Raw genomic sequence first — 144,179 nt, 5'->3', positions numbered from 1 at the left:
AGAAAACATTGGCAGTGTAGCGCCATCCAGGCCTCTGTTCGGCTTTGTCCATCAAAGCTGTCAATCTCGGGGCATTTCTTATTGCCCTTCCCCTCCACCCACAGACCTCAACGCACCTTTTAAGGCCTAGAATATTTGGTCCTGCCGGTTACCATGGAAACCATCCAGATGTTGGCCTCTGATTAGCTGGCGACGGTCAAATGAAATCAGAAGAGGTGTGATAAGATCGCGGGGCGACAGAGACTGGGAGAGTGGTGGCCGCGAGCAGGAGAGAGGGGGGGATGCGTAGGAAGTCATAGAAAAGGGGGGAGGTGGGGTTTGCACACACATTCTCACACTTTCATGCAATTCACCGGGGAGTGCTATGTTTTCACCCAAACACTTCCATTTTCAGTCTGTGTAATCTTTTGTCTTTCACGTAAAAAAATGGCACCAATTTTCACTCGCTCAAAACCAAACAATCACACTCTCTGTTTGTCTTCTGAATGAGAATGGGCCAAGAACATTTATACAGAGTGACAACAGAGCACCTTTGACTCTTCCCCTTTCTCCTGAGAGAGTCAAAATAGAAGCAAACGGATGCAGCGGAGCAGCCTGTTAATCCCGCAGAGAGCTTGATGTTAAGTGACCTATATGACTTTGAATTCCCAGTCAACGTCGTGCTTTCTCTCCAGTGAGGCTGATTCCACGAGTGATACGAGGGCTACAAGCTGCACAATCAAATGGCTTTTATACAAACTCCAAACAGCACTTCTCTTCTCGCCTACCTGTCCCGCAAGTACCTAATCGCATCCAAAGTCCCATTTCCTGTCAATGAAATTACATTAAACATCTCCCTCTAGGTCCTTGTCCAAAGTGACCCCAAACTCACAGAGACTGATAAGGGTGCTAACTAGGTAAAGGCTGAAGCACTTCCCAGTGTTCGGCCAGTGAAAAGAGCCGCAGTGAAGAGAACGCCGGGGAACTCGGCCCGGCCCATACTCGCTCCATTTTCCAATAAACTCCAGCAATCAGATCAGTGCTGCTTTAAATGGACGACTTGATGGCAGCAGGCTGCATTAGCCGCTGGTGTTCTCCCAATTTGATTAGACGGAGACAGTGACAGTTTCCAGCCAAAAGAGGCAGGTAACACACACATACACACACACACACACACACACACACACACACACACACACACACACACACACACACACACACACACACACACACACACACACACACACACACACAGCAAAAGCAACATTTACTGCTGTTTAAACACACACACACACACATTTTTTTGTTTGCATTAAAAAAGAAGGGCATGGACGTAGATGGCGATCTCACACACAAACACACGTGTGTACACACACCTGCACACATGCACGCACAAGCAGGACCTCTTGTGGCCATTTGTGGTGCTAATTGGACGGTCTGAGGCAGATGTCATTATTGTTGAGCAGTCAGCCACTTGATGTTTCCAAGTTGTTGGGCAGTCATTTGGGTGTATTAGCAGCTCCTTTAGGGCAGAGGTCGTGCCCTAAAGCTATGTTATGTGTCTTTGTGTGTGCTTGTTCAGATGTGTATGGTTGTTTGTTTGTGGGTGATTTATGAACGTAGAAACAACTCTCTCTTTCTCTCTCTCTCTCTTTCTCTCTCTCTCTCTCTCTCTCTCTGCTGCTTTGAGGGCCCGCCTTATACGGTCATATAATTACGCCAGATTGTTTTTACGTACACAATGGGATACTTTTCCGCCGTGCACGTGCCTGACACGAGAACCCAGCAACAAGCTGCTAAGTGCAACAGGCAGTGTCATAAAAATGGTTGCCATACCTCAGATAGCGACAACCTCTTTCACGGCAGCAGCTCCTCCTAAAGGACTCACGGAGGAGAGAATGGTCCCTCAGTGCGCTTATCAGGTAAAATAAACCTCGATGATGCAAAGTAATGGGGTCATATGAGAATGCATGTGTGAGGTGCAGACTGGAAACTCGGCTCCTTATCACAGGGGGGCTAGACAGAGAGGAGTGAGACTGTACTTAACAGATTTAGACGGTCAGTGAAGCCAGCACCTGGACAGAGAGAAAGAGGGGAGGAGAGTCGTATCTCAGGTTACGGTGCAGCCAGCCCAGCCTGAATCTTAGAGATACAGAGGAAACCTGGACAGGTCAAGAGTGGTAAAACTTTTAGTGAAAAGGCAGACCGAACGGCTGTTTTTATGATTCAGACATTTTATATGCTCCCTTTGCAATCTACAAATTCAGCAGTTACACAGTTTTGTCAAATGAACTTCTCGACGCTTTTTTGGAAGCGCCACATGGCAGAAAAAGAAAAGGCTGGATGTAGATGGAAAGATTTAAAATGAGTTTATGCCTGCATAACTCTGTGAGCAGATAAAAGCAGACCAGCGGCTGTTTTTTAGTGTTTTATGTTGGAAACACATTTGTGCAGCGCTGCGCTACCTGACGCCTTCTGATCCCGTGGCTGATGATGGACTGCGGATCAGCCAGTTAATTTAGGCCAGATAAAAGCCTCTCATCTCTGCCGAGGTAGATTACCGTAATAGCAGCCTTTCTCATCTTTTGATCTTTTTTTTACTGCTGCGTTGGTTCATTTGCATGTGTCAGAGATACAGCTTTATTTAGGGCGCTTATTAATGGGAACAGGAGGGATTCTAGATACTAAAACCTGAGGTAGATTAGCACTGACCCGCCTGGATCTCACATGCTGTTTCTTCACATACATTTGCGAGCATATCATCTGTGTGTGCAGGTACACGCTCACAACCTACACTACTGTAAATACACACACGTACGAGGAAGATGTAGACACATGTGATCTATCGGCGCTGTGTGCGCAGAAACAGCATGCAGAAAAGAACACAAACTCACAGAGTGATGCACACACACACACATACAAACAGCATATTTAGAGACACACAACAACACACACTTTAAACAAACACAAATATTCCTTCATGTCTGCCCCTCACTGACAGCTTGTTGGACTTCTAAGCGTTCTCTCAGGCCTCGGTCTGTCATCTTCCTGTCTCTCCCCGCCTGCTTCGCTCCAGCAGATGTGGTCGATGTGGACGTGTACTTTGTCCAGATCATCCGTGAGATGAGATGAGAGGAAGTGGGAGGTATTGTTCTTCCTGTGGCGCTAAGCCCCTGGGCGATTACCCTGTCAGGAGGGAGAACTCAGCGCCGGCGCCGACTGCCACAAACCAGCGCTAAATCCCAACTGATCGCAAAAGAGGCCGATTTTACACTTTAGATTCCTCCCATCTCTTAATGCGGCCGATGAGGCAGAGGATCTTCGCCTCTCCCTCATCTTATCCGCTGCTGCTATCCTCCTCAGACGGTGGCGTCAACCCCTAAGCTTGCGCTGCGGGGATAAGACTCAACGCCTTGTCAGGCCAGATCAATGTGATTTTACAATGTAGTCCGAGAGAGGGGCCTGTATAGCCAAGCGAGGCAAAACAACAGCGCTTAGCCCCTTCCACATGCTCAGGCACTGAAACTGACTCTTACTACCTCTGTGTATCTAGCTTGCTCAAATAAGATAGCATAATCTTACGACAATGTTGTACACAGAACCTGCCAACTGCATCTCCTAAATCTGACTACCTGACACATACCTGCGCCCCCCTCCCCTTTCCTCACACTATCTTTAAGTTTATCACATGGGTTGATCTCTCTGAATGCCTCATTGAACTCCTACATCGGTTAATCTTATCTATTTTCTCAGAAACACTCCTCGGGACAGTTCTTCAAATTCCACCTCAAGTCATCAAAGCATTTCTTTCGAGAGATCACTCGAGGATACTTCCCTAAAAATGACAGAGGATATGCATGTTGGGGAGTAATTCATAATAGAAAGGCAATTATATTATAGCAAAAAGCAGTCCGTGATGCAGTCAACGACATTATTAGTTTATTTCTCTCTTTTCGACTGACTCGAAAAGTAAAAGAATGGACTGGAAATGAGGCTCAGGGGCAGATTGACTGAAGGTGAAATGAGAAATAACTGAAATATTGTTCCCCATCAGAGCATCCAGCTGCATGGTGACAGCCTCCTCTCTGCCAAGTCCTCCGACTGATTTCCTGTTTGGGTTTGATTATCATATAGGGCCGCGCTAGTATATCATCCCCTCCCTCTCTTCTCCTCTCCTCTCCTTTAGTTTTACGAGTGACAGTTGGGAATAAAGTAGAGCGTAAATCTCTGGCAGTAATAAAGCTGCTCAGGCCAATGTTCCTTCCTAATGCTGGTTCGTCTCTCCCTCATCACAAATTTGTACTTTTTACAAGACAAGCCCCGACTGCCTTTCATTGCTCCCACTAAGTCATCCTCAAGTGTCAGCTCTCAATCCAGGTTTAAGAATATTGGGAGATCCACAGTCTGGCACGAATGCATCCTAGTGAGTAGCAACACACATTATAAACACACACATAAAGTCAGAGTGCACTCATATGCTGGGCCCGACTCACAAACATACCTCTAACAACTTTTGAAGATGCACACACACCGTTCCCTCTGCCTGACCACATTCCTGTAAAGGGCGGTCATGAATCTTGGTCAGGAATCTGTGTCCTCTGCTGGTAAGGCAGCCTGTGGCAGCACTCCTCCTATCCCCATTAAAGTCACCCCTGGGTGGGCAGGAGAGACCCACACCTCCCTGACCTCCATCCATCAGCCAGGAGGGAGTGCGCCTCTGCTCCTAAATCCATCTGCTCTAGCATGCAGCACCAAAAAAACACACACACACGCTCACACACGCGCACACACGCTCACACAAACACCCAGCCTCCAGCAGCATCTTACCTGTCCAAGGCCCACAGGTGTCACAACATGCACTAACAGCTCCAAACACACAACCCACAACCTTCTAATCACTCAACTGTTAGATAACAGTGTCAGGTGGTCACATATGTAACGTATCACTTACAAATCTATTTTCTACTCCTGATTTGCAACGAGGAGGACAGAATGCCATCAATTCAGGAAAGATTGAGCATGATCACAAGAGCTACATGTGACTTATAAAGCAATAAGCACAACACACACATTTGTCAGAGTCTTGGCCCAGGCATGCTTCTGCCTTCAGAAGATGTTTCGGTTGGTCGACAACAACAGATCTGGGTGAATGCCCACAGGTGGCTAAAATAATTCCCCAAAGCAATGCAGCATGTAATTCACAGAATACCACAGACAGATTGGTGCTAAACTGACTCACTGTGCTCAAGCAACTTGATCTTTGTCACAGCAAACCTCCGTATTATTAAACAAACTAATCTCAAAGCAAAGCGTGTTCACTCCAAATCAGAGTGTTGTGATTTTGTGGTTTTCATAATTGTGTTGATCAGTATGGTTGAATAAAATCTGTCTCAAAAAAAAGTGCAGAAAAGATCACATTTGCATATCTGTGTGTTGCGTTCCGTCCTGCGGTAGCAGAAAGGGAACTACTTTCACAGTTACACTACATCCACACTAAGCCATCTTAATCTGAATAAATCTTTTTTTTCCCCTCTACTGTTTTTTGGCACTCTGTCCAAAACGCCATCTAGGTTAGATAGATGAGGAAACTCGTGTGTTTTAAATGTGCACGGGGGAAATTGAGCTTCTGGTAAACGATCGCGGAAGCCTGCTCAAGCACCGTGTACCGGTTCAGCCGGGAAGACAACTTTCTGTCGCCTCTGACCAACATTGTGATCATTAGAGCAGGAGATGCTGTACTCCTGAACAAAACGTAGCATGTATGAGTCGCTATCAAACTTGGCAAAAGGAAAGGGTATGAAAGAGAACAGCTGTACTGTGGATTTTTACAGTGTTGAACACACTATGAGGTGATCACAGAGAGAATGTGATGCACACTTGTTCAGTTTCAATTAAAGAGGAAGAATAAGAGTTTTTTCTTCTTCTTCTCCATTTTCCTATCATTAATCTCAATGAATGGCACCTGCTTCCCTTATTCACAGGCTCTAAAAGAAGTCTTCACATTACCAAATCAACTGACGCACAGAGAAGCTCCCTCATTTCTGGCAGAAGCCCTACAAAATATTACACTTACTCACAATTTTTCTGACGGGCAACATCCCCACAAAATCAACCTGACAAAAGCCTTTGAGTGAAAAATGGATCCCTGGAGTATAAGTTTAAATAATATGGAGTCAGACAGCCATTTGGCCAGTTAGAGCACGTCAGGTCAGACAAACACAGACCTTGAGGCTGCCACAATGTCAGAGGCCAAAGGCTGCGAGCCTCAGTGGTGTGCAGGAAAACCCTCCCACGTATAGTAAAAATGCAGTCTGTAAACAACAGATTAGTTCATTAACAGGGGCTTTTAATACAAATGTCGGGACGCGGGTACCTAACGCACATGAATAGTCGATCAGACCGTTTCTCACAGGGGTGGGACTGTGGGAACCATGTGGTCACTTCCTGTGCCCGCGGGCCTCAGCCAATCGTCATCAGATAAGAGCCACAGCTCTTCCAATCAGAGCTGTGGCTCAGCTTCACATGGTGGGACAGGGGACGCGATAAGGACATAACTTGCCAGGGAAAACGTCTTGATCTCAATTGTACCCCCTTCAACCCGACCCTCTCCCCCTTCCCACCAAAATAGTTGTTTGGAGACAAGGTTTCTTTTTGTCTTTCGCCCATAATTACACTCCCTTTCATCTGCCCCCCTGTTCCCCTTGACCCCTACTCTGGGGTCAGTGGCCAGGATATCCCACTCTCCTCGGGCCAATAATGTGCCTTTTAGGGTGGATGAAGAGGGGCATTCATGCCAGGCAGACAGGAGAGCAGCGATGAGAGTAATCACTCCATCACACTCTGCCCCCGTCTGTCCCAGCTCCTGCCCAAACACCCAAACAGCTCGCCTCGCTCCTTACATCAAAGAACTGGACCCGGACTGCAGCCTCGGCTTCGGCACTGCGCAGCACAGAGGGCGACTGTGTCACCAGCCAGGGAAAACCACAGTGGTTCACCAATCTATTTGTGATCACGGAGGAAACCCCCCTGAGAGTTTTCACAATCTCATTTGGTGATACAGTGAGGGATATTGCTGAGATTCAAAGAATTTAGCCCGTACGTGGAAGTAGCACGCACATAGTGAAAGACAAACACGTAGACTGTGATCAAACAGACCTTTAGTAAAGAGGGTCTGAACAGCCAGAGACCTGTGCAGTGAGTCATTAAGGAAGTGTGTGAATCTTGGGGACTTTTCCATGAGCTAGACCTTGGGCAGACACACAGACCGTACATACATTAGCATTGTTCCTGAGCAGCGTTCACAGGAGGTGCTCTGGCTTATAGTAAACTAGTCCCTGGACGCTGTCTGAGCAACACCAACTGTAGTCAGGTTACATTAACATTATGAATGTATTTCAAAGTGCAGTATGTGAAAGAAGAGTCACAGCAAATCTACAGCATGTCCATGTGTATCTTATGGTTTTACTTAACTGTAAAATGTTTGAGGGCCTCTCTTGTACCTGCATGCAAAGAACAATAAGCAAAGTGTGGAGCAGTATCTTAAAGAGTTGAAGAATGACTGGAATTTCACCAAAATCGTCCACTCTGTCAAAAGCCCTGCGTGCTCGCTGATACATAGACCAACTGTACTGACAAACAGCAAACTCAACTCTCAGGTCTGACAAGTATACTGCATGCAACCTGCTGCTGGCTGTAGCAGAGGACGAAGAAGTTGAGGGCTTGTCAATAATACATCCACGGTCTGCATGGGTTTTCTGCAGAGTGCCGACCACACGGCCAGGACGGAAAGATGAAGAGTAAACCAAAGGGTCTATGCCACACGTGAAGATAATAAAATAGGATCTCCCACATTTCAGCAGTTTAGTAAGGAGTTCTTGTGAGAAGCTGAACCCTATTTGTTTGGAGCATGTGGCTACATCTTACACATTGCACCTAAAATATAACATAAAGGAGCACTGCAGTGAACAACAGCAAGACTGTGATGCTCTGGCTTCATCAGCAGTGGGGCCTCGTGCAGCCACCGGCCTGAATAGACCTTAACCAGTCAGCCTGCAGCCTACCAGCCTTTAGAGTTGCACTGTGATCAATAGCTGGATTAATTGCTGAAAGGGCAGGGGGAGGAGCAGAGCGAGGAGAAGGAGGAGGTCGTCAGAGCCTCAGGCAGGGGAGGGTTTCAGAAGGTGGGGGGTTAAGATGGTGCTGACAGGCAGGGAAAGCCAAAAGGGATTTAAAAGGCGAGGAGAGGGAGAGGGGAGCTGGAGTTGGAGCAGTAAGAACGGGAGAACAAGCTTCAAAAACCCTCCACCCCACCCCCACCCCCAGGTCACCTGGCAGCGTGCGGGGCGGCGGGCCGTCAGATTAGGATCTGAGAGAGGGAGATAACGAGTTTATTGCCCCCTGGACGGGGCTGTTGGAGCCAGGCAAGGAGGAGGGCAGGCCAAGCAAGCCGGAGCGGGAGGCTGAATGGTGGTGGAGGGCGTCTGTGTTTGTTTTAACCTGGGGAGCAAGATGCAGCCAGAAAGGGTCTTTATAGAATAGCAGGGCAGTAAAACACACAGGCAGCATGGTTAGAATACCAGCAACAGCAATCAACCAACAGTTAGAGCAGCTCATCCATCACACCCTCGACACACGCAAACACACACACACACACACACACACACACACACACACACACACACACTTGCTTCCTTGGATACAAACAGATACAACTTTATAATCTCTGCGTGTATGTTTTTCCGTGGCTTCTATACAAATTGATTGTCAAGTGTTAACTGAATAACTGATTCTGCAAATAATTACAACAGTTACCATTTCCACTGCATACATTTGCGTGGGTTGAGTACATTCATATCCCAACATATACTGTTAGGAATTCCACATTCTCATTGATCAACAATGTGCACTTTCGTGTTATCTCCTGAGTTATTGGAAATGGGATAAGCCTGATCCTATTACAAGCAAACACAGAATAACGTATGAAATCTATATGTATTTCACACCGCTGTGATCTTTGGTCACTGAATTCTGTGCACGTATTGGGAGCCTGTATTAGCTTTGCGTGTCTGGCCCAGGCGCTGCAGAAGAGATAAGGGGAGCGGATATGAGAAATATGAAAAATAGCACTGTGATAGGATGATCAGTGAGAATGAGCAATACGGGCTGTGGTGACAAATGGGACAGAGAGCCAAAGAGGAGAGCGATGCAAAATGGCATTAGAGCCAAGGACAGAAGGATTTTCGACGAGGAGCGGAGGCAAAACATACTTTCTTAGAACGAACAGGTCAATAATACCTTCCTGAAATCAGTCATTTATTCTATTTCACCTTTTTTTTCAGTTTCTAGTCATCTGTGAGAGTCTGTTTAACACTGAAACAGAAACACACTCACAAGTTCAGGAGTGATGAAGTCACTGCATGGACTACAGTGCACACACTAAGGATGTTAACAGTCTGCAATCTAATTAAGTTGTCACATTAGCAGAATTAAATCTAAAATGCTGGCAGCATCAGAAAAGTCAAGCTTCAACTCTTGCTCTCAATACGTCTCATCTTTGCAAAGACATGATTACATGATATGATATGTTTGGGTGTTTTTCAAGGAACAATTCAACCAAACAATTGGAAATGGACAGACATCCGCAGCATCAAGAGAAGTTTGATGAATAGCACAGATCCTCCTCAAACACACAAACCCCCACTTTCTCTTCAACACTCACTCTCATACACGCACTCAAAAGGATTTTGGGGCCCTGTGGAGCGGCACGTGAGCAGCCCTCTGTCAGCTGTGTTTGCAGTGAGGCAGGCGAGGGGCGCCCTGCACCTCCGAAAGAGAGTAGCGACCCAGGGAAATGGGAGAAAGGAGGGGTGCTGTGTGGAAAGGCCAAAGCCAAGAGTGGAGAGAAAAGATCGTCCACAAAACAGCTTTCCTCCAGAGAGAGAGAGGGGAAGAGAGGGAGGAGGGGGCTGTTGGAACAATGCCCCTTCAGCTGCAGGTGCAATGGCTAAGACGTGTGTGTGTGTGTGTGTGTGTGTGTGTGTGTGTGTGTGTGTGTGTGTGTGTGTGTGTGTGTGTGTGTGTATCTGTGTGTAGAGAGCACTTTCTTTTTTGTGTTAATTGAGCTGATCTGTTGTCTTTTCTCTGCTGCAAGTTTAAATCACAGCTGATTAACATGTGGCCTTGTAGAGCTCCTGTGTGTGCAGAGTGTGTGTGTGTGTGTGTGTGTGTGTGTGTGTGTGTGTGTGTGTGTGTGTGTGTGTGTGTGTGTGTGTGTGTGTGTGCGTGTGTGTGTGTGTGCAGAATTACAGAGTGAGCTCCGCTGCCAGTGTGAGCAGAGTAATGACACAGGCACATGGTTTGTAGACACAGGCGGACAGAGAGTGTTAACTTGATTTGCACTTGTATGGAGCACAGAGCAATGGTTAACACATCTGAATAAAAGCTTTATGCGCTACATGTCGTACAATTGGAAGTGACTCAGCCACTAGATTAAATAGCATAATCAGAAGATTAAAGGCTTTACACCTAAGAACAGTGTAGCAACAGGGCATTCAGCTCACCTACTGTATTCACTGTTATACATCACTATTATAACATTGCATCACTTCCAACACTGCCATCCTTTCATGATGGAGTGACTTTGCACTTTTATTCACAACATGAGAAATATCCAAACGTCATATTCGCGGACAGTTATTGTGACCATAGGTTAAACAAAGAACACTTGAATATTGTTGAGTTTCACATCAAAACACTTTGGCGGCTGAACTTATTAAGGTCCGGGCTCCTGACGCCGATGGTCTGTCCCTGACAGCGGCCCCATGGTGAGAGAGCCTGATGTTCAGACCCCACCAGACTGGACGGCCCTGTTTGGACAACTGGTTCCTATCCCACATCGCATGAGGCGTCGCGGCCACAGGAGGACGGCCCCGCAGCCCGAGGGCCCCAGTGCTGACGTGCTGGTAGAAAGGTACCCATGAACCACCCACCGGCTTTGGAGGTGGTCCTCACCCAGACTCACAGGAGCAGAATTTGTGGGAATAAACAGTGGACGCATGCATGTCAGCTCTAACTCGCGCACAAACTTAATGCACCTCAAAGTGAGAGCCCCAGGGCCATCGGCGGGGCGCTCAGACGGCCCCAGTGAAGCAGAAACACAGAAACATGTGTAAGGCCTTAAAGAAGACACTCGCCTCACAGAGGAGTGTGTCCCCTGTTCCTCCCCCATCTCACACCCCGGCCCGTCCCTTTCATAGCAGATTATTGGGGGAGAGAGAGAGAGACAGAGAGAGCGAGAGGAGCAGAGAGTAAAGATGGGGAACCGTGATACGGAAGAGAGCGAGCGAGAAAGATAAAGACAGAAACGGAGAGATTTTGCTCTCTCCACCCCTCTCTGCAGATATTACTGCTTAATTAAAAGGGCAGCATGTGCTAAGTATTATTCCAGCTGAGATCTTTATCTTCAGCCTATGTAATAAGATCTTCAGCAGGCTTACAGCTAAATTTTCGAGCAAATTTCCTTCCTATTCTTTGCCCTTATTTCCTCTTGGCCTACGTGTGTTTTGTGCTGTCGGTGCAATCTTTTTGCGTGCCTGCATTGTGTGTGTGTGTGTGTGTGTGTGTGTGTGTGTGTGTGTGTGTGTGTGTGTGTGTGTGTGTGTGCCTAAGCCGAGCGGGACTGTTTTGCATGTTAATTAATGTAATATTTTGTACACCACTCTGGAGTGTGTAAGTGTTCTCTTGAATGTGTTCCAATTAAGAAACATCCCTGAGGCACAAATTGGTTTGGACACACTGAAAATGTTCCCATATTTTTACATATTTGGGAGACGGCAAAGAACGTGAACAAAATGCAGAGTTTACATGCAGTGCAAGTGTTTAAACAAATGTTTGGTTACTGTGGAGTCGCACAGAGGAGGCTCGTTCCTCCCAACCGTCTGACCCAAAGAAATCTCTCCTCGTCTCAACATCTCGACAATGATTCACGTCTGCCGCTAACGCTGCAACTACAGCGATGGCGGCCGGCCTGGGTGTCAGGCTGCGTGCCTTTAAATGAACATCTCCAAAACCTTAATAGTGCAATAACCCTTTGAAGTATTATTAAAAACATGTGCCAAACACTGCAATATGATAGGCTACACCAAAGGATTCTGTCCACACAGAAATCACCTTGAAATCAGTTCATTAAGAAGGACAACATATACTGCAGATGTACATACAACACACACTCACATGTACACACACAGGGAGCATGAATGCCAAGTCATTTATGTATCATGGCTACTGGAGGGGTGGCCGTGAGCCCCTTTTGCATTTTTTCCAAAAGAGTGGCTTTGGACTCACATTCAATCATCTGGTAAATTAGTTTAATCCTGCAGCAAATCTGTCCCTCTCCTGGGACGCTTCCAGAGGTGTCAATCGGAGATAAGGCCTGTGTGACAATAAAGCCACCAAACCACAGGGGGGGCAGCACTGCTCTTTTACTCTCCCATACATTCGAAGCTATTTGATTTATGGGAGCAGAAAGAAAGACAGACGTTTCCTTTGTCATTAAACCGTTCAACATATTGAAAGAAATGATGTGGATAGTCAGGGTGTTACTTTTAAAAATAGCACGATTGCGTAGCTTCTGTGTGCCAGATGACAGAAGAAAAACACACTGTGCAAGAGATGGAGAAAGCGAGAATAAAACCATTACATAAATCACTATAATACTGCTAGAATATACCTTTAGAAACATTTAATAATTTGTCTATAGGGGTCCTTCGGTGCTTTTTCATTTTATTAATCTCTGACGGTAGAGCCAACATTCCATTTATATAGTCCCATAGGGTGTTTTCATATTTTGTTCCTGTTCTATTTATATGGTATCATTGTGTGTTAAGGGATCTTGAAACGTTACCATCCACAGCAGCTGGACCAGTGATATACAGACATTCATCAAAGGCATATACATGTATACATATCACAATTTAACACAGGCAGAAGAGCACACACACACACACACACACACACACACACACACACACACACACACACACACACACACACACACACACTAACACAGAGATACAAACAGTCTCTGTATGTCTCTGTCTCCCTTCATAGTAAATGAAGGCCGTGCAGATCACTTCTGCCCTCTATTGACAATGAATGGGACGGCAGCTGCAGAGATAGAGTGGGGGATTAAACAAGATGTGGGGATTAAGTTTTGATTTATATATAGAATCCAGACAGTCAAAGTACAACATTATTAGCTGCTTAATTAGTAATGGACAGCTGGTATTGGAAGCTTTGTAAAAGAGGAACAGGAAGAGGCAAAAATAAGTCCTCTGTTAGTTTACACTTTTTTGTTTTGTTTTTACACTTTATGATCATCTTTAAATTGAACTGTCATCACCTTCATTTGATTTGGTATGTTTATATTCTACAATATCTACAAAAAATAAACTTGGAAACAATGCTGGAGACCGAGGGGTACTTTATCATTATCACAAATTAAATGTTCTGACTACCAGGTTTTATATTATTTACAATAAAATTTAAAGGACTCTATGACAAGCCACAAATCTGTTTTCATCATCAAAACAAATAACAATTTTAGTATAGTAACAAAAAATACTGAGAAAAATGTCAAGTGATCCATCGGCCACTGCATTTGTTTTGTTGTTTTAAAAAAAATCTAGTTTGAGTAAATTTGTATTCTTTTTTCTGCCACTACTGCTGCTGAAAAAGGTAGATCCCATCAACTGATGTTTTCTGTTACACAGCACAATCAAAAGATTCTATTCAAACATACTTTAAACCTAAACAAGTTCAGAAACAGGGAGCAGAGATCTACTGCAAAGATGAGCGGGGGAAAGCCGGGTGTTTTAATGCGAGTCATTTTAACATTAAAACAAGTGGGACACAGAGGAAACAAAAAGAGCAGAAGAGGAAAGGAAACTTCAAAATGCTCTTTGAGGAAAATGAGATCACAGGCTGCAATTATATAATTCTTGTCAAGTGATGGTGGCGATAGCCTAAGAGGAATGCATGCACGCGTGTACACATACACACACACACGCACACACACACACACACACACACACACACACACACACACACACACACACACACACACACACACACACACACACACACACACACAAATAAACTCCAGTGGAATAATAGCCTCCTTGACTGCATTTTTAAATGTTGGAAAATGATGGGGGTTATATAGGGGTCAGGTACAGGAAGGGTACGTCTATGTATGTGTGAGTCAGGCCCTAAACACTGGGCCCCTAATAAAAGCACTTCTTCTGATTTCCTCTTTTGGTTTTGGTCCATTTGGTCTCTTTCTAGTTATGATGAAAGTCAAAAAGCCAAGCGTTCCCAAGTGTTCCCCGATGCCAAGTGCAGATTTGAAGTGGGAGCAGGACTTATGACGAGTGTGTCTGTGTTTGTGTGTGTGTGTGTGTGTGTGTGTGTGTGTGTGTGTGTGTGTGTGTGTGTGTGTGTGTGTGTGTGTGTGTGTGTGTGTGTGTGTGCGTGTGCTTTAGTGTCTCAGGGCTTTGAGAAACAGTCAATCTTGATATGGCTCCTTCACATGGTCTACAACACAACCGCATGAATACAAACATACATAATGAATAGTCAGTAATAGTATGGTGCGCAGCTTCCAGATGAACGCTCAGAATAAACCGAGCATTCATGCTGTGGCCTACATATCATTGACGCTACACATCTCTACATCTCCCAGTTTACAAAACCCATTTACAACATCGGGAGGGACTGGAACACAAAAGGTTCCAGTCTGAACCCTCGTCATCCATCCACACACACACACACACACACACACACACACACACACACACACACACACACACACACACACACACACACACACACACACAGACCAATGGTGGGGCCAGTGGGTCTGCTGCTAGGTTCCCAGGGAGCCTCACTGGTCTGATGGAGGCACTTTGTCTGAAGCTGGGGCAGACTGCAGCAGACTCCAGAGGAGATGCCTATCAGCTACTAGCTATGCTACGGCCTGGAGAAGAGAGGGAGGGAGAGAGAGAGAGGGAGAGAAAAGGAGAGAGAGAGAGGGGAACTACAATACAAGATTCTGAATGAAAAAATAGTCAGCATCAACATAGAAATCAGAAAAAATTCAAATCCACATCCGCCTGAACTTTTGAAAGCCATATGAGGCTACAATAACTCAGAAAATAAACATTTCCTATGCGTCATGTATGCCAGATATTGACATCAGCGCTTTACGACGACGGTAAAATGATTGGGGTAAATCCCTCAACGGGCGAATCAAGTTAAGGAGGCCAATTGCTCTCCATTGCAGATAACAGTAGCGGTGGAGGCCATAGGCGAGTGTTGACAGGCAGAGTGATGTATAGTACAACTGAGGGTGAGTCAGGTCGGTGACACACTAAAGGTCAACAAGGAGCGCGACCTCTCCAGGTGTGGCCTCCTCTCTCAGCTCCAACACAGCAGGCGCTCTTCCACACTTTCTTCATCCCCGTTTTTTTATCCTCCTAAATGATCTCTGACAGGCTTGAAATCATATGCAATATTCAGTTCATCTTTCACTCCCGACAGGTATTGTAAGGTGCTGAGCGGTGATAGGAACAACAAAAGGCGGATACGAGGATAAATGCAATTCCTTTCTGCCGTCCTATTCTCTAATCTCTGTCTCTCTCATTTGTGAGGCTGTGCAGGGTTATGGATTGGGTGGGTTAGCCGATGTAGTGGCAGACAGATCTAATGTGTGCTGTCTGCTGCATGGCGACTTCTTAGTTAAAGCATGAGGGCGCAGGGTAGGGGGATTTGGGCGGGGAGGTGCCTGGAGGGACTCGCACCGTGACCCAAGGATCTCCACGGCCTCTGTCAGCGGAAAATTAGATTACAACAGTCGGACCAGGGGGGGGGGGGGGACTGAAGAGGGGGCGTCAAGCAGTCTAAATATGGAGGGCTCAGTATGTCCATAATCACTTTATACAAGTTACATGAACCAACAGACTTATCTCCTCCTCGCTGTCCAGATTGCCAATGCTGGTGTCAAGAGTTTGGCTGTGTGTGTGTGTGTGTGTGTGTGTGTGTGTGTGTGTGTGTGTGTGTGTGTGTGTGTTGTGAAACCTCTATGACACAAATCCTCTGGATACGTTGTACCTCTGCGGTGTCCTTTTACAGTGAATGAGACAAAAAGAAGTGCACGGTGAAGCAGGGATATGTCTGAATGGATGGTTTTGACACAGGAGCAGCCAAAACAGGCCAATTCACATGGTGCCATTCAGAATGTAGCCATTCTGAGAAACAGGCACAAAACATGAAGCAGTATGTCTGCTCAAGAACACTCAACATAATAGAATGATCAATCCAAGATGGACATTATTTTTTTTATTTTTTCTGAGATCTCAAAAGCCTTTCTATTTCACACCAGGTCAGTTTATATGACACATACAATGATGTGACAGCGTATGTGAAGGAAAGATGACTGACTTTTATCGTCAGTCAGGAGACAGACAGAGAAAAGGGAAAAGGGAAAAACAACAACAGGAAGGAGCAGTCTGGTGGACAGACGCTTGCAGCGACTGGATGGTGGCAGCAGCCGGCTGTGGTGACAACAAAGGGAAGGAAAAGAGCGGGAGGGGGGTGACGGACAGAGACAGAGCAGAAAATTGAAGTACATGTAACATGACACAAATGGACAAAAGTATTTAGCTAATGATTTATTATTAAACAGAGCAGGCAGCCCTCCCCAGCCCGATCCCCCGGCCTAGCCCAGGCCCCGGCCCTATTGTAGGGAGATGGAGAGGCAGATAAGCAGGGCTGTAATGGTAGTCAGATGGCAGGTGGGCCGGCCGAATCCGGGGTTAATCACTGCTAAGTGCTGTGGAGAGGGGAGGACACGGGGCCTGGCTGAAACACTGTATCCTGGGGGGCATTGGGAGGACAGGTAAGTCAGCCCAGGTAACTCACCTCAGCGGCTCAGAGAGACAGCTGGACTCTCGCACTGGTTGGCTAATGGTGTTAACTCAAGAGAGTCGCCACAATGATATGTTACATCAACACACTCCCCTCCGTCTCACTCTCTGTCTTGCTCTTTCAAACCATGTTAGGCTCTTTTGTGTGTGCTCCATCCTGCCTTATTGCTTGCAGCATTTCCGAGTAACACAAGTGATTTAATCTGTCTGAGAGGAAGGAGTGTCACACACTGTGACACACTGTGACACACTGTGACACAGTGTTTGACACACACTGTGTAGCTGCATAAAAATAGAGAGGTCTGTGGACCTTTTAAATGGAACTCTTCTCAAGCAAAACAAAACAACTTTAAGACATTTTAATTTCACAGGTGGATGAAATGAAAGGCTAACAAAATGCATATTATAACATGATTATGAGGAAGGCCTATAATTTTAAATATTGTAAACAGATCAAAAACAAAACTGATATTACTATGAAAACAATTTCATGTATTCCCTCTCTAGCTTCATTTCATTCACATTTTTACATAAGCAGCCCCCTACCGGTGGCTGTTTTCCACTCTGAGCTGCAGTCGCCTGCAGCGGATATCAGACTACATGACAAAAAAAACGAGCGGCCTCTTCTGACACAGCATGAAATGTGGGCCGCTGTGCTTTTAAAGCGCGGATGACAAACCCATAATGAAAGCAGTAATTGGAACAACATTTCAGGTTCGCGGTGCACGTCTTGCTCTGGTATCCCTGCCGCCATCCCAAATCATTCCCAAACGTCCTGCAAATCAAAACAAAACACGGGGAAAGGAACACAACTTTACAGAGCAGTGACTTCTGATGGGCCATTTCGGCTGGAGACTCCAGTCTGCGATGAGGTGGGCCTTTACTGAGCCCCTAACAGGAAACAGCCTGCTACTCTGGGCTACATTCTACTGGAGACAACCAACGGTTTCGGGGCACACATGAGCTGCTGTTGTGTTTGGAAATAAAAGCTGCACAAAAGGAGTCAGCATTGGAATAACAGAGATGTGAAGGAAAAACTAATGCACACATATATGGACCTCCTCAATTTCTACTTCAACACACACACACACCTTGATCTTAAAAAACACAACCACCAGCCGTACAACAGGCTTGTTCCTCTGTCTGCTCCTATAAAATGGAGTCATCGTAAACAACGGATGAAGTCATCTTGTTTTCGAAGACGAGAAGAGGAGAGGTCAAGTTGAACAGAGAGCCTTAGTTAAATCATCTGCTTGTAGTAAACAGTTGAGAGGAACATCTATCAGCCGGGCACGTGCCGCTGACAGTATAATAATAAGGTTGTGAGAGCTGGAGCGTGCACTGAGAACAGATGAAGAGAGCCACTTTTCTCCAGAGACAGAGGGAGAGAATGAGGAAGGAAAGGACAAATAGAAATTGAAAAGTAGCTCATCACCTTTTCCATCAGCGTGGCGGGCGGTGCGGGTGTAACTGAACACAGTAACACTGTGGACCCTGTTCATAATCACAAGGTTACTGTTCATTGTTGGACGTGACCCGGTGGACATGAGTGACAAGGTGGGCAGCCGGGCTCTGTGCTACTGTGCAGATAATTACCTCATGACGACAAAGTGAACTTTGATGTACAGTCTCCCGCTGTAACGCTTTAATGACCTTAGCGCTGGTATTCGTGTGCACGCCCGTGTATGCTTGTGTAGAAAATGCCTGCACACAGTCACATAATGAGCACACACACACACACACACACACACACACACACACACACACACACACACACACACACACACACACTCACACACACACACACACACACACACACACACACACACTAGGGCTGCAGCCAGCCAGTAAGCTTGATGTCAATCAAGGGGGTGTCTAATTAAAAGTAACAGGAGGAAGCTGCTGGGGACAGCAATCGCTATCGGACTCACATTTTCATATGAATGGCCTTTTTTAATTAAACTGAACAGCTAATAAGCCTCAGTATCCAGACCATGTAGCAGTTTAACAGACAAAGAGCCACAAAGAAAACACACATACACACACATGCACGGGAAAGAATGGGGGATGAGAGGTAAAGACAGAAGGATGAATAATGAAGAGTCAGAAGCAGAGTGATGCATTGCCTTTGAACCTGTTGGCTCTCCTTTGTTTGTGGAGGCGCTTTGCCAGCAGCTATTGTCAACAAAGTTTGTTTAGCGTTGATGGCATTAAAGAACACAGCCCAACAGAATTTGCCTTTGCCATGAGACAGGGGGAGAAATGAAAGAGAGGTAAAAGAAAGAGCACAGAGCGCTATCTCTTCCTCAGATGAAAAGGAGAGTCTACAAACAATTTGGGCACGCATGCGCTGGTTATTGTGTCCCACAGCTAAAGGGAAATTATTAATGTATTTGAATTAGGGTGACTGGATCAAACATAAAACAGCAATAAAACAAAACCAGCTGTCTTTATTTAAGCCAAGAAAGGCAACACAATAGGAGCATTTGCCAAATGATTTGGGGTATCATAACATTTAATAGAAAAGGAAGAGTAAAATGCCACTGTAAAATCCAATCTTATTTTCATCAATGGATTTAGCAGCTATTGAAATTTTCATAAAAGCATGACAGCACAATTCAGTGACATGAATTTAATGCGTCGCGGCACAGTTATATGATGATCAGAGTTGTACTGCCAAGCTCTAACAATGACATTTAGCAGCTCCAAAAAACAGCTTTGTTCATGAGCCAGACGTAATTAATGTGTTGATCCTCTATGTGAAATTAGCGAGCTTCTCAAATCCGGAACATCTGAAAAAAAAGAAGAGATTTTTCTTCATCAACATCCCTCCCTTCTCATATCAACAGTATGTCGGCAGACACACATGATCACACCGGGTTGCCAAGATGTGTGCGGAGAGAGAATGGGGACAAAAGGCGAAATAAATGGGACATATGATTCCCATACTGCTAAGATTTCTCTGTGGAGGAGATTATGGTTCCGTTCTAACAAACACGACAAATCTCCATTTTCCCAACCTTTTACAGCAGATAAAGGGCCTTGGATCGTTTTTCTACACTAAATCCCGGATCAACTTCTCCTTAGCTATTCAAACCACCCAGCAGGTTGTTTCTAAATGGCTTGAAAGTGAGCCTGGAGATAGCCAGCGCTGCCATCTCAAATGAGCTCTCCGCGCCGCTGTGATGTTCGACCCGACTCGCTAATTCTCCCTCTTTCTTACTTCTTCAGAAACTTTTAACATCATGACCCCGAGAAACATTTGCAAACTATAACAATAAAATTAACTTGTAATGAGCAAAATAATTGCACATCAAACGCTGCTCGATGGTGGAGCGCAAGCTTGGAAGAAAGGGCCCAATTTACAGATTACATGGCTCATGACTACCGAAGTTCAAAACACAGAGAAATTGGTTGTGAAGTGAGAAAAAAGGGCCCTTCCAAAACGACTCCGAAGCGTACTTTAAACTTGTGTAATGGATACGCTGCGGGCAACTGGGCAAATTTACCATGCAAAGAATCTCCATTCTGCACGCAGCACTTCAAAGGCGAAAGGAACTGAGTTTCAGGCAGCCAGTGGGCACAGGGAGAGGGGGGAATGAACTCGAGATGCACATTTGTCTCCTGGAGTGACAGAAATTTGCGGGGGGTGTTCAAAATGAGAGATTTAGCTGATCTAGGGCAGAGTAGTCGTTCAGTCAACACCACGGTGCTGGCTCAATCTTCAAAAACAGAAGAAAATCCTACTGTAGAGATGGGAAATGCTGAGAAAGTTAAAATGGAAGGCAAGAAGACGCACATCAAAACTCGGAAGGGGACTGGAGATGTTTTTCTCTCCTCTGGTGACGAGCAACAGAAAGAAAGAGAGATATGAGATATGAGATAGATGGCTTTAGCGACTGGGCCTAGTTGTTGTGTCACGTGTTTCTCTATCAAGCGGCGGCCTTTTGTGTTGAGCTGGTGGAGGAAGTAGAGAGGAGATTACATTAACAATGATAAAGTGACCAATGCCATGCCATGTCTTGCCATCAGATATACACACTAACACACACTCACACACACACACACACACACACACACACACACACACACACACACACACACACACACACACACACACACACACACACACACACACACAGTAGATTACGCTGAAAAACACCTGAAGCTTAGATACACCCTGGACTGCAGCGGACAGCTGATATCACATGTGGGGGGAAAGATGTCAGATTTTACCAAAATAAAAATCCTGTGTGAAGGGCTAAAGCTACATGGTCCTCTTTCTGTTCAGTAACCAAATGGAGTAAAATGAATTGAATAAAAAAAATCCTATATAAAGCATTTTGTAAAGTTGTCGCTAAAGTTGCTATCAGTTGTAGGTAAAATGCTGAAACAAGGTCATAGAATTGTTTATGCTAAAATGTTGAAAGGGCAAATAAAAAGCCACAACGTTTCCTCAGACAAATGTGCTGCTATTTCTTTAGCTGTCTCAAAATATTCAAAGGAGACATTTTCTTGGCCATAATGTTTTAAGCTCATTTCTCACAATGCCGCCGCTTACCACCCCTCCCTCATTCTGCCTCTCCCTCTCTAAGTCTCCTTCTCCTGTTCTGGAGCCTTATCTGATGGGAGCTGTGCCACTGTTTGTTTAAAACACTGTTTATAAGGGGTTGCATATGTTAAAACATTAAAACACACATTAGAGTGTGCGCACACACACACACACTAATGATGCATACACTGACAAGTTGAGCTGTTCTGGCCTTGCTAAAAAGCTGTGCAACTGGCGTGCAGTGGATTTGTTTGAAGAAGGTTTTTCCTTTTATATTGTCAAGAAGTAGAAAAAAGAGTATACCACGGAAACATGCACAACATTTACGCTGTTTAACTACAGTTAAACAACATGGCAGAGAAATCAATAACATTCATCCTCATACTTTAATGGTTTTAAGTTGATTGAATTACTCTTTTATTTTAGAAAGAATAACATTACACTATTTGTAATTAATGTAGCTCTGATGTAAAGTACTGTTAATATGAAAAGCTAAAAGCACAGTAAATGTTATTACAGTTACAGACTTATGTGTCTGCCTTTTAAGTCCAAGGAGGTTTGCAAGACGAGGCAAAAAAGGATCAAGCAATACAAAGATAATGTTTTGAAAAAAATACTGGTCGATAAATGATTGAAAAACACCCATCACATGTGTCTTCAAATTTCTGGTTTTGTCAGACCAAAACACAAAAACGCAAAATATTTTAACCAACAAAAATACAAAGAAAATCGTTAAATCCTCACATCCTTTTTGCTTTATAAATGGATGAACTTGACAGTAAGTTGATGGTTTTCATAACAGCTCTTGGTTAATTTTCTCTTGATCCACTAACTGATTAATTATCATAGTTTTAACATCTGCTTTAACTATTTGTTTTCAAACTGCAAAGACCAGAGAAATGTAGCTGAACAGACTCAGCCATGTCAAGAGGATCAGGTACTTTTTAGAGAATTTGTGAATAGATGGAACCATGGAATCATAAATAACTACACATTATTGGATCATAGCGACAGAAAATTGTCAAGAGCGGATGGTTTCTACCTTGCCAATCACTCAAAGAGTGACGAATGAGTCCCACTTGGACCCTGCATTACGTCAAGCAGCTGCCTTGAAGGCAGAGGCCCTGTGCCATATTGGTCTCAACATTAATTGGCATTTATTTTATTTGCATATACTATTATGCATTATTTTGTGGTTGTTTTTTATTTGCATATCATGAGTAAATTGTAAAACACTTATCTGAAGACCACTTTATTGAGTTTACTCTCTAACAAAGTAAAGGGCAGCGATAATTGCTGTGGCAGCAGCCAACACAAGCCATTAGTCCTTCCATCAGTCTCGCTTCATTTTCCTCATTCTGCCTGGTGAGTTGACCACTATTGTGCTCAATATAAATTCCGCCATTTGTTTTCTCTGAAAATTAGGTTACCTCTGCAAATTTGCACTAATTCACTAAAGTTACGCAAACCTCAGGCCCAGCCATTGAAAAGGCCCTGTTGTTTGTTTAACATGCAACTTGAACTCTGTGACTTTTACATCAACCCTCGCTCCACCCATTGCCTCCCCTTTTCCATCCCTCTCTATTCTTAGACCCTCAAACATTAATCAATGGCCGACGTGGTTCAAGCCAGAGACACCTTTTACCTGTCTGGGATTGAAATCGTAAACTAGAGGAGGGGAAAACATCTGTGAGATACATTAAGATGTGGTTTTGATTCGTTTTCCTCTCAGCTCACGCCACTGGAATATGGCTCTTTGACATCCTAACTGCCAACAATGGCTCTCTGTGCTTTGGTCAGTCACGTCAACGTGTCTTTTCCTGTGTGGACAGAGGCCTTTAAACTGAGCAGCCAGGGAGTACGGTTCCCAGGAGGTTGAGGAGTGAGAGTTGTGTATAGATTGGAAAGGGTGCTGTCAACAGAGACGAGCCTTTTGCCCTGACACATGACCTGACTACTTCCGGGTCATGTCGTGATAGCCTTCATGAAGGTTATTCAGAGTGCCAGCAGTGTTTCACATGACCTCCAACACATCGCATTCCTCAGCACTAATATCATGTAGCCCTGTTTCCTCGCTCTCTCGTTCTCCCACACACTTTCAGACACCACTTGCCCACTCACAGTCTACTTTTGTCACATCCGATCATGTCGGTCTAACCACAGAGACTGAGAGTGTCGATCATGGCTGTTTGATGTGTGAACATTAGACCGGGGTGGGGTTTAGTGTCAACAGCTGAGTCATGGGGGTTAATGGAGACGATTGCGAGTGCAGGGGTCTTAAACGCAGCACGCTTTCTTCGGCCACGCGTGACTGAAGATCATCATCATTAGAGCTGAGGGGATGCAGCGATGAGCTCATCATGAGGAGATGATGGTGCTCATTTGTCATGTCTATGAGGGGGAATAACTCATCCACTCAAGAAAAGTGTGAAATGCACCAGGCAATACACATATTCTGTATTTATAGTGAACATTACTTTCTTTGACAGATACAAGTTGGGTTCTTAACGATGCAAGAAATGTTGGTGCAAAGAAAGAGGGGTGGGTAATAATCCTAATCATGGTCATGTCATTTTGTATTACAAATAGCGGTGTCAAATATATTGGTATACAATTACCGAGCTATTAAGAAAATTCAATATTTATATCATGTTAATAATACACATGATATATTGTAAATAATCCAGTGCCTCTTAAACATATGTAAATTTATGGTTAAGACTCTTTCTACACACATAGCATATTGTGAGTGTAATTAATTTGCCAAAAAAGAGACAAAACCCAAAATTAACAAAGTTTAACTGGTAGTTGGTTTAAAAAAATATCATTTCTATAGATATCGCGATAATATCGTGACCACAAATTCTTTTGACCACGATAATCATGGAGTGGCCCGAATAACAAAAGCAATATACATCTTGAAGTACAGTGAATAGTATAGCACCATATCTGTAAATTCGCTTGAGAAACTGTTAAAATAAACAAATGGGAACGTCTACTTTTGGATAATTCTTTGAATCACATGAAAAGCACGATATATTCGCACAATATTGAAAAATTCCTGTAAATACATTACTAACGATTCACAAACTAACCTAAAATGGCTAATTTATGTTTTAAAATCACCTGTATACACGTGGGAATAGTCAAACATAAAAAAGTATATTAATAAATCAAGAGCGAAAACAATTGTGATTAATCACTTCGTTGATCAGTTGATCTTTTTTCTTACCGCAAATGTATTCATTAAATTGTTTTACCTGACACTAGATGATGTAATATTTTATCATAATACCTCATAGTATGGAACTTAACATGTGCATGGCTCTTGCTGGCAACATGTGACAAAGTGCCAGATTTCTTCTAGTTTCAAACTGCTCCCGATTTTAGTATTTTAGTATTTTAGTCCGACTCGTTCAGAGCCTTTAAACCTCTGAATGAACCCCGACTCAATGCTCAACTTTCAGCGGATACGCAGAGAATTGTATCTGGGACCATTAGTGCACTGGGGGCGCACCGAGGTCACGTGATGGGTTCCCACAGCTCAGAAACTCTGCTTCCCTAAAGCTACAACAGGAAGCAGAGTTTTGGGACAGACTAATGGACAATCATTATGCTTTCTGGCTCCGTTCACTCTCATTTGTTCTACTAGTGTGAGAACATAGAGCCTGCAGCCCCCCGGCACAGAAAGGCAGTGGTATCTGCACTTTGTTCATTATGCTGCACAAGTGATAGCCCATTTTCCCATTTCTTGGCTTTTATTCATTTAATTCATCCTCTAGTTGAGCCATTTCCCCGGCCGCCCTGCTCTGCTCAGTCTCCAGGTCTCTTCTCTATCTCTTAAATCCCCTCTGATTGGTGCAACTGAATGAAACACTGAAGAAATGGAAAAAAAAGCCCTGCATCTACAAAGTTTCCTCTTTGAAGGAAAAATCCCCCACCGTCTTCCCCCGTCATCCCCCGTCTTCCCCCGTCTTCCCTGTGTTTAAAATGTGAACATGTGCAGAGATGGCATTGATGGAGGTGGCTAATCAAAGCACAATGCAACTTTTTCTTCCTGTGTTCTTTTCAAAACTTAGATAACCCAATATTGTTTGTTAAAAACGTCTGACAGCATTCTGTCCTACCGTCTAAGCGCCTGTCCCGTCTGACTCGAACCAGAATGGATAGAAGAAAGGGCTACAGGCAATATGGCTACAATTGTTAAAGTATGCTTGAGAGACAGCCAAAAGAGACAGACGTGTGTGGCCCGATGTGGGCCAAAAGAGAGCTCGCTGAATGGTGTGTGCATGATGTGTGTGTATTTAGGGGGCAGCAAGGATGGGAGATGTCAACATTTTTTCTTCAGAGTGCCCATCTCCATTTGCATAATTTCCATTCCCCACAAGCAACAAAGAAAGGAAGGAGATGGTCGTACAAAACCAAATTGACGAGGGAACAATGGTGGCCTGAAGGGTCACTTTGAGGGGGCTAAAATTTCCTCAATCATGGTTTAATATTTTGTCAGGCTAGTTTTGGAAAATGCTATTTTGCCAAAGCTCAGTCAAACTCCTGCTTTGTCTGATTTGACGTGCAAAATACATTCAACCTGAATAGTTCTCACATAATCAAAAAAAAGAAATAAAAAGAAAACAATGCCTTTCATTTCACTTGTCAGTATCCGTTGACTTTGCAGCAGACCTGAAATGAGCTGCAACAGATAAAGGGCACAGAGGATGGTGGACATATCAATGATTAATGTTCATCCTTCCAAAGTGGAGTTTGAGATGCATAATTCACTAAAGACCACAACGCCTCATGTCACATCAAAAGGGTGGAAACACTACAAATGGACGGTTGAATGAAAAGCACACACACACACACACACACACACACACACACACACACTGTGTTCACCAAAGGTTTGCGTTGACTGTAAAAGTTTACAAACTAGGTCAATACATAAAGAACAGTAATGAAAAACAGAAATGCAGGTATTAAAAGTTTGGTGAAAGCACTGAGGGGTAAAGGGACACACACAGCTGGCAGAGAGGCAGGTGTGGGGAGTGAGAGGGCTGCTGTAAGGGCGAATGAGCGGGCGAGCAGGCAAAGATGGATGATGGATGGTGTTGATACAGGAGGCAGCAGCGCTGCTTTATCTAGGCAGCACAAGCCAGACCTGCCGGGGTGATGGGTGGGCTGTCAGCCTTTTGTTTATGGACCACCGCCCATCTCCCATCTCCTATATGCCCCAAAACCCTAGATCACTCAAAAATAGCTCCTACCTCACCACTCTTTGTCTCTCCATCTCTGACTGTCTTCCTTTTTCATTTTCTTTGCTAACAAATGGTATTTTGGTCTTCCCAAGTTTGTTTCAAATGTACAGTAGCAAAGGAAGAACTCTCTTAAAAAGTGTCCATTCAATATTTCTTCATTGGTTTTGCAAATGTGAAGGAAAAAAAAATATTACATGAAATGTAATAACTTTAACTGTTGATAATGAAGTGTGTCTTTGAGACATTTGAGTCCACAGAGGAGGAAAAAGAAGAAAGAGGATGGGAAGAAGTGAACCTAATCCAACCGTATCCCCACAAGTTGCACGCTTCCAATTAACGACTGGTTGGTTTATCAGTCCGCGACGGGTGATTGCTGTTTTTAATCATTTTCTTTCTCTACACGGTTTCTTCCACTCTATCAGTTCTTCCCACTCTTATCATCTAACCCCTCCTCGCGCTGTTTCGCTTCCCACCCCTTCTCTGTTCAACGCTGCCGCTGTTTCATCGTGCTTCTCATGGAGCCGCCGTCTCATGCTGTGTCCAGCGTTAGAGCTCGGTCTGTATGTTAAATAAAAACTTTGATGTGCGAGTTTAAAATCTGCCGATGGTTGTTCTTCGACCACCCTCCATAATGTATCGCTCAATGCACCATCGGAAGGAAAACTCAAAACCAATCCTGTGATCAAGCCTAACCGAGACCAGAGAGTCAAATCAAATAATGGGGCAGCGATCAATGCATCGCCCCACAGTGTTGGAAGTTAGATAAAGTTTGAGTCTTTGGCTAAGGACAACAAAGGGTATGTTTAGGCTTTTTCTCCTGACTCATCTGGACACACAGCTGTAGTCCTCTGACAAAAATCAACAACCACCTCCTCTTTCACCTGCCTTTGTTAGTGTGATTGATTTGGAGACCTGAAATGTGCCTGTCACATTGATCGATCTGTCCACTTGATGGAGTTCTCCCCCCGCCCTTGGCGTGGTAATAAATGAGGGGCCTGGCGGTCCGTTGACGGAGCCGCAGTTATGGCTTCTCTAATTTAGCCGCCGCCTCACACTGACAGAGACTCATAACAAGGGGACACGGCGCTGTAATGGTTACGCTCAGTCACCTCTCTGTTGAGCGGAGGTGGTAGTGCATGACTTGTGTGTCTTTTTAAGTTTGTGTGGCACAGAGCTGGTGTATGTGTGTATATGTGTGTGTGTGTGTGTGTGTGTGTGTGTGTGTGTGTGTGTGTGTGTGTGTGTGTGTGTGTGTGTGTGTGTGTGTGTGTGTGTGTGTAGCGGCCCACTGATTCGAGGTTGCCTCTCCTCCCTCTGGTCAAGGTGTTATTGAGAGTGGGACCGTTATCTCTGTCCATGAGGCTGCCTCACTAACGTGAGTACACCATCCCTACCAATCCCAGCGAGCCGAGCCGCGTGTCCGGGTGGGTTGTTGCTAGCCACATCCTTCTGGGTGGGCTATAACTCATCTCCAGACGAGGATAGGGCCTTATCTCAGTCCCCCTCCACAGGCATGGCCCTCGCCTTCTCTGTTTTCGGGAAAAGATTTCCTGGTGCCCCGGTGTGTGAGTTATAGTTGGGGTTAAGGTGACTGAATAGGCTTGTCTGTTTGAGTCGTCTTGGCGATATTATGTCGGTGTGAGCAGAGGAATGTGAAGGTGGACGTGTGTGCATTTAAACCGTACGTTTATGTCGGTGGAACCGAAATGTATTCACCATTTAAACAAGTTGCGTGTCTGTTCATCTTAATGTAACCCATCCCATAAGGTGAAACACTATTGTCAGAGATTATTATTTTTCCAGTGAAGGGCATCGTTACAGTTGCATCTGAGGGTTGCCCCGCCCCCCTCCTTCCAACACGCATAACCACCTCTCCCCCAATCCACCCAATCCACGCCGCCTCTCTCTGTCATCTCAGCCTATCAATCAAAAATGTATTAAGTCCGGAGTCGTGGCCGATCAAAGGCAGAATTCCTGGGAGGAGAGCAGATAAGGCCTATCTCATTAATAAGTGCTTTACCATCGTAGGGACCCGCGCGCCTCGCCACACCCTGCCTGCCTCCCTTTGATATCTAATTATCCATCCGTTTCATTCTGTCAGAGAGGGAGGAGAGGGACGACTCACAGTGTCATCACAACCAAATACTGTTGCATGTGTGTCTGTGTGTATCAGGATCTGGGCAAGGGGCTGCAGCAAAACATCATGACATGCAGCGAATCCAAATGTGCAGAGAGTGGCACATGTAAACAAATGCAAATAAGACGTTCTTGCAAAGGCAACTGGGCCCACGTTTGTATGGCACCCCCTCCTGAAGAGCTGTCATGCATAAAGTGTGAGCCTGAGATGGAGAGAGGGATCTATTTTACAGAGTGTAACACTAACAGTCAACTGCAGCTGAGACTCGCAGGCGGCTTACAAATCTACCATTTAACAATCTGTCGGAGCAATGAGCTCTTAGAGTGCTCCAAAGAGCTGAAGACGGATAAGATAGTAGTGGGTGAGGAAAGAAACAAGATATTAAAACATCAAGGTGAGATATTGAGGAAAGGGGACAATGGAAGGAGTGCAAGGGTTAAGAGGATTTTTAAGAAACGGCGGGTAAAGACTGATGGACAAAAGAAGAAGAAGAAATGAAGAGGGAAGGGAGAGGCAGACAGGAGAAATGAGAGAATGGGAAATGGGAGGGAGAGAAAGAGCAGGACATTCTTTTCCCTTCTCTCCTTGGTTTTCTGTAAGAGTAGCTCAGGAAGATAAGGCTAAAAGGTCCGTCAGTCTGTTGTGGAACAATCCGTTCTGTGTCTCTCCCCTTTTTCTCCCTCTCTCTCTCCCTCTCTCCCTCAAGATACTGCCTTTCTCTCTGTCTAATGGCACAACTCAGATTTCTAGTGATGCCTCTTGTGATATGGCTCATCTCTGGTGGCATGGTTTACTGACATCACTTGTCCAATACAATATACTCACATCCCATAAAGAGCAAACCAGCCACAAGTCTATCACAACAGTAAAATTCTGTGAGCACTTTGGGCTATTTCTCTTTAAAGAACAAACTTTAAATGTAGCTAATATTCAAACCCCGTGTCACTTATTGATATGAAGAAAGACTATTCAAAGCCACAATAGAATGGCTGAAATTATGTCTTCATTTAACTGAGCCGTTCAAACCCTCCGTCCCTAATCGCTCAAAGCAGAGCTTGGAGACAAACACAGACCAAGGAGGATTTAGAAGAACAAAAGTGACACAAAACACAGGCCCACGTGCCTAACAAAGACTCCAAAGTCTTCCTCCCCATCCCATGTCCTCTTTTAAAAAGAGACCTTCATCTCTTGGCGTTCCTGGTATGAAGAGACTTTCTCAAAGAGGAGAGAGGAGGTGTGTCAAAGACTTGGGTCACAATGTTTACAAAGACGACTTTTAATCCAATCACAGCATCCCCCTGCTTTTATTTCCTGTTTCATGGGATTAAAATTAAATGAAACATATTAAAAAACAAAATTAATTTATGACTGAATAACACATTTTTCTGTTTTAAATGGATGGGTTTAAAGACTAAAAGGGAATCTACAAAGGCAATAATTAAAGTCAAAGAAGCAAATTGGTTCCTTAAACTTTAAATTCTGTTTTGTATTTATACAATTCTAAAGGAAATGTTGATGTAAATCCAGCCAACAATGCTCTCTCTCTCTCTGTGTTTCTCTCTCTGACCTGTTGTGAAGCTGCCTGAGGGCTTGAATAACTGTCTGGTGCCATGCTGCCTCACCCCAAGGCCTTCTGGGAGATGAAGAAGAGGTCAGAAGTGTGTGTGTGTGTGTGTGTGTGTGTGTGTGTGTGTGTGTGTGTGTGTGTGTGTGTGTGTGTGTGTGTGTGTGTGTGTGTGTGTGTGTGTGTGTGTGTGTGTGTGTGTGTGTGTGTGAAGGTGTACGCCCATGGCTGTTCATCGGAGCCTGGACAGAGAAGAAGTGGGAAGACTGTGTCAATGGAAAGACATGGGAATAAGTGGAAAGAGAGACGTGTGTATTGTGAGCATGGGACCCAGAGCGCTACACAAAAGACCACAAACAGTAGCAGAACATCATGTGATAAAGGCACCAAATTGGCTTTATTCAAGTCAATGGCAGGTTCACAATAACTTAATTTTATTAAATTTGGACTCCATCCGTATTGGTACCTCCTTAAATTCAAAAATAGATAAGATGATGATGATAATTACATAACACACACACACACACACACACACACACACACACACACACACACACACACACACACACACACACACACACACACACACACTTCAGCCAACCTCTAAGCTTGGCTAACACCTTTCTCCTGAAGCAGTACTGGGTGTGAGAGAACACATCAGACCCACAGGCAGATGAAAGAGAGGTCAACCCGCTGAGGTGAACCTCTTCTCGGGCTGACCAGGGCTAGAGGCGCTGCCTGCCTGGGTGGCACTGCCTACACCCCCAGCTGAACGGGTCTGGTTGTGATTTGGTTGTGCGGACGTTAAGAGTCTCTTCGTTTTCTTTTTTTGTTCCCAGGATGGTTTGGCTAACGTGAGTTAGGAAGGGGTGATAGAGAGGTCAGGGGGGCTCCAGTCAACTGTGCCCTGAGGAGGAATCCTGGGGAGGGACAGCGGAGCGGTAGCTGAAGGGGGGGGCTATCCCTCAGGAGCCTGGCCCCTCCCAAATCAAAAACAAACAAACAGAGTGGTCCTCTGATCTAATCTGGCTGGACTAAAGTCCTCCAAACAGACCGCCTGGAGCAGCTACCACACAGCAGCTTGTCCTGTCCCTTCCAGCATGATAGTAATAGTTATAGTAGTTACAGTACTTCCAGAAGCACTGTAACTATAACATCATGTTGCAGGCTCTTCACATCAAGATTTTAACTGGAAATAAGCACTCACTTCTGAAGATTGAAGTCACGGGGCGGGTTCAATTTATTTACAGATATTAACAACAACAATAACTTTAAGCACTGTACTGAAAATACTCATTTATATTTTTGGACTGCAGGGAAGCAATATTTCATCGGCTACTCGCCTGGGAAAGCCAACATGTTTTGTCTTTTTCAAAACTCACCCTAAACATTCCTTCTGTTTTTGTGTTTTGAAGCTTTGCTATGGTTTAGTCAGTAGACTAAACTTCTCAGTGACTAACTGTTACCACAACACAATGCTAAACAAATTCCTCTTCCTCAGCAGTGCACCCGCCAATTGCAGCGCAGCGTTCTGTCAGCTGACCAGCAAGAGAAGATGAGGGTGAGATTAGCCCAATCAGGGGTCAGGCTGAGGTTATCACAACCACTCCAAAACTAAAACAGATGGAGAACGCAGTGCAGCACGACTCAACATCTACTGTCGGCCTCATATCTTTAGGCCATGTATTCTCCTGCTCCATTGGACTGGAAGAATGTCAGACTTAGTTTTTGGTTTTGAATTCTGGGTCAAGTTGCTTTAGCAAAATATAGTGTGGATCAGCCAGTCTGAAGCGTAAGATACGACTCGTGATAACACAAGATGCGTAAATCTTACCCAGCGGTTAATGCTCTCTTTCCCTCATGGTCACGTAGATACCGTTTTATATTATCGTTCTGAATGTGTATTATCACAAACGCACACCTAAAACAATTTCCTTTCGAGTAGCAGGGGCTGAGATCACCCAACATTGGAGTCTGAAATGTATAACATACTGCACATACAAACAGATGCACACCAAGACAAGGAAACAAAGAAGAGAGAAAACATATTCAAAAGTATTTGCTGTGGTTGTGAGGGTTTATGACAATAACAGGTATCCAGCTTTGTATGTGTCAGAATAGAGACATGTACTCTTATTTTCTGGTGGCAATGCAGACCTGTCCTGAACTGGCCGCTTGGAAGCACAAATAGAAACGTGTCTAGTTTGTCCCAAAAGTCATTGCCGTCGTCTGTCAGTCTGCTCTGGCTACCCCCCCCCAACCCCACTTTGTCTATTTTTGCATAATTGTTTGCTTGTTCTTTTCATTATCTCTCCATCTGGAATCCAACTCCCTGCAGTGATAAACATACGGCCCCTATCAGTCCATTTCTCCTTCTTTCTCTCTCCAACTCCTTGCACCTAGATGAGATGTAATTGTGATTAACAGCGCCATGACAAGACGACACAAGACTTTTGTCATGACGGAAAAACAAACAAACAAAACCCGCCGAGATAAAAATGATGGAAATATGTACAGCATCTTATCACAGATGCTAATTGTTTCCGCGTGGGAGGGGAAGGGTGGCCGTGGAGACGAGCGGTGCACGTGAGGGAGGGAAAGAGGAACTTGAGAATATCCTCCCTGTGCGTTTGGCCTGCGCCTGACTTCAGAGCTAAGCCCTCTCAAGAGAAGGTCAACACCAGGTTCAACTTTTCACCTCGGCAGCCTGAGAGAACACACTAAATGCCAAGGATTATGCCACGGTGCGTTGCAATATCGCCTGGCCTTCACTGCATTTCAGAACATACTTGCACAGCATAATTCAAAACCCACGAAATTCAATAATGCATTTTCAATGTAACATTAATTCCACAGCAAAATGTCTGTTGCAATTGGGTAAAGACACATATTCAACATGAAATATAAGTGCCAACCTGCATAAACAAATATTTATATGAACTGCAGCAGATATGCAACAGTTGTATTTAAATTACATTGAAATCATGTAGATTCAATCTTTTGAGTCAGATTACCAAACTACATTTTGATGAAATTTCGGTGACAAACATGAACACACAAGGTCAACCGAACATCAAAGGGGACACCAAAGCCCCTCGACAGCCTCCTGTACTGAAGGGACAAGTGGTGGACTATAGTTGAGCGACTGGATGACCCTTCACATAACTTTTGGGCACCATGTGGTGCATTGTATTCGTGAGCGTGTGTGTGCACACATTGTATTGCATGTGTTTGCGTGTGTGTGGGCATGGCGATGTCAGCCTCGGTCAGGTGTAACCGAACAGACAGACAGACAGACAGACAGGCAGGCGGCCGGCTGGCGTCAGCGGCCACACGCCTGTCACGACACACCACACGCCGAGGAGCCGCATACCGCAGCACCCACACTGCGTACACACAATGAGCGCTCAGTCCCCAGCATCACGCACCAGCGGCAGCAGCAATGTGAAATATTCACACAAGGACAAAAGGTAGAGAGACGGGCGGGGGAAGGTGGTGGGGGGGGAGACCTGGGAGGTGAGGACGGAGGAAAAGAGTTCAAAAAGTGGAGTTGAAATGAAAGAGGTGACATGAAATAACATCACTTGAGACAAACTTGAGCGTCCAGACAAATATGGCCACTGCACGGCTGTTTGAGAGTGGGCATTTTTGCACTTTCAAGTTTTGCATATAACAATACAAAAGTTAAATTGGGACAGCTGTTTAAAAAATGCAACATACATTTAAAATTGTACTATTTTAATATAATTGTACTAATTCTAGTAAAGGAGAATGTCCTTTTTAATAAAACATTTTTAGAATGATGAAGAATGATCATATAACTACTTTTACTTTAATTTAAACTATTGCAATAATCAAAACTAGGACTTAAACAATTAATCATTTGCACAACTACCCAAATGGCAGTTAATCACCAACACTTGTAATAATCAAATAATCGTTTAAGTTCTATGTAAAGAAAAGATCCTAGATTCTCAGATTTGTTGCTCTTCATGCTTTGCATGATTGTAAATTGAATGTGTTTGGTTGTTGACTGTTAATTAGACAAAATATTCAGTTTCACAAAGTCACTTTTGGCTCCGGGAACTTGTGATGGTCCTGCTTCATAATTTCAAACAATGTATTGAACAAATAATGATTTGATTGAAAACATTATCAAGAGATTAATCAATATAGAAAATAATCCTTGATTGCAGCACTAATCAGTACTTTGATTCAGTCACTTTCTCAAAATATTGCAGCAGTTATGCAGAACTTTCTAAGTAAATTATTTCTCTTGAAAATTATATTTAAACATTTAAAAATACAAATATACAATGTTCCTCTGCTTCATAAGCACTGGAAAACTGCAAAGATCCTTGAAAATGAATATCATGTCACAGTAGTCAAACTAGACTTTGGGACCCGACTTGAGACGCTGCAGATGTTTTACAGCCCTCTGCCGCCCTCTAGTGGAGCAGCAGGAGACATGAACTGCCTGCCCTCGCTGCACAACCTCCTTATTACAACTCTTAGTCTGACCTGATGTTTCTAACCTTGTGGGGATCTGGGGGATGAACAGCAAAGATATTAATGTCAGCCATGTGTGAAGAACTCGCTTGAGCGTTTTCTGCAACCAGGGCCAATGGAGTACAGTGGGGCCCTCTCAAGCTATTGCCGACACCCTGAGCCCCGCACATCTGGTGTTAATCAGCAAAGCTTACACAAACACACACATACAAAGAGACAGACACACACAAGCAAACACTTTGGCAAAGATCCCCTGAAGAAAATCCCTCTCAACTCCTGAACTTCCGACATGACTGGGGTCAACACACTTGCCCTGGATCTATTAGTACAAACACCAGGGCCATGTAATAAGAGCTGGTGAATACGGTTTCCTCAAACATACACACACATACACAAAATACATTTTAAACATTTTAGGTAAGTACAGCACAGAACTAACCACAAATGTTGATGAAATAAAGATATATCACAGCAGTCACTACAGCACAATCCGAGTGACTGTAGCGCAGACTTTAACGTGTCTCAATACATAAATACCTGTTCTACCATACTATTTGATATTCCAGAAAATGATTTAGTATGTCCAAATACACAGTATGTAAAATGCAGAATGCCTAAACAAAAACAGGATGATGCAGTTTGCAAGTCTGCCTGCTTTTCTAGCTATTCTGACCCACAATCCTTTGCGCAGCGGCTATAGAAGCAAAAGGGTAAAAGTTCAAGGTGACGGGTTACGAGAAGTAGTATGTCCCAATTGAATATATGCATGCAACAGCACGTGCTTTGTGAGGGCAACTGCAGAATGTACTAAAAGTACAAAATTAAGTATGAGATTTGGAATGCAGTTTGAATGTCTGATACCTCAAAAGGTCCTAAATCTGGAGACGGATTCAATTAACCTCGCCAAAAATGCATCCACAGCTTTGAACAATGACAAGAAGGATAAACACACACCACTGTTTGCCATTCAGGGACTTCAATGGAATTAGTGAAATAAAGACAAATAAAAAGACAAATTATTGTGATTACTGAGAGCTAATGTAAACTTTCAACAATTAACTGACAATTAGATAAAGGTACATCATTCAGTGAAGCCAACAATTGCATTATTATATTGCTCCAAAGCACATTGAGAAAAAAGGTAGCAACCCAAACATGAGTGTGTGTTATTATTGAGTGTGGCTACATTAATCCTCCACTTAGGTTCAAGTTGAACTATGCAGGGAATGACATGGCCACTCTTCATACTTACAAGATTTAAAAAGGAGAATCAGAAAGATGTCCATAACAATTTCACAAATCCCAGCAGGTATAGGTGTAAATAACAACATTACCAGGAACTAGCTTATATTCCTTGAAGCACGGCACCCAGATGAAATATATTGAAATTGTTTTCTTTCATGACTACTTGCATGTAGCTGTGATAGGAGTACATGTTAGTGCACAGCGGTCAAATGTGACTTCATTTTGAATTACTGAATCTGTCAAAAATGATTGTTCCACCTTTAAATAATTTGTAAAGCGTGCATGAAGAAACATGAATGAACATATTGCAAACAGCATCACTAAGCTTTTATAAGTATCGACTATAATATTTTGTATTTTCATACTGCAGTAGTTAATGTAGTCCTCCACTACAAAATACTGTATGAGGTGTACACTATACTATACTATACTATACATTATACTAACGATATAAGAATAGGTTAGTGAGCTACTGGTGAAAACATTTAGTTGGAGCACATGATATACCTCCGTCCACACGGTTAATCAACTCCTGTTGCTGGTCTTCCCTCTTCAGCTGAGGTTCAGTTGAGAAGGTCTCCCGACCCATGGTGCTTCTTGTAATGGAAATGAATGAACCTTACCAATCTCCTTTAGAGAAAACAAATGCAATGTGAAACACTTAAATGTCTTTAAGCATTTATTAAACAGAAACTTGGAATAATTGTCACCACAGATGGTTCAGAGGTCTGACCCAGAAAAATAGTTCAACATGAGTTTTATACATCAACAATTATTATTGAAATGTTTTCCCTTTCCCCTCTCCCCCTGCTCCTCCTCACAGTGTCCTCCTTGCCCCCAGACAAGCCTTGATGCCTGTCTGGAAGGTGTTGTTTGGCCCTGAGTCAAGAGTGAGAGAGAAAAGGAGAAAACAAAAGAAAAGGAACCCAAAACAATACCAAGATCCACCGGTTATTGCTTCACACGGATGGCGCTGATTAGACTGGGTCTAGATGAACACATTTAAGAATAAAGCACTTATGATACATTTCCACCACACGTTTCACATATAGAATGTCAGTAAAGGCACATTTGAGGTCCTTTTAGTGTTACCCCAAATACAATAGTCGGACAAACTCATGTATTACAGTTGGGTCATTTTAAAATTCGGCCCTAAATTGTTTTAGGCGATACATTTTTTTGTGTAACATTAGGGGCTTTGCGCTGCGGTACATTTAACAAACTCGTCAGTCAGTATCCTTGTCGTCTTTTCGTTTGCAGAAGTTAAACACACTGTTTGAAAATACTTCCAATAAAGCATAAATTTCACCTTTTGTGTGGCTTGTAAAATTATATTTTTGAGTGCGGCACAATCAGCATATCAACATATTTGTAGAAAGGTACGGCGGGGAAATAAATGCCACTATAAAAAAATATTCCTTTACTGCAGTTACTGCATTTAATATTTGCTAAAGTAAATGTACTACAGTTAAACATGCATTCTACCCCTTGCCCTCAAGGGATAGCTCTTAACATGTTGTTGCTGTGAACAGTGATGATGAGGTTGAGGAAATTAAGTGCTAGCTGTAGGCTACTTGTACCACTCCAACATTCCAGCGTTATATGTATTCACAGTCGATCATCTCCAAATTCTCCCTCTCCTCCTCAGGTCCAGTGCTGAACCCATCCTGCTGCTCCATGTTTCAAGGAGACGCATCACGGTGGGTTGTACTACCAGTGTAGTAGTTTCCCCTTCACACAGTCCGTATTTCCAAATAGTTATTACTCATCTCTTCTCGAGGAGGTGAAGGGCAGTATTTTTGCGAATCAACGTGCATCTCCAAATGCACAAAGTGAGGGAAAACACAATTGGTACAGTTATGGCCAAGGTCATGTCCCATATGTAGACACCCATGATACCTTGAAGTGAACCCCAAGTGCAAATACATTAAACCCAAACATGCTGGGCTGAGCAAGGTACATGCAGTGCAACTCCTGCACCGACAGGAGGCAAAAAAATAAATGTAGAGCAAAATATGTATTTGATTGCCAAGTAGTGTAGAGAAGTTCATTTGGTATGTGAAATACTCCAACTTCTATAATTATATGATAGCCTAGAATTGGAAAGTTTTACATGCCACATTAGTCATGCAGTAAATCGGCCACCGTTCTAACGTTCACAAACCGCAGACATTATCAGTGTAACAATCAGTAACATTGTCATTGGGTCTCTAGCCAGGTTGCAAATGGTTCCTGGTTTGTCATTGATGTTGAAGCACGGAGCGTCATTTCTCACTGCTGGAGGCATGTCTGCTGAAAAAGTAGTGTTAAAATATCATGTCATACAGAAAGCATATATAACAGTCTGTGACAGAGTGGGTGAGAACGCACCACTTGTCCCCATGTTTCTTTGCTGATTCAGTGCAGCATTCCATTAATTATATATTTTGTTGTTACTTACTATACCCACCATGCATTTCAGAGTCCGAAGAACGAAGCGCTTCTTCTTCATCTTCTATTTCGGCTATGAATCAGACAATTTAATTACACTCTTTACTCCAAACAAAACAAAACAAATAACATCAAAAAATTAAGTAAAAATAAATAAATAACCCCTGTACCTTATCCCTACATTTCAAACATACCCTAAAAAAAAAAGACTATGTTCTTTAAGAACGCTAACAGTTCTCTAACCTGTGCTCTCTCACCCATGCTCAGTACTCCTTTCAGTGTACATTCATGTACCCCTAATTCCTTCAAATTATTCCTCATCATCTCTCTCTGCATCTCATACGCCTTACAACTCACATGCTCAACCGACTCCTCTTCTCCACATCCTTAACACAGCCTTGTCTGAGGTTTCCCTATCATTTTCTTTTGTTTAGTGCACTAGGGCCCAACCGTAACCTTGTCAGAGCAGTTTCCTCTCTCCTATTCCAACTTCCTACACTGGTAACTTTGACACTCTTTAGAATATGATATAAATGTCTCCCTTTCTACTCTCTGTCCCACCTATTTTGCCAAATTTGGTCAATATTTTACCATGTCACAACAGCAGTGCAGTAAACTTACATATGTCCTGAAGATGAGAGACAAACTGGACCAATTTTAGGAGCTCGTCGATGGTAATCTGGCTCAAGCACAGCAGCGATAGAAGAAGAGTCATGGCAAGGCTTCTAGAAGAAGAGTTTTCCAGGAGGGCTAGAAAGTTATCTGCCAACGTCTGACAGTGGTCTCCTTGCCAAGTGGCAGGGGCCATACAAGATTACAAAAAAGGCCGGCCCAGTCACGTAGGAACTCATTTTACCAGATCGGCGGAAAAAGCATCAAGTCTTTCATGTAAACCTTCTGAAAGCATGGGTAGACCAACCATAGTGGTCTTCAACCTTGTGAGCATGCACAATTGCTGACGAGGAAGAACTTCAGGAGCAGTATTTTCTGACAATATTTTTACTATTTTCGCCAGACAAAAGCCAGGAATTACAAGCCTACATGAGAAGAGAGCTCTTCAGTCTAAAGCCATGTTGGAACATCAAATCCGTTTGCATTCACTAGAATAGCGGCCAATCAGGGACACAACCTGCCGCATTCCAGCCAGATTTGTTCCAGGACTGAAGCAAGAAGTGGAGATGCTGGCTACAGGAATCATCGAGCCATCTCGCAGTGGTGTAGCCCTGTGGTGTTGGTTCCTTAGAAGGATGACCCTAAAATGAGATTCTGTGTTAACTTTTCAAAGTTAAATGCTGTGTCTGCATTTGATCCCTATCCATTGTCAAGAGTTAATGAATTGATTGAGCGCTGGGAAAATGCTAATTTCCTAACGACCCTGGACCTGTGTAAAGGGTACTGGAAAGTGCCCTGAACTGAATCTTCTAAGCACATGACAACATTCAGGCTTCCAAGCGGCCTGTTCAGATTCAGAATGATGCCCTTTGGTTTGCACGGAGCACCAGAAACATTTCAGAGATTGGTTGGTGAAGTTTTGAGAGGAGCAGAGGACTACGCAGCAGCCTACATTGATGACATCGTTATCTTTAGCCGGACCTGGGAGGAGCATGTCCAACATCTTGCTGGTGTCTTTCAACACATCCACAGTGCTGGTCTAGTCATCAATGATAAGAAGTGTTACATTGCCAAGCCAGAGGTCCAGTACCTTGGCTATGTGATTGGAGGTGGAGGCATCCGTCCTCAGGTTGGAAAGGTTGAGGCGATTGCAGCTTCACCACTACCTAACACCAAGAGGCGGCTACGCTCTTTCTTGGGGGTAGTAGGTTGGTATCGCAGACTTATCCCGAACTTTTCATCAAGATCTGCGCTACTAACTGACATGACTAGCAAATTCAGTCCAATAAAAGTTAAATGGATGGAAGAAAGTGAAATTGCTTTCAAGGACTTGAAAAACTGTGTGTGTCAAGAACCTGTTTTGCAGTGTCCAGATTTCACTCTCCCCTTTACGGTCCAGACAGATGCTTCTGGAGTAGGTCTCAGAGCAGTGTTATTGCAAGGACAGGCTGGAAACCAGTTGCCTGTGCACTACAATCGAAAACTCTTTGCAAGGGTCACAATGTATTTAACGGTGGAAAAGTACCCGATTGGCAAAGCGTTTGTTCTGGAGTCTGACCATCGCGCATTGCAGTGGATTCACAAAATGAAAGACATAATGCTAGAATTACCAGATGGTACTTGTCTCTCCAGCCGTATGGTGGGTGTGTGTGACAGAGTGGGTGAGAACGCACCATTGTGCCCATGTTTCTTTGCTGATTCAGTGCAGCATTCCATTAATCATATCTTTATAAACCGACGCACCCTGTGTCTCTGCCGTCGCCTCCCCTCCTCTGCTCACAGTCCCGGAGGAGTCCTGGCTCTGTGCTAAGCCTAAAGCCCTGGTCAGCTCCACTCCTTCCCACAACCAGCCGTGGTCCTCGGTCCGTGCTCACAGCAGCTCGGGAGGCAGGCATACCTCTACTGCCACTCAACACTTCAAAGTCCCACTGGAGAATAAATACAACATCCTTGCCCTCCAGGACTTCCCTCCTCTGGTGAGGGATCTACAGCTGCCTCCGCCATCCACCCCGCTGCCTTGTGGGTCCCGCCTACGCCAGGGCCCCTCCCGTCCCAGAACTCGCCACCGTTCTTCACACCGGCACCGCGGCGAAATCCTGCGCGCCATTCTCTCAGTCGTCCTCTGACCTCTCCCCCATCACTGGCCACATCTCCACCTCTTCCATCCATTCGCGCTAAGTGCACAGTGCTACCCCCTCGCCCCCTTTTCTGGCCATCCACACCGATAGTTGGGGACTCAATCATCAGGAATATCTGCTTCTTCAATGCAGCCACACATCGTTTTCCCGGAGCAATGGTCCCAGATATCCTTCTAAAACTGCTGCACACACTTCCAACCACCGTTCAGCAAATTATTGTTCATGTGGGAATTAACGACACCTCCCTCCAACAGTCTGAGTTGACCAAGATTGATTAAAAAAATCTTCTTCATGTCTTAAATAGCTTTGGACTGTCCGTTTTTATCAGTGGTCCAACCCCCACACTCGGCCATGGATTGCAGCGGTTCAGCAGAGTCCTCAGTCTCCACACTTGGCTCCAATCCGCCTGCGGGACCCACAACATGGGCTTCATTAGCAATTTTAATCTGTTCTGGGACCGCTCTTCCTCTTTTAGGAACGATGGTATTCATCTCAACAAGCTGGATAGCCGCCTGATCACGGCTAACTTGCAGCACGCTGTAGAATCCTGTCCATCTGCATGACTATTTACACTTCACAAACACGCCTCCTCTTCTTCTCTGCTGCTGCACCAAAGCACAGTTTTCTGTGACAGCTCCTCCTACTGACCCGATTTGTCATTAACCCCCTCATCTGCAGCTCTCCCCATTCTGACTATTGTGACAGACAGGCCGCCACTCCCACACCGCATTCACAGAGCCATAAATAGAAACAACCTCTCCTACATCCGTCCCAGTGATGTCCACATCGGCTCTCAGTGCAAGTTCATCATCTGCAAACCCACTTCAAGATTCAATATATTTTTATTGTCATATGCACATATAACAGAGTTACTCTGTACAATGAAATGCTTGTTTTGCTGGGTTCTCCTAACACACACAATTACAATAAACTTAAGGTAATCAAAATAAGGCACAACAAGAGTATACTACTACTTCTGTCAACTCAATCACCGCAACAACACATTCCTGTAGGTTCATGCTGTACAACATCAGGAGAATACGTCCCCTTCTCACTCAGAAGGCGGCACAGGTTCTCGTACAAGCTCTGATCATCTTGACCACTGTAACTCCCTCCTGGCAGGTCTACCTACTAGTGCCATCCGACCTCTGCAACTCATCCAGAATGCAGCAACTCGACTGGTTTTAGCCTCCAGAAATTCACCCACGCTACTCCGCTCCTCCGCGACCTTCACTGGTTACTGGTGGTCGCCCGCAACCGCTTCAAAACATTGGTACTTGCGTACTGTGCTACGAACAGATCGGGTACAATCTACATCCAGGACATGGTAAAACCGTACACCCCAGCTCGTTCGCTCCGCTCGGCTTCTGCCAATCGGCTTGTAGCTCCGTCACTGCGAGCTAAACAAAGCCCTTCACAACCTCACCCCTTCATACCTCTCTGACCTCCTGCATCGACACGCTCCCACCCGCAACCTCAGATCCGCAGACGCCAACCTCCTACTCTGTCCAAGCATCGGACCTGTGGGGACAGAGCCTTGTCCATTGCTGCCCCGTCCCTCTGGAACTCTCTCCCTCAGCACCTCAGACATTCTCCATCACTCACCACTTTCAAAACAGCACTTAGAACTAATTTAATTAAATCTGCTTTTAACCTGTTATACTATTTAAAAAATATATATATTTTCACTATTGTCATCTTTCTTGTTTTATTGCTGCCTCTATTGTTTTTCTTTACCATGTAAAGTGCCTTGAGTACCTTTTAAAGCGCTATACAAATACAATGTATTATTTTGTTGGACTTATCATGATAATAAAACGCTTCTTCATCTCCTCTGGTGGTTGGCATAGGCCCTGCCCAGCCACGTCCTTTATTTATATGCTGAATTGTGCCAGCTAAAGGTAGTAGAGGTAGAGGTTCTTTGGTTACGGGGGAAAGAGAACATTACTGTGTACCTGTGTGCACATGAGGTTAGGTTAATCTAAGTTACCTTTTTTCAGTAAGTTAACTTTTTGTTTGATTTGTTTATTTATTGTTTGTAGATAAGTTTGGTTCACGAGTAGCAGAGCAATTTATGTAAATAAACACCTTTGGTTTCTTGACAAAACTCTCATGTCTGCCTCCTACCACTTTCTAAGCCACTCCAGTCAGGCTTCACCACAGTCAAAAGTGTTTGCTACCCTAATTTCTTCAGTGTGATATTCACACATGTGTGGTGAATCAAAAAAGAACTGACGTAAAGAACAAAAATAAATCCTGGTAAAATAAAGGCTAAATAAGGTATTCCACATAATGAAGTTAAAAGAGTGTGTCGTACCCATTCCTCTCTCTGTTTCCTGTCGCTGGTCTGTGAAACAGGGAAACAATTAGAAAACGCACAACCTCTATTTACATATACTGATTCAAAAGGTTTCTAATAAAAATATGCTCTACATTTTAAAAGGAATAATATACTGGTTCAGTTAAGCAGATCACTATCAACATTGGCCCGTTGCCATTTTCCTCACCCTCAGTCAGTTTATCAGCGATGAGAGGGCCGACTGGTCCGTGCTCAGTTTCAGGCTTGGTGACCACCATGGAGGTGAGAGGGGTGACGAAGTTGTATCTCAGGGACAAGTCCAGGGCCTTGGCTGTCACACTGTCTTTCTCTTGCTGAGTACCAATGTCACTGGGAGATTGAAGTGGAAGATGGAGTAGAGTAGTTGATTGTTTAATACAAATTTGCACATGATGTCCAATAAAAAGCACATCTGTCACAGTTCATGGATAAGCCTGCTTCTTGGTGCAGGTACAAACAAAGATGTCCGACACCATTCGGAAGAACAAACCTGTTCTCTAGTAGCTGTTGGATGGTGAGGTAGGCCCAAAGACGCTCTGAAAAATCCCCAAAGATGTACTCCTGGTCTGGGTAGATCAAATCCAAGTTTATCACACTGGCCTTTCCCTGCAACTGGAAGTCCTCCTCAGGCTGATGGAAGAGGAGAAAGATGAAAGATTTAATAACAGGTATTACTGACATAAGAGGAGATTCATATAACCATTTGATAACAAGTCTAAGAGTCTACTAAACTTTTTCAAAAGTTTACTTAATGTGGGATAAATACCCTAGGTGTAATGTTCACTATGTTCTCCATCTTAGTTTAGCACGTGTGTACACTGACATTTGCTAATTAGTAAGAAGTAGAGCTGAGGTTGATGGGAACAATGATAGCTTTGAAGGTATTTCATCATAAACGAAAATTTTGACCTGATGATGAAACCTGATGAAAAGTTATGGGATCAAGTGAGTAGGATTCATCCTCTGGGGACCATGACTGTGCAATTACATGGCAATCCACCAAAATTAGTATTTGTGATTTTTCTGTGACCATCCCTAAAAAGATGGAAGAGTAAAATAGGACCATCATGGCATAATGATTTGATCACTACTGAGGCCCTGAGATACAGTAGTATCGAATAAAACTAAAGTTAAAATACCAAGACTAAGACAATAAGTTATATTTGTTAACAATGTCACTTTCAACATTCAATATTCAGTAACAATGCATGTCTGATATGATAGCAAGTGCACATATTGTTTATTCATCACAATGACCAGATATTGTCTTACTCATGCTTTAATTGACATAGTGTTGTCTTTTTCCTCACCCCCTGGGCGAACACCTCCACCAAGAAGTTATCCATGTCACTGTCCGTCAGCCGACCGGCCACCACGATCTCTGAGCCGTTAAACAACTGGCTGTAGTGGTTTTTGGTAACGAAAATCACTGCTTGTTCAGGATAACGCAGGTCTACCTCCAAGAGCAGAGGGGTCGCCACCTCCTCATAGAAACCCTGGAACAAAGACACACTCCAAATCGTGCATTGTCTTTAAATGTATAAATATCCTTGAATATGCAAACACACACACACACACACACACACACACACACGCACACACACACAACAAAATACTATGTATATTGTATACCTATGCATGGACATTATGTTTGCCATAAACACCCTACCTTGAGTTGAACGGCTGCATCTGAACCCTCAAAGATCCTGCGGGCTGCTCCTTTGTTTTGTCTGGACATCACATCCAGGAAGGAGTAATCCACATCATTTCCGAATCCAAGAGAGAACATAGTCATCTTCCCCCCAATAGCAGAGCGCACATTCTCCTGAATCGTCTTCAGGTTGGACTCCCCTACATGCATACATGCAGGCACACACGTGTGTTATGTATGAGCCAGGAATGAAAGCCTTGCAGTTTCAACAAGACTTAAGTTGCTTAACTTACTTGTTTTTTCAAGAGCTTGACAACTTTTTGAAAAGTACAAATTCTTTTGTGAATCAAATTGTTGACAAATCTGTCAGTGATCAGTCCACTAAAGGTGTGTCTTTATTAACAGACAACTTATAATCTTAAAAGGATTTTCATCAGGTCTTTCTTTACAAACAGATAAAAAACAGAACGAACCAAACCCTTTTGACTACTTTACTTCATCAAAATGTGTCTGTGCACTGTGCACAGAACCAGCCCTTGTACTTAAATCAGTTAGCTACATGTCACACATGCTTTAAACTGCTGTACTTAATCTAAATAGAGAATTACATATACTATTCAGACTGTTTACCGCTGTTTGGCATCCCATCAGTCAATAAAATAATCATGTCCGCACTTCTCTCTGGAAGGTTTTTATCTCGTCTTTCTCTGTCCAGCATGCTCACTGCCCTCAGTACAGCGTCATTGATATTGGTGCCTGAAAGGTAATAATACAATGAGCAAATTAACATGGACTTTTCTTGAGGTACATTATCATAGAGGAAATAACTACAAACAAACAAACAACAAAACAGTTTCTGCTGAGCATTAGATGAGAAGGTACATACCTCTCTCATTTTAGTCCACTAAATATGAAGCTACAGCCAGCAGGTGGTTTTATTAGCTTAGCATAAAGACTGGAAGCATGGGGGAAACAAAATACAATTATCTGCACTTCTAAAAAAACATAATACATTGTATCGTGTTTGTTCAATCCTTACAAAAAACTAAGTGTAAATACAGTCCCTGTGACACCGCCCTGACGTCACCAACTATATAAATACTTTGTGCCCATCCGACTCGGCTTGGATGAAAGTCTTGAGAGTCTTAACTTCGTTGGACAAACAATAGACTGTTTTCGGATCCAGAAGGACAAAACTGATAACTTTCCTCGGGCTCCGCCACTTTCACCTGCAGAAGGGAGCTCACGGCGTTCTTGGATTCTTCAAGTCGACATTCGCAGCCAGACGAGAATCTGCTTGCTGTTTAACCCGCCGTTAGAGCGGTAAGGTCTTTAGGCTTAGAGATTTTCAGCCTAGGAATCCGAAGGTACGCATTGCACCCTGTCTCCCATATTGCTCCATCATCAGCAAAAAGAGATTTACCATCAAACATATCATTAACAACTATATTAAACCAGATAGGACTGATAACACTGCCCTGCGGGGTCCCATTGTCTATTCAGCATCAGAAGCGCTCGCTCCCACTCTCACCTATATGCAAAGGGTTCTCAGAAAATCTTTGATCGAATTCAACATCTTGCCCCGAACCCCTGCATCATACAATTTCACAACTAATCCCTCTTTCCACGGCATATCATCGGCCCTCTATATCTAGGAAGACACAAATCACCACCTCCTTGTTCACGAGAGCTTTTTTAATGTCTCTGTCTAGCACTGGGACTGCATCCATTGTTGCTCGTAGTTTGGTTATTGGCCCCTGATCCCAGGGTGGTGCCCCGCTCTTATTATTTGATATTAATAATTTTGTTAATAATAATAATTTTGTTTTCATACTTGCTGATAACCAAACCCGCTCATGCAAGATCCCAACAAAGTGCACAAAAAATATGGCATGAAAGTTGGGACCATTTGCTTTCCTCTTACTTCCACTCTCTTGTAGTTTCCTGATGTAGGCAATGGCTTCAGTCACATATCTCTGTGTTGCTTTGGTCAGGGAGTCCTTCCAGGTGGTAATGCCACCATCAAACAGGATCAGAGCAAAGTGGTCCTCTTCATGGAGATCTTTCAGAATGGCCACTAGAGCATCGCGGGTCTGCAAAGGTTCCCAAATCCACACATGAAGATTTAAGTATATATCACTATAGCATAGTGATGTATACAGTATGGGGCTCACCTACACACAATGTGTTTTACCTGTGCAATCTTACTTCCACTCATTGATCCGCTCCTGTCTATCACAAACACCACATTCTTTGGGACTCTGGGCAGGTGAGGTGGAGCGAAGAAGTGCACAAAGTATCCGTTCACAATCTGAAGGGAAATACAGAATATGATTAAGACTAATGTGGAAATATAACACAAGGGCACAACTATGCTCACCTTTCAACAACTAAAGAAGTAAAACTAAGATCAGAAGTAAAATACTAAGCAAAGTGCTGGCCGCTGACCTGAACTTCCCCAAGGCCCTCTTTTTGTTTCACATCATACTTGATGATGAAATCTCCATCAATTATGGTGCCTTCACATCCTGGACATTTCCTCTGCTGCTCCAGTGTTGGTGAGAAAGAGATGTGTGCCTGAGAGACGACGAGTTTTATTTCAGTTGACATTGTAGGACACATCATTAATGCTAACAAAACCATTATAGAGTCATTATAAGTCTATAAACAACAGGATAGAAATATTTCAAACCCTTTACCTTGTTGTCTGTGACGTTTTTCTCCACCAGGGGGAGCAGCTCATTGGAGAGGAAGGTTGCAGTGGCCTCAACAAAAGCAATGCCCTGGGGTTCATAGATGTTAGCCACAATCTGTCTCCACACAAACACAAACACACACACACACACACACACACACACACACACACACACACACACACACACACACACAATGTGTTTTGTGAATGAATGTCTCATTAATGACATCTCATTAAATTCCTCACCTCCTCACACTATGCATTCCTAGCACTGGACACACAAACACACATTGTAACTATTGAAGCCCATTTCCGCCACGGTGATGAAAGAGGGGGCAGTCAGTGGAACTACAGGGGGGCGCCGCTTCATCACCCACACACACACACACACACACACACACACACACACACACACACACACACACACACAGGAAAGCGAGTCCCACCTGAAACTCCTGCACCGGTTGTTTGGGTTTAACTCGAGTCAGGATCTCATACTGGCCCAGTTTCCTCTGAAGGAGCTCCTCGTAGGTCAGAATGAAAGCCACGCTGCTTTTGGCTGCGATGTTGACAGACACTGAAAACGTCTCCATCTTCCTTCCAGAGGCCCTATAATGATGTTCATGTGTTACCTTTATGCAGTGGTTCTCAAACTGTGGGGAGGTATTACAGGTGGGGCTCTTTTTTTTGTTATCATAAAAAAAAAGAAATCCTTTATTAATCCCACAGTGATTCTTTGCATTTCACCAATCTTTAGTAATTAAGGAGCAATGTGCTGCTGTGAAGCGCCCGGGGAGCAACTGGAGGTTCAGTGTCTTGCTCAAAGACACTTCGACATGCAAACTGTGGAGAGACCAGGGATCGAACCATGAACCTTGTGGTTTCAGGACAACAACTCCCCATGAGCTACATGAGAACTTTATATCGTACAAAAGTACAAAGTACACGGACATAAAACGTCATGAATAAATACATGGTATGCCTGTACTTTGGAAATGTTTACGTTACGCCGTTAACAGGTCAAGCTTGCGCGACTCACAGATTCTTGCCGTTTTGCCATAAACCATCTCCGTGAGAACTCCGTGAGATCTCCATGAGGTCGGTTTTTCTGTTGTTGCATCTCTTAAAACCAAATACAGATCTAAGCTCAACATTGAGCATGAATTGAGAGCGGCCTGCAACCCTGTTTTAAAAAGATTTGTAGAGGAAAGCAGGCTCATTGCAGCAACTATGAAACTTGATGGCTCACATATATCTGCACTCATTTTGTTTTGTTTTGCACAGGTTGCACGTTATTGTTATTATCTTTAAAATATATTCAATGCAAAACACGTTAATTGCAGCCACAATAGGCATTTTCTTTGCCAAATATTAGTTATCTTTTGCACAGATAGAACTTTATTTGCATTGTTAAGTGATTGCACATGTTATTTGTTTTTGTCTGGCGCGATCTGGTTTACTTGAAAGGGATTTAAATTTTCTTTGTTTGAAAAAGCATGGATGGAGGAGTCACAAAAGGTTATTTCAATAAAAATTCAGCATGGACCATTTTGTTAACATTTTGTTGGGGCGGTGGGGCACGAACATTCTTCTTCCTCCAATGTGGGGCGTGACAAAACAAGTTTGAGAACCACTGCCTTAATGTGTTGTTCACACCGCCACCAACAGCCCTCTGTAACATCTTCCAGTCCGACTCACTTGACCAGTCCAGCAGTCTGTCCAGAGGAAACAGCCTTCTCATACTGTTTCTTGGCATTCTCTTTCCCCTTCACCTCCCCGACATACACCTCACCATCAATTTCCCTGTGAGGAACAAAGACACTTGTCAAAAGGTGAAGAAAGATCTATTGTAAAAGTCAAAAGTATTAGATTCTGACTGACATGCTGAAGTTGGCGATGAAGGCCGTCTTGGGCAGCTCCACATCAAAGAAGATTTCCTGGGAGGAGTTTGCCTTGTTCAGAGCCCTGGAGGTCGTGACGGTGCGGGCAAAACGAGACGTCACCGTGCAGTCCACTTCCACGCTGTACACCTCCACCATCTGAGAGAATGGACAGTGTCACGTTCTGCCTCATTCATTTTCATTACCTATTGCCCTTTCTCCTCTGTACTGCAGTTACCACATTCCTACCAGTCCCAGTCACCTGACCTTTCCACCTTCCATTCTCAGCTTAGATCATTGAAGTCACAATGTTGCTTTCCATCTAAACATGTAGCTGGCAGCATAGACTAGCTCTAGGGATGTGGAACGTCACCTCGCTAGCAGGGAAAGAGCAAGAGCTGGTGCAGGGTGTTGGAGTGGCACCAGCTAGGTATAGTTGGGCTCACCTCCACGCACAGAGCTGGCTCTGGAACCAAGGTCCTGGAGAAGGGTTGGACGTTGTCCTTTACTAGAGTTACGCAGGGTGAGAGTCACTGGGCGGGAGTGGGGATCCCGAGCCCAAGTCTGAGCGCTGCCGTGTTGCATGCTAAAACTCGGGCATGGGAGGAGTTTGGGGAGGCCATGGAGAAGGACTTTTGGTTGGCGTCAAGGAGGTTCTGGCAAACCATCCGACGGCCAAAGGAAGGGAAAGCAGGGCCTGCCCGAGGCTGTTCTCAGAAAGGGCGGGGAGCTGCTGACCCGGACGGGGATATCATCAGGCGGCGGAAAATGTAGAGACTTTCTGCTGTCCTGATGTCAATGGAAAGCTCATTCCACCATTGAGGAGCCAGGACATTAAACAGTTGTGACTTTGTTGAGTGTTTAGCTCTCAGTGACGGAGCTACAAGCCGATTTGCAGAAGCCGAGTGGAGTGAACGGACTGGGGTGTATGGTTTTACCATGTCCTGGATGTAGACTGGACCCGATCTGTTCGCAGGACGGTATGCAAGTACCAATGTTTTGAAGCGGATGCGGCAGCCACTGGTAACCAGTGAAAGGCGCGTAGGAGCGGAGTAGTGTGGGTGAATTTAGGGAGGTTAAAGACCAGTCGAGCTGCTGCATTCTGGATGAGCAGCAGAGATCGGATGGCACTAGCAAGTAGACCTGCCAGGAAGGAGTTACAGTAGTCTAGGCGTGCGATAATCAGAGCCTGGACGAGAACCTGTGCTGGGTGAGAAGGGGACATATTCTCCTGATGTAGTGTAGCATTTAACTACAGGAACGTGTTGTTGCAGTAATGTTGGCAGTCAGGGAGAGTTGACTCTCGAGTGTCACACCGAGGTGCGGCTGCAACAGTAAAACAGGCGCTGCACCGGACCATCTTGGCGAATCAATTTAATGGCCGGTCTACATCCCAACCCTCACCTAGGGCCACGAACTCTGAGTCGTGACCGAAAAAACAAGGTTGCGGATACAAGCGGCCGAAATTAGTTTCCTCCATAGGGTGCCCGGGCTCAGCCTTAGAGATAGGGTAAGAAGCTCAGACAAACCCAATGCATGTTGAACCTTTTAGAGAAATAAATAAAGCACATATGAACAAATCACTTCCAGCATGTGTATTATCTCCAGCAAAGCAAATAGAAGAGATAAATACATGGCAATGGACACTGCAGGGGCAAGAGCAGAACAAGAGACATCTGGAGCCAATGAGGTTTACAGAGAATGCGGACTTCATTTTGCAAACAGCAATACCACTACAATGAGATACAAGTTACCAATCATCATGTCCATGGCCTTGTGTCTGTTGAATTATAATATCCAGGTTTCACTATTCACTTTGAATGATACATTAGCATGAATGTAGAAATGCCTTATTGATAAGAGCGATTGTACCTTTGTTTTGACTTTAGAATTGTATATATAGAAATTGTTTCCTTACATTTACAGAGGGTGTGCTTCTTTTCTGTAAGAAAAAGACAAGGATATGCAGTTTATTTTCAGCAGGATGATACGAACATCAGCATAGGACTTAGTTTTGCATACCGTTATTGACCTGGGGCCCAAAGCTTCTTTGGTTTCCTGGAACACAACATATGACTGCATGATTATTGGAAAAGGAAAAGCAGGATTGGAGAGAGATATGCACCAAATTAATAACTATTCGCCATCACTACATGTGGTGTTTTCCCGAATGTTTCCCATCAGTCACACCATGGCATGTTCGACTCAATTTTGTACAACCACTGCATCAGTCGTCCTTTTGTGAGGCTTCCATGCTTTTGATATGATCCTTAAACTGCCTCTCTCTTTCACAACACGTCTTTCAGAGCAAGTTTATTGAGTAGATTGCGTAAGCAAGGTGTGGCCCCAGAATCAAACAAAAAAATGTAGACAGACATGGGAAAAGAGTTTTGGATGTAAAGGTCACACAACAATCAAGCTGGCAGGAATAAACAGATATCTAGGCAGGCTGGTTGCAACATGAATCTACTTTGACCTTATCCTTGCTCACATCATGACAAATTGTATATAAAAAATGCCCCCCTCCTTCTGCATGTGTCGTCTGACACGCTTTCAGAAGAGTCTGAGCCAATGAGATCGCAGGATCTCGGAACGCACCCTTACGGAAATATTAAAACTTAACAATTTTGTAAAACCACACGCCTCTTCTCACAAGGGTTACGGTATTTTAGCAATTTAAATGAATTAAATCAACTTTGTGAATGAGGAGATAGCACAGTTTTAGTTTTGAAAAAAACTAAAAACTCTTTTCGGAAAAAGAGAAAAAGGGGCGTTGTGTTTATAAGGTTAAATTTCAATTAAAAACATGCTTTATAAACGTTTTCTTCTTTTCCGTCTTCTTCAGATCCGACTGGAGAAACAGTACAAAACTAAATAAAGGAAAAACAGATTTTAAGAGTTGATTTTTATTCTTGTTAATAGATTACAAATGTCAAGACAAAAATGTAAGCTCATAATTATGAGATAGTAATATGACTTAGTATCTTATCATTATGATATACTAATGGCGTGTTCACACCAAAGGAGTTGCCAATTTTCGCCCCGCCACTTCGCCTCCCGGTGAAAAATTCGCTCTGTGGTTAATAAATCCTCTTAGCGTTCCTGTAAAATTTGAAGAAAAACGCCTATACCCAAAGTAAATTGCAAGCTGTACTTGAATTGTTTGGAGTAAATGCATGTTCTTGGTCTCTTTTGAAAGGTAACAATCTGAAGCTTTTTTCCCTCAATAGTCAGAATCACTTTAAGTGCTGCTGACACTGAGTTATATAAGTTTGAACACACTAAAGTATAAGGTTTTTATTTCCGCCTGAACATTTCTTTGCAAATAGATGCCTGTAGATGACTATAAATGGGACTTATGAACTGGAAAACACAATGGAACCATAGCCTGAAGCCTTATCTAGTCTAAGTAAAAAGCAGATAACAATATCACAGAAAATGAATATTTTACACGTGTTTTTCTAATGAAATGTCTAGGAGTTTTTCCATTTGGAGACTGAAAATATTCATGATATATATACTATATACCTATTAAAAAGGCTTATAGTCTTGCAAACTTATAGAGGTGCTATTCATATTTACTACCAGTATTGCTGACACAGGGAAAATGAAGTATAAATGCATTTTCATGCTAATTCAATGCCAAACTGAGGCTCTGTCAGGAGAAGTCTCTTCTCATCAAACTGAAGCCTGTTGTGATTATCCGCCCCCCCTCTTCCTGGTATTCGTTTTTTAAGGAATTTCATTGGCTGTACGAAACGTACGAAAACGTACGAAACGTACGAAACGTACAGCCAATGAAATTCCCTAAAAAACGAACTGTCATCCGAGCCGTACGACGTGACAGGCTTGATCCACGTAAGAAAATAGAATCTGAGCCTGTTCTTCAACGTAGCTTCTGGTTGAGGAATGTAGCCTGTCAGTCAGGACATGAAGCTCCTATTGGTTCAAGTGAGGATTCATAAGAAACGTTAGATTTCGGCGGTCATTTTGATACCGAATATACTCTCATGCAAACTTGCTTTTCTTCTAAAAACAAAAATGTATTATTTCATATCTTCCAGCTGATATGAATGTAATCACGTGTTTTGGACTAAATCTTTTATGGGATTTTTTATTTATTGGACATTTACGACGTGACAACACCATTGTTGTTGGAATGTTATGGATTTATGGATCAATATGAAGCGTCATCGGTGAGTTGCCTGGATGTTGTCTGACAAAAGTCTTGTTTGTAGCTGCTGTGGTGGTCTGATCTTGAAACAGATTGCACAGCTGGAATCACAAGAATCGTAGGTTTCCAGAAACTCAGGGCACTCGTACTGAACTCGTACCGAACTATAAATAGGGGGTACGGTATACAATAGAATGTCCAGTAAAGGACGCCCGCGGGACGGCAGAACGTTAAGAGGTAATTTTTTGGCAAAGTTGCGGCAGCCAATCAGCGTTGAGAATCAGCGTTGAGAAGCTCCGCCTGTCATCACCGCCGTCCTGCCGTTGCTGAATCAAACTGCTGCTGCTCCGCCAGAACCAGCGCTGACAGCGGCTTCAATATTATGAACCCAGACAGCATGGAGTTTCATGTTCCGACATATGTGGAATTTACACAAAAAGTATAAAGCAGAACTAGTGGTTATTGCCATGGTGGATGGCATAATAGGTATGGTTGTACGTAGATACGCGAGACGCAGTTCCTGGAGGAGTTGGTGAAATTCACCGAGCTGTGTGCGGCTACGGATGACGTTATGAACCCAAATATGAGGGCGTTTCATGTTCCGACATGTTTAGGACTTCCACAACAAGTATAAAGCAGAACTAGTGGTTATTTATTCCATGGTCGATAGCGGAAATGAAAGCTCCGTCGCTTGTCTCTCACAGAGGCAAGCAACAGAGCTAAGCCACGCCCCCTTCGCGACGCACCCTCGTTTCACTCACGCGAGTAAACTGCCGCGGTGAACACGGCATAAGTCATACTTTTGAGAAGTATGTGATTTTGTTGGGGCCCGAACATTTTTCTTCCTCCAAAGTGGGGCGTGACAGAAAAGTTTGAGAACCACTGGTTTAGGGCTTTGCGATACGCAATGTTGGGGCTACTCAAAAAGCGGCGTTTTCGAGCCAATTTGTCATATCTATATAATAATGTAACGGACTGAGGGAAATGTTATGTTATAGATGTTATGTTCAGGATGTCAGTAAACGTCTCATGAGCTGGTAGCTGTGAAGCGTGTCTGTGATTGGAGAGCGAGTGATGTTGTTGTGTTGTGTGGTATTGTGTTACGAGCCGTTCGGAGCAGAGTCTATGACGCGGAGCAGACGTGAAGCTGGCTGAGAGGCTTTCACGGGGTTTTGCTGTTGTTTTGGCGTAGGCTACGGCCCAAATTAGCCTGTTCTATGTTCCCTTAATAAACACCCTATAAGCCATCTACGTCTCGTAGTTTTCCTGACCCAGGGTCGCTACAATAATAATAATAATAATAATAATAATAATAATTTAAACATTACACTAATCCGCTAAATGCTCGGGCCCTAAAAAGAAAACGTGCAGTCAATTTCCCTTTTTTTAAGCCTACGAATCAGAACAAAAGATTGTATGAAATAGTATTCTAGAAAGATCGGATGATACGGCTTGACATCCTTTTTCCAGGAAAACAGCTGCTGCCGCCAGACTCGCGAAGTGCGCACTTGCGTTCCTGGGGATTTGTTCATGGGAAACGTCACTTAGTAATAACGAGATATGACTTTACTGCAGACACAGGCTCATGAACAGTGGTTGCAGCGGTCACTTATGAAGCGAAAGCTGCCGATAGACAACAACAAAACAGACGTTGTTTACATGAAAATGGTGCTCACGTTAAATACCTGTGTCAGAGCATTTCTGCGATAAACGAGCAGAGCTCTCCGCGCTTGAGCTGGAAGCCAGATGCACACACACATCCACAGCAGCATGACTCTCCACTGCGAAGGCATGGCTGGGAAACAGTGTCGCCGCTTCCCCGGAAAGATGAAAACAAGTATATGAAGGGAATTCGGGGCGGGGATAAGAGACTGGAAATGATGAGGTTGAAGTATTAGCTCTACCCGTAATAGTTTTTTAACTGATCCCTCCTCTGCACGAGGAAGGACCCTCTGCAAAAGTTGTCAGTCTATTGGTAGATTTCAGGCTGTTACTATTGAAGCCTATTTCCGCCACTGTGATGAAAGAGTGGTCAGTGGAACTACAGGGGGGCGCCGCTTCACACACACACACACACACACACACACACACACACACACACACACACACACACACACACACACACACACACACACACACACACACACACAGGTAAAACCATATAAAACAAATCAGTCTGTAACAGCGACGCGACCACCAGTTATTGATTGATGTATAGAATATATATAGAATATAATAATAAGAATAATATATAGAATATGATCCATACATAAAAGGGTTCAATAGCCAGCACATCTTGTTTATAATTCAGTTTTAAAGAACCTAAGAGTTGAGTAAACTAAATTGTGGTACTCTTGTATGTCACAAAAAGCTTTTATTGAAAGCAATCAGAACAAAGTAAATCCACATCAATCAATTGAAATCATGTGGGCACACAGCCTTTAACAAAGGCTTGTTGCTTGTTGTTAAAAATGAAAAAAAAGATAAAACGTCATCCTTTTTTGTTATCATTAGAGTGCCACCTTTCTATCATCTTATGAAAAAATATTCCTTGAAGCACAGCACCCAGATGAAATATAATGAAATTGTTTCATTTCACGACTACTTGCATGTAGCTGTGCCAAGAGTACATGTTACATAGTGGTCGAATGTGACTTATTGACTTTTTCAAAAATGATTATTCCACCTTAAATAAATTGGAAAGTGTACATGTAAAAGAACATTAATGAACATAATGCAAACAGCATCAACAAGGTTTCATACTACTAGTACTGACTGATATCTTTCAACTTACTATAGTCCTCCACTATGTGGCTGGATTTTTACACCAGTGTAGAGGTTCCCTCTCTTTTGAGGCGACACTACAGTCACACAGGGCAGTATTTATGTGAATTAAGTTGCAGCTCCCAAAGCACAGAGTGAGGCAAAACACAAGTTGTGCAGTTGTGGCTGAGGTCATGTACGTACACACCCATGTTACCTCGAAGTGAACCCAAGTACAAATACATTAAACCCAAATATGCTGGGTTGAGCAAGGTACATGCAGTGCAACTGTAAAACAAATATAAATACTGATTTAATTGCAAAGAAGTGGAGAGAAGTTTATTTGGTATGTGAAATATGCAGACTTATAGAATTATATTACAGCCTAATATTGGAAAGCTCTACCTACCATATTATTTATGTCATCAGTAAATCCATCGGCCTGCGTTCTAACTTTCACAAACCGCAGACATTATTAGTAATATTGTCATTTTTAGTTAGTAATGTTCAGTTATGATTTCTAGAATCATGAATTGTGTACTGCCATATATAAAAAATGCAATTATCTTGGTTTTTATCACATTCGTTTTAGCATGTGTGTAATGTTTGAATGAAGACACACCGACTCACTATAATGAGTGAGTCTAACCACAATAATGTGGCCCCAGTGCATTGCCACTAAGATTTTGAAATTTCAAGATTCAAAAAGGAGCCTTAAAAAGTCCAGACACAGTGTAGTCTGAGGCACTTCCATCAATGAGGCCTGCTCCATCGTTGTTAAAAAACCAACAGGGAATATTTTCCCCGTTCTTCACGTTCCTGCTGAAGTCCTTCTGCCAGTGTCTGTGGAAGAAATTATAAAAAACAAAAACAATGAAGAGGTGAGAATATGCAAAAGGAATGCTCTTTTGCCATGCATGCATTATGTGTGTGTGTGTGTGTGTGCGCTTGAACTTGATGAGGTATGTGTACCTGGTCACGTTGAGCATTTGTCCCTTCACATACATGGTGGCATCTAATTTCTCCTGCGTCTCACCTGGACGCAGTTGTGTCACCTCAAACCCAACCCCGTGGTAGAACTGACCTGGAGGAAGATATCTTTTGAGTAATTAAGAATCAGCAAACCTATCAAGCTATCAATGCATCATGACATGAAACTTTCTCGCAGTTCTCTACCTAGAAGGCCATGAACAGAGGCAGACAAGTGGTGGCTGTCCAGGGTGTAGAAACCCAGGTAGTCTTGTTGGTTGTGGCGTCTCTTCCAAACCTTTGTGTGTCTGATGACCATGAATGTGACCGAGTGCCTCAGCGTCACTTTCAGGCTGCAGTCCTTAGTTAGCCTGAAGTCCATACTGGAGAAAAACAAAAACACTGTGACAAATAGCTGACAGCAAAGTTGTGATTGTTTTGTTTCTGTGTGATTCACAGGAGCCGTGTGGAACAAAGAGAAGATATATCTGTCAATGTGATTTCAGTATAATTGCACACAAAATTCCATTTAGGTTTGATAGTTTACATTTGGTTTTTGATTTGTAGATTTTACTGCTCCTGTTTTTTATTTAGTGTTTATTTAGATGGAGTTCTACTCATGTTTCCCTTATTCTTGGTATACTCTGGGAGTGGTGTTTTTAAGCAATAAGGTACGAGAGGCAGCTGCGCCTCGGGCCTAGCAACTCCCTTGAACAGTACATTATTGCACGACACAGTCCTGCCTCGAGTACCTTATTGCTTTTATAATACGGGTACCTGCGACTTTATAAATAGTAATAGTAAGCTCCCTTTCAGCACAAAATAGTTGTAGCCACCAAACCTTGTGTATCGCATTTCAGCAACAAAGAAAATAGTCCCGTACGTGTATGGCGGTTGCATAGCAACCGCCATACACGTACGGGAAGCACATACGGGACTATAAAACTGACTGCCTGGTCGGTTGGAAGCAGGTGGAGGATGACACGCAGCCACCGATGTAAAGAAGTGCTCTCGCTGCTTCTGTCCGTCTTTTCTCCGTCATTTCTCCTCCATGATGTTTAGAGAACTTGGAAATGACCGACGTAATTATCTCTCACTAGAAATTATCACGATTTTGTGGTCAAACCCTTTTCATTCCTCATCTCATTTTAGGCAGGAAGTGACGTTGTGTTGTCGTTCGTTATGCTAGTGTGGGGGATGCTAAGTGAGCTTGTTAGCTGTTCCGTTTGAGCTAACGTTACTGTTAGCGAAGAGCCCCGTTGCAATACTGTGAACACTCAAGCAATAAACCTGCAAGTTAAGGAAACCAACGTCTGCGGGTCGTTACAGCGGACGTTACAATATCAAAGTTTACACGAACATGTTTGGTAACTGTCAAGCTTAAAATGACAACTAACGGTCGCGAAATTTAAATCTACCTGTTGTTTTTAAGTGCGCACTGATATGGAACGCTCTAAATGTAAACAGGCTGTACAGTACTTTATGGCTGAATAAACTACACCTCGTGACTCACTCTCAACCAATCAGAATGCTTGATTTAATCTACCGGTATTATAATTGATGGTATGACAATAGAGCATTGTTTTGTGTGTGTATTGCAGGCACTTTTAGTGTGATAAACACAACAAATTAAAATTATTCTGAAAACGTTCTTAAATTAAGTTTTAAGCTGACATGAAAAAAATAACAGAATATATATGAGATCATTGTAAAAATAATTTAGTTTAATTCATGTGTTTTTGTATATTAGTATTTGCAAGGCAGAGTTACTTACTTCATTCCTTTGATCGAGGCCGTATCAGACCACAACAGCTTGATCTGCTTTCCCTCGTGGAAGATTAAGATGTCCTGAGTGCTCACCTCTAGCCTCAGCCCAAGTTTCTGGTGGATGATACCAAAACGGCCAAAGTAGGTGTTGACGTTACCATCCTGAATGGCTTTCTTCTTGCCAATAATTAGTCCGTTCACCACAAAGCCTAATGATAATGACACATTTGAGTTTTTTTCCATTCTCAACGTTTCTCACAAATAAAGAGTCTTGTTTTGTTTTTTTAAACTCAGGGCTGACCAGATTTTGGGTCTCGAACCAGGTTGAAAATGGTTCCTGGTTTGTCGTTGATGTCGAAGCATAGGGCGTCATCTCTATCTGGCAGCTCTATCATGAAGTGAGGATCTCCGTCCACTGCAAAAGCATCATTATCGGACAGAAAAGTACATATATAACAAAAGTCAAAATCAAAGTGTGTTTGCTACCCTGATTTCTTCAGGTATGGTGAATCAAAAAACAACTGCTGTAAAATAACAAAAACAAGCCAAAATAGAATAAATATATGTCACAGACTCACAGGTGTTGAATAATTGGGCCTGATATGGCTGATAAGGCTGTCATGATTTCATTTCAGATAGAATAAAACATATGATTCTGTGTTGGTTGAAAACATTGTAATAGAAGATTTAAGTAAAGTGAAATGAACAACGAACACATACATATGTTAGAATTATGTAATAGTTAAACTACTGCTGCAATAAAAGCTTACCATCTGATTGGCTACGAGAACTGCCACCACGGGATTTACTGCTAATATGGGAGCTGCTGCTTACACGGGAGCTGCTGCGAACATAGGAGCTGCTAGCAGTCTTAGCAGAACCTGTTATCAAAAATGATAAAAGCTGACTTCAGTCAAATTGTTCCGCCCAAATTAGATTAATAAAATGTGAATATCCTGGTGGAATCAAGGTTAAATAAGGTATTGTACATAATTAAGTTAAAAGAGAGTGTCGTACCACTTTGTCTCTCTGCTTTCTGTCGCTGGTCTGTGAAACAGGGCAACCGTTAGAAAACACACAACACAAAGTTGTCTTTGGCATGTTCTACTTATTGATTCAACAAGTTTCTAATTATTTATTACCTATTATTATGTAAGCTATACATTTAAAATAAATAATATACTGGTTTACTATTCAGTTGAGCAGATCACCATCAATTATTTGTTCTAATCAACTTCTAACTAATTAGACATGGCCCTCAGATTCCCTCACCCTCAGTCAGTTTATCAGCGATGAGAGGGCCGACTGGTCCGTCCTCAGTTTCAGGCTTAGTGACCACCATGGAGGTGAGAGGGGTGACGAAGTTGTATTTCAGGGACAAGTCCAGGGCCTTGGCTGTCACATTGTCTTTCTCTTGCTGAGTACCAATGTCACTGGGAGATTGAAGAGGAAGATGGAGTAGAGTAGTTGATTGTTTAATACAAATTTGCACATGATGTCCAATAAAAAGCACATCTGTCACAGTTCATGGATAAGCCTGCTTCTTGGTGCAGGTACAAACAAAGATGTCCGACACCATTCGGAAGAACAAACCTGTTCTCTAGTAGCTGTTGGATGGTGAGGTAGGCCCAAAGACGCTCTGAAAAATCCCCAAAAATGTACTCCTGGTCTGGGTAGATCACATCCAAGCTTACCACACTGGCCTTTCCTTGCACCTGGAAGTCCTCCTCAGGCTGATGGAAGAGAAGAAAGATGAGAGATGTAATGGCAGGTATTACTGACATGAGAGGAGATTCGTCTAAGAGTCTACTAAACCTTTTCAAAAGTTTACTTAATGTGGAAATATACCCTTTAGTATTTAGTATAGGTGTAATGTTCACTATGTTCACTTAGCTAGTTTAGCATGTGTGTACGCTAACATTTGCTAATTAGTAAGAAGTAGCCTACATGAATTATTATGAATTAAGTGTTTACTCATGCTTTACTAATGCTAAATAGTGTGTAGTTATTATAAAGTGTTACCGTTGTTCCTATATAAAGCATTGTTCCAACATGAACACTCATTAGTAACTCATTAGTATGCAATTCATAAACAGTTATAAATGTTTTATTCTTGATTAATAAGCTTGACTATTATGCGTTTCATTATTGGGTTTTCATACTTTATAAATGATGGATTCCCCATTTGTAAATTAAGTAATATATATTGCAAACCAAATAAGTAATATTGGAAACCGATTATTAAGGACTTATAGATGATGCACTAATGGTTAACAAGTGCTTTATAACTGTGTTTTAATACTGCAATTCATGATTAAATCAGGTAGTTACCTTAGTTAAGTATGAGTTAAGTATGTTCTGTGACCTCATCTAAAGTGAAGACTATGCTTTACAACGCATTAATAAATGACATTGAAAGGCCAGCAGTGCCTCAAAGCTAACAAAAGTCTTAGTTAGAAAAGGGAAATAGACACAACACAAAGTGATAAAGAACACTATACTGGTGATGGCGGGTGATGCCCGTCAGTGGCACGAGTGTTGAATATATTTCATAGTGTTTGCTGGCACATAAGCTACATATTATCAATTATGCTAGTGCTAGCTATGACGAGCTTGATAGCTAGCCAGCTAGCAAGCTCGTCACTAACTAGAGGTCCGGAGACAGGCATCGGCATGCACCACCTCAGTTGTAACAAAGACCAATCCAGGTGATATCTAGATACTCATAATCATACATATTATTGATTATGAGTATCTAGCCATCACCTGGATTGGTATACTTACAACTGAGGTGGCGCGTGCCTGTCTCAGAACCTCTAGTTAGCGATGAGCTTGCTAGTTGGCTAGCTAGCAAGCTTAAGTCATAGCTAGCATAATCAATAATATAGCATGTGCCAGCAAACTATGAAACATACTCAACACTCGTGCCACTGACAGGCGTCGCCCCCCATGACCATCATATTACGGTAATGTTCTTTATCAATGTGTTGTGTCTATTTCGCTTTTCTGTTGAGAAGATAACTGAGACTTTTGTTAGCTTTGAGGCACTGCTAGCCTTTCAATGTCATTTATAAATGCGTTGTAAAGCATAGATTAGTCCTTACTTTAGATGAAGTCACACAAAACAAAAACGTTCAAGATTCAGCAACAGCAAATGTATGATGTGAGAGCATGTGAACATATTGTTTATGTATTACCATGACCAGATATGGTCTTACTCATGCTTTAATTGACATAGTGTTGTCTTTTTCCTCACCCCCTGGGCAAACACCTCCACCAAGAAGTTATCCATGTCACTGTCCGTCAGCCGACCGGCCACCACGATCTCTGAGCCATTAAACAACTGGCTGTAGTGGTTTTTGGTCAAGAAGCCCACTGCTTGTTCAGGATAACGTAGGTCTACCTCCAAGAGCAGAGGGGTCGCCACCTCCTCATAGAAACCCTGGAACAAAGACACACTTCAAATCGTGCATTGTCTCTTTCCTAAATGTCCTTGGATGTGCGAACACACACACACACATATATATATATATATATACACACACATACATACATATACATATATATACACACACATATACATATATATACACACGCACATATATATATATAAATATATATATACACACACACACACACACACATACATACATATATATATATATATATATATATATACACACATACATACATACATTTGCCGTAAATACCCTACCTTGAGTTGAACGGCTGCATCTGAACCCTCAAAGATCCTGCGGGCTGCTCCTTTGTTTTGTCTGGACATCACATCCAGGAAGGAGTAATCCACATCATTTCCGAATCCAAGAGAGAACATAGTCATCTTCCCCCCAATAGCAGAGCGCACATTCTCCTGAATCGTCTTCAGGTTGGACTCCCCTACATGCATACATGCAGGCACACACGTGTGTTATGTATGAGCCAGGAATGAAAGCCTTGCAGTTTCAACAAGAAGTTGATTAACTTACTTTTAAGGTTTATTCAAACTTTGATTGCTATTGTGCATCAAATTGCTGCATTCACAAATCTGTCGGGGATTCAGCCCACTAAAGGTTTGTCTTTATTCACAGACAACTTTTAATCTTAAAAGGATTTTTATCAGGTCAAACATAAAAAAAACAAAAAAACTACTTTCTGACACATCTACTTCATCAACATGTTTCTGCACTGTGCACAGAACCAGCCCTTGTTCTTAACTCAGTTAGCTACATGTCACATGTTTTAAACTGCTGTACTTAATCTACATAGAGAATCACACACACACACACACACACACACACACACACACACACACACACACACACACACACACACACACATATATACATCTCAAATGAAGACCGTTTACCGCTGTTTGGCATCCCATCAGTCAGTAAAATAATCATGTCCGCACTTCTCTCTGGAAGGTTTTTATCTCGTCTTTCTCTCTCCAGCATGCTCACTGCCCTCAGTACAGCGTCATTGATATTGGTGCCTGAAAAGTAATAATACAATGAGCAAATTAACATGGACTTTTCTTGAGGTACATTATCAGAAAGAAAATAACTACAAACAAACAAACAACAAAACAGTTCCTGCTGAGCATTAGATGAGAAGGTACATACCTCTCTCATTTAAGTCCGCTAAATGTGAAGCTACAGCCAGCAGGCGGTTTTATTAGCTTAGCATAAAGACTGAAAGCATGGGGGAAATAAAATACAATTATCTGCACTTCAACAAAACAAAAAAAACTTTTGTTTGTTTAATCCTTAGAAAAAACTAAGTGTAAATCCAGTCCCTGTGACACCGCCCTGACGTCACCAACTATATAAATCACGTTACTCTGTGACTCGGCTTGGATGAAAGGAGGCAGAAACAACGTTACTTTTAAAGAAAATCCAGAGTTGAGAGTCTTAACCTCTTTCTTCGTTGGACAAACAATAGACTGTTTTTCGGATCCCGAAGGACCAAACCGATAACTTGCCCTGTGCTCCGCCACTTTCACCTAGAGGAGGGAGATCACGGAGTTCTTCGCAGCCAGACGAGAATCAGCTTGCTGTTTAACCCGTCGTTAGAGCGGTAAGGTCCCCAGTTTTAGGCTTAGAAAAATTCAGCCTACGTATCCAAAGGTACGCATTCCGCCCTCTCTTCCATGTTGCTCCATCATCAGCAAAAAGAGATTTACCATCAAACATATCATTAACCATCATATTAAACCAGATAGGACTGATAACACTGCCCTGCGGGGTCCCATTGTCTATTCCTACAGCATCAGAAACACTTGCTCCCACTCTCACCTATATGGAAATGTTTATGTCAATAATTTTGTTTTCATACTTGCTAATAACCAAACCTGCTCCTGCAAGATCCCAACAAAGTGCACAAAAAATATGGCATAAAACTTGGTACTATTTGCTTTCCTCTTACTTCCATGGTCTCTTAGTTTCCTGATGTAGGCAATGGCTTCAGTCACATATCTCTGTGTTGCTTTGGTCAGGGAGTCCTTCCAGGTGGTAATTTTATCATCAAACAGGATCAGAGCAAAGTGGTCCTCTTCATGGAGATCTTTCAGAATGGCCACTAGAGCATCGCGGGTCTGCAAAGGTTCCCAAATCCACACATGAAGATTTAAGTATATATCACTATAGCATAGTGATGTATACAGTATGGGGCTCACCTACACACAATGTGTTTTACCTGTGCAATCTTACTTCCACTCATTGATCCGCTCCTGTCTATCACAAACACCACATTCTTTGGGACTCTGGGCAGGTGAGGTGGAGCGAAGAAGTGCACAAAGTATCCGTTCACAATCTGAAGGGAAATACAGAATATGATTAAGACTAATGTGGAAATATAACACAAGGGCACAACTATGCTCACCTTAAAACACCAAGGGAAGTAAAACTAAGATCAGAAGTAAAATACTAAGCAAAGTGCTGGCCGCTGACCTGAACTTCCCCAAGGCCCTGTTTTTGTTTCACATCATACTTGATGATGAAATCTCCATCAATTATGGTGCCTTCACATCCTGGACATTTCCTCTGCTGCTCCAGTGTTGGTGAGAAAGAGATGTGTGCCTGAGAGACAACAAGTTTTATTTCAGTTGACATTGTAGGACACATCATTAATGCTAACAAAACCATCATAAAGTCATTTAAAATTCTATAAACAGCAGGATATACATTTTTCGGTAGCACTTTATAATAACTAAACTGGGCTGCATCAACGAATCGATAAAAAAATCGATTATCAAAAGTGTTGGCAACGAATAACGAAATCACGTCGTTGGGCTTAGCCAACAATGTGACGTCGTGGTCATAAGAGGCCCAGATATTGATCAGATGATGTGAATGAAATAGTTTAATGAAGAGGACGCTCTATATGTAGCGCAGCTTGATGCAGGGCTGAGATGAAGTGGTCAAAACAGACGTGAGAGGAGCAGTACAGCTTCCCACTGTCCCAGTGTTTCATACATATTGATAAAGCAGGGTATGCTACATGCTGCCTCTGCGCCAAGGAGATCCATTACAGTAAAAAGGGCTCACATTTGGCAGATGTAAAGCATACATGTGTATGTTTTTAGTGTTAGTCCATTTTAATTTAAATGTTTTAATTAACAGCTCAGGGATGTTCAAGGAGCAACCTGTTAGTGCACTTTCTGAACATGTTTTGCACTGTCACTTCTGTTTTTGAATAAAGGGTTGGAAATGAATGCTTTTTGGATTTTTTGTTTTTTATCTGATTCATCGATTAATAAAAAAAATAATCAACCGATTCATCGATTATTAAAATAATCATTAGTTGCAGCCCTAAACTAAACACTATTTAGCATTGCAAACCAATCATGAATTGCAGTATTAAAACACGTTTAAAAAGCACATGTTAACCATTAGTGCATCATTTATAAGTCCTTAATAATTGGTTTGCAATATATATTACTTAATTTAGAGGTTCATTTACAAATGGGGAATCCATCATGTATAAAGTATGAAAACCCAATCATGAAACGCAAAATAGTCAAGCTTATTTATCAAGAACAAAACATTTATAACTGTGTTTATAAATTGCATACCAATGAGTTACTAATGAGTGGTCATGTTGGAACAATGCTTTATAAATGATGAATTATAAGTGTTTACTCATGCTTTACTAATGCAAAATAGTGTGTCGTTATTATAAAGTTCTACCCATCTTTCTAACCCTTTACCTTGTTGTCTGTAACGGTTTTCTCCACCAGGGGGAGCAGCTCATTGGAGAGGAAGGTTGCAGTGGCCTCAACAAAAGCAATGCCCTGGGGTTCATAGATGTGTGCCACAATCTGTCTCCACACACACACACACACACACACACACACACACACACACACACACACACACACACACACACACACACACACACACACACACACACACACAGTTGTTGTCATGTCAAGTTTCATTAATGTCTCATTAATGACACAAGTTCCTCCTCACACTATACATTCCTAACACTGGACACACATTTGTTTCAGCTCCTCCTGAACAGTATGTAATTACTAAGAAAACTGAATGAGGAAAGCGAGTCCCACCTGAAACTCCTGCACCGGTTGTTTGGGTTTAACTCGAGTCAGGATCTCATACTGGCCCAGTTTCCTCTGAAGGAGCTCCTCGTAGGTCAGGGTGAAAGTCACGTTGCTTTTGGCTGCGATGTTGACAGACACTGAAAACGTCTCCATCTTCCTTCCAGAAACTCTGTAAGGATGTTCATGTGTTACCTTTATGTGTTGGTCACACCACCACCAACAGCCCTCTGTAACATCTTCCAGTCCGACTCACTTGACCAGTCCAGCAGTCTGTCCAGAGGAAACAGCCTTCTCATACTGTTTCTTGGCTTTCTCTTTCCCCTTCACCTCCCCGACATACACCTCACCATCAATTTTCCTGTGAGGAACAAAGACACTTGTCAAAAGGTGAAGAAAGATCTATTGTAAAAGTCAAAATTATATTAGATTCTGACTGACATGCTGAAGTTAGCGATCAAGGCCGTCTTGGGCAGCTCCACATCAAAGAAGATTTCCTGGGAGGAGTTTGCCTTGTTCAGAGCCCTGGAAGTCATGACGGTGTGGGCGAAACGAGACGTCACCGTGCAGTCCACTTTCACGCTGTACACCTCCACCATCTGAGAGAATGGACAGTGTCACGTTCTGCCTCATTCATTTTCATTACCTATTGCCCTCTCTCCTCTGTACTGCAGTTACCACATTCCTACCAGTCCCAGTCACCTGACCTTTCCACCTTCCATTCTCAGCTTAGAGCAATGAAGTCACAATATTGCTTTCCATCTAAACATGTACCAGTCTGTCTACTTAATTTATGTTTCCAGGACCCTCATTTGATTCTGTTTAGACTTGCCCCTCGTACTAGTAGGCCTCTGTATTTTCCGGGCTGCCTGGAATTCTCCGTACGTGACACTACAAAACTTGGCATGCTTGTTGAGTAAAATGCTTTCTAAAAGGCGTCAACAATAATAAGTCTTACCCACAAAAAAATCTAAAGCATCATATTATAGCAAGACCAGTGGCCAAGAGAACAGGCAGCTTATTGTTGTGTCTCTACTGAATTGTGGATCAGAGGTCATGAGAAATAACCCAGAAATATTCATGTCATAAAACCCAGAGAGGTCACTGTGATGTAAACACACAGCATTGTGAACATGTTGGAATGAAGCACAGATGGACAAACCACTTCCAGCATGTGTATTATCTCCAGCAAAGCAAAGAGAAAAGATAAATACATGGCAATAGACCCTGCATGGGCAAGAGCAGAACAAGAGACATCTGGAGCCAATGATGTTTACAGAGAATGTGGACTTCATTTTGCAAACAGCAACAATACCACTACAATGAGATAGAAGCTACCAGTCATCATGTCCATGGCCTTGTGTCTGTTGAATTATAATATCCAGGTTTCACTATTCATTTTGAATGATACATTCAAATGAATGGAGAAAATCCTTGTTGATAGGAGCAATTGTACCTTTGTTTTGACTTTAGAATTGTATATATATAGAAATAGTTTCCTTACATTTACAGAGGGTGTGCTTCTTTTCTGTAAGAAAAAGACAAGGATATGCAGTTTATTTTCAGCAGGATGAAACAAACATCAGCATAGTACTCAAGTCTGCATACCGTTATTGACCTGGGGCCCAAAGCTTCTTTGGTTTCCTGGAACACAACATATGACTGCATGATTATTGGAAAAGGAAAAGCAGGATTGGAGAGAGATATGCACCAAATTAATTAACCATTTTCCATCACTACACGTGATGTTTTCCCGAATGTTTCCTGTCCATCACACCATGGCATGTTCGACTCAATTTTGTACAACCACTGCATCAGTCGTCCCTTTGTGAGGCTTCCATGCTTTTTATATAATCCTTAAATTGCCTCTCTCTTTCACAACACGTCTTTCAGAGCAAGTTTATTGAGTAGATTGCGTAAGCAAGGTGTGGGCCCAGAATCAGACAAAGAAATTTAGACGGGCATGGGAAAAGAGTTTTGGATGTAAAGGTCACACAACAATCATGCTGGCAGGAATAAACAGATATCTAGGCAGGCTGGTTGCAACATGAACTGGACTGGTGGACTGTTTTTTATATGCATTGCAGTCTGGCATATAAGTGCAGTAAAAAAGAAAAGAAAAATGGTGTCCCGGTCTCTTCTTAAATGGATTTCTAATTCTTCATGAAATAATGTTTCAGCCTTACCCATGCCTTTTTAAACATCAGAGTTTAGACAGTGGACCTGTGATGTATTAATAATTGTACAATAGGAGATAATAACACTCCTGAACCCTTATATATGCTTTGATATGGTTTGCTTGGATATTTCTGGTCTTATAATGTCTTTATTCATTTACATAAAAAGATAGAATTGCAAATACCGGCAATAGTCTATTCCATTTTTTTGCTCTGCAAAGTCCTGCTTTTGATCCTTCAATTTTTTCTCTTTTTCACAAGATGTATTTTAGAACAAGTTTTTCGAGTAGATTGCGTAAGCAAGGTGTGGCCCCAGAATCAGAGAAAGAAATGTAAACGGGCATGAGAAAAGAGTTTTGGATGAAAAGGTCACACAACAATCAAGCTGGCAGGAATAAACAGATAGCTGGTTGCAACATGAACAAACAGGTGGGCTGTTTTTTATATAAACTGTATATGGGCAGGCAGCAGAGGCTGGAGAACTCCATGCGGGCAACTAGTGGAGTTATGAGAAGGTCTGAAATCACAGGACATTGTTAAAGAAATTGAAGTAGGTGGTTTGGAGGCCAGTGGAAGAGAGGAGGAAAAGAGCAGCTCCACCACTTGTTTTATGGGTTTTTAATTGTGAGATTGTTGATTCAATTATTTTTCAGCCATACCGATGACTTTTCAAATACAAGAGTTTAGATATGAAAAATATGAAAAGAGCCCAAAACTCTCTTCTTCCCTCATTGACTCTTTGATTTGACATGCTCACTTTATATAGCGATATCTAGTGGCTACGGTCTTCACAGCAGCTTCGTTAGTGAAATTAGAAACACCTTTATTGATCTGTAGCCTATAACTCTGAATAGTTCAGGTCTAATAATGTATGTATTTATTTACAGAAAAAGATGACATTGCAAATACCGGTAATAGCCCATTCCAGTCCTGTGAGGTGCGTGTGTGTGAGCAGCGGCCACCTTTGACTCATGCGCAAAGTGAAGAAAAGTTAAGATAAACACCAGCAATCTCAAGAAATCTCAAAAATACAAGTTAGATAAGTTTTTACATACGTGACCACTGCACGCACCTGGCAGAAGAGCAGCAAGGCATGCAGTAATCATTTTAAAGATTAGGCCCACGAATAAAGCTGTCGATACATGTCGGTGAACAACGTGAGCATGTCATATTAAAGAGTCAATTATGGATCAAGAGTACTATTGTCTCCTCTCATACTATCGTGCATCACAGGATCTCTGTCTAAACTTTCATGTTCAAAAACAGGACGAGAAATTGTTTCACCAACTTAATGAAGGAAACCTTATTTGCACTTCACTCAGACTATACGTTCATTACAGGACACAGTCCATCTGACATTGCCGATGAACCTGGTTATTATCACCGATAACATCAGAGCTACCAACTCTCACGGTTTCGCCGTGTGACACACGCTTTTGCATGTTTTCACACGCACTCACGCCACACAACCAATTTCTCACGGCAAAAAAAAAATTCTGATTTTGGGCCGAGGCCTTGTTCGTTCCTTTTCAAACTCCCCGACGATAGATGGCGTTGAGGAGCGCATCTGTAAACCTATTCGCTGCATAGACATCCTATTTACCCCAAAGAGTCCCGAAGTTAGCAACAGAAGAAGATTTTCAAACAGACACAACCGCGGGAGAAACTCAGGAGGAGCAGAGACTAAGGCAGACCTGGGCATCTTACGGCCAGCGGGCTCTCCCAGTCTGGCCCGCGTGAGGTCAATCAAAAATGAAAAATAAATAAATAAGTAAGGTGCACGCCATGAATGCAATACAAACGTCACTGCTTTTACTTTGAAGGCGATTTATTTATGTGTGTGCGCGCGCGCTTATGCAGCCGCACTACGGGCAGTGTTGCAGACTTGGAGACTGAAGTGAAAGCGTATTGTTCTGCAGTTTCTGTCGCGAGACCCCCGCCTCCCAAGGAGCCTCGCGCTGCAGTCTCCGCCTCCAGATTGAAAATTAATCGCGCAAAGCCGCCGCGGTTCTGACCTGCGGTCTGATCCACTATGGCAGAGCACTTTAAGTCAGGATCTTCACTCTTCTCTCAAAGAGGAGAACGTTCCTCACATGAGGAAAGATGCTCAGAAGATGTTGGTTCTCTTTGGATCTACCTACATGAGAACAAACATTCTAGTGATGAAGTTCAACAGATCAGATCCTCTCTCTCTGATACCTGTCAGCTGTCCTTCATCTCCACCTCATTCAACCAGACTGCATGCTCTTGTTCAAGCAACACAGACTGGACTAAGTAAGAACAACTGAACTGGAAAACATCAAAAGCACTTATTGCTTTTGTTTAAAGTTAATACATTGCTGGTCTTTAACATACATATTTAAGGTATGGTTTACATTTTTTTTTTATTATTATATTATTTTCATAGCTGGTACCAGGCTACATCTTTAGCATATCACCCAAAAATCCACTAGAATGCATGAAATAACATCTACTTAAACCAAAATGTCCTGGGGGTGGACCATCAGCTATGTCTTTGCTTCACAGAATGTAACCAATGTTGTCTTCTTTATTCAACTTCTTTTTCTTTTTTTTCTTTTATTCTTCTATTTCTTCCGTACGTATTTTGCACCTTATCTCCTCCATATATTCAGCTACAGAAACCATTCAACTATTAAAATATTCGGCTACTTAAGGACACTCCAGCTATATCTCTTCATATTGTTAACTATTGAACTCTTTGAACTATTAAGCTTTTTATGAAAATTAAAATGAATGGGAGCGGATGGGGAAAATCTTCAAATCCTCTTCAACTTCAAACGCTGACAGGTTCTGCATACGTTCAGCTAAAGACACCATTTCAACTTTTAAAATGTTGACAAAACCTTCAGCTATTATTCTATAGTTTCAGAATTTTGATATCTTCTATAATTTTTTAACTGTCAGCGTTTTCATTTCATGCTTTTTTCTGACCATTTCTGCCTTTAACATGGGTGTGTATTGCGCCGCTTAGAGTGCGATGTCACAGCTTGAGTGTAGTTCCCCTGGAGGATTAGTTAGATTTTATTTTTGCTTTTTGCCATCTCCTCCACAATACTAAGTCTTTGGGCATAATTTATACATCAAAACGTAGGAAATCTTGTCTTACTTTGTAAACTTGGGTCGATTTGAATCCAACAGACTCAAACATGTTGAAATCAGACGATATGTGAGAGGTGGCCTCCTTCTTCTTCCATTCCCTTCCATGTTAAATCTTCCTCAAAAATGTCTCTCTCGGACGACCGTACCTCATTTAGAAATTGCGATTAGAGACACATTGTGTAGCCTAGAGACCCACAAACAACATCGACGCGTTCGCAAGAGTCTTATCACTCAGAAAATATTATTATTTTGGCGTCTTGCCTTTGAAGTTCTTTAGCTTTTTATGAGAAAGAAAAATGCACTGAAACCTATGGGGATCATACAACTCAGTTTCTCAATCATGTCACAGGTGTTTTCAGTTTGAACTAATCACCGCTTCACACTCATTCTTGTTTTAATATCATTGTGGACACACACACACACACACACACAGAGAGAAAACAGGTGCAGGCTGTTGCTGGAGTGAATTTGATCACTAGCATGAAGTTTGCTATGCTCAATGACTGTGTGTGCGCGTGCACGTGGTAATACGGTCGCACGCACTGTCGCGTGTGTGTGTGTGAACGTGAACCTCAGTGGAGCTGTTGCTCCCAGTCTATTTAAACTCCAGAAAAATATCAAGGATATCAGTGCGATCGTCTCCTCCTCTCCTCTCTGTTGAATGTACTATAATGGTGATTTGAGCATGTTTTTGCCTCGAAATATAGGGTTTAACAGATGGTTTTGTACACAATCTGCACACACATTGGAGTGTGTGACTTGGAGATATTCATGCAGATATTCAGTCAAAGGCATTGTAAAGCCTCCTGTCTGTCTGTCTGTCTGTCTGTCTTCCCTTTCAAAATAAAAGCCCTATGAATTAACTGTATCGTAACATAAAGCTCAAATGAGGATTTTTGTATTAAATACTTAATGCGCAGACTAATACTTTGACTACTGCTGCTAATATTTGGACTATTACTACTACTGCTACTCCTGCTACTAATACTACTACTGCTATAACTATTACTAATTACTACTACAGCTATTAATATGACTACTACTACTGCTACTGCTATTACTATGAATACTACTACTACTACTACTTCTACTCATACTACTGTTATTTCAACTACTACTTCTACTACTTCTACTACTACTACTGTTACTTCAACTACTACTTCTACTCATACTACTGTTATTTCAACTACTACTTCTACTACTTCTACTACTACTACTGTTACTTCAACTACTACTTCTACTCATACTACTGTTATTTCAACTACTACTTCTACTACTACTACTACTGTTATTTCAACTACTACTTCTACTACTACTACTGTTACTTCAACTACTACTTCTACTCATACTACTGTTATTTCAACTACTACTTCTACTACTACTACTACTGTTATTTCAACTACTACTTCTACTACTACTACTACTGCTACTGCTATTACTATGAATACTACTACTACTACTACTTCTACTCATACTACTGTTATTTCAACTACTACTTCTACTACTTCTACTACTACTACTGTTACTTCAACTACTACTTCTACTCATACTACCGTTATTTCAACTACTACTACTACTGTTACTTCAACTACTACTACTTCTACAACTACTACTACTACTACTACTGTTACTTCAACTACTACTACTTCTACTCATACTACTGTTATTTCAACTACTACTTCTACTACTTCTACTACTACTACTGTTACTTCAACTACTACTTCTACTCATACTACTGTTATTTCAACTACTACTTCTACTACTACTACTACTGTTATTTCAACTACTACTTCTACTACTACTACTGTTACTTCAACTACTACTTCTACTCATACTACTGTTATTTCAACTACTACTTCTACTACTACTACTACTGTTATTTCAACTACTACTTCTACTACTACTACTACTGCTACTGCTATTACTATGAATACTACTACTACTACTACTTCTACTCATACTACTGTTATTTCAACTACTACTTCTACTACTTCTACTACTACTACTGTTACTTCAACTACTACTTCTACTCATACTACCGTTATTTCAACTACTACTACTACTGTTACTTCAACTACTACTACTTCTACAACTACTACTACTACTACTACTGTTACTTCAACTACTACTACTTCTACTCATACTACTGTTATTTCAACTACTATTACTACTTCTACTACTACTACTACTGTTACTTCAACTACTACTTCTACTCATACTACTGTTATTTCAACTACTACTTCTACTACTACTACTACTGTTACTTCAACTACTACTTCTACTCATACTACCGTTATTTCAACTACTACTTCTACTGTTACTTCAACTACTACTACTTCTACAACTACTACTACTACTGTTACTTCAACTACTACTACTTCTACTCATACTACTGTTATTTCAACTACTATTACTACTTCTACTACTATTACTACTGTTACTTCAACTACTACTACTTCTATTCATACTACTGTTATTTCAACTACTACTTATACTACTATTACTACTACTGTTACTTCAACTACTACAACTTATATTACCATTATTCAAATACTACTACAACTACTACGTCTACTCATACTACTGTTATTTATACTACTACTACTATAACTACTACTTCTGCGACTACAACTACTGCTTTCACTCCTGCTACTGTTATTTTTACTACTACAACTACTACTTTTAATTTATCTCTTGGATTATTTAGATGTTGCAGTTTTGCTTCCAACTTTTCCATTTAAACATTAAGGATGTTCAGCAGTTCAGTTCAACGCTTTTGGGCTTCAACACTTTTCAGCAGGTAGTTTATCTTTTCAGCTATTTTAAGCTATATTCAGCTATTTTCAGCTAAATTCAGCTGTATTCAGCTATGTTCAGCTATATTTAGCTATTTTCAATTTCAATTTCTAGCTATAACAAGTATTGAAATACCGATTTCAAGACAAAAACAAAGAAACACGCCCTCAATGTTCTATTTCAAACCATACAAACCCCGAGAAAAAACCTTTTTCGTTTCCAGTTTAAATTAAATTAAATAGCCTCATTTAATTATATGTTTAAAAAATGTTCTGCTGCCAAGACACGCTCAGCACGTCAATTGCGTGCCTTGGGATTTTGATCAACTCTTAAAACATGAAAGTTATACGTACATGTCTTATAAACTGTGACTGCTCGCTGGCGGACCATATAGAAAATAACAAAACAGACATGTACGTGTTTACATATAAAAGCTGCAAATGCAAATACCTGTGTCAGAGCATTTATGCGAGAAACGAACAAAGCTCTCCGCGCTTGAGCTGGAAGCCAGATGCACACACACATCCACAGCAGCATGACTCTCCACGGCGCGGGCATGGCTGGGAAACAGTGTCGCCGCTTCCCCGGGAAGCTGAAAACAAGTATGAAGGGAATTCCGGGCATGTGGGGATCAAGTCTTCGCTCTTCCCGTAAGAGTTTTACTCCACCCACACCAGAGGCTCTTGTTGTTGTTTGACTGTTTCCCGTATATAAATGGGAGTTCAGCAGCGGGAAGATTTTCGTATTTGCTGCATTAACTTCACATAAATATTGGGGTTTTGTCTTACATTTATGTATGTATTCCTCCTCTACATGCTGAGAAGTTAATACGCTGGATTATATAGCATCAGAAAGTGCCCACCCACAAATGGTGATATTTCCTGTCGTGAAACAACACTCAGTCATTTGGAGTTTTCTTTTTGGACTGTTTAACTTTGAATAAATATTGTAATAAATGTCACTGCTGAGGTGACTTGTATTTGCTACCATTTGGTTTAGGAGTCCTAGACTTTCATCACTTGGAAACAGTTTGGGTCACGATTTATATCTTTAATAACAACGAGATGTCAGAGCATGGTGTAAGTACAGGCAGGTTTTTATATTTATTGAATGAATTTAAGTTAATTATTTCTGTGGTAGACATGGAGGCATAACCTGTTTTTAAACCGTTTTAAAAAGGCCTGAAACAACATAGTCTGTTGCATCTCCGTCGATGAGGCCTGTTCCATTACTGTGAACGAACCAGCAGGGAACATTTCTTCCGTTCTTCAAATCACTCCTGAAGTCTCTCTGCCAGCCTCTGTGGACCGAGACAGAAACGTCACACAGAACATTTATTCATTTAGGACACACGTTGCATGCAAACTCCTCCACCCTGAGACGGGACACCTGTATATGTAGTGTACCTGGTCACATTGAGCTCCTGTCCTTTCACAGACATGGTGGCGTCCGGTTTCTCTGGGACTTCACCTGGACGTAGATCTGACACCTCATATTCAATCCCATGGTAGAACTGACCTGGAGGACGACCCACCATTTAAAGAAAATATAATAAAAGAAAAAATCATTCTGACCCTGTAATTCTCCACCAACTGCAGTCAAATAATTTTAGCTTCATTACATCTGTTATACTGTCAAAAAGATTTAAATATCCCTGTGTTCATATGAAAGATGTTTAAGGCAGACAGTTGTTTGATTCTGGTTCTAGTTTAGTAACTTCATTAAACTGTGTCTTGCTAAAAAAAACAAAAAAACATCACAAAACTATACTATAAATCATTATGAATAATCAGCAAATCTGACGAATCCAACGGGAAATACCTCCTGTGAGAATTTGTGAACAAAAGTCTCATTTAGGGAAACTATCCAATTTTTAGTTGAAGCCGCAATATTAAAAAAAATGGCCATTAGTTGAGCGCAGCAAACTGTAAATATTGATCTGATTATCACTTTATAAAGTTATGACAAACATGCAGAAAAAGGTTTCCCCATCTACACATCCAGCAGACACAGAGCAACATTATCTTTCAATTGGAGTCTTGCTTCGTGCCACCTGAAAGATGTAAGTCCAATATTAACTCTCCTTTGAGCTCTGTTTCTGTTTCTACAAACACCTGAGGGAAATAGCTGACTCTCCACTGAGCAGGGAGTTTGGATTGTTAGAGCTGCTGCACTGAGCACAGCTCCCTCCTGCATCTAAAAACACCGCTATGAGAGTCAACCAGAAATAGTAAAGTCACAACCGAACAGCAAAACGAGTCTAAACTCACTATGAAGCTCTGTGAAGCAGAGGGGAGCTACAGATTCTTTCACTCTCCTTATTTTCTATTTTCTCTTAGTGGGTGCATGATGAGGTGGAACTGCAATGTGCAAATGTTCATGATTATGACTTGCCAAATGTACTATTAACAAAGCGAACTATGAAATTAAGTACTCCACTTCGCATGTAAGTAAGTCAACATCGGGCCAATCCCTGAACAAAGTGACAGATATAGAGCCAATCCATCCATGGAATTCAGAAAAGCAATCCATATCACTCGTATTGACCTGCTATTCTATTTTTAAATATACAATGCATGTGTGTCGTGTTGTACCTAGCAGGCCGTGAACAGAGGGGGACAGGAGGTGGCTGTCCAGGGTGTAGAACCCCAAGTAGTCGCGGTGGTACGGATGCTTCTCCCAAACTTTGTGCAGCAGGATGACAAACTTGACAGAATCCTTCAGAGTTACTGTTAGGCTGCGATCCTTGGTCAAGAAAAGATCCACGCTGGAGGATAAATAAGAGGAGGGAGGTGACAACTATTCGTTCTCAACTGGATTTTAGTTTTCACATGTGGAGCGATAGCTCTCTTTGACTTCCTTACTTGGGTCCTTTGAGAGAAGCCGTATCAGACCACAGCAATGTGACCCGTTTGCCGTCCTGAAACACTGAGATGTCCTGAGTGCTCACCTCCAGCTTCACCCCCAGAGTCTGGTGTTTGATGCCAAAACGGCAAAAGTAGGTGTTAATGTTACCATCAGGAGCGATCTTCTTGTCTCCGATGATTTGGCCATTGACCAAAATACCTGAGGAAACAACGTGGGATTCAGCCACTCACTGTTTAACTGCTTGGTATGATTTACTAGCACATACATGAGAAGTGTCCACAAATACCAGTTTATAAGGAGTGCAGTAGAAAGTCATGGGGTAAAAAAAGTCATGATGATAATCAGCACTGACGGCTGACCTTGTGTTGGGTCTCTGACCAGGTTGAAAATGGTTCCTGGTTTATCGTTGATGTTGAAACACAGGGCGTCGTCTCTGTCAGGGAGCTCTATCATGAAATGAGGATCTCCATCCACTGCGGGGGACACCAGTAGAACGACAGTGACAAACACAGTTCTGCTGGTGACAACATGTCAACAAGACTAAGAGTCTACAGCCACGCTAGCTGCTCTGTGAGGCTGTACTTATAGTCACAGTGGTGCTTCTAGCTAAACAAAATACAGCATGTTCGCAAACATCAACATGCTAATGTGCAGATGTTGAGCAGGTCTAATGTCTGTCATGTTCCCAGCTTTAGTTTAGCGTGTTAGCATGTGCTAAACTTAAAATACAGGTTCATTTAATGGGAATGTCATTAGTTTTGCAGGTGTTTGGTCCTCTGAAGACTATGAACTAAATTCTTAGCAATTTATCTAATATTTGTGGTGATGGACTGACGGACCAAATGACAAACTGACTCATCCCCAGAGCCTATGCAGCTACTATTGCGTAAAGAGTACTTACCTAAATATGTGGGTGCATGTGATGGATTATACGAAGGGGGTGCATAGCGATGTGCTAGAAAAAGGAACAATTCAATTCAAATGTAAAGCAATACAGTGAATTGACTTTATCCCAGAATAACATTTTGAGGCTCTATGGTTAAAACAAAAACTATCTTACCCACTCTCTCTGCCTGTTGTCTTTGCTCTGTCAAAAAAACAACAGATGGACAAGTTGAGTAAATATAAGTAATATGTTGAAACAAGTATTGCTTGTGAATGTATTAGAGTATGGTTTTGCTTTTCAGAGAAAACGCTCGGCAGCAGCCATGATGAGCAAACCCTTCCCAGTTATCACGTTGGAAACCCTGTCTTTGCTCCCTTACCCTCAGTCAGTTTATCAGCGATGAGAGGGCTGTCTGGTCCGTCCTCAGTATCAGGCTTGGTGACCACCATGGAGGTGAGAGGGGTGACGAAGCTGTAATGCAGAGACATGTCCAGGGCCTTGGCTGTGGCGTTGGCTTTCTCCTCTGGGGCTCCACTCTTGCTGCAAGAAGGAAAATGTACTGAAGTTGTTACATACAACATTCAGAAAAAACACCACGGAATCTATAAATTATCAGTACAAGATCAATCATGGGGCCCTTAAATGATGCCCAAAAAGTATCATTAACAAAGATGGACATTCGACCAACGGAAGACCAAGATGCCAGGTGAATCCAGGTATGAGCTTGAGTGGAATTACTGAATAACAGACCTCTTCTCCAGTAGTTGCTGGATGGTGAGGTATGCCCAGAGACGCTCTGTGAAATCCCCAAAGATGTACTCCTCATCTGGGTACATCACATCCCAGTCCAAAGCACTGGCCTGGCCCCGCACCTGGAAGTCCACCTCAAACTATAATGAGAATAAAGATTTCTAATCAACAAACAGAGTAATAAACACATGTCTTCTCTCCCACTCAGCATTGTCTCTAAAAGTCTGCCTTTTTCTTCTCCTCACCCCTTGGCCGAACACTTCCACCATGAAGTTGTCCAGGTTATTGTCCATCAGCCGACCGGCCACCACGATCTCTGAGCCGTTATACAACTGGGTGAACTGGTTGGTGGTCAGGGAGTCCACTGTGTTGACAGGATAACGCAGGTCTACCTCTGAAAGAAGAGGACTGGCCACCTCCTCATAGAAACCCTGGAGCAAATGCATACACTCATTGAATTACATGTATTTGTAAAAAAAAAACTAGTTTTTATAATAACTGTATCTAAAATAGTTTTTACACAACTGTAGAAGAATGTGACACTATGGAGAGCTGCAGGATGACGTAACTTTGTAAGCCAACCCCTGAATTTAGCATCGCACTGGTTCCCTTGACCAAAAGTAGTCGGTGTGATTGTGTAGGCATTTAACCAAAAGCCCATTAAAAAAAAAACATTTCCATCGAGATGAAGGAACTTTTCTGATTTTAGGACTCATTCCTGCAGCACTCTATATACATTAGCTGGTATTATTTACATTTAACTTTTTTTTTAAATCATAAGAATTGGCTCAAAAATGTATTCATAGCCGAGAGGCTCCACCTGAAGTTGAATGGCTGCATCTGAACCCTGAAATATTCTGCGGGCCACTCCCTTGTTTTGTTTGCTCATCACATCCAGAAAGGAGTAATCCACATCATTTCCAAATCCAAGACAGAACAGAGACATGTTTCCTCCGATAGCAGATTGAACGTTTTCTTGGATGGCCGGGAGGGAAGTCACTCCTTTAAACGCACAGATGCAACATGCAGAAATTAAATGCTAAATAGAATGTGCATAAATCAAATGTGCACTCACTCAACTATACAGTGGGTCCGACAGTATGTACACACTCTGCATGCTCACCATGATTTGGCATTCCATCAGTCAGTAAAATAATCATATCGACGCTTCTCTCTGGAAGCTTCTTCTCCTGCCTGTCTTTGAGCAGCATGTTCACGCCTCTCAACACTCCACTATTGATATCGGTAACTTGAAGGAAAACACACCGCAAATCATAAAATGTTTAGTATGAGAGTGTATATTTCCATCATTAAAGGAGTTAGGATGATGTTTAGCATAAACGTTGTATAACTTGTGTATTCTATTAACCTCCTATTGGCTGTATCGTTCTGACGTATTCCATGCCTTCAGCTACGTTTTCATTGGTTGCTTTGGTGAGTGATTCCTTCCAAACGTCGATGCTATCATCAAACTGGATGAGGGCAAAATGGTCCTCTTCATGGAGGTCTTTGAGGATGACCAGCATTGCCTCATGTGTCTGCAAGAAGTAACAAGGTCAGAGGTCAAAATATGTGCATGCAGGCATCAATAAATCGGAGACACATTAAATGTCGGAATGGTCTCTCACCTGGTCCATCTTTCCTCGACCCATTGATCCGCTCCTGTCAATCACAAACACCACATTCTTTGGGACTCTTTGCAGGTCAAGGGGAGCAAAGAAGTGCACAAAGTATCCGTTCACAATCTGAATGGATGAGAATGAATGAAGAGTCACGTACACGAAAGAATGAAAAGGCAAAAACTTCAAGAATTTCCCCTCTAAAATGTTATTGATTCATTTCACATCCACCAAATACAACTCAGCCTCCAGAAAAAAGAACATTCAAGTGAGTCTGCATAGTTTTACATGTGAAGCATGATTCAAATGTGCATTCATCAACAGATACTGAGTATTTGTTGACAGCTGACCTGAACGTCCCCGAGGTTCTTTGCTCGCTTCACGTCATACTTGATGACAAAATCTCCGTCAATGAGCGTTCCATCACAATTTGGACACTTCCTCTGCTCGTCCATGGTTGGCGAGAAAGAGATGTGCGCCTGACAAAGGGATAACGATGCGACTAGTTTAGCTTACTAGTGTTTCTTGGATCAATCATTTTATTGAATGTGGAGGAAAAGAAGTGAGGATCTGCAAGACCGATCAGAGACACGTTCTTTAAGGCCTGTTGTATCACTCACCTTGTTGTCTGTGACAGTTTTCACCACCAGGGGGAGCAGCTCATTGGAGAGGAAGGTTGCATGGGCATCCACATAAGAAAGGCCCTGAGGCTCATAGATGTTTGTCACAATCTGTCTCCCCACACACACACACACACACACACACACACACACACACACACACACACAGAGCGAGGAAGAGATAATGTGTAACGTAAACTACTCGTTCAGAATATCTGAAATGACCAAGACAGATTTAAACACGGACATGGATTCACCTGAAACTCCTGCACCGGTTGTTTGGGTTTAACTCGAGTCAGGATCTCATACTGGCCCAATTTCCTCTGAAGGAGCTCCTCGTAGGTCAGAATGAAAGTCACGTTGCTTTTGGCTGCGATGTTGACAGACACTGAAAACGTCTCCATCTTCCTTCCAGAGGCCCTGTAATGAAGCACAGACACCAATGACATCCTCTAATGTCAAAATGATCTGCCCTACGTCAGTGGAAGTTTCAATACAGTATGCTTGACTGCATATTTCATACTGCGTTTATGTATTCTTCATCTGGACCGACTCACTTGACCAGTCCAGCAGTCTTTCCAGAGGAAACAGCCTTCTCATACTGTTTCTTGGCTTTCTCTTTCTCCTTCACCTCACCGACATACACCTCACCATCAATTTCCCTGTAAGGAACGAACATGCGGAACTCATTAATTCACTGCATCATTGAGAAAACTCATCATAAGCGCATGACCGTCACACAAAAAATGGTCATAATGTGAGCAGACATGTTGACAGATCAGAGAGGAGACAGACTGACATGCTGAAGTTGACGATGAAGGCCGTCTTGGGCAGCTCCATTTCAAAGAAGATTTCCTGGGAGGAGTTTGCCTTGTTCAGAGCCCTGGAGGTCGTGACGGTGTGAGCGAAACGAGACGTCACCGTGCAGTCCACTTTCACGCTGTACACCTCTACCTGAGGCAGAAGGACAGGGAGAGATTGAAACACTAGTGAAAGCCTCTGAGCACAGGCGCTTCACATACAGTTTGTGCAGTGAAGCCCTGTAAGATCTGCTATTTTCATGTTGTTTCAAACAGACGTGGGTCCAGTCCACAGCACGATGCCCTGACTGCTGCCAAAGAAAACTAGAACACAACTTTGACAGTTTTTTTTTTTTTTAAAGGACATTATGTCACTGATTCCACATTGGGAGTGTTGTGTGAGAGCGATTCGGTGAGTCAACCTGGGCGCTGCATCCTCAAGACTGGGAAAAGTGCAGAAATTAAGCTAACTAATTTTCAGTGAATTTAGTTACTCTCAATCGCTTTATTGACACACTGTAGCGACCTGTTTATCAACCTGCCAGAGAAGGACCCATATATTGCTCAATATAGTCATTTATTCTTTCCTCATCTTTTCCTGCTCTGCTCTGTTAATGATCTGCTGCCTGCATACCACTACCCTCACAGGATGAATGAAGCTGCATTTAACTGAATATTTCTGACCATTATCATCAATAGCTACAAACAATAGATACGGACAGATTATTGTCTTACCTTGGCCTCATTTGTACTTCTTTTCTGTAACAAAGAAGAAGAAGAAAAGGGAGATTCTTCTTTGAGTACAAAGACAGCGCAAATCTGGCAATTTGATCAGCCACAGTTGCATCATGCTACATAATAATATGAATGATCAAAATAGCCTCGTTAATTTTTTGGAACAACATTCATAGTTTAATGTAAAATGACTGTCTGTCTGTAAATTGTTTCTCACAAGTACCTGCAGTGATTTGGCAGCTCCTCTTGTCTCCTGAAATACAAATACAGCAGGCTGAACCAACGTGATGCCAAGATGGGCATAACATGAACCAACGTATCATTGTATCGTATACGTACAAAGAGGAGAAGTTAGAAGGCACAATGTGCATAAAACCAAACAGGACCAAACTAGTTTGTGAAAATAAATAATTTTTCGATAAAACAATGTGGTTTCCAAATGAATATCAGAAAAGGACAGCGTGGGAAGTTACCTGCAGAGCTTCACGGTCCCCGGATATGACCAGAGCCCCGCGGGCCAGGCCGGGCAGCCAGAGGCAGGCGCTGCCCCACAGCAGCAGCAGTCCAACACCCTGCAGTCCAGACATGACCAAACTTCCACTGAACAGCGTCTGAATTCACTGCGGAGAGTAAAAAGCTCTCTGTCCTGGAGGAGGAGGGACAAAAAGTGTGTTTGTGTGTGCATTGGCACAGAGTTTTGACCATCAGACCTGAGCTCAACGTGCAGGAGGTGCACCCTGAGGAGACTAACGTTGCTGAAAATATTTGTGCTCATGCTGGAGAGTGTGTGCATGTTGGTTGGACTGACACTGAACTTAAACATAACGCAACATTTGATAACATGACAAGCACCTTAAGCGTTAGCATGAGTGTATATTAGTTATAATAGTTATATTATTTAGTGTCCGCAAATACAGACACAGTACACTATACGTCACAGCAGTCAGTTCACAGTGTCTTTTGCTGTTTATAAACGCTTTTAAATAATCAGCAGATATATTTTTTTGCTGGACTCTCTCCCTCAACTTTCGCTGCTTCCCTTGATGAGTGTGTTTATGTTGTTTTCCACTTTTTTTCCCCACCCCAAAATTTAAACAGATTAGTGGTAGATTTGGCCAACATAAGCCATGCATAGTGCAGATGAATCTGACTATTGTGATGTGACACTGGGACAAATAAACTTGATCACAGAGTGTCTTTGAATGGAAATGTTTCCCCTGGTGATCTCACTGATTTCACTTGAAAAGACATCTTTTGGCCGCAGGCTTATGCCACTTTGAACCTTTTGATAAACACTATTTACCTACATGGGCGAGCTGTACTCTGCTCTCTGTCCGGTGAGCCATTGACATCAGCTGGCACTGCCTTTGGCACGCGTTGCTAAAGGGTTCAAGACCAACACTGAGCAAATATGACCCACTCATTTTGTGCCATATTTCTTAAACTTGAAAATCAGCGGTATGGATGTCATATTGCAGTAGTAGTGATAGATTCAGAGCTTATCCCATGACAGAGCAGAGCAGGTGATTTGTGGCTTTTTGTTGTTGTTGCTTTGAGTATTGGTTTTAACACTTTCATCATTTCAGCCGGGGCAAAAATGAGCCACGTGCCCCGACCGTCTCCCTGCAGTATTGCTTATTGATCGGTATTCGTGGTAACTTGAAGCTAAACATACATTGGTACAATGTAAGCATAATATAATATAATGTAAGCATATTATGAACTGAAACATAAAGGTATTTGTGTTTCCTTCAGGCCCGATATCATTTATATTCATACCATGAGCAGAATTCTTCATCAGGAGGTCTTTCTCACTCTCAAAGTTTTTCTCACTCCTAAGTTTATAACACAATTTAACCATAAATATCAACATAAACCATAAATATGACTAGAAGGACTCGAAAGGGAAAGCTCCCCAAGTTATAAAAATATAAATTTTCATATCCCTAGCTTGATGCCACACATGATTGCTGCATCTTTCTGGAAAGCTTGCGACCTACGGAATCCGCCAATTGCGCCAAAACCACGGTCAGACAAATTACCCTCTTCTTGTAGTTTAGTACTAATATAAAGCCAATAACAAGTTTCAATACAAGGGGGGGAATTATTTATTTAGGAAAAATAGTCAGTAAAAAAAAAAAGAACAACAAATAATCAGACAATCTTTGTCAACACTGATAATAAATCGCACATCTCATTTACAGTTCATCAGACACATTACAACCCAATCCATTACATCCGTCTGTAGCACTGTGCACATTGCAAAGTAACTAAACTGCTTACTTCACAGTAATGTCAACACAATATACTGGCATACACATATAAAATGTATCTCTCTTAAATCATCATCTCTTCATAAAAATAAAAAACAACAACATTGTAAACCACAGATTGCAGCATCACCCTCGACTCAGAGACATGAAGACTGCAGCGTGTTTCTTTCCTCCTGCAGCGAGTCTACTTGCCGAACACACTGGCTCCGGGAGCTTTGGCAGCAGCAGGCGTGCTCAGAGCCGTCTCCGTCCCCGTCCTCACACCGCTGAACACAGACGGAGCCACTTTGCCCATACGTTCTGAACGCAGAGGGAGACACAGACAATTTCTCGTCAGACAATAGAATGCTTAAACCAGGTGACTGCTCTTCCTCCACTTGGGCATCATTAAGGCAACAATGTGGGAAGAAACATGTCTTCCTGTTTCATCTCTCTGCTAGTCTTGTGTTTAGGATGCAGCTCTCTCGCTAACTGGCTCACTACCAGTGTAAAAACATGTTCATATCTTTACAGTACGCCTCTGGATTTCAAAATGCTGTGAATTGTCTCTTAGGTTGGACAAAGTGCATGTAACATGTGAACTACATCTTCTCTCAAGAAGAATTCAAAAAGCAAGTTTGACTTGCAGTCAATGAAAGTTTTTTTTTAATGTTTATTCTGACCACACACACACACCCACACACACACCCACACACACACACACACACACACACACACACACACACACACACACACACACACACACACGCACACACACGCACACACACACACACACACACACACACATGTGAGACAATATTTGTGTGGATGGGCAAAGTTTAAAGTGCAGCAGGGGTGTGCATGGACGGTGTTTGTGTCTGTGCATGGACTACTTGTAAACTTCTAACTCAAATTAAACGTAGCAACGTAAAATGTGGAGCAGTAAGGTACAAGTACAACTGTCTGTCCAGGTTTTTTACTTGAGCAAAAGTAAATTCCACCAATGATCAGGTGACACATTTCCACATGCAGCCTCCTGTTGCAGGGTTAATTATTATAATTGTCATGTCAGCAGTCAAAATGTAAATGCAGAACGTTTGCTGAAATGAACTAACACTACTGTTGGTTTATTATCGGTAACACAAGCTACATGTGTTAAACAACGGTCTTTTATCGATGATAATGTCTAAAATCTCCTCCTTCAAACAAAGCCTATGTTAGGCATAGCTTCTTCCTTTCATTTTTTTAAATTGCGCTGCATGACGCCATGTAGACTTCCCTGGTGGTCTAGTGGTTAGGATTCGGCGCTCTCACCGCCGCGGCCCGGGTTCGATTCCCGGTCAGGGAACGCACTTTTGTAACATGCGATAAAGTGGAAGTATGAATAAATACGAGGTTTTAATCAATTTGTGAAATAGATACCTTCAATTTATTTCTACTATTCTATGAATGTTCAATAATTTATGTATTTATGAATTTAATGATTCAATTCACTTCATCTTCTATTTTTTTGCTTTTTATTTACGTCAGACATGGTGGTAAGGTCACGTCTTGTTTTTCAGAGTCAGAGGAACCAACATTAGCAAAAGGATTTACTCACCACACTCTGCCATGACCTCATAGGTCTTACTCTTGACCTCGCCCTTCAGTCCCAGTTTACTGCGGGCTCCTTTCAGGTCCTCCTCCTTCATCGGGGGACGTTTCTTCTTCTTCATCTCGGCTGGCTGGAGTGAATATCAAAGATGGGAAGGTTACGATCGTGTCTGTCGTCCCACTCGAAGCACTGGGTTCAATTTCTGTAAATATCAAAAACACCTTGTTTAACCTCACTTACCTGTGACATGGTGATTGAAGTTGGCGTATTGATTCCACAGACACCTCTTTCCAGATAGATTCACGGGTTGTTTTTCTAGTGTGTGTCTCTGTCTTCCCTTATATATAGTCCTGCCCCAGACCCAGTGAGTCAGTCAGGCCCCCCTGTGTCCCACCCTGTCTGTTGTCAGTGTGTATTATTAGGTGTGACGTGAGGAATGGCACGGCTGCAACGGGTCTCCCACCTTTTAACGATAAGCTGACAGGCCAACAGCTGATAATTCAGGACACAACTAAAGTAGCTGAGAAACAGCTGAGAAAACTATCCATCTGTCTTGTTTGGGTTAAATCAGGGCCATCAATGCTTCTCTCATGTGAGTTATAGTCTGTGCCTCAGGAGGAGACATTCGCATAACAATTGTACTTTTAGCTAAATCTACAGGTGCCTAACGAGCACAAAAGAATATTCAATCAAAATGGATGAGACAGGTCTGCAAGCTTTGGTTTGGTGTAAACATGTTGTCTATACGTCAATTGCTAAATATGTTTCAGCAAAGTCTGGAATCTCTCAAAGACAGCAAGCAAGGAAGACCAAGTAGCCTAAATATTATTTTGGGAATTTATGTACTAAATTATTACATTATCATAATGTAGCATATGATAAAATATAAACATTTGAATTGTTGTGAACATGTTGTTTTGCTTTATTTATACTATTGCATCATTCTCTTTTCAGAACCTTTACTTTTACTGTGTTTATAATCTTTTGTAATGAGTTATTTACCCGAGGCATCATCGTGTGACTGTGAGGTGTTACCGTGAACCGTGCGATGATGGACACACTGACTCACTATTTTAAAACCACAAACTGGGCGACGCAGCGAGCATCTGAAAGACACATTAAAGTGTAACATCACAGTCCCAGGACAGTCTTTTAATGGGAGAGTATTGTCTCTGTACTGCCGCAGATTAAGAAAGACACACAATCTCACGTGTAAATACCTCACACAAAAAAGTACACGTGTGTGTCGGCGCTTATCAGGCCCTTACAAGTGCAAGGCTTAAGTTAATTAAGATCTCTCAGCCTCCTCTAACTTAAACTGTGACAGGCCTTATATATACTAGCTGTACTTGAAGCTACACAAGGGGCTTTCAGAATTGTGTTACCAGTGTTACTGGGGATGGAGGAAAAACAACTAATGATATAATTATGTCGCGATAATACATTGTGTGTGTGTGTGTGTTAACTGAAGCCGATGAGCCACGATGTAATGTATTTTTAAGAGCTTCTGAAGGAGGACAATGACGCCTGATACTAAATGTGTGTCTTCCCTTAGCTGTTTGTAAGAAGTTACCAGCTGGATTTATTTTTGGACATAGAATCATTCATGACTGAGGGTCGAATGGCTCTAGTGCACTTCTCACCAAATAGGTGGTGTGTGTGTGTCAAAGTGCCGCCTCAACTAGTAAGGAATAGCAATGCACACAATTATTTATTCCTACTCAATCCCTCGATGATATCCTGCATTAATTGGACGATGCTACTTTTTTTTGTGTGCACATACAAGCTGTATTATGACAGTGTATCACATTCTTTATTGGAAAAGCATTTAGAATGATAATTTACCCCCGTCACTTGCCATTGTAATCACCCTCTAGTCAATGTATTTGTCCTGACTGAGCTGTGAGTTACCACAACTGCTGCACTTTCCCTCCTTTAAAATGCACATCATTTATTCTCTGCCAACGTCCCAAAAACATAAAAATGAAATCCACACCACCACCGTACTTGCCAAAGTATGTCACTCTCCATGTACTTTAAAGACCAGCAGACACACATGCATCCAGCACACGCCAGTACATGCAGGTATACTGTGTATATATAAACCCTGGCGTGCGCACACGCTTACGAACACACTCACACACACCCCCACACACACACACACACCCCCACACACACACACACACCCCCACACACACACACACACACACACACACACACACACACACACACACACACACACACACACACATCTCCCGACTGTCTGGTCCAGTCACTTAACAGTTTCGAGGTCTATGCATGTTACATTCTTCACATCAGAGCCATCTGAATGCTGCTTCATGCCTGGAAATCTGGAGCTCTGGTTAAAACAGTCCCAAAAAATATATATATCAAACCGAAAAAAGAAAACCACCTGCTGGTAATTTAACTCAGGCACATCATTGTAACAAAAGAAGATAACACAAATAAACTCACACAAAAGGAAAGGTGAAAGCTGTGTAAATTGTGCAAGAGATGGTTCCCATATCTACTCTCCTTGTTGGAGTTAAGGAATAAAGAACACTTTTGGAACAAGCATAGTCACCTTTTTGGCCCAAAAAGAACACTCAAAAACTATAAAAACAACAACAACTTGAAATGAGACAAAAGACATTCAAAGACAAAGAACACACAATCAGAGCACATCAGTAAAACGGTCACAAACAGACGGAGACTGCCGTCTTGTTTCTACAGACAAAAACAACACACGCTGAGCGGACATCAGACGGCCGCTGCAGTGTGGAACTTGCAGTCCTACAGGTTCAACACTTGAAATGACAGGAGATAACAATGGAAGGTTGCTGCAAGCGTTAATGTGCTCCCTTTGACACGAGTAACAGCACATAGACAAGATATGTCGTAGTTATGTGTCTAACTGGAAAGTTGCATCAATACAGTGATTCAAGCACTCTGACGTGACGCTCATCTAAATTAGAGGTGTGTCTGTAACACACACACACACACACACACACACACACACACACACACACACACACACACACACACACACACACACACACACACACACACACACACACACACACACACACATCACAGGCCATGGTGGTACATCTACATGAGAAAACAAAGGACAACGTTTAAATGGGATCTACATCGGGGATACAATCCCTTTAGAGGACATGTCAGACTGTCACATGTAAAAAAAAACATTGAACAGTATAGTTTGCATGATGTTCTGTTGTGGCCATTTAAATTCATCCGGTCCTGGACCATTGTCCCCATACACACTGCCACCAGAGTCCAAACAGTATTACACCAGTGTTAAGATTTTCCTATTATGCATACATGAAGGATTTAACAATATTATGTTTGTTCCCGCCCCTATTCTTTTAAAACACAGAGTGCCACGTCAAGACGCAACAGTGATCCGATGTACCTGGTTAACCGTAAAAATATATCTCCCAGTGTGTTCAATAAATTCCCACGTTAGTCCTCCAGGAGTCAACAATAAAAGGACTGCAGCTACAGTATCTCCTTCTGTCAGAGGGCATCCCATGTCTGGAACGACTGGGTCAACCCCTCAGGCCGACTCTGAATCTGTGGCGGTGCAGGCCTGCAAGGGGAACAGCTACCGGAGGAGATCCGCTCGGAGCAGCTCAGCGAGGCACACGGGTCAAACAGGGATCCCCATGCGAAGCTTCTTCTTCTTCTTCACCGTCTTCAGGCCAGTGAGCCGCCGAACATCGTCTTCATCAGACTCGTCCATTTCGTCGTCTGCTGAGAAAAGGATCTACAAAACATAAGAGAGAGAAACCAAATTATAATTCTCACATACTGGATTATAATGGGGGAAGCTGCACAGTTTCTGAAAGACGTAACATCGCCCGATTTTGTCCACTGAGGATATGACAGGACTTTGCTGTGATTAATAAATGGGGGAAATTTAGTATTTCACTTACATTAAGTCGAGGGTCTCAGAAACCAATTTTAAAAGTAATGATAAAATCAAATCAGCAGGGGCACCCTCTCTTGCAGGGGCAGTTCTAGGGGGAAATCCCACGTTCAGAGTCTGGCAAGTCCAGTCTCCAGTGTTGAAGCAGAGCACGGGTTCTATATATATTCTGTATATTGATTATTTAAAAAAAACACACACACACACACACACACCACACACACACACACACATACAGGACAGTGAGTGTTGCCCATGTGTGCTGCTGTCTCCGTCCTCAGTCTGAAACATTAAAAATATTCAAAACATGTTTTGATCAAATGCAATATCCTGCTTCAATACATATTTATTTGCATTCAGCACACACACGCACACAGGAGAGGCTCGTCCAATAATAACACACTTTCAAAGCTTCATTCAAAAGCCTCAATAGAAGCTTTGAATGTAAAAAAAGGACATTTGGCATGTATTTAGTCATCTATTGATACATGAATCATTTTCTGTTTTCACCCTAATAAGAGCAAAAGATCCGAGCTAGCCAGGAGTCGAACCTAGAATCTTCTGATCCGTAGTCAGACGCGTTATCCATTGCGCCACTAGCCCGCTGGAAACTCTCATGCTTGCTGAAAGCAAAAACATCTGTTTCAGCAGAGCGCACCCTTCCCCCACTGCTCAGCGCTCTGCTGAAAGCATGCTCCCCAGGGTTATCTGGCTAGTGAAACAGACCATGAAGCTGGCTTTTGTTTGCACTGCTTTGACCATTCAAATGTTAAAAAGCCTTGTAAAGGAGCTTTGCATGGTCTAAAAAGGTACTGATGTGAGGCCCACTGACAAGAAATGCAACTAGTATTAATAACAGAAAGAACCCGGTGTTGCTCAAATCCTTTTGCACAACGACCCCATTTCACAAATATCAGCAGTTAAGATAGCAAAATTAAAAATAAACACAATGATGTCAAAAGTTATAAAAAAAACAGCCAGGAGTCAAAGCTCTGATTTATAGTCCGACGCCTCGTCCGTTGCACGACTGTGTTGTGTGCCCTCAGCAAACACAGATCAGCAGCCAAAACCCAAACCTGCACACCTGATTACTTCCTCTTGACTTCTGTCTGACCTATACTTCTCATCTCTGGCTCATTATCTGACCACAGGAAGAACAATATCACCATGTGTAACAGCTTGTTCAACAGCCGTTAAAAAGAGAAGTGACGCATGTTTGGGTTATAAATCAACACCACTTTACGAGCTGCTGCCAACTCCAACAAGAAGGACATGACTGGTTCTTTTTGTATCCGTTTGGTTAAATTGGTCATAACAGTAAACTACTCTGAGTGTCGGCAAGAGACACCCGACTGCTTTCATTGTTTTTAACGATAAGTGTGATACGAGTGTCCTACTTGAGTCACCTGGTAACACATCTTTAAGCCTTTCAAGGGTTTCATAGCCACATGTACACATGAAACCATATCAGTCTGCTCTTTACTAGCCTGCTAGTCTCACAAGTAGAAAAAAGCTCAATTGCAACGACAACACAACAAAAATGTAATGCCACAGCTTGCTATGAGCAACAGTGACCAGAGCTGGCAACTATAATGAATTAGAGGTTGAACTCCATGTGGATAAAATCATCTGTATAATGTGATCAGTGGGAGTGTCCTTCCACCTTCACCCGGTGTTGGTGATGACCCTCAGGTGCTGGTTCTTAGTGACAACTGTGATATCACAAAGTGCCACAGGAACACTAACAGTTTGACTGCTTGATCAGAAACAGTTTGGTAATTCAGCAATCACACATGCGGCCTGTGAGGAAACAAGGGCTCCGGTCAAAAAGAGGAAAGATGTGAAGGAGTATTCATGAGGAACTGCAGTGCACAGGGACTCCACTTTCACTATGTCGCGTAAACATGATACCATGTGTCATTATGATTTGTTACATTTAAAATAAAAAAAGATGAATGCAATGAAACTAATTAAGTGGTTACTGTCACTCATATTTCTCAACATGAATCCCATTAGTATTTATGTACCGTATGAAAATAATGTCTAAATCAGTGCAAGAAAAGTACATTGTTTGTTTTCATGAACGGCAAATGTTGCTGCCGCAAGGAATTGTGGGGCGGTATTATCTCCTTTCCTTGGCATCTTCCTCAGCATTTAGAAAATTTGACCAGCTCTCATCACTGCTGCCACTTAAGATACTTGCAGCACATTTCACTCAGTAAAGAACCTTCCTAAGTAAAAAAAAAAAACGTTTCACCCGCAGCAAAGATTTCTGTGAGAAATCAAGGGTAAACTTTTTAAGGAAAACAAGCTCATGCCAGACTGGTGTCATGACTAATGTGATGGTGGGCGTATGAATGGTTGGTAATGTGTCTAGAGCAGAACTCTGCATTGGGCTCATCTGCTTTACAAGCTTATAAAATAACTGATCTCGGCACCCGTAACCCCTCAAGAACACGTTCCTCTTTCAGACTGAGAGAGTGCAGAATTATTACCAAGCTAGTTTGTCCAGAACAGAGAGCCAGTCAGTACCAAGCCAGCCAGTGAGACTTACCTCTGACTCTGAGTCGTCATGGGACAGAGCTCGTCTGTAGCGCACCTTGCTGTTCCCCCGTGAGTCCTCCTCTCTCTCCTCCAGCTTTGCTTTCGTCTTGTGTTTCTTCATGAGGAAATTATCTACCACCCAAAACATGAGGGCCTAAAGGAAACACAGGAAAAATACTGTGGTGAATGATATGACACACACACACTAGAGTGGCCAGGATAAATTATGAAGTATCTCGCTTGAGACATGCAGTATTTGTGTAGCTGTGAGCTGTAAAATCAGGGTGCAGAGAAAAACACATGGTAACAGCAGACTTACGTTGACGAAGAACGGAACGATGAGCATGACGATGGCCAGTTCCAGTTCAGGATTCTCTATGGGGTTGAGGAGAGTCAGCTGCGACACAAACACATACAACACACACAAGCACAGGCATAAGCATATACAGCACTCCAAGCCTCAGGCTAACAGTTCAAAGCTCAGTAGGAGCAATGATAAATTAGAAGGATGGTCTACTGGAGCCCACGCCACAACTTGGAATCTGCCAGAAACAACCAAACATCATCATCATCATCATCATCTGGTCTGCAAACGCAAAGTAATCTCAAGGAGAGTTTACCAAACGTGATCATTTGCTGAACAAATCTGTTGATGGAATTGTGAAGGTTTTAAGGCCCTCCTTTTAAACTGAATATTTGTTAGAGAATGAGCTGGTTTTTTTTTTTAGATTGAGATGTTTTGTTGAAGCATTTTAACTCTCACTGAGTTACATTTTGATTTCTAGAGAAGAACATTTATCTGCATCTAAAAGATCATTTAAAAGATGAAAATGCTTCATTGTAATGATGTCGACCTTCGACCTTTACAAACGAAAACCGAAATGCCTTGCAGGCTACCAAAATGCAAACATTTCTGCGTGTGCATTGTAGAAGGTGCCAAATTGGATTTATTGTGACATCATATTTATAGTTACTGTTTGTAATGGTGTTTCTACACACCACGAGTAGGGCATGTTACAGAGCTTCAACAGCTGTCCTCTGCACAGCTGGCCCCACGCATTCCAGGAAACCTGCCCCAGATGTCCCTGGTGATCTAGTGGTTGGGATTGGACGCTCTCACCGCTGTGGTCTGGGTTTGATTCCCGGTCAGGGAACAACCAATTAGGTCTTTCTCAATTGCAATGTTACGTTCAGAACTCACACTGTGTCGTATCTAAGAAGCACAGGTGTAGCGATGGACATTCATGTTTCACACTGGTCTAAAGGTGGAGGAAAACATGCAAAGAAACACATTAGCTCGCGAACAGAGGCAACGGAAAACTGGTGGCAAGTAAATATGGACGTAAACGATGCAAATGCAAAAAATAAATGTATATTTCCTGCAGGTTCCCAATGTTGACGATGTGGTGTGACTGTTAAGTACATGAAAGTTACAAGTACCACCGCACAGAACTACAGGAAAGGAAAAAAAGCATGCCTTTCTAAAACAAACAAACTTGGTGGTCTATTGTTTAGGATTCAGCGCTGTAACGCTGCAGCCTGGGTTCGATTCCCAGTCAGGGAACAGAACTTTACGAGTTTTAAGTATGCTGTGTGGCATGCAATGTAAAAGGACTTATCTTTGACTTTAAGAAAGGTGTGGAAACAACGTACATGCACACATGAAACCAGCTTACCAGGTGAAATCTAAACATATGTGTCAATTCAAATATGCAATGAGTTTTGCAAAATGTATCAAGAGTTTTAGTTTAGTCTTTGTTGACTTTAGGTGCTGTCTGGTCCCTTTTATATGACTCTATATCAATGAGAATACTGTACAGTATTTAGAAAAGCACTCAACCTATCACAATACTCGTGATCTTCAGCAAGTTAATTAAAAACCCGCCAAATATTTTCAAATGTAGCAAACAGTACAAGTGAAAGAGCAACATAGTCCTAATAATAGTGTAAATGAAGGGTATTTTTCCTTGACATATCCTGCTGATGGGGTCAAAATCAACTCCTGCAACACTTTGGAATATTGAAAAAGAATCATCATGACATCACAGGGGATTCTTGTTTTTAAATCAGGTTAACTCCTTTTTTTCTTACCTTCTTCCACTGGGGGATGAGGAGGACGAGCATGATAAGGACTTTCTCAAACACCATGATGAGGATGTAGAGGATACACTGGCCCAACCACGCTGTGCACTGCACTGGCTCTCCTGCGCACACGCACGTACACACACACACACACAAAGGAAGACATATTTCTGTCAGAAAAGTCTACTTCGGTATGTGTACAGTTTATGCAGCACAGATTGTTATTACTGCTTCTGTGATACACAATGTGTTTCATGGACAAAAGAGGCACTGGCAATGGAAGAAATGGCATTGCAGCGCTGCACTGCTGAGGGTAGCTCTCTACTGCCCTCCTATGGGCTTTACAGGCATTTTAGGAACGTGCTGGAGCTCCCACTGTACAACTCACACACATGGTCCTCACCATATTCACCAAAACGCAGAGAGTCCCACTGCTTCCACTCTACAATCGCACTGACGGCTCTCACCCCCGCATAGATCAGCAACATGCCCAGAGAAGCATCCAACAGGAAGTTAATGAGGTATCTGGGAGAGACAGAGGAGTGAATGCAATTTGAATCGTCAGTCAAAGCTTTCCTAATGGACGGCCTAATTATTCAACGCTTCAACGACTAATCTAAATATCATTAATTTGAACAGTTAAATCCAGGACATTCAAATACAGGATCGACTCACAGAGAGCAAGGATCCTCCTCGGTGAGATCTGACAAGTAGACATTAGCAAAGTGGATAAACAGCATCCCAATGGCCTGTTTTGAGGTGTCCAGGAACCTGCAAAGAGACAGAACAGTTCATATGCTTCAGAGGCACACCAGTGGGATCCATTAGATGCCTTTGCAGAGAAACTAATGCAAGTTGGTTCATCCTTACCAGATCCTCCAGGGTCTCCGCTCATGTTTTGGCTCCCTGAAGCGTTTCACTGCGGAGGAAAGAGTGCATCACAACGATGGTGAGATTTTAATACAGATCACTCAGAAACACAGAGGAACAGAGAATCAATCAAACAGAATATCTTTTTGTTTTGATTTAACCGAGTTACAGCCCTCAGGCGAGCGGTTATGGGTCCAATGAGCGTTTTGTTGGTTTTATCTGGGGCTGTTTGTTTTGTTCCACTGGAAATCTTAGTCTCAACTGACATATGCATGCTTTGGAAATGAGGGCTGACATTCCCTTTGTGCAGTTTAACAGTTTCCTTGTCAAACCTATGTGACACTGAATGACATCTAGTTAGAGGGAGACAGATACAGGCCAATGGCAATATCTTGTTGGTCACAGAGGAAGTGAACTAGTGGCCCAGACCAGAACTCCAACACATGACCTACTATGCTGTGCAGCAGCTATGACATGATTAATATGATCCTTGTATTTTCAGTTTATGGCTAAGTTTACAGGAAACAGAGACAAGTTTAAAATATGGCAAAAAGTTAGAAGTGGATCAGCCTCTAAATACTTCAGTGTTACATCACAATCTGACCAAGTCAAGAAAGACTGTAGTAAGACAATGACAAAGATTAGGCTGTTTGTCCAGACCGGTTCATGTAACAGAGAAAGCAAACTCTACTATTGTTAAAAATGTATCTGTGTGAATTTTTAGAAGAACTCACTTAATCCCTGTGTGTAAAGGAGAAACAAGGATTTAAAGCGAAAAGGCTCATCATTAAAAGCAGTGTAGGTCCAACACAACATTGGCTTGTTTTTCATGACACTACCATCTCCCCTTTTATCTCCTATTACACACAAAGCTGCATGATGAGAGGCGACCTTCCCTACGTTATGACATCACTGAGTACATTTTCGAACATCAGACATGTCATCATTAGAGCATCATTGTTCAACGCTGTGATTCCTCATTTACCCAAAGGATGTTTGTGTTTCGGTGCAGGCAAGCTATACACCGAGCTGTGACCTCAATTTCTGCTTTGAGCACCAGTATGACTTCAGACTAAACACACCCTGTGTGCAGCTGGGTGTGATGTGAATGGAGGCCGAGGCCTCCTCCAGAGGAAAAGGAAAAAGCATGAAATACTGAACATTCCTCATCACTGTGGAGCTGCTGGGACACACAGGACTGAGGCTGCTCCCATGAGGTCACACAGCTGTCAGTGCTATGTACGAGACACCGGCCGTATCTAACCAAGCTTAAGTCTGAGTGGGACTTTTTATTCTAGGCAAAAGTTTCCTGACTCTCTCAAAATTGTAAAGCGTGAGTTGGACAACAAATGTGTGCAGATGATTCGAGAGAAATTAAACAAGAATAATCAGTTTGTGCAATGTAGTGTGTTCTTGAAATGCAGACTTGTCAGTTATTACATAACACTGTGAGTAAAAGGAGGTGATGATGTTTTTTGTTATTTTACCGTGAAACAGCAGGCAATGTATCTTACTTTGTCATGTTATATCTACAATGGGGCAGTTTTTTGTCTGCAAATAAGTTAAAAAAAACTGGTGAATTGGAACTGCAGGCCCATATCACAGATTGAGAGAGCTGGTGACTTTGTGATTTATTTATTTTGATTTGACTGCCACCTGCCAAACACAACTCCTACAGTGAGAACGCCTCTCAATTTAACCTGAGAGCAGAATACTTTCCTATAATGTAGCAGGAAGGTGTAGCGAGGAGGCAGCTTTTATTAAAACCACAGCCAACAACTTCAACAACAGACTCGTGCACTTAGCTTTAAAATACACAAGAAGTCTGTCTACTTATTGTTTGCCTCCGCCAGTAATAGACTCTGGCACGAGCCTCACAGCTGATACCAATTATCTTTGATTAACCGAGTGACGCCATTGGATAATTGCCCGGTCCTGTCAGATATCTGACACGCAGCAGCCATACTCACACATCAGCGTGCTGAAAGCCATCACAGCCAGAAGTCCTTGCAGAAATATCCCAAACGAGTCCATCAAGGCGCCGTTCTCGCAGCCCCGGTTATCAGTACCGGGCGTCGGGGTGGCGGACACCGACGTGTTGGCGACGGACACCGGTCCTGGACCAGCCAGTGCCACATCTCCCAGCTGGGACAGCGCGTTGACTCCACTGACAGCAGCCATGGGACGAGACTAGTCGGTAAAGCCGAGAGCGTTAGCTTTTCTTGTGTGTGCTCGCGCGCTCGCTCCCCGGTCCTTTAGTCAGCTAATCGATAGGTTAAGCTGGACAGTCCTCAGTGAAAGATGGTGGCATCCTCTCCCTTCCAGGCGCCGCACACTCATTCTCCTGCTTCACACGTCCACGCAGTCATGGCTTTTTCTTTCGTTCGAAGTGAAACCACGAAAGGTTACCGTGACCCACTCGTCTGCGCGGTACAACGTTAAAAAACAATCTCTCCAACGTGGAAGGTCCGTGCGGCAGTGAACACATTGGCTGAGCTAACGTTGGTACCGGACACCCCGCAGAAACGTGTCAAGTAGCAGCTCTGACAGACGCAACCAATGCTGCCGCTTATTTTAAATGTGCTGCACAATGCAGGTCAAGCAGAAGTGAAATGTTGCCGGAGACAAATGTTCATAGCGACTCAGAAAGCCGATCCACCGGCTGCCGCTACCGCCGCTCGCCTAGCTAGCGCCGAGCTAAAGACGCGGCTCCCGGGCGCAAAGCGAGCCAACGCATGTTACTCTCTGGCGCTAAAACACGCGGTTGCGCCAGTTTATTGTTACTTTACCGCGTGGGGGGGAATGGTTCCTCTGAATATATATTTAAAAAGGAATTATTGCAGGTCACGGCTTGCTCGCATCCAGCCGCTTCCCTGCCCAAGTGCCCACTCATGTTGACAGACGTCGGGTCACGTGACCTGCGTAACTACGAACTGCATGATGGAAAATGAAGTATGACAAACACTACTGAACAATAAAGTAAAGGCCTACTGGAAAATTATAGGTTTTCCCCAATACTCGAGTTTTTTTATGTGTGTATATATATGCTCACCTAAAGGATTATTAGGATAACCTGTTCAATTTCTCATTAATGCAATTATCTAAACAAGCAATCACATGGCAGTTGCTTCAATGCATTTAGGGGTGTGGTCCTGGTCAAGACAATCTCCTGAACTCCAAACTGAATGTCAGAATGGGAAAGAAAGGTGATTTAAGCAATTTTGAGCGTGGCATTGTTGTTGGTGCCAGATGGGCCGGTCTGAGTATTTCACAATCTGCTCAGTAACTGAGATTTTCACGCACAACCATTTCTAGGGTTTACAAAGAATGGTGTGAAAAGGGAAAAACATCCAGTATGCGGCAGTCCTGTGGGCGAAAATGCCTTGTTGATGTTAGAGGTCAGAGGAGAATCGGCCGACTGATTCAAGCTGATAGAAGAGCAACTTTGACTGAAATAACCACTCGTTACAACCGAGGTATGCAGCAAAGCATTTGTGAAGCCACAACACGCACAACCTTGAGGCGGATGGGCTACAACAGCAGAAGACCCCACCGGGTACCACTCATCTCCACTACAAATAGGAAAAAGAGGCTACAATTTGCAAGAGCTCACCAAAATTGGACAGTTGGAAAAATGTTGCCTGGTCTGATGAGTCTCGATTTCTGTTGAGACATTCAGATGGTAGTCAGAATTTGGCGTAAACAGAATGAGAACATGGATCCATCATGCCTTGTTACCACTGTGCAGGCTGGTGGTGGTGTAATGGTGTGGGGGAAGTTTTCTTAGCACACTTTAGGCCCCTTAGTGCCAATTGGGCATCGTTTAAATGCCACGGCCTACCTGAGCATTGTTTCTGACCATGTCCATCCCTTTATGGCCACCATGTACCCATCCTCTGATGGCTACTTCCAGCAGGATAATACACCATGTCACAAAGCTCCAATCATTTCTAATTGGTTTCTTGAACATGACAATGAGTTGACTGTACTAAAATGGCCCCCACAGTCACCAGATCTCAACCCAATAGATCATCTTTGGGATGTGGTGGAACGGGAGCTTCGTGCCCTGGATGTGCATCCCACAAATCTCCATCAACTGCAAGATGCTATCCTATCAATATGGGCCAACATTTCTAAAGAATGCTTTCAGCACCTTGTTGAATCAATGCCACATAGAATTAAGGCAGTTCTGAAGGCGAAAGGGGATCAAACACAGTATTAGTATGGTGTTCCTAATAATCCTTTAGGTGAGTGTATATATATGTATGTATATGTATGTGTGTATATATGTGTGTGTGTGTGCTAAACATGTTTGCCAATAAAAGTGACAAACCAGCCTGCTACTGTCCGTTGTTCAGTTTTAATTGCAGTCATCTCTTTAAATAGCAGTTATATTTTAAAATATTAATAAAAAGCTGCTCCACAAGCAAGTTAGTAAACAAAGAAACTACAATTATTTTTTCATCACAAAAAATTAAGCACATTACAGAAAATCACACTGTAAAAAGAGGTAAAACAGATTACAGAAGCAGTTTGAGAATATTGTCTCGCTTTAAAACTCCACATTTATCATTAAGGTAATTATTAAAAATGAAATAGCTCAAATAATTACCTTTTGCTGGATTAGTTTTAACCGTACGCCCCATATGAGAAAGTGCAGGCGTATTCTGTGCAAATATGCCGTAGGCTATATTTAAGGGATTTATACATTGCTTATGCAGAAAGTTATTTGCTCTGTAGTTTTTTTTCTCCTTTCTAATCACCCTGTTGCACGAGAAGACATTTGACTATATACACTATTTACAAACATGCACCGTCATATTTGCATACCACCATACAGTACATGGTTTTGCTTGTGCTTGAGTCCTTACAATGTAAACTGCTCTTACATATTGTAGAAGCTTCAACAAAAAAGCAATTTGATCTCTTGAGATGAAGGCCCATTTTATATCTGTTTTTGACCAGCGTTTTAATTCAGTTGGATAACGTTCACAAGTAATGTTAGTATACAGTATACATGTCTGGTGTTCACACTAAAAATCTAATTAATGACCTTGCAATGGGACACTATGACTGTTCTTCCAAAACTATGTAAACATCTAGTAGAATATTACCTCTGGCTTTCAAGAAACATGTAGTTCTTTCAGTGTGCAGTGTACAGTTATTTTGGTGTTTGCTAAAAAGTAACAGGCCAAACAATCTGTAGAACAGGATCCAGGATACAGCCTGGAGCTTTTTCAGTTCAGTTGATTCTGTGAAAAACAACGTTTGTTTTCAAATGCTTCAATAAAAGTGGGCTGTCATACACTGTGTTTAGTCTCATCCGCACCAGACATGTTGAGCATCTTTTCCATGAAATTAGACCACCTCGTTTCTGACTCCAGCAGACATTAGCAGGTATTGACTGGCAGACACCAAATATTGTTAGGCTTTAGTATGTCAAGTAAAAGCTGTGATTCAGTGGTATTCCCTAAAAGGGACAGCAGGGCAGGATGGAAACCATGAATAGCCACAATGGACAGAGAAAGTTGTAGCACTGGCAGTCATTCATCCGCATGAAAAAAAAAGGAAATAAAAGAGGAGAATCTGAGACACTCTGAAGACACAATAAGTTAAGAAGCCTTTATTAGGACATACCTAAAAAATTGAAACTAAGTCCTTGATGGTGGCTTTTTCTTTTTTTGGAAAACATGCTGGAGTCAATAAAGGCTTTTACATTTATTTATGGCATCAAAGTGTCTCAAATTCTTCTGTCTTTCAGTCCACCCCTGTGTCTTTCCTAAAAGAGTTTTTGACCTTTTGTAGCTCTTCTTCTTTGTTCTTTTTTCAATGATCACAAGATGGTGCATCATTCACCTCATGTCCATGCTTTTACGACACAATGTAGCATATTCAGGATGCTTAAGGTTGCCCAGTGTTAGAAAAAGTAAGAATGGCAACAACAAAAATACAGTGTTTTTCACGGAATTAAAATACAGGATAGTATGGAGTCACGTCCATGTTCATTCCCCGTCAGCTACGTTGCAAACTGCTGATAAAAAGCCAGCTTGACCCTCTCAATGTGGTGGCACAGCTTGATGGCTGGTCCCAGCTTCAGGTCCATACACTCCTGCACTGTTGGGAGGTTCAGCAGCAGCAGTGCCTGTCCGTCAATCTCCTGTGGAAACAGTCATTCATATCAGATGCAGTCTCTCGAATTAGTTTTGGATGGTGAAGTGATATTTTGTATTTGTGACAATACAAGTGTGTAATGCCCTTATTGCAGTAGAATGGAGTGAGCTCTCATCCTGAGTGGCCATTAAGTCTGTGAGTATTTCATACCTGATCCAAAAAAATCCGCGCAAGAGGTGCACAGTCAGTGGTCCTGATGAAGCGAACCACATCAGTGATGCTCCACTCCAGGGGGCTGGTGTCCAAACACAACTTCTGAGGAGGCTCAGTCTTTGAGGTCTGTAAACACACACACACAGGGTGAGTCAGACAGAGACTCTGAGAGATTTATCAGCTGAGGTGGAGAGGCTCACAGCTCATGCTGATGAGAAGGGTATCAAACCGAAACATTTCATGAAAAACACCGGCAGTTTCAGTTTTGCTGATTTCCTCAATAGCCGTTGAGAGCAAGTTCAGGTCACAGTGAAAACATCATTCAAAATGTTATTGATTCAGTCCTTTCCTCCCTCCTCCTTCAATATATCTGTATGCTATGCGGGTATGTATGTGGATGTAGATGGTTGTGTATATGTATAAGCATTTGTCGGTGTAGATGTGCATGTATTTAAAAGGTTAGTATTTATACTCCCTATAAAGCTAAACTATTGATACTAATATTACTGTTTTCCTTATTTACTATTTATTTACATTTTAATATGTTTAGTTAAATGTCAAGGATTGTTCTGTTGTGTTGAAAATGCAAAAGAAAAAGAAGAAAAAAATGTTATTGAAACGGCTTCGTCGGGCAGAAGAAAGGCAGTTGTATTCGATGGGAGGGGCAAAGAGGTGGAGTGTGCATACAATCTAATTTTGTACTTGAGGGAATTTCTATTTTACGCCTAGTGGTACACATTAGAGCATTCATTAAAGACACACTGTCTGGAAAGTAACCTTTGATTTAAAAATACAGAAATATCAAAATATTTCCGTATTTATTGAGACCTAGTCATTTCACAAGTCTCGGTGACTTTCATTACCTTTGGTGAAGGAGGTCGGTTCTCATCATCAGAGAAGGAGGGCGAGCGGGGTTTCCGTCTTCGCCGTGTGGGCCTGGGTGTTGCTGGAGGGGAGGGGGACGGCGTGGTGGGCTGAGACTTCCCAAACGATTGTTCAGAATCCTCCTGGAGATCGTCCTGCAGCTCAGAGCCAGAATCACTCAGGGAGTCATCTTCATCCAGATCTTCTTCCTCTCCACTGCCCTGTGAGCCAAAGACGAGAACAACGAACAGTCCATGAGGACAGATTTAAGTAACGCTTGAGGAAGAACAATGTTGGTTTTACTGTGAAACAACGTATGCTTCCTTTAATATAATGCTTCATGGAGAAAATATAAGTGTGTGTTACCTGTGGAGACCCAGCAGGCGTGTTGTCCACTGAGGCTGAGGAACGTCTCTTCTTGTGTACAAAGAGCTGCTTCCTCCTCTTCCTCCTCCTCCCTCTACGCTTCACTCCGCCCTCCAGGTTGGAGTGGCCCCCGGGTGGACGGCCGACGCGTTTACTTTTCTTCTTTCCATAGTAATATGCTTGCGAAAAGACAACAGGCTTATTGTGAAATAAAGCATTTGACATGTGTGTAAGACTCTCATATAAGTCCTTCAGATAGATGCATATTAAAATATATCAAACAGACTCTAATTAGGATGTAAAAGCATGTGTGTGGAGGAGATGTGCTGTCGGGAGGGAAATGAAAACATCCGTAAGTGTCTGTTGCTGTCAAATTGCATCACTTTCGTAACCTCAACACTGCAGTGCAGCATCGGGTGAAAATATCAACAAATCTGTGGCTTTGTGCCGTCGAAAAACAGTTCAGCAGAAGAGAAAAGAGGCCGATTCTGGCGAATATTTTCAGCAAACCATACATTCACCGCCTGTGGAAGGTTATTGTAAAATCACAAATGATACCCCTCTGCTTCACATTCAGTAAGGATGCATTTATGTACTCGTTGATCAATTTCTATTCATAAGCAACACAAATGAAAAGCGTTTTCTGAAAAAACAGAAATTAAGGAGCTTTGTGTTGAATCTGAAGATGTTTGAATAATATTTTGTCACATAAAAGTCACAACTGACAAGCATGTATAGAGATTTCAAAGTTACAATCATGGCAATAATAGATAATTAATATTTAGAATTCTCGACAATCAGCAGTCTCGAGGACTGTACACCACCTACTGTATTTGGTCTTGGTGAGGACCGAGCAGTTCTCCGAGCAGTGCTCCAGAACCATACGAGGTCCAAACAGGTTTGGGCAGCACTCGAGCTTGATGCAGGTTTTCCTGCAGAAGTCCGCCACACGGTCTACGGTGCGGACTATTTCCACAGTGGCCCGGTAACTCTTTCCCTTGTACCTGCCACAAAAACAAGCAAGGTTGAACAATAAATCATTTGTGAAAACGCTCTTTCGGATTTTCACACATTACCTTAAAAACATGTAAAACGTATTGGACTCTTCCCTTTCACTAAAAGCTCCAATTAATCCATGTTTGAGCTAAAAATGTTGCAACAACCATCAAGGTCTCTCTTAAAAGTATGCTGTCAGATGCTGTCATCGACTAAATCCTTGCTTTAATGAAGTGTCTTGTGCTAGGTTCTGGTGTGCGGATATTTATTTCCACTTGTGCATTCGAGTACATGTTTAATCCAGTAGCACATGTTCTCAAAAAGGCCATCTGTAAACACTACAACTATTCCTGCAGGTTCTCTACAGAGTGGAGTATTTTGAGCTCAGGATTAAATGGTGCTTCCCCTCACTTGGCTTTGAGCGTTTCTCCATAGCCTTGCCAGCGGCTCTCCTGGTCCAGCTGCAGCTCCCTCAGCACACGGCTGGGCTTGTATGCAGAGTTTATCAGCAGAGACAAAACCTGAATTCAAGACATGTAGAGAATTACAACACTTACAGGTTATCTGGGTTGTCTTCTACTCTATAATTAGTGCTATGTGTAGTATTTTAACATTAAACCATATTCATTTTGAGGCAGGACTTTCATTATTGTCAACATGTGATCGTTGATTGGCAGTAGTAGTGGCCTCTGCAATACATTGTGTGACATTGTTATTGGAGTATTATAGGCCCACTATAGAAGATGCATAGCCCAAGTATAACAATATAACAAAACAATCACATGCTTACAGAAACAATAAATAAATAGGAATAAGTAGCAAGAGATGGCTGATACTGGGCGATACACACGCCAACATGTGATTAAGGGAAGTGCTGGCACTTCCCTTAATCACATTTCTTTTCCACTTCAAGTCTCCAACATGATAGTGTGACTTTGTCACACAAGTGGTATAAAAAAATTCTGATGTTTAGCATAAGTTTGATCACGTTCACCATCTTAGTTTAGCGTGTTAGCATGCTAAAATAAACAAAGAACAGCCAAGGCTGGTAGGAACGTCGTTAGTTCTGCATGTCATAAACCAAAAAACTGGACAAATGATAAATCGACTTGATGCTACATGGAAAATTAAGCATCCTTTAGTGGCCATTTGTCCAATAAATCCAAGAAAATAAACATAAATCAACGCACTGTGGTTATGTGGATTACGCAGCCAAAAGAATGCATTGTCCATGCAGGCTTCCGTTTTTCTGATCATTTATTTTAACTAAACAAAACAAGCAAACAAACAAAAGAACAAAGGAACTCCCGATGCTGCGTCTCCTGTGCTGGTAAAAAAACATAGGCCTACCCAGGTGCATGCTGGTCCTGTACCTGCCTCCTACATATAAACCCCAGGTGCCCACAGCATTACCCAACCGATAAACCAATAAACAATCTAAAGACCAAGTAAACCTAGACAACAACTACAAATAATTAAACAAAAAACTATCAAAAGAAAAAACTATCCTAATACATAAAAAAAACTAACCTAAATAAACAAACAACTAGAACAATACTACTTGTGAGTAAAATAACGTAATACTAATATAAAAAAAATAGCTCCTACAGATCCTTTGAAGCGTTCAGTGCATCCTCTGGGGACCATGAAAGGCTGTACCAAACGTTGTGACAATCCATTTAATAGTGGCAGACCCAGAGACCGACATCGGCATCTATAGCGCCTCACCGCTTGCGTAGCGTTATTCGTACAGTAAGCAGCTGCACTCGCCACACTCACCTCTTTGAGCACGAGGACACAGTTTCCAGGACCAATAAACTGAGGAAGCTCTGCAATGCGTCCCTTGTTCAGGTAAGGCCCAGAGAAGCAGCGGTGGTTGAAGTAGATCTTGGGACAGCAGTATTTCCTGTTGCCCTGCCCTGCGGGTGGACACAAAATGATACAAATTATTGAACAACCGCAGACTATACAGAGTCAGGAGACGGGACAGTTTGGAATCCTTCAATGGGCCCTGTGACACAGCACTCACCTGTCTCTGACCGGTTTGCCATCTGCTGCCTGACGGTGTCAGGCGATGATGACTTTGGTGGAATTCGGCTGTAAAGTGATGAAAATTGAGTCAGATGTGGAAAGGCAACAGGAGACAAACCCCTCAAACCAATAAATAAGTCTCTCCCTCTTATACTCACTGTTTCTCAGGCTGCACCACAGCAATCTTCCTCTCTTTTACAACTGGAAAAACAAGGACAGACTAATGTGTTCCCAGTCACGCTATTACATGATGCCACTAATTTGGAGGTCAGGATTAAAACAAATATTGTATTGTGTTTGTTACAGCATTAGTAACAGTCTCGTTAAGGCAGATGTGTGAAGATCATTAGAGTCCACTGTGATGACTCATGTATACCTGAGGGTTTAATTGGGTAGATGAGTGGATAGCCATTTGTCTCACACCAGCTGATGGGGAAGATGTCGAGGGAGTCCACATGAACTATCAGTTCTGGCATGGGCTGCTTCAGTCCTGTACAAACACGGCAGGGAGCAATAGTTAAGGTAGACTACATCCTTAACCTGGCATTATTACCAAATTCAGCTAAAGCAACTAGAATGCTGATATAAAAGATCATATTAAGACGGCCAGATAGAAACATGCAATAGCACGCCTGTGGTGCATGCATAAGCGCATACATCTGCACGAACATTGAGGTTTCCACGTTTAGGGTCACCCCTGTCCTCCATACTGCATCTGTAGTGACTTTAAGGAAAATGTTGATGTCTGAATTGTGCAACACTAGTTGATGCCTAATCTCAGAAGAAGTGATTTAGTGTATGTACTTGTGTGAAATACTATAACTGATTAGATCCACCCACGTACATTACATGTAAAGCATTAACCTGTGTTGTGGGACTGTACATAAACTACACATGGAAATGTTTCTCCTTTCATTCCCCTAAAATAAACACGTTCTTTGAGTCCCGCTTCTTACCTTCCAGGCTGAGCCAAAGGTACTGCCCTTTGACCCTGGTGACCGTTGCCACGTGAATGTTCTCAGGTGACAGCAGGTTGATAGCCTCCAGTTTCATGGCCTCTTTGAAGCTGTGGTCACACTGCTCCTGGCAGGTAAACAGAGAGGGAAACCACTGTTTGTGTGAGACGGTTATGCTCGGCCAGGCTATAGTGCTGTCTGTCAAATGGGTAAAATCGCATTTCCTACACTCTGTCATATTCTGACTGTATGGCATACTGAAATATAAAAATCTATTTCCTCCAAAGTATAATTGCTTCAATGGCTGCAAACTGAAGCAGACAAGTGTGCTTATTCTCAGTGCTGAGTATTATAGCATTGATCTGAGCAATGTTAAGCCTCTGTCCCTAAACAGGACTTTTCAGAGCCAAACCCACCCATGTGACCAGCAGTTTACAAAAGCAGTGGGCATGAGATACAGTAGGTATAAAACACTTTATAGGCTGCTACCATATAATGCTTTCAGAGGACTGGTCTCTCATTTTTCAAACCACATGCAAACTGAACCGGTATTCAGTAAATATTGGTTATTTAAAATACTAGTTGTTTCCTACAGTCGCCCGAGTTGCTGCTTGGTTAATACAACCCAAGTGATAAGAAGGAGGCTTTAGCTCTGACAGCTTGCTAATAGTGATACACATTGTATTCATTCATAGCAAAGCTGTCATGCAGCCTTCATGCAACAGCAGTGTAATAACAGTAACCTACAATTTCACATATAATTGTCCTTTTGGCAATGACCAATGGAGAGGAATCCACTGGGACCCAGTTTTAGCTCATCTCATATTAACCCTTTCACTGGACAACAAATGTTACGAGTCTGATCAGCATCTGGTGGAAGGTTTGTACAGGAGTCTCAGACACGAGACAACCCTCTCTACACTGAAGCCTGACCAGTGTAAACTCTGCGTAAAAGACTTGACTTACAGTTGGGAAGCAATGTTGAGGAGCTGCCTCAGCTTCACACTGTTTCAGGTAGTCTGCCCAGTCAAAGTCCGCTACTTGGTATCCTGCACATGATAAAACAAAGAAAGAATGGAGAGAGAGAGAGATAATGGAAACAGACAGGGGGGAGAGAGAGAGAGAGAGAGAGATAATGGAAACAGACAGGGGGAGAGAGAGAGAGAGAGATAATGGAAACAGACAGGGGGAGAGAGAGAGAGAGAGAGAGAGAGAGAGAGAGAGAGAAAGCATGAGGGATCTAATCACTGGCATTCCTTACTTCCTGATATCACTGATTACCGAATGAGTCAAAGGTTATAAAAAAGGGACAACATTTGACAAAGCAGACCTGGTGGAGGGCTTAGAGTTAGTCCATTTTTGAGGCTCCACTGAGCAGGGAAGATCCCTGGACTGTCTCTGTGACACAGAAAGGATCTCCCAGCGCTCTCTGACTCCTCAATACCACAAAGGTCGTCCATCTTCACAAGGAAGTGCTGCTCATTGAACACCTGAAGTGGAGAGGAGGTCGGTTTAGGACACTTTCAGACACTTTTTTGAACAGCTCCCACGTTTTTACCCACCTGTTTAGCTTCACAGAGTCACACTAAAGACTGCGTCAAGCTCACAAGATCCACTAGGCTTTACGATTAACTATGTTCAAAAAGATATAGTTTCAGCCATGTTTGTGGTCTTTCAAGACTCCGAGGGGGGAGGGGTCATTAGTATGGTAATGAAGTCAGAAAGCATATAACAACTACAGCCAATAAGCAGCCAACAAGAGATCAGCATAGGAGAGACATATTTGAGGAAAGTCTGTTACCTTGGTGACAGTGGCAGGCCTGATGGAAATAGGAGCCGCAGGGTCAACAGCCTCCAGTTTCATTCCTTCTTTGAAACAATGAGCAGCGATGGTCGGCGGATCCTGAGACAAACACACGCAGAGTCCTTTTGAAAAACTCAGTATCCCGTCACAACTCTTTGCTTAATGCAGAACTATCCAATCTTAACTAGCGAATCAGCAATAAGCAGGGCGGTGTTTGGGTCAGTGGGAACACAGGAGAGCATGGTGGGCAGTACCTTATTGAACTCCGCGGTCAGAGCTTCATCCTGAGGCAGGTCACTGATCCTCTGTCTCACCTCCTCCCACTCGGCCTCGGTCCGCAGGCCCAACAGGTCTGAAGCAAACAAGTACACACAAAATCAGCTGCCGAAGAGATGACGAGGGTACGATTTGATTATCAAAGAGATATTTAACGAGGATGGTAAAACATACATCCGATTGAATTTTACACTGCACACTTTTTGTTGTGTAAATAACTGAATCTTTATGCGTTGCTTGCTCTTTGTTCTGGACATCAAATTAGGTCGCCATAATTAATTAAACAAGCAAACAAAGTATTTCTGCAAACCACAAAACACATTTACTTCTTATCACCCGGCACAAGGTTCCAGACGGCCTTATAAACAGGATGATGAGCAAAATAAATAAGGCTGAACTTCGAATGTTCCCCTAAATTACATTAAAAATACATTATGTCTTCTCTAATCTTTTATGAAACAATAAAATACAAGTACAACAAAAGACTATGATTGCTTCCAACACGATAACATTTTCCAAATCTGTTAAAAGCACCACTATTGTACATTCCCTACATTTTGCAAAAGCAAAGTATCTAGACATAATAAAAGCTTGGCTTCAAATATCAACTGGCTGAGCTGTAGTGGGACCAAAAGGTAGATCAGCTGTGTCAGGAGAGAGATATCGCCTCCGGTGCTTCTCACATCTTTCATAATTAACCAACTTTATTCACCTGAAGAACATGACCCTGAAAACAAAAATCTATTTAATCCTCATCACACTTTGAATATTGGTTAAATGTATTGGAAAATAAGTAGTAATTACACATTCATTCTGATGTAGTGATTCTACACAAATGAAACAGGTAATTACAGGATTATACTATATAATTGGATATGCATCCAGTGTGTGGCGGCCACGTGATTGATTCATGTGTCCTTCCATCATTACTCGCCTGCTTTGGCGATAAGCCTCAAGATTTAAGACATTTGGATTTCCCCTTTCTTTATTTGTTTAAAAAAAATACATAAACCTGACTCAGTGCCACTGACCTGAGGGAGGCGTGAGGGTGCAGCCGTGCTCTTTGGCCCAGCCGGGTGGGTGGAGGCGTGGGTGGAGGTAAAAGAGCCAGAGGGTTGCGGGCGTGTCTGGGAGGCCCTCGGTGCCTACCAGGCGCACCTTCAGTCTTCCTCCGACGTTCTCCTCCACCTCAGCAGCCCAGGCAAGCCCCGGATCAACAGTGTCCTGGAGCTCCACGTAGCAGCCCGCAGACAGGAGCTCCACTGGGTCTCTACCACGCTGGGACTGTGGGGGGGTAGGGGTGGTATATGAGAAGCTAATAGCACGCACAGAAACACAAACAAACACACGCCTAGGCAAGAGGAGGAATTTGCATCGGGAGAGAATGCACTGCATGACTAAGTGGCAGAACTGAAGCACAGTCCCTGAAAGCTAACTCATGGCTCAGAAGAATTTCACAGGCTGTTCCTACAGCAAGTTCGCTTTCAGCAGCACAACCTTGGCGCTGTAAACAAAAGCTCTCAGCCTTGTGATTTTTTTTTTGACTTGGGAGTTCATGCAAGACTTCAAAATTGCTACAAAATCATATATAGTTCAAGTTCAAATTATTTAAATGGGGATTTTAAAAGTGTGACATTTTTGCCCTGTGCTTTTATCATATCAAAATGAGATTTTTAACAGTGAAATGAAACATAACAATTGTGCTTGTTTTAAGACCACAAAGTCCCAGTTCTGATCACCTGAGGGGTACAAACAGTCAACTTGGTGTCTTTCTAATGTCACATTTATTTACAAGTGACATTAAAACGGTAAAATCTGAATGTACTATGACAACTTCGTCAGTTTTATTTACTGCATTGTGTGTTTTTTAAAGTCCTCAGATTAATAAAATGAACACTGACTAAGACGATTGTTGTGGACCATTGACAGCCCCACATGTGGTGTGTGAGGAGTTTCTAAAAGACAGCTGTTGTGTTCCCTGCCTTACCAATTCCAGCAGGTTGGCAGGAGCGCTGCACTCCTCAGCCAGTGCTTTTTCCAGCAGAGCCTCCCAGTCCTGGTGCTTCTCACGCACACCTGGGTGGACCATACACAGACAGTGTTTAGTTTATTAGCCAAACAAGGCAGTGGGCTCAGGATCTCTCTCTCTCTCTCTCTCTCACACACTCTCTCTCTCTGGTCGCTCTCAGTCATCCTGAATCACAGCAGCTAGGAAAAAATTATACATTACTACATCTAATAGGATGTTTTCCATCACAATCTGTGCAGGCAGAGTATTTCAGTTGCTCTGGTATTTCATAATATTTATTCAACATGTTAACACGTAAGTGCTTATTAGGTTGTATTAACTCAAAATGAACATAAGAAAAACAGTGGGAGGGAGAAATAATCATTATACCTTGATATGCAGAGCCAAAAGTAATATTTCCTAGTTTAATTCCAACTAAATAGCTTTTTGTGTAGACAAAAAAACTGCATCCTTAACCTGGCATTATTATTATTATTAAGAACAAATTAAATCTTAAAGTGTAAGTACTAAAGTTACACTAGAGATGTATAAACTTGACATCTTCAGGTCATCATCAAAACTAATTTTGAGATAATTTCATTTCACTTTTCATGGCTGATGGGTGTTAATCATTTGCACATCAGCATTGTTTTATATGATCACTCAGCTCCACAGGAAAGACGGACACCATACATTCTCGAGGTGGATCACTACATGTCTCATAACTAACACAAGCCGATGCCTCACCCTCGGGAGCCCTCATTGTCTTCCCGTGCTGGCTGCTCCAGCCCAGCGGGTGCAGGTCTGCCGTCAATAAGTCACACCAGAAGTCGGCACGCCGGTCTTCCTGGTATCCTTCGTAGCGTAGCAGCAGCAGCTGGCCACATGTGGTGATGATGTTGGCCACCCAGTAAGGACTATCGGCCTCAGAGCGCACACACACCTCCAGCTTCATGCCTGGAGTCAGGCCTGTCTGCAGGCCCTGGTCCGCCTGAGACCAGGACAGAAGAACGAAGATACGTGGAGTCATTAACTTGATTGGCGCACAGTCTCAGTTATACCACATTTATCTGTATTATGCAGCCGGTTACAGAAAATCAGCGTACAAAAAGTGGACAAAGAATAGAAAAGAAGCGAAAGAACAGCTTTTATTTTAAGATGCCATTGGCTTTTATTCCAATTAAACCTACCTGCCAGCACACAGCCTTTTTTTAAACCAGAGTTTATAGAAGCTTTGTTACTACTGGTGATGATACAGTCACTTCTGTGTTCATGCTGTTGATTGCTTTATGACTTCAACAGCCGTTTTCTAGGGGCTTTACCAGCTGACACATTTCATAAATTTGAGTCACACTTTCAGATTGAATACATAGCGTTTTTTTTTACTTGGCACAGATGTTTAGTCACTGATAATGAATAACTGGCACAAGCTTATCCTGTGATGTGTGTTAGCCGTGGAAGTTGTCGGCACCCACATGTTTGAAGGCGTGATGGGGTACGGACGTGGCTCCAGTCTCCTCCAGGTAGTCATCCCAGTTAAAGTCAGATGCATCCTGAGCAGAGTCCCTGTCTGGAAAAACACACAACACATTTCTCATTTTCAACTCGCTTTTCCAAAATGTTATCTTTCTCATTTCACGCAGCGGTTCACAGAGTAGGTCTTACCCGACTCCAGCAACTCCTGACTCATGCTGGTGCCCCCTCAAGGCTGAGACTAGGAGCTCTGAGGAGGAACAGAGGAAAAGGATTATTATCCGGCGAGTGAATGAATGATCACTGGTCCAAACCTCTGGCGGCTGAGGGAAGAAAACACCAAATTCATCTGCAGCACACTATGCTTGTCACTTAATCAAATCACACTCGGCAGATCTCCACATCAGAAAATAGTCAGTGAACTCACGACTGTTTTCAATAAGATTAATGAGACGGGTTACATCGTTTGCTTGCAACAGCCCGATCAGCCGGTCACACGCCAAACTGTATCAGCAAAAAGTTACACAAAAGAGCTGAAAACAGAGATCGAGACTTCCTACAGCCGGCTACTACGTTTACAACAAGACACACATCTATCAACAATGCAAAGTGTCCGCCAACAGCTATGGATAGTAAACATATTATGAGTAAACAATCACTGAAACACATCAACATACCAGCAACCACGGCACGCGCATGGTCGTGAAAGACGAAATTCAACAGCCCTAATTTATAAACCCTGTTTGTAAAGCCAAGATGAAATTAATTAGCATTTGTTTGGATTTTTCAGCCGTTCAAAAAAAAAAAAGAAGCAAGGTCTCCTAGGCCTTGACAATAGAGCTGGTTAAGTTATTACATCAATATGCAAGCGCTTCTTTTCTGGTCTTGGACTCATCAATACAAAACAGCAGAGTGATGGTGGTGAATAAAATCACAAAATATCTGCCGCACATTTGCTTTTCATTAGGATGGCACAGGCTACCACCTAAGCAACACACCAGATGGTCGGCTACGTGATCACTAGGAAATATATTAAAACTATGCTAATCACATCCAACTCCACCTCTTTTTGTGAAACTCATTTGGGCTCATCTTTTGTTTTTTTCCTCTTCTTTTTTATTTAACCATAATCGTATAGCTCTTCCTGCATCGCCTCGACACTTAGCCGTCGCACTGCATCACACTTTGACACATCAAACTGACCGAGGGCATTGTGCAAAAGCAGATGAAATAAGTTAATGCAACAAGAGAGATGGCATGAATGAGACAGAAGGGAACGCTGGGCGTGACGAAGGTGGAGAGAGCGATGTATGGGATGCGGAGGATAGCTGCTCTGTCACCGCTGCCCCATTCAGCCGGCCTGTCAGGCCCGTCTTTGTCATGTCTGACGTCTCTATTAAAATCAGGGCCGCCATCAGAAATACCCCCCCCCCTCCCGACGACCGGACTGCCACTGCGACCCCCGTGCTCCACCGGGATCAACGCCACCTTTCACCCCCGGCCCCAGACTCCCTCTGTCTTTCTCCCCACCTCCCTCTGACTGACACACACACACACACACACACACACACACACACACACACACCAGAGGGTCTTATTGTCCCCAGGGGTCACACTCCTGACACGGGAGTGGTGAAAAAGGAGCGGTGGAGACACAGGCCTGAAGTTAAGAAGCAGTATTATAACATGTGTATAACGGTGTTTGAAACAGATTCTGTTGCGTTACCTCGGGTAGATTTACCTCCTTTCCTCTACAATCAATTCTTTGGCTTTTCTTAGCACGTTAACATTTTAATGCAATTCAAACCAGATGAAACTGAATCCTTCATTCTTAAAAAAAAGAACGAAACTAGTGTCTGTATGCATTCTCTGATAAGTACATTGATTAAAATACTTCTGAGAAACTATATCATTTCAAAAATACACCGACAAGCGTTCAGTATTTGCTCTGCCTAAAGCTGTAGGTTTCTGCAGCACTTAACTTCAGCGTGTACAGGCAGACAGGAAGAAAAGCAACTTCCCCTCTTTCATATACAGCAAGTGGCCTGTGTGCTAGCAGCCGTCTGTCTGAATCTTTCTGCACCAGACGAGACTGACTAAACCTGAAAGATGAAGGGCCAAATGTGCACACACCCACGCAAACACACGTACAAACAAGCACACAAGCGCGTGCGCACACACACACAATAAAAACAGTTAACTTTCAATAAAATTAAATTAGCCGTTGAAACATTTCCTTCAAGGAGCATCTGCTGATCACCAGTAATTATTATTTTAAAACTATGTGTTCTTACCATTAAGCAATGGAATTAATTTTGGTTTTATTGTGGAGGGGGGAGAAATAGCACCATGTGAGAAGAAAAAAAAAATAAAAATATATATATATATATATAAATGTAGGTGAAATTACCCTTTAAAAATCCTGGGAAATAAAGTTGACACTCCATGGCACCCTTGATAATAGTTATAATTAATAATTATAATAATTAACTATAATAATAGTTATACAATTGTCAACTGGCCAACCTGCTAAAAAAAAAAAGGATGCTGAAAGGAACAGATCCACCTTTCCTCCACCCCCACCCAGCACGCGCACAAACAACCAGGCGGCTTTCACCCAGCCGCTCGTGTCCATCGCATCGCGGCACGTCAGCGAGCGGATCACTCAAGTTGCACAATAGGGAAGTTAAGCGCCAGAAGAAGAAGAAAACAAAATGTAGGTTGCAATAAGTCAACGTGGAATGTGAAAAATACAAAACGCACAAAACGCTCCAGAGCAGCCTCCTTCCCCGAAGTGGACACAGGCAAAAACAAAAAATGACTTTATTTATTTCGCCGTTTTGGCGAGAGCCAACACGGGAACACGGATCGGCTGAGGTCGTGCAAACGTCCTTATGTAAGACTTCGACATAATAAATATACTGACACGCACAAACGCGCGCGCGGATCACTGGGTATACCCGCACAAATAACTGAATCTAGCTTGAGATTGCACCGCTTGTACAGCCCGACCGCCGCAGCGTTTGGGAGCATTGATGGGCCGAGAGAGAGAGAGAGAGAGAGAGAGAGAGAGAGAGAGAGAGAGAGAGAGAGAGAGAGACTACAGCGCCGACGGGTCTAACTTTCACAATGAGGAGAACACGACATACCGATTGAGAGATGTATTACATCGCGGTCTGATAAATAAACACGCGGTGGTAAATGCACAGCGGCCGTGCGGGACACATGGCACCAAAAACCGCCTGTGTCCGAGTCAAGTTACTGAACGTCACAGCTCGAGCAATAAGAGGCAGGCTGACGAGCAATAAGGGCGCTTACACTCGACCGAACCCGACTCATCTTTTTGAGAGACGGGAAAAAAGACGAATGCGCCACCGCGGCGCGAAACACCGCGAGGAATTCGTCGCCAACAACACAGAGCACGTGAATATTTAGTCGCAAAATTCTCCCCTTACCGCTAAGTAGTTTTTCCAAGTCGGTTTTTTAGATGCCGTTCCTCTCCGCCTGCTCGCTCACCCAGCAACGTTTCAGCTAAACGTGAAGAAAACCCGACAGCCCCGGTGCAGCGTTTCAAAATAAAAAATGGCCCCGCGAGCGGAAGTGGCGAGCCGTCGTCAGAGCGACCGTGGGTCTTTTGGTGCGGCGGGTTAAATCGCGGCGCTTCCGGGCCTCGCGCGCACAGCGAGACGCTAGCTTGACGCGGTTCTCGTTCACGACCTCATTCCAATATGGCACAAATGGCCACTGCGCATGTTCTGCCGCCTATATGCCTCTGAGCCCGGCTGCATCACGCAGACTTCCATCTTCACGCACACAATAAAATACCACACAGTCAGACTCAACACCGACATGTGGAAAGCCTCACAAAAGAAAAGAACAGACCCAAGCAGAAGGATTTCCCCGCTCGCTTTATTTCTGACAACGACACGAGGGTTATTGTTTCCACTCGTTTATTTAGGGGTGTTTTTGTTTTATCCCCCAGCGGAATCAACACTTAGTTAATGCTTGAGCTGGAATTAATTGCACATATAATCGATCTACTTTCGATAAGTGGAGTGCTTTTTTTTTCGACCCACGAAAAAGCGAATTCTTCTTTAATAAAGTAGCCTAAAGATTGTATTATTGAAGGTGACCTCGAGTTGCTTAATTTTCATTCACTGAAATATTTATTTGAAGTACATAAAATAGCCCCATAATTCCTAATAAAAGGCTGAATGGGCAATTGCTGTTTAAATCAATCACAATAACGCCCTGTCATTTTGACTGAATTCAATATATGTGTCATTGCTGTTACGGTACTTCTGCTGCACGAGGCTGTCAAGTCCGGGTTTTTTTTAGGAGAGGGCGGGAGAAACTGCTGGAAATATGCCTACACATTGTGAGTGCGACGCTCAAAGTCCATCCATGTCGTGCTATAAATGTGATTTCTCAATTAAATAAGCCGGTTTCTCGTTTTGGAAAGCGTTTCAATGAGCCAGAAATAGCCTGAAACAGGGTTTGCCGCTCACTTGGACCATGTATATATATATATATATATATATATATATATATATATATATATATATATATATATATATGCTGCCTCAGATAACCCTCCACAATAGACCAACCCTCCGGATGCTTATTATAACAAAAGAAGGAAAAAAATATGCACGAGTTGAGGTGAAAACAGTCGCCATGCAATACATTTGGGCTACAGAAAAGCTATCGGATCGTGAACAGCCGAAAGAATCGGAGAGCGATGAATACATCAAAAGGGGGCTGGCATTTACTCTTAAATTCATTTTTATTTAACTGCAGCGGTGTTTCTCAATACAACCTTTCAAACAAAAGACTAGCCGACTATTATAAGGAAATGAGGTTCTGTAAATAAACAGAGAGAACAAAAACACGTATTTGTTGCTTTTATTATTTCGAGTTTTTTTTTTTTTTAAATGTATGGGGTCATTTCATTTTTTAAAGGGTCGACAACTTCAATGCTGCATTGGTCTACGATGCCGTTTGCATAAAGGACAATGTCTCAACAACTTTGCTTGGTTTATTCCTGAGTGCAGGTCGCTGTTATTGAGCTCCTGTTAGTTATTTGTTGACTGTCCACACCCTGCAGTAGACAGGGGGTGACTGCTGGGGACAGAGGACGAGGACAGGTCATAAACCGTGCGCACTGCAGGAATGTCTGCTCGCCTTTCGCCCACACGAGGTGCAGTTATGACACCTGACCGCTAGATGTCAGCAAAGGCAGACAGGTCTTTCTCTTAGGCGCTGACACAAATCCCCGTGGAATTTACAACTTTTCTGGAGGTGAGGCCAGTGTCCAATGTCGGCTCCCTAAAATCTAGCAAACAATGTCTGGAAACCGGCAGTGACCAGAGGACCACATCATAAGAGCAGGGATGCAGTGAATAGGAATGGAATTTATTTACAATTTAATTGTTGTTTTGAAAGAGCATCTACAAATGAAGCAGCGATATATATATTTGTATAATTTAATACATTCTCCAGTCTCAAACACATGTATATTAAATTAAAAATGTAATCAAGTGACACTGGTTGACAAGGATTTAAGAGTTTACAATGTATTTATTTATAATCAAATGTAAAAGAAGAGTAAAAAAAAAAAGACACCCATAACTCACAGGCAGCTCATTGGAATGTACATATTCATTTTCCATATACAGCACTATTATTTTCATGTTAAAAATCCCTACATAACATAACACATTTCAAAGACCCAACGCTTACAGTGGAATGCCCATACCTCCCACACAAAAGTACACTTCCTTCAACACATATACAGGTTAAGTACCATGACATTGCTGTCCAATAAGTGATGACAGCCCGGAAAATCAATATTAAGTGCTGAGCGATTGTTTGCACGATGCTTCAGTTGGATGTTCAGCAAGAGGTTTTTGAAACCAAGGGTACGTTAAAATACTTGACAAAATTTAAACCAGATTAACACTTTTGAGGTTACGCAAGATTCTGTGATGTGCTTAGAGCACCTCCCATTTCTCAAGACAATAGGTGATGGAGGAACTTATTCAGTTCTGCTATAACATTACTTCAATTCAGAGGGATTTAAATCTTGTGAATTAAAATACAGTACATTCGATGATTCGTATAGATTCAAGGTGTGATCACGTGGCAAAATGATAGAAAAGTAAGAAAAGACATCATTGCATAATTGATACCAGCATCGACTATAAGAATCTCCCTTAATTTCCTGGAGCTTTATATTCTTTTATACACTTATACAGTTTTGACAGCTGAGACAAGATGTCAGATTTATCTCTCGTCCTCTGATAGAGGAACTATAAAAGTCATAGTCAAGCCCAAATCTTTTCATGTTCTTGTTATCCATCCAGTTGAACTTAGAGCCTATTTCTGAGTCCAGGGCTAAGACTGTGTTCCCAAAGGAGCCATTTAGTTCTTTTCATTTGCTAATCATGGTTTCCAATTTGGGGTTGATGAAGGAAAAGCCAGCGAACGCTGCCTGGTCCATGGAATCGATGAGGTTCTTGTCTACGTGGGAGAGCTTCGGCTTCTCGCTCAGGAACTCTCGGTCAAAGTTGCTGCAGTCGCTGGGGGATTTCTGTGGGCGGCAGGTCAGGGATTTCAGTTAGGTTAACGTTTACAATGCCCAGTGAGGTAATCGGTATCCTAGATTCATACAATCATATTTTACACACATTTCAGGTCCCTCCATAGTTTGTTAAGAAAAATAAATTACTCGTACCACTTTGGGCTTAAAAGGAGGGTCCACCTCTCTCCTCTCCAGTGCTGGCCAGTTGATGGTTTTGAAGAACGGATGGGCACGGACGTCGCCCACCACACCCAACCTGCGAGTGGGATCTCGCTCGAACAACTGGAATGATGATGGAGAGAAAGAAGACAGACATTGATAAGGGGGAGTGTACACATTGAAATCCATTAAGGTGAATAATGTAAAACTGTCTGCCTATGTGGAACAAAGTGTGCCTGTAATAACACATGCATCATGTTAGGTACCAGTTCAATGAGGTTTTTGGCCTCCTTGGGGATCCACCGAGGGTAGTGAGGGGTGTCCGACCTGATGGACTCAAACAGCTCATCCTCATCGTCGCCTTGGAAGGGCGACTGACCGATGAGCATCTCGTACACCAGCACACCGAAAGACCACCAGTCCACAGAGAAGGTATACTTCTGTCCCAGCAGGATCTGAGAGGAGAGACAGTTTCACAAAGACACTTTAGACACTAGTGACAAACACAAGGACACACAAGTCTAGATGGGAGCGTAGTGGTATGAAATGTGACATCAGTCTTGAATCTAACCTCTGGTGCGATATAGTCTGGTGTACCACAAAATGTGGTGGCTCTGACGTCTCCAAACACACACTCTCTGCACATGCCAAAGTCTGCTATCTTGATGTGTCCGTCTTTGTTCAGCATCACATTGTCCAGCTTCAGATCTCTGAGGAAGAGATACATACAATGTACAACCATCTCCAGTACAGTATTTTCTGTTTGGAGTACTGTAGTCAAAGATCAGATAAAGAGATTCTGTTGCAGCCTCCTCTGCTGCAGTAACAAGTTGAATATATAGACTGCTGGAATCAGTGCAGAATGTCTGTGGGATCTTACCTGTAGATGATTCCTTTAGAGTGGAGGAACTGCAGTCCCACGATTATCTCGGCAGCGTAGAATCTGAAGGTTGAAATGTGCAAAACAATCATTAATCACAGCGCACCGGTGTTCAAGAGCCAGTTACAGATCCTCCAATGTGGAAAACGACAGCCGCTGTATCGCTCATGGTTCTTTGAGGGGTGGCCTTGTGTACTTACGTGGCTCTGTTGGCATCGAAACGCCCTTTGTCTTGGATGTGGAACATCAAGTCGCCTCCATTCAGGTACTCCATTACAAAGAAGAGGTGCTCCTGTGCAAACAACACAATATTGTCAGCTCGCTGTGGCAGACAAATGAGACATGGAGTGTGTATGTGTGTGTGTGTGTGTGTGTGTGAGAATGGATTCAGACAAGGGGGGCTGGCAGTGTGGGTCTTTATCAACAACTGGGAGTTGTGACTATTGCTGCTGCTGCCCGTGTTGATTCCCGATCAGAGAACATGCTTTCGTAGGTTTTACTAGCAGATGTAGATGTTCAGTATCAGTGTGCTTACTTTAGACTGGAATGTGGAGTAGAGGTGTGTGAGGAAGGGGTTCTCCCAGGCGAGGGCCAGGACTCTCTTCTCCACCATGGTGCACTCCACGTCGTCGTCCATGAGAACGACATCCTTCTTCAGGACCTTCACAGCAAAGAACTGGCCCTGCCCCTTCAGCTCTGCCAGCAGCACCTGGGGTGTCAAAGCCACATAGAGTGAGTACTTCATCAGTGTGATGACACCAGTTTCATGGAGTACAAAAATCCAAAACGAAGAGGGTTATTTATTTCCCCCCCCTCTTTTTATGATTTTACAAGCTCAATCTGCCTCAGTTAGGGCACTGGATGTTTGAGCTCACTGCCACCCGGCCTAATGGGCCTGGACACAGATGAACCTTCCATCATCTGCGTCTCTGTTCTCTCAAATAGGTCAACCTTCAGGTTGGTGTATGTCTTTGTCAAATGGGGCCGAGCATCTGTAGTGATGAATACATAACTAAGCTCTATTCTCATCTGAAAGCCACCTTTTAACGTTGGTGTGAGGGAAGTCGTGGAACAGGCAGTGAGTATTGATCCAACAAACCCCATTTAAAAAAAAAAAAAAAAAAACACGAGCTGGTCATTGAGCAGAGCTGAGAATGTATTCATTTATACAAATATGTATATCGCTGCTTCATTTGTAGATGCTCTTTCAAAACAACAATTAAATTGTAAAGAAATTCCATTCCTATTGAATTGAATTGATTATAAAATTGGCACACACACCAAAATAAATGATATCAAATATGGTATGAGGAAGGATGATGATTGCCAAGACATGATACCATGATAACAATCTCGTCTTGAAAATGTGTTCCTTCAGAACTCGCTTTCATCATTTCACACATCTTTCATAAAGATATGGACTATCACTGTCATTTTCATAGTCATATTTGGAAGATAATGGTCTTACACATGGAGATAATTTCAGGATGAATGTGTTTTAAAAAAATATTTTTACCAAATATGTGTAACGCCATTGGCATAAGATGTCTGTACAACATTTAAAGTGTCTTCCAGTGTTATGTTTACACAATCATTATTGTATGTTAAATTCAGGAAAGGATTTGAAGATGGGACCCTGGGGCCTACCTTTCCAAAGCTGCCTTTTCCCAGCACCTTGAGGAATACCAGGTGGTTCATGTTGAGGCGTACCCGGGGAACTGTAGGTTTGGCTGGGCTCAAGCCCTCACGTGCCTTGCCGTCTGCTAAAAATGCACATTTGCACACAGAGTAAACACGTATGCAAACCTGAATGCAAAGATGCATGCAAACTCAAACAAAGGATAAAGATGTGAGGCTGTGAATGAAGTTAAAAGACAATCACCAACATTCCTCTTCCTATTTGACCTTTAATGACAAAACTGGATTTAGCCAAAAAAACTGTGGACGACAGTGAACCCATCTTACCACTAGGGTCTACTGTTGCACTATTGATGTCTTGATAGATCCCAATATCTTCTGTATTTGAGTCACCAGGCTTCTTGATCGATTTCTAGGGATGAATACAAAGTTTGCTAAAATATTCTTAACATTGTACAAGAACAATTGGTAATTTGTCATTTTATTTTAGCATTTTTGGCATAAAATTAACAGAAAGTCAGAATAATATAAAATAAACATAGTTTGTGACAGTACACACCTGGCTGATTTGAGACAGAGCCTCTGCCAGTAGTTTCTGGTTGATTCCACACAGATTGGCCACTTTCTTCCGGCAGTTGGCATGTACGTTCATGCCACAGTCTGGTCAGAGGTATGAATGATGCCAGGTGGAGATACAATAAACGAGAAAAAAAAGTCATGAGCATGGCAAGAAGCAGGGGACAGGCAGACTTATTGTTTAAGACAGTAGAAAACACATTACCTTCACATTTAAGGCCCTGCTTGTAGAGACCCCAGAGCATACTGCCACAGTGGTCACAGAAAGTGGGGCTCTTATAGTTATGGTGCTTGAAGCGATGCGGCATATCAATGTTGAAGCGCTCCTTCTGGAACTACAAACACGCAGAGATCCATTGAACACAGGAAGCTGCCATCTGATAATACAGTAGACATACAAACTATGTTTGGCCCGTTTTAGTTGCTTTTGAGATGAATTAAATTCCACAGCCAATTCTTATTGAATCTATACACTGATGTTGTTTTACTTTGTTTGAATCTGTGTTTAGGTGACTCATGAAAAACAGTTTGCATTGTTTTAAGGAAGGACGAAACATATTGACGACATTAATGATCAATAGACTACTTAATACCAGAGCATAAATGCTATAAATTAAAGAGTGTCAGATCTGAGGACAGGTTTTGCGTTGATGTTGGAGAACATTAACTTTGCTCACCATAGTCTCCCGACTGTTGGCTGCTGTCCCAGTGCACTTGCCGATAATTTTATCGATGCATCTCTTGTGGATTGCCGCATTGCATTCTGGGTGAAATAAATGAATACATGTTTTGTTAACTGTGAACAATACAAAAAGGATGAAATGTGATAAAAATGCGAACAGCATTCAGTGAAAACACTCACGTCTGCACTTGTAACCTTGCTTGTTGAGCCCCCTATATGGGGAGAAAAGGAATGTAATTAAATCTTTGTAATGGGTGTGATGGAGCAGAAAAAGGATTTGCCTCGGCCATTACTAAGAGAAATATGGCTGCTGATATCAAAAGCAATATATCTAGAATGTTTTTTCAATAGCAGGCTTGTGGTTATGACAGTGATGTACTGTAGCTAGCGCGCAGATAATTGGCAGCACTAAAGCACACGTTTAGCGACTCCTTTATGCAACAGCTACCAAACTACATCTGTAGTCTCGGAAAACTCTCCTCCAAAGCATTATGCAAGTGCAAAAACAAAAAGCATGAGACTCCCGTTACTGGGGTTGGAACAGCAATGACTAACGCAGTTATTTGTTAACAGCATAACTGAAATATATCTTTCACATGTTTGATCATGAGATTTAGATTTAAATTTAAAAATCAAAAAGCTCAGATGATAATTGGCTCAAGAGTCACACACACATGTACAAAACATCAGATTTCTTTCTGCCTGCCTCTAAATGGGATATAGTAACAGTAGGAGCTTGGGTTGTGCTGCTGACATAGTTGAAATGCAACATGACAGCTTTGTGGGATTCCCCAAGACAGTGACTCATTCTCAGCCTGCTGCTGTTTCTACCATCACAAAACCCCCACACTGCTCCATTAAGGAAACTAGAACCGCTACTAATTGGTCTTTTGAGAAGCATCCATGCGGGGTTAGGCTTCTCTTATTGGATATCTGATGCTTTTGTCTCGTTTGGTACACAGAGAACATACAGTAGGTGACAGCTTAAGCAGCCTCGAACTATCAAAGCTGTGCAAGTGGCATCTTAATATAAACACAACGCTAAGTGTAATATTAATGCAGAAAAACAAGGAGACAGGAAAGACGTCTGCTTTTGGATAAGTCGTGCCCTGGCAGAGTAGCGTTGGAAATGACTACCATAATCTTTACCTGGAATGCAGCAGATATTTAAAAAAATGTTGAAGGTCAAAGTAAAAGAAGTATTTTGATGTCATAATAGGGACAGCTGTCATGTAACCAGGGCCGGACGTGGCATCCTACCAGACAAACTCTCTGCAGACAGAGCAGAAGGTGGGTTGTCCGAAGAAGGTGGCGGTAAACTCGTGGTTCTTGATGAAGTGAACTTTGGGCTGCTTGAAAGCTCCTCTCCTCCTGTTGAGGGTCGTGAGTCCATCCTCGCAAGAAGCCTTCACTGATGGCTGACACATCGCTGAGGGGAGAGATGGATTTACAAATCAAACTACTGTATTTACATTTCTATGTTTTTCAAACAGCTTTAAAGTGCAGTATTATCCAAACACATGTTTTAATGATTTCTAAAAAAAAAAGAAAAATGGTGCAGGAAGTTGGGAGTCTTGTCAATTATTTAACCACCCAAACATTTTAGAATCTAGCTGATGAGCTTTATTGACATTGCTTGAATGACGCCACAGTGCGTTTTATCATAAATTAGTCATCAGCTCTGACAGCCAAGGGTTATTTAGTCCCAAATCCCTTAAAGCTATAGAAGGGGGCCTCCGTTACCGCTGCTAAATGCAGGGTAAACACAGAAAAAAACCATCTTGTATAAGCGGCTTTGACTGACGCGAGTCAACGGGGTGGGGTCAAAAGTCACCCAGACACCACAGCAAAAGAGGCGTGAGAGAGGTAAACAAAGAAGGCAGAGAACTCAGAGAGAGCTCGGGAGGGTAAATGAGTGGAGGGGGTGTGAGGAGGGAAGAGATAGAGGGACAATTGCTTTAAAGAGCCAATAGATAGACAAGGAAAAGTGGGAAGAGTGATGAGGAGAGCGAGATAAACTAATTTCCTCTCTGCCACTCTACTGACAGATGTTCACGTTTGGACAGCGCATCAGTGAGTTGAGCCAAGACGAGGGAAAGCGCATGGGGGGGGGGCAGCACTGAGGGCTGTTCACACATGCCTAAAAATACTTCGGGCTGCTTTTCAGGAAATCTGTGGAGTGTGTAGGAGGGAGCTGATGGAGTATGAAGCCCTTTCATAACGGCAGACGCACACCCCTCTCATGACCCTCTCCAACCATGAACAGTGAACCCTGACTGTGCTTCTCCCACGCAGAAACTCCCCCTGAACGGAACCAGTTAGTAAATCTCACTCCGTTCCCACTCCCATGTTGGCAGACGGCAGAGACAACCGTAGACGGGGATTCCCTGTCTGGGGTGTGGAGCTAACAGCTGAACACAACACTGCTGGTCAGCACTGCTCCGCCTAACTTCTGCTTCTTACAGCTGAAGTGAAACCAGAATAGGTTTTCAAAAAGGAGATAATATATCCATCATGTAATGTCCCCTCCCCCTCATTGCTGAAAGGATAGACCACCGAGATCTAAAATACCAATATAGGCCTGATATACGATATGTAGTCCTTGTCGAGACATTTCTACACTGCATCAAGAGAAACTGGAATTAACCCTGCTTGTTCCATGTGCTGTGCCACATATTCATTACTGTGTTCAGTATGTGTGCTACATATTCAAAGTACTGACAGCCCTGAGGCTAATTGCCTATCTGACCTGGACTGTGATAATGCATTGGCGATATGGCCACACCTGTAGTCAGCTGACAAGCTTCACTTGAGACATGTCAGCATAACCCTTGGCACTTTGAGGTAGGCAGTTGGCCCAGGCCATGATGACTCCACGCTCTCCAGAGAGGTCTACAATATTTAACATGTTTAACTGTGGTTAAACACAGTGTGGAAAGGAAGTGTGCAAGGAAATGAACACTACATAGGGAATCATCTCCGCCAGTAGAGGGCACATATAGACACTGAAGGAGAGAGATTTTCTGTGGATCGGCATGACAGTGGTGGAAGGGGGCGGGGGTTAGTGAAAAAGAGCGATAGCAGTGTTTTTTTCCTACGAGTGATGGTTACCCAACTATATTCTGCCTCAAAGCCAACAGTCCCTGGTGGTCTAGTGGTTAGGATTCGGCGCTCTCACCGCCGCGGCCCGGGTTCGATTCCCGGTCAGGGAACTGAGTTTTACTCTGTGCTGGTGATTTAGAAACATCCTCAGATAGTAAATAAAAAACAAGTTTTATATATATATATATATATATATATATATATATATATATATATATATATATATATATATATATATATATATATATATATATATATATATATATATATGATTTAAGTGACCGATGGTGATGGGGTCCTTAAAGACCAAACAATTTCTTGCCCAAGTTAAGAGGCCAGTTTCCACTGGGTTGGGCTCATCTAGAAAAAGGTGATGCTCTGTTGTAACATGTTTACAAACAGGATTTAGCAATATTTGAATCTAAATGTGATGACAGTTGTGGAGATGCTTGCATAAGTTGCTGGGTCGATTTAATCTGATCTAACCACACCCACATGATCCTGATGAAGCAGATTAGATTTTTTAGAACTGAACTTTAACATACTTATTCAGTCAGACATATCTAATGTTAGAACTAGACTAAATATTTAAAACTAGGTTTCCAGGGGCTTTAAAATGCAGCGGTTTTACCTGCATCAGTGTCCTCCAAGAAGAACTGCACAGCCATCTGGACCTTCCCTGAGGGAAGCAGGTCCACCCAGAACTCTGTACGCCCGCTGGTCTTGGACTTCTTACAGCGCTCTGCCAGTACAGACACTCCAACCGTGGCCTTGGCCAACGGCTCCTCAGCGCTCTGCATGAGGACCACTTCTATGACTCGGCCCTCATAGATGTGAGCGTCAAAAGTGGACTTCCAGGCTGGGTACATGGTGGGCTTCCTCTGGACCAAGGTCTTTCCTCGCTCTGTGAAAAACAATCAGGATCATCATTAGGAATACAGCGTTTGTCTTTTGCTCCCTCAGTAAAAACACAGCAACGAAGCAATTACTGCAAACAGTGTCCGGAGCTGGTAGAGCGTTTGCTTGTGGATTTGAGAGGCCAGCACATTGTGGCTGGAAAATAAATTGAACTTGGGACATCAGGTCTCCCTGCTCACTGTGGAGCTCCCCTATCTAGGTAAATATATATATATATATATATATATATATATATATATATATATATATATATATATATATATATATATATATATATATATATATATGTGTGTGTGTGTGTGTGTGTGTGTACCTGTGTTGACGGACTCCTTCATCTTGATGGCGCAGATGGGAGGTTCAGCCAGAGGAGGCAGAACGCCCACGTCATAAGCATTGAAGGCGATGCGCAGGAAGGGTGCCATGGCGACTACTCACCTAAGCCTTCAAGGAAAGAGACCCACAGTTAGAATGTCGCGCACATACACAAACACAATAGAGGACAGAGGGTGTTGTATGCACAGATTGTAAAGCCCCTTGAGGCAAGTTCGTGATTTGCGATATTGGGCAATATCAGTCACATTGACTTGAAATGACTTCCCGCGCGTATTTATCTCTTACTTGGATTGCTTAAGTTCTGCACTAAAAACAAGAAGTAAGAGAGCCTGTGGCCAACAGTGTCTTCAGATGTGAACCACAGAGGAAGTTTCAACTCAAGACATCACTTTGGAAACTACCTGCCATTAATGAGGGAAGAAGAAACTAACTCATTCATTTATCCTGCTCTCATGTGCACAGTTTGGGGTTTCCAGAAAAAGAAAAAGAAAATAAAACAGATCACATTTCCAAGACAAACAGTCTCAATGTTTGGGGGGAAAGACAAACAAAGGGTAAACGATAAGTAGTAGAGTGTCTTTGCTACTTGCAGGACGTTTTTTCCTTCACAAATTATACTGTCGCTTAACTGTCTCGATTTAGCTCTGAATCAAGCCAAAAATGCAGGATTAGATTGATTATGCTGAGAAAGACAAACTACCTATTTCAACTCATTTGTAAAGGCATTCACCTCATACAAAAGGAGTTCTACATCTAATTTCAAAAGCAAAAAACTCAAACAGAAACCACAGCTTGCAAAAGTGTGCACCCGCTTGCTTCATCGAAGCTGAATTGCTCCACTGACAGATTTGTTCAGCTCTGTTTCCATGAGTTTCGTACACTTCCTCTTAAAGTGCTCCATGTGAGGTTTGAACAGAAGTCCTACAAGTCATTCTTAACCTGCCCAGCTGAGTAGAAGCACACAAAAGACCACTGCTGGTTTGACTGCTTTTGATAAAGAGAATATATGAGTGCAAAGTAATGTGTGATATGAAGTCAAATTAAATAGGTGTAGGATTGTAGAAATAAAATGTGAGAGGCATCATTTTACCTATAATGATGCCTCTCACATTTCATTTCTACAATCCGGCTTCAATTCATCGCCTCACCACCATCTACGTTGCCAGTTTCCCCCGTCTCCAAAATGTTAGTACGGACAGGTGCGCACCTTCTCCCGCCAGCGGTAGAGTCTCTCTTTACAGCAGTGCAAAGCGTTAATTAATGGTTTCTGCAGTGGAACTGCGTTCACAATCTCTTAACGAACCGTTCCTGTTAACAAGGTTGTTTCACACCACACATATACAGTATATGCTACAGGGCATATCAGCCCACGTCCAACATCCTAAAGCAGCAACAAAATCCCACAGAATTCCTCCCACACTGCACTTTTTGTGAGCTTTTAAGTTCCTTGACTTGATCTCTTGTGGCTTTAGTCTCTTGCATCATAAACATAATCTTGCTTTAATAGTCATTTCAGCAACATGGCACGCCTGTGATTTAGGGCAAACAGCCTTGCGTTTTACTACACATGGTGTTTAGCTTCTCTATGACATGGCCATTCTGTACAGCAATTCCTGAATGGAAAATGTACAGAAACATGCTCTTCTGCTCTTCTGCTCTTCTGTTCTCCCCCCCATGTCTGCTTTGATAATACTCATCCATAAAAAGGATGAGTTTGGTTTGTGTTCATGTTCAGACTCGATGACAAACTCAATGCTATTTTGAGCTGGGTGACACTCTAAATGCAGATTTCGAAGAGACAGAACGCATTAGGTTCTGAAGAATAGTCTTTCTGTGCTAAGAGCTTTTTCAAAGTGGAAACCTCATCTCCAATTCTTCCGTTTTTTTTCTAAATCACTATGTGGAGCTGCTTCGCAGTACAAGACGGGACTGCAGTGAACAGATCTCAGGTGTTACTGTACATTGTGTGCAGCTGAACATACTAGATACATTGACTCAGGATATGTGGTGTGTAGGAGGCGTTAGGGCCCAACAGAGGCAGGCGTGTGATCTGCAAGCTGCTGGCTTGATTTCCCAGACAAGCGAGAAGAATCTGGATGGAGAAGTGAATGACTAACACTGGAGGTGTCAATATCCATCACTGAGGTGCCATTTGCTTCGAGTAAGCCTCTACGCTCCCTTAACTGCTCCAAAGGTCAGAGGTTAATCAGTGGCCAGGACATTTGTATTCGTGACTAATTGTAACTTTTTCAGTAACTGCTGGTTGCAGCGAAGACGTGGGGTTTTTTTCAAATGGAAGTGAAGTCAACGTATGGAGGAGCAATTTTCTGATTCAAAGACTTTGGAGGAAACCTCCACAGTCCCATGCTCCAACATCTCCACACAAAAAGGCCTTCGGCCAGCTCATTCAAACCAAGACCTTTGTGTTGTGACGCGACAGAGCTTACCACAGAGCAACCATGTATACCACCCTGTATTGTTCCAAAACCACAAATCCCTGCCCAGGTTTAAGTGGGGTCAAGATGGACGACCTAGCAGGATCTCTGCAGATGTCATAGGTCATGGGCTACAGCAAAGGAAAACTGGACCAACAAAAAACCTTTTTACATCTCTGAGCTAATTACACAGACACATGTCTGTAGTTGATGTGAGTCTTTGAGTGACCCTGCTAAACAAGCGACTGTTTCTGAGTGAGGTCAGGAGGGTTAAGAGACTATTCAAGTTCTCATAATAATACAGCCCACGCATGCTCACAGACAGATGGACAGAAACACACCAAAATAATAGTAATCAAAGTTATGGAGCTTGCCAGATGTGAAATACACACTTTGACATACATTTTTAGAGTCCACTTCCTCTCTACTTGACACACACACAAAGTCTCTTATGTAGGCCCACACATACACACGCATTGCTACAAAGAAAAGAGAGCCTTGTTTCTCCAGAGAGAGCGGAAAAAATTAGGACATGCAATTGGGGAAGGAGTGGGTAGAGTAGAAGAGCAAAAGGGAGGGAAAGAAAAAAAACTGGTACTCAGGCCAGTGGCCATGAGGAGAAATGTCAGAACCAGATTCGCCTTCACAAGATAAAGCCACAATGCAGTTAACTACCAATGAGATGGATGGAAAATATGATAACAAAAACGGAAGTAACTCCAACATGTCATTAAATGCCACTTTGACTTGACGAGAAAATCCCCCTCACCCGTTTTATCAGCTCTGAGGACGTTATATGAACTATGTGACTTATAAACTAGCTATATGCAATATATTTCAGACTCAGTATTTAATGACAACATCAAGAAACGGATTCCTTGAAGAGTTAATCATCTGATGAACGGGATAACAGAGCCACACATCTAGCAAGTTGCTAATAAAACAAATAGATTATTGTACAACGAGAAAAATAACCTTGTGTAGCAATGACGTGAAACAAATATTCCATTCCATTCCATGCATAAACACGTGACACACTGCTGAAGACCAGAGATGCGTGAATGTCCACAATAGATAGGCCATCATCAAAGTCATGTTCTGGTAAGCACAAGAAACAAGTCAAGGGTTTGGTATGCGCCGAGCTACTGGGAAAGTAATTTAGTGGAAGTCGTGATCAAGCAGGTCTAGCAGGTTGGGAAATATTTTTGAATGTCAACCTTTAATTTGTAGGAATGAACACAGACAGGTACCATTAAACACAGAGAGCAGCAACAACAACATAATGTCCTTCCTTCATTCCTTCAGCACCTGGAATTCTGCTACTAGCAGAGTTGACTGGGAAATCCAAAAATCAAAGAAAGAGATTATCAGTTTATTAATCCAGATGTGAAAACTGCACTTATTTGTCAGTCATAGAGCTGACGGCAGAAGAGCTGAAAGGGATTCAGTCCCAAAAAAAAGTGTGAACATTTGACAACACAGCACTTATGAACGTTTAAACCTCTTTGCTACACAATTATAAGGAAGTTTTTTTTTACGTCAAAAAGAGTATACACATATACATATATATATATATATATATATATATATATATATATATATATATATATATATGGGTAACAGTGTAGAACTTGTAGCCCATGTTTTACTATACAGTCCCTCAATTTTAGGACAATCCAATAGGACAAAAGCCAACTGTTTTTTATGTGCAGACAGTGGGATGCTCTTGACTGAACAGTGAAGTCAGTTACCGGACCTTAGTCCAACCGAGCATGTGTTTCCCTCGGCGGCCTCAAGGCACAACGGCCCTGAAACAAGCAAGAAGTGAATATGGCTGCAGTACAGGCCTGTTAGAACATCACCGGGAAAGAGACCAAGTGTCCACATTGATTGCAAAGGAAGCAAATACTAAACACAATGATTTCAATTGAGTTCATGGTAACTTGTCTGATTACATTATAATTAGATTACCCTTAAATTGGGGGTCTGGATATTGAAAGTGCTCCAGTTCCTACACTGTTAAGGTGATGTGAAGGTATAAACACCGTCAGTGTGCTGGACTACGAGGCAACAGAAACTTAGTGACTGCTCAGCACTTTTAGACTGTATATCTTTAAGCACCAAAGGCAGCAGTGTGTGTGTGTGTGTGTGTGTGTGTGTGTGTGTGTGTGTGTGTGTGTGTGTGTGTGTGTGTGTGCTTTTTTTTAAATTTGAGAAGTCATTCAGGACAAAAGGCACTTAAACCTACACGTGGACACATTCCTTTTCAACTTTAGTCATTTTGACTCATAGGAGGAAATGCACAGGTGTGACAAATAACAACGATGGCTCAGTTATAGTAAGTCAACTCGCAGTGAGCCAGCAAAGCACAACAACGGGACCCTGAAACGGTTTCACCTAAAAGAAATGCAGTCATTATCAATGTTTTCAATGACACCTTGTTCTACTGTGACTGTCTACTTGGGTTTAAATTACCTTGGATTTAGGCCTTTTCCATGGAAGACGTAATTGAACATGTCATAGATGGAAAAGCACAGGTCTTAATGAAAAAAAAAAAAAAACAATGGCTGGATATTATTTGGCAGCTTCAGTTTCAGGGTTCTGGTATTGTGTGATGGCTTACCGTCACATCTTACCGAGACAAAAAGGCCATCGTTATGGTTATTACTAACACCTGGACTTTTCCTTCGATGACAAGCCAAAATGCCCTCTGTGAAATCAGCGCATCAGTAGAGTTGATTAAACTCAATTGGATGAGAAATGTGGAGAAACCGTCAACACGAGCAGCAAACAGGCTCCTTTGAGTCAGCACATTGATATATTTTGACTTGACTGCCTCATTATCTTCACATATGTTTTTAATTACAGATACGTTAGCCAGTGTTTGTCTACTAAGAAAGGGCGCAATGGAGCCGTGAGAGAGCTTTGTAAAAAAAAAAAAAACTGAAAAAATGTCTGCCTCAGGAACAGGAACAGAGCAAGACATTGAGCGATAAAAACTGGCCTGACAGGAAGCCAAATGGAGCTAGAATATGAAAAAAGTAGGGCATAGGTAGCCTGTTCTGACAGGTGGTCCTGTCAAGCACAACCAGGAAGTGTTTGACACATTCACATCTGGAAATATGGATAAAGTGAAGGTAGAAGGAAGCACCCTTCCTTGCAACCCATGTGATCAAAAGACATACAGAAACTGTGGTTTCCTTACCCCCCCCAATGTGCCGCCTTTCTCCAGTTACTTCGAGAGAGAGAGAGAGTGCCGTGAACACACAATGGCGAGAGAAAGAGACCCAGAATAGCCAAGCTGGATGGAGCTGCCAGGCGTGGCCTTGCCTGGCAAATTAGAGGTGAACAAACACGCTGCACGCGATTTTAATGTACCTGAACAAGCATGGCCAGAGTCAGCTGGGCCACACACGCACCTGAACCTAATAACCTGGTGTGTAGTTGTGTGACTAAACATATAATGAGTCATGAAAGTGCTCTTAATGAGAGCTCAAACAAAAACAAAATCAAACAGGGATCCCTGGGTGGATTGTTCTGAACTGTGAAAGGTTGATTGTGTGCATCTGCTGGAATACTAGAAAGCACACACTGTACCTCTGCCGAGTCTGCCCAATCCTCTAAACGATTTTCAGAAGTATTCTATCTTGGTGGAGGTAATAACATGAGATAAAGTTTCTCATGTGCGAGAGCAACTTCTTGAGCACAAACAATCACTTAGATGTTTTTTTTATTCATTCCCAATTTCGAAGAATTTGTTCAAACAAAGCAACGTAATTCTCACAACACTTGCTTTAATCCACAAGTCTTTCGCTGAGCCACGGTGGCATGTATTATTACGGCATTAACATTGCCTCGAAATCACATAACTTGTGCGCGTGCACACACTAATAACCTTGAACAAAGCAGCCTTTAATGAATTTCAGTGGAGACTGGCTTGAAAGAATCAAAGCCTTTCATTCTTTCACGAACCAAGGTTAATGTCTAACACCCCACCGCCCCACCTGCCAACCACAAACACTCACTCACAGAGGTCATGTCAACAGACATATTACAGATGTTGTCTGGGGAGACACCGACACCAACAGGCAAAACAAGTCTCCCCCGTTCTCTGGCCCAGTGGATACACACAGCAATCAGGACAAAGTAGGACAGGAGAGAAAAGGAAGCCAGATTTGAAACAGAATGAGACCAGAGCTGACGTTGCTGGTTCAAGGTCAGAGTCAGATGAATAGCTGTTGAGATAAACTCATTGCAGTGATGGTGTTGTAATTTCACTTGGTGTCTTGAATAAACCGAAGACCAAATCGAGACACACGGTGTTAATAACCGCCTATTGGCTGTTCAGACTGACAGTACTTAGGAGCACAAACTTCTGTGTCACATTTTCTGTTTCTCGCCCATCACTGAGCTTGTTGGCACACTGTCAAACCTGCTCTACCAGCATGGAATTAATCCGGCTGCTACTCTGTGTGTGTGTGTGTGTGTGTGTGTGTGTGTGTGTGTGTGTGTGTGTGTGTGTGTGTGTGTGTGTGTGTGTGTGTGTGTGTGTGTGTGTGTGTGTGTGTGCCCTCTCCACATGCATTAAGAGCGGTGTCCATTTCCGCATCGCTCACAGTTCACAGCCTTGGTTAAGACAGACAAAATAGCATCTGAGCAAGGAGAGCCGAGCAGGACAGCATGATGTCGAGTGTGTGTGTGTGTGTGTGTGTGTGTGTGTGTGTGTGTGTGTCATAGAGGTACAGTTACAAGAGGCCAAGGGCAAGTAATGAGCCAAACTATCATCTCCCAGTGCTGATTTACCAAATGCATGCCAAACGGTTGTGTTTTTATGAGTGTCTGCTGCCTGAGTGTGTAGTTATGCATAACAGCATGTGGTCTTTAAAGAAGAATCACGTATTGTGCATTGTAACAGAAGTGCTGCAGCATACCTACTGCCCCTTTCATATTTTATGGCACATAAAACAAACCGTTACAGTTTTGGTAACACGGTTCTTTATGCTATTGCCAAAATGAGACTTGAGTTTGAAATCAACACCACTTTGTTGAGTATCATCAGGCAATTTAGAAAAAATATATATATCATACTGGATCGATACCCAGCTCTAAGTGACTTGTCGATGGTTTCTGACTTTATTTTCTATACCTATTAGAGCTTCCTGGACTCTGCCGTCCTGTCGTCACACACACACACACACACACACACACACACACACACACACACACACACACACACACACACACACACACACACACACAAATCCAAACATTGACACTGATCAGGGCCGCAAGGGCAACACCTCGCTGAGCAGATGTCCCAACCGCGTCCTTCAAGCAGCTCACGAAGCCTCAAGCAAATATTGACACATCAGTAACTGCAGGCAGATGCAGGCAGATAGTGTTACCCACGCTCACGAAACGACATCGCCTCCAGAAGATAGCAACAGGATACAGAGGCTTGCTACAAAAGGCAGAACTGTGTTGTAGTTTGTGACACAAGTCTTTTTTCGCAAGCAATGGAAGGGATATTTCAAAATAGGATAATGTGTTTAGAGTGTCTGGGGAGCTGCCAAATATGGTGGCTACTGTGGATTCAGAAGGCTGAGTTGTTTACACCCCACAAGAATGCAGGGTAGTGTTCAAACAGAGACATATCTAGTCACCCTGCTGACACATGTAACGTCTTTCTGTTGTCACAAATAGTTGTTCTCTTTGTGTTTTACATGTGGGGCCTGCTTCTCAATCATGGACGTTACCCAGAAAAGGTGATGACGGATGATAAAGGTGTTATGTGAAGTTTCTAGTTGCTACATCTGAGTGCAATGATGGGAACGTGTTACCTAAGAGGCTCGTGGACTAGAGGCTCAGCTAAACAAGGCAAACCGGCTCCAGTTAAAGTAAGACCACACTAAGCAGAGTGAAACCATACCAGGAACTTCAATGCAAATAAAGTCAACTCAATTTTTCTCCATTCAAACCACATGTTGTGTCCAGTGAATCTTAAGCTGTGGATTCGATGTCACTGTCAATAGTTTCTCACTGTACACAAACCGGGATCCTAAAAAGGACATTAGAGGCATAACGAGAGCGCGTGTCCCTTGTTATATAATACAAGTTAAACCTTTAAAAAAAGGGTGATAACTACTTAATTTAAATGTTTATTATTATTATTATTATTATTTGGTATGTGTGCATTCCGGTGGTCTTGAGTATCTTGATGAATGCCACCGTTTTTAGCCCCATTTTTGCTTTGGACAAAAGTTAGCTCGAGCTCTATCCCTGGAAAGGACCCTTCCTCCTGAGACAACACCTCGCGAGACGATCTGTATGAAGCGAACACGCTGCCGTGTTTAAGTTTATGTCCCACCGACCCGACCTGCGAGCACAGAAACACGGCTTTACTTACGCAAACTTTACAAGCGTAACGCGGCGGGAGAGGGGGGCATTCTTTCGACAGCAACTCCTCTCATTCCCGACAGACAGCCGTGTTACTTCCACTCATGATCCCAACCGAGCTTTGCTTTCTCTGGGACACGAAACATCCGCACAAAGCGCGCCCGCGACTCCCGACACGCAGAGTGCCCCGCAAGCTAAAGAACGGTCGTCTCAACTGTCAGCTATACTTGTTTCCCCCAACCCGCAACATCAAAGACGTTGGACCTCTTCTCGAGCAAACTGTGACTTACCTCTTCCTTCTGCTTTTGTCGCGAGTTTTGTCGCGGGTTTTTTTCTTCTTTTTTTTGGAGAAACGGTTCTCCCGGAGGACCGACTTCAAAATCTTCAATGGTGGTTAAGGAAGTGTTCAGGTCCTTGCTTGAGCTGTTACTTCAACTCTCTCTCTCTCTCTCTCTCTCTCTCTCTCTCTGTGACTGACTCCGTACTGCGGCTATACGGCAGCGCGCGGTAGAGCAGTTCATGTGTGACGTCAACCAGGTGAATTCACAAACGCGCACACCCATAACTCACATAAGTGAAGACTGTGTGTGCGGTGGTGCACACACAAGTCATGAAATCATACAAGCGGAACGGATAATTTGTGTTAAAAGTCCCGGCAGGACTACACCGACAACAATGGAAACCTGATCATTTACATTGGACATTGGTTCAGTTTATCTTTAAAACCCTCGCTTTGAACTTTGCATTGTGGCAACATATCAGTTTTGAAATGTAAATCAAATAAAGTGGAGGTGACGCTCTGCAGTTGCACATTGAGTGTTAATGTCCCTTCAATACATTTTCCCTCAAGTAAAACCAAAAATATGTATATTTCTTTTCGGAGAGCCAGCAAACCAGGAAATCAATGCAATATGTATGCTCGATACACAACTGGTCTGGTCTCTCTCTCTCTCTCTCTCTCTCTCTCTCTCTCTCTCTCTCTCTCTCTCTCTCTCTCTCTCTGTCACGCTCGCTGTCTCTCTCTCTCTCTTTCTCTCTCTCTCTCTCTCTCTCACACACACTCTCTCTCTCTCTCTCTTTCTCTCTCTCTCTCTCTCTCTCTCTCTCTCTCTCTGTCTCTCTCTCTCTCATGCACAAACAGGTTCAGGAAGAATTCCGCTGTGGGTACATATTGGCCCCGCCCACATCACCTCCACACAAGGCGGAGCACAGAGATCCATTTGGGGCTGAGTCATCCGCCTCCACCAAAACTGTATGACTATAAGAGAGAATGGACCAGTATTTAGACAGTCTGTCTCGACTCCTAAAGAGCTATTTATAGCTCAAAAGAAGGGCACAACAAAGAGGGTCAGAAATAGGTGGCAGGGTTGAATACTGACAGAGATTATAAGACTATGGAATTACTCATCACGTCATCACCACCACTAGCTTTGGGCGCGTGGGACAACAAGTCAAATGAAGGACAATAGATTTTACTACAAAAGGAATCTCCCACCACTCAGAGAGCTTTGGCACACTGAGTAAACATTTTCAGTGAAGCATGTAGTACGATTTAGTAATTTCAAGATCACTCAAAACTATAATGTGTGGTTGTGACAAAGAGTAGTAGCCTATTACATCCCCTAATTCAGAGGATTTACAATGCTAGCCGGTATCTAACAAGTCCAAGTGTGACTTTTTCCATTTTGTCACTATCTTATCTTGACCGATGACCTCATGCTGCACCAGTAGTTGTAAATAACAAAATTCCACTCAATAAACCTATCACAGACTTTTGCTCAATGACCCCTGCCCGCCACTCCCATCAAATAAAGCTGCCTTTGGCTGTATACTTTAGTGACCCCTCCTCGTAGTGTTTGTTTTCCCGCCCAGCATTCTGCTTCAACAGGAACTTCATCAAATAACGGAAGCAAGACTTTCTTCTTAACATGAACAAATAAAAAAAGGTTTGTGTCACCACTACTGTCACAAATGTAGGATGCATTGTTATCTGACAAATTAAGTGAATTTGTCGCTATCACCTGGTAGTAGCAGGAAGGCCGAATGACCCCGGGGCAGCTCTTTAAAGTTTAAATCGCGGCGTCGTTGTCTGCTCTAAGAATTCCAGCCTGAGTTAGTTCACTTTGAAAAGAGAAAAGCCAGACTGTTGTAGAGTCTATGCAGGTTATGTAATGCCACTGTAAGAACACCGGCAGTATGACGTCAAACAGCAAACCGTGTGAAACTACATGGCTGGACATTTGTGAATATGACCATGTGTCCGGGCAGGAGACCCAGACGTGAGTAATGAGAGGAACAGACAGGGGGAGGGTGGGATGAAAAAAAACAATCTCTAAAAAAAACAATCTCTAAAAAAAACAATCTCTAAAAAAAACATGCCACAGACTTTCTCCATCTGTCCTCATTTACGTTTTCAGTTCCTTGCCTTTCTCAGCCCCCTCCTCTTTCCTGTACTAAACTTTATTCATGTTTTTCAAGGCTGATGCCTGCATGTTTAACAGGGAGAAGATCATCTTTCTTCTAATGTTTTGGTTAGAGGGTGCTTATCTCTTCAAACGCACACAACCTTACTCTCTTCTTTTTTAGACACGTTCAAAGTGACTTTCCTCTTGAGTGGTGATAAAAAAGAGCATCTACAAGTGTGTGTGTGTTGTCTCTGCGTTGAAACGTGCAGATAACACCCTGAGCTGTGATATCAGCAGGGCTTTGGTGCTTCCTGCTGTGTCCATTAGTGTGCTCAGCTTCTTATCGTTATGCGGTCGTTCACACTGGTCCTCTGTTGTCTACATATTCAGCATTAATTCTCCTGTGAGTAGGAGCGTTATATTAGAACAGAGATCAAATGGCAAACTTCTCCTTTAAAAAAAAAACCCACTCACCTCAAAGTTTGGTCAGGTGTGTTGAAAGTATTGCATTGGAAAATGTTTTTGAGATGACAGCATAGAAAGTTGCTCAACATGCCTTTGTTGGTGACATGCTCAGCCTGGGCAGAAGGCCTCCTTTGACATTCACTGCATACAGTGTCACTGTCGTATCGGGGATTACATCTCACCCCCTCCTTGCTTTTCCTACTGATTACGCGTAATTATCTTTTTTCACATGCACATTAATAGTTCATGAAATGCAACACAGGTCGTCCATCTTGAATCTCCACATTGACCTCCTGGGTGTGGATTTGAACATTTTCGAGTGTGTACAAGGAGAAGTTGTCCCTTTTCTATTTTGAAGAGGTGCTTTTCTCACAATCATGCCAAGACTATACTGAAATTGAAAGACATCGATTCATACAAGCAGGCGGTTACCTCATCGTTTCGGGCATCTCTGATTCCCATGGCTACCAAGTGGGGAAGGTTTTGTGAATGCGTCGGCCATGTGACGGAGCTCATGCTCAAAGGGAGAAGCGGAGCAAGGTGTCTTTAACTTTCAGATGCCCGAAGGAAATGAACAACTTTCCACTCTTTCTCACTTCTCTCTCGCTTTTGGTACTTCAAGTGAGTATTGGGTCACTGACACTCCTGGGATCATGTATCTAGAGCAACCCCAATCTTACTCTTTTCAGTTCTGCCTACTTTCTTTTTGACATGCAGTCACTCCGTCTTCACTCATCTAATTGGAAATGATCTTCAGGTTTCGACCTCCGTATCTGGTAATCTCAGCAAACACTCGGCTCCACATCCGTCCTTCCTTATTATCCGAATAGACAGTCTTTGAAAAGTATTAATGAGCAAATCAAATAGCAGCTTTTAATTTGTTGTAAAACACTGGCCAATGAATTAAAGCCACATCCTTTGATGTGAGCGCTCCCATCGGGCCTGCTGCGTGTTCATTAATATTGCAGATGTTAAAAAAAAAATAGGCCCAAATGTTTTGTGCCATTTCTTTGTCTTTAAATATTAATGCGAGCGTTGCTTTCTTGGTCGAGGTCCCTCGCCATGTGACTTGGTTGTTCTAGCATAGCGGAAATCTTTGGTATAACTATAGTCACTTATCTTAGATTGCTCGTATTACCCAGTTATCTGATTGGAGCTGGGAAGTGAAAGCCTGGAGAAAAGAGCGGCTCATTTTGGTGTCTAGTGGAAGCCGATGGCAATGTGTGTTTTATATTTAGGCAAATTAAATCAGCAGCAAGCAACAAAATGATGCGTTATCCCTCTATGCAACACACATATGTCACCTTGATAAGACCTAAAATTAGATTGCAATCATGGTAGTGAAAATAAATGGAATGAAATCTCGTTGAATTCTGATCCAGCGTGATGTAGAAATGGCTTGACGAATACAGCATGTCTTGTTTTTACTGGGGGCATCATAGACTTTTGAAATGTAGTTGCTGACCTCAGAACATCGCTGAAAAGAAAAAGCCCCCAAAAAGGGACAATGATCAGAAGTAGAGTCTTGCAAACTACCTCCAAAATTAAATCCCACACATTTCCTACAAAGTAAGAGGTCAGGCGTGGTGTTGAGTTTACCCCTGTTCTATTTCTGCATGCCACTGTTTTCATGAACAGAAATGTAAAGTTTCAACTGCATCTCTCTAATAGAGAGGTTGAGCTGTTTGAATCTCAAACACAATCTGCACCAATATTGCTCCTCGATGCCATCCTTACGATCCCTTCTTATTATTTTCATTTTCTTTTCTTTCTTTTTCTTTTGTTGTATTCTTATGCCTATTTCATTTAATGTTTATAATTGTGTAAAATATTAAGGCTTCAAATAAGCCCAGTTGGCTTTTTGCCTCTTCCTACACTGTGATATTCATTGATCTCTGTTATGTTTGTTTATTTTTTTTTTGTATTGTTTTAATTGTGCAAAATTCTGTCTAAAGCTAAACATGTTTTCAAAACAGCTTCAAGTTTCTATTGATTTTCTATTAACGGTGGAAAACAGAGTCATGTAAGAGTAAATGGCACGAAGTACTGCTGCCCTCTGCTGGATGAAAGAGACATTGGACTAAAACTCTGAGCCAATGTCACAAACAATGGACACAAACAGGTACAGCGTGTACTTATTTCGGCGTCATCCCAGAATGCAACACAAACACCCCTACAAAGAAATACAATGGCATCAGACCTTCACGTAATTACTGCTTTCGTGAGGCTCATAATTACAGCAGCTGCTGTATACGCCTACGTTGAGTGTGCAGTGTTTTTAATACTCATTTGTGTTATATTATAATACAATATAGATATAGGGGTTGAATAGAAAGACGATGAAATGCAATCGTGTAAATACAAAATATTGCCTTAAATCGGACAGATTCTTGTCAAAAAAAAAGGAACACTGCACTTTAAAAAGGGGAGGTATGGGGGCTGTACTGGAATGGGCATCATTATACAGTTGTTCGTGTTATTGTGTCCACTCAGTTTATGTTTTGTAACGTAAAGACACAGCTTCATGTGTAGTAACAGGAAGCACGTGAAGTAAACGTTTTAAAGGAGTTTATTTCTATATGTATCTATATACACAAACATTTACATTGCACTATATGCAAGAGGTACAGTCCATTATAACACTAAGAAACAGGTAGAAAAAGCCAGACAGTACTTGATGGACCGCTTTAGAAATAATGTGCTTTAGAAATAATGTAGTTTGACGGTTGAAAGATCAGACGAGGTCCGGATGGAGAAAATAAACCCTTTGGGGAGGTTATTCCAGAGAATCTGTCTTCTAGTCGGATTATGCTAAACAGAGAGAAGAGTGAAGCTCCAGACATGATGACGTGATGACTCGTAAGACTGGCAGCTTAAAGGTATTATGACGATGGGGTTTCCATTCAGTCCAAGTGAGATGTGTATCCAGCATGAAAAGAGCAGTAATATAAATGGCACACAAGTATTTCCTTATGTTGCTGGACCGTCACCGAACTGTTCAAAACACTAGAGATTTAACGTATATGCAAGTAGATAAAAAGCGAATGCTATCAAGGTCTCTTCCGGCGACATAACAGTAGTACAGTACTTTGATAATATAAAGACGAAAGAAAGGGTACAATTCAATTTCAGGCACATCCTCAATTTGCTAATTGCACTGCATTCAACTGGAATAAATCAATTGGCACTTTAGAAATGTATGACTTTTCTTTTTTCTTCTTCTCAAAAACCTATAGATTCAAATACTATATCTTTAAAAGTGTTTATCCTCAGAAATACCGTCGAGTCATGCCGAGGGTCATTCCATAGCTGTGCAGATTTAATATAATAGTAACATTGCGTAAAACTCCACAACCAATATAATGTACACGCACAGGGGTGATTAAAATTACCTCTTACTCAGAACATCATGGAACAGCATTTCTAAACAAACCCTAAAATTCACTTCATATCCGCAGTGTTTATATCACAATATATATATCCAGAATACCAATTATCTGAAACGGTGACCACCAATATATATATATATATATATATATATATTTTTTACTACAAATCAAAGTTTGTTTGCATGTTCTACCCAAGAACAAAGGCTGTCACCTGTTTCACACATAAACATGTCAAGGATGTAACGTTCTCCTGCAGA

At 42.5% G+C, this 144,179-nt stretch overlaps 7 protein-coding genes across 7 annotated transcripts; all 7 read right to left on the bottom strand.

Annotated features, from left to right (window-relative positions):
- Positions 1-38,601: 38,601 nt before the first annotated feature.
- On the bottom strand, positions 38,602-50,126 carry LOC306736836 (inter-alpha-trypsin inhibitor heavy chain H3-like; the record flags this gene model as incomplete). The annotated part of the gene is made up of 14 exons (XM_079218512.1): positions 38,602-38,726; positions 43,721-43,750; positions 43,911-44,071; positions 44,232-44,371; positions 45,052-45,237; positions 45,411-45,592; positions 46,023-46,148; positions 47,317-47,485; positions 47,587-47,703; positions 47,841-47,969; positions 48,092-48,202; positions 48,534-48,696; positions 49,786-49,890; positions 49,969-50,126. 14 exons carry the CDS (start codon positions 50,124-50,126, stop codon positions 38,656-38,658), a joined length of 1,848 nt encoding a protein of 615 aa, XP_079074638.1. The 3' UTR covers positions 38,602-38,655.
- Positions 50,127-56,490: 6,364 nt separating this feature from the next.
- LOC306736834 (inter-alpha-trypsin inhibitor heavy chain H3-like) lies at positions 56,491-75,834 on the bottom strand. Its single transcript, XM_079218510.1, has 22 exons — positions 75,742-75,834; positions 68,807-68,842; positions 68,703-68,726; positions 67,640-67,797; positions 67,455-67,559; positions 67,208-67,370; positions 66,848-66,958; positions 65,589-65,717; positions 65,335-65,451; positions 65,065-65,233; positions 64,007-64,132; positions 63,356-63,537; positions 62,897-63,082; positions 61,234-61,373; positions 60,913-61,073; positions 60,658-60,687; positions 60,411-60,521; positions 59,942-60,055; positions 59,648-59,849; positions 58,081-58,256; positions 57,877-57,988; positions 56,491-57,747 (listed from the first exon to the last, which is right to left on the bottom strand). The coding sequence occupies exons 1-22, from the start codon at positions 75,826-75,828 to the stop codon at positions 57,606-57,608; spliced, it is 2,781 nt and encodes a 926-aa protein (XP_079074636.1). The 5' UTR covers positions 75,829-75,834; the 3' UTR covers positions 56,491-57,605.
- A 618-nt stretch (positions 75,835-76,452) lies between these two features.
- On the bottom strand, positions 76,453-84,156 carry itih3a.1 (inter-alpha-trypsin inhibitor heavy chain 3a, tandem duplicate 1; the record flags this gene model as incomplete). The annotated part of the gene is made up of 22 exons (XM_079218511.1): positions 76,453-76,591; positions 76,698-76,809; positions 77,886-78,058; positions 78,156-78,357; positions 78,519-78,632; positions 79,061-79,114; positions 79,220-79,246; positions 79,425-79,585; positions 79,796-79,935; positions 80,041-80,226; positions 80,616-80,797; positions 80,919-81,044; positions 81,165-81,333; positions 81,424-81,540; positions 81,765-81,893; positions 82,035-82,145; positions 82,292-82,454; positions 82,592-82,696; positions 82,834-82,988; positions 83,570-83,593; positions 83,793-83,822; positions 84,043-84,156. 22 exons carry the CDS (start codon positions 84,154-84,156, stop codon positions 76,453-76,455), a joined length of 2,733 nt encoding a protein of 910 aa, XP_079074637.1.
- Positions 84,157-85,673: 1,517 nt separating this feature from the next.
- Positions 85,674-87,746, bottom strand: mustn1b (musculoskeletal, embryonic nuclear protein 1b). Its single transcript, XM_079217868.1, has 3 exons — positions 87,656-87,746; positions 87,422-87,545; positions 85,674-86,142 (listed from the first exon to the last, which is right to left on the bottom strand). The coding sequence occupies exons 1-3, from the start codon at positions 87,662-87,664 to the stop codon at positions 86,027-86,029; spliced, it is 249 nt and encodes an 82-aa protein (XP_079073994.1). The 5' UTR covers positions 87,665-87,746; the 3' UTR covers positions 85,674-86,026.
- Positions 87,747-91,088: 3,342 nt separating this feature from the next.
- stimate (STIM activating enhance) lies at positions 91,089-99,044 on the bottom strand (the record flags this gene model as incomplete). Its single annotated transcript, XM_079217867.1, has 8 exons — positions 91,089-91,205; positions 93,922-94,065; positions 94,231-94,308; positions 96,003-96,115; positions 96,397-96,518; positions 96,669-96,764; positions 96,864-96,912; positions 98,834-99,044. The coding sequence occupies 8 exons, from the start codon at positions 99,042-99,044 to the stop codon at positions 91,089-91,091; spliced, it is 930 nt and encodes a 309-aa protein (XP_079073993.1).
- A 2,172-nt stretch (positions 99,045-101,216) lies between these two features.
- On the bottom strand, positions 101,217-114,178 carry sfmbt1 (Scm like with four mbt domains 1; the record flags this gene model as incomplete). Its single annotated transcript, XM_079217983.1, has 20 exons — positions 101,217-103,020; positions 103,185-103,313; positions 104,051-104,272; positions 104,418-104,596; positions 105,246-105,421; positions 105,825-105,934; positions 107,193-107,332; positions 107,443-107,510; positions 107,603-107,645; positions 107,821-107,934; positions 108,401-108,527; positions 109,367-109,449; positions 109,731-109,890; positions 110,202-110,303; positions 110,459-110,556; positions 111,512-111,764; positions 112,468-112,556; positions 113,236-113,479; positions 113,964-114,058; positions 114,154-114,178. 20 exons carry the CDS (start codon positions 114,176-114,178, stop codon positions 102,880-102,882), a joined length of 2,598 nt encoding a protein of 865 aa, XP_079074109.1. The 3' UTR covers positions 101,217-102,879.
- Positions 114,179-119,587: 5,409 nt separating this feature from the next.
- Positions 119,588-138,129, bottom strand: LOC306736172 (protein kinase C delta type-like). Its single transcript, XM_079217777.1, has 17 exons — positions 137,954-138,129; positions 128,813-128,940; positions 128,213-128,485; positions 125,740-125,908; positions 124,660-124,691; positions 124,475-124,560; positions 124,003-124,132; positions 123,781-123,881; positions 123,549-123,633; positions 123,231-123,346; positions 122,119-122,292; positions 121,784-121,875; positions 121,584-121,646; positions 121,275-121,413; positions 120,970-121,158; positions 120,698-120,826; positions 119,588-120,553 (listed from the first exon to the last, which is right to left on the bottom strand). Exons 2-17 carry the CDS (start codon positions 128,919-128,921, stop codon positions 120,395-120,397), a joined length of 2,046 nt encoding a protein of 681 aa, XP_079073903.1. The 5' UTR covers positions 128,922-128,940; positions 137,954-138,129; the 3' UTR covers positions 119,588-120,394.
- Positions 138,130-144,179: the final 6,050 nt, after the last annotated feature.

This window comes from Taurulus bubalis (assembly GCF_910589615.1).
Source record: "Taurulus bubalis genome assembly, chromosome: 5".
NCBI lineage: Eukaryota > Metazoa > Chordata > Actinopteri > Perciformes > Cottidae > Taurulus > Taurulus bubalis.
This window is presented reverse-complemented; position numbering and strand designations above follow the sequence as displayed.

Bases quoted from the DNA above. Each gene is read 5' to 3' on its own strand.
- LOC306736834 (XM_079218510.1), bottom strand. From the start codon at position 75,828: ATGCTGCTGTGGATGTGTGTGTGCATCTGGCTTCCAGCTCAAGCGCGG. The intron at 67,371-67,454 runs GTGAGTCGGACT...ACATCCTTACAG, and splicing joins CAGACTGCTGGACTGGTCAA to AGTTTCTGGAAGGAAGATGG. The intron at 60,522-60,657 runs GTACGACACTCT...TTTTGATAACAG, and splicing joins GAAAGCAGAGAGACAAAGTG to GTTCTGCTAAGACTGCTAGC.
- mustn1b (XM_079217868.1), bottom strand. The intron at 86,143-87,421 runs GTGAGTAAATCC...CTCTGCGTTCAG, and splicing joins TGAGGTCATGGCAGAGTGTG to AACGTATGGGCAAAGTGGCT.
- LOC306736172 (XM_079217777.1), bottom strand. From the start codon at position 128,921: ATGGCACCCTTCCTGCGCATCGCCTTCAATGCTTATGACGTGGGCGTT. The intron at 124,692-125,739 runs GTAGGATGCCAC...CTCCCCATATAG, and splicing joins GTCTGCAGAGAGTTTGTCTG to GGGGCTCAACAAGCAAGGTT. The intron at 121,876-122,118 runs GTAAGCACACTG...TTGTTTGCACAG, and splicing joins ACTCCACATTCCAGTCTAAA to GAGCACCTCTTCTTTGTAAT.